The sequence below is a fragment of the Ambystoma mexicanum genome, chromosome 3p (assembly GCF_040938575.1).
Source record: "Ambystoma mexicanum isolate Mex_15411 chromosome 3p, UKY_AmexF1_1, whole genome shotgun sequence".
Lineage (NCBI taxonomy): Eukaryota > Metazoa > Chordata > Amphibia > Caudata > Ambystomatidae > Ambystoma > Ambystoma mexicanum.
Window position 1 is genome coordinate 846,132,887 of NC_090925.1, and position 123,349 is coordinate 846,256,235.

At 46.8% G+C, this 123,349-nt stretch overlaps 1 protein-coding gene across 2 annotated transcripts; it reads right to left on the reverse strand.

Moving 5' to 3' along the window:
- Positions 1 to 3,399: 3,399 nt before the first annotated feature.
- On the reverse strand, positions 3,400 to 115,652 carry C3PH16orf54 (chromosome 3p C16orf54 homolog). 2 transcript variants are annotated; one of them, XM_069651965.1, is made up of 2 exons: positions 115,524 to 115,652; positions 3,400 to 5,538 (listed from the first exon to the last, which is right to left on the reverse strand). In XM_069651965.1, the coding sequence occupies exon 2, from the start codon at positions 5,504 to 5,506 to the stop codon at positions 4,532 to 4,534; it is 975 nt and encodes a 324-aa protein (XP_069508066.1). In that variant the 5' UTR covers positions 5,507 to 5,538; positions 115,524 to 115,652; the 3' UTR covers positions 3,400 to 4,531. The 2 variants fall into 2 exon arrangements, with proteins under 2 accessions (XP_069508066.1, XP_069508065.1); XM_069651964.1 differs by having other exon boundaries at positions 115,357 to 115,652.
- Between the last annotated feature and the right edge of the window lie 7,697 nt (positions 115,653 to 123,349).

Genomic DNA, 123,349 nt, shown 5'->3' on the forward strand with positions numbered 1-123,349 from the left:
GGTGTGTCTCAGGGTAGTGTTTTTAGTGGTTGTGTGGATTTTGTGGTTTTATAGGTGTACGGCGGGATGTTTCCCGTTCCGGGCCCATGTTTTTACTTCCGTTTCCGTATATTTACGGTCACCGTACTTTCCGGTTGGCGCTCACTGCGGTGTCCGCTGTGATGGGTAGCGGTATTGCACCTAGGGCGCCGTACGGCGGCGGTGTGGGCCGTTTTGGGGTCATTTCTGCCATCGCGGACTTTGCACTTCCGCCATGCCGTGGTGCTCGTGCCCGATGGGTCGGAATGGGCCGCACTTTGCTCCATCGTGCAATGGCGGAAACGCTATTTACGCTGTGGCGGTCCGGTCAGTCACTTTCCGCCAGGGTCGTAATGAGGGCCATTGTGTAAAACTGATATATTAATGTGAAACCAACATCTATGGGGGCAGTTGTCTGGGGTGATTAGAAACTGCATGGACATTTTCTGGTGGCAGATTGGAATTCATATAGAAATGTCATAGAGGCTATGGGAAACGGCGGCTATTGTGAAATGTAAAAATAATGTTCTAGGGGCAATTTGAAACTGGCATGATAGTTATCTTGGAGTGACGTGAAACTGACAAATATTCTGTAAGCAACCAAAAGACTAACATGACAAAGTGTTTAACTGGCATGTGTGACGACTCACTAGGCTTCATTACTTCTCACCTGGGGGGAGCATCTTCTCATCAGGCTAGGGAGGCGAGGCTGCTACCCAATATTCCACTTAGGGGTGGTTTAATAGGGAAGGACCTCATGGGGAGGGACTCTGCTACTCACGGTAAGGGCGACCATCTGGGTGATAGACGGCACAACACCCGAGCCCAAACCTACATGAAACCTCTAGAACCCTTTCACACAACTCCTCTGACTGACATTTGCAATGTTATTACAAAAACAGTCTTTTTTCAATGGGTTTTTTACCAAATTAATTTTTCTCGAAAAAACGAATCAAAATATGCATGGGGTAGTTGGTAAGGATATATATGGGCTAGGGGTGTCGAGAATAATGCTAAATTAATATGGGAGGTAGGTGAGGATACCGCCCCAAAATAAAATAAAAATGTTGTCACTGAGTTTGTTCAAAAAATACGTTTTGGTAAAAAATGCATCAAAAAAAAGTCTGTCGTTGTAATGACATAGAAATGACTGACACAAACATGTGCTATTGTAACATCAGGTTAGTTTCCTCAACTGAGAAGAAGAAGATCGTCTGAAAAGCAAAGGTCCATCCCAATGCAAGTACTGAGAAGAGGTATCCCCAAGGAGCCAAGAAGAGTAACTCATGGAACGAGAGAAAATGTTAGTACTCCACAGGGGAGTGGCCACCAAAACAATATAAACACAGACGAAAGACTGAGACGGCGACACAGGAGGGCCCGGGGAAATCAAAGGCGGAGCAGAGAACACTCCGGTGAAGCAGAAAGCAGTCATCCACTAGAGACAACAAGCAGGCAGCAAGAATCCTTTGCCCGGTGGTGTGGAGCTGGTCAGGAACGTGGCTGGAGGCTCAGGAGCAGTGGTGTGACCTTGAGAAGTGGACTGTGTGGTCCTGCAAAAGCAACTACACCTCCGGCCCGGTGAGGGGGGATGAAGAACACGGAGCAGGAGTCGCAGAGACAAGGAAGCCCCGTGCAACGCTCCTGAACTAAGCAGGGAGAACCAGCAGAGCAGCCCGAAGCCAGCAAAGGTAAAAGGTAACCAAACTTGATGATACGTGTAATCTTCCTTGTGGCAGTACATGGCAGGAGAGTGAACCAAGTGGGTCTAGTGAAAAGGGGAGGAAAGAAAGGGGTTCAAACCCAAAGAAGATAAGGGTCTGGGACCCGAAGCAGAGCCAAGCAAATACCCAAGGCAGTTGCCCTAAAGACAGTGACAGCGATAAGTTCACTGGCCACTAGGGAAGGGTCTGAGACTCTGTCCACAATTGCAGTGGAGGAGAAGAGCACACTGGCAACCAGGGAAGAGTCTGGGGCCCTGTCCACCGCATGCAGTGAGGGGAAGAGGAAACCACGTTGATATAAGAAGTGTGTGGGACCCGGAAAAAGAGACATTAAAGCAGAGAGGAAATCTTACTCGTAGTGGCGGAGATAGGTCCACTAGTCACAAGAGAAGGATCTGGGATCCTGAGAAGATTTGGGATATTGTTTAGAGCAAGTTACCAAGACAAAACCTGTATCAATCTGAAAGCACTGAATATCAAGTAATACCAAGAGAAGGGAGTCATTCTCTTAGTAGCAAAGCAGAGGCGGAGAGACGTCCGGGGAAGCAAGTCGTTCCCCCTCGCTTTGTGTGTCGGGAAAAGACCAAGAGAAGGGAGGCATTCTCTTGGTCTCGGAATAAAAGTCAGGTTGGTGACGCCAAGTGGGGGAGGAGGGGTCATTCCCCCTGGTTCTATTGGAACATGTACAGAATCCCACCAGGACAAGGGAGCCATTCACCCGTATAGAGCATTGCATAAAGACTGTTCTGAAAGCTACAAATCAGGAGAAGGGAGTCATTCCCCCTGCTGTTTATGTTTGAAGGAACATTTTGGTTAAGCAACAATCCCGATGAAGGAGAAAGGAGCAACTCACCATAAAGAAAGAACTTTGTGTTAGTTTACACTTAAGTTTTAGATTGTGATGGATAGAAGTAGGTTTTGAGGCCGGGAAATCCCTCTTAGAAGTCAGGGATAGTGAGGACCTCTTTTCCATTTTCCCAAACAAAATTCTACAACCAAAATCATTCCACCTTTATGTCAGTCTCCTTCTTCGAACCCCTTAAACAAGACACTGGTAATAGAGGCATAACAATAGTGTATTCCTGGACACTGCAAAATGAGAATGTTAATCTAGTGGTACAATAGCTTGGTATGACAATGCGCTTGAATTGCCACAAGTTGAGGTTAGTTTGTTGCTGTTGACTCTGGCATTAAAGTGTTTTGGCAGCCATGCAAAATACACACAGGAATCTTCTGTAGATCATGTAGAAACCGCTATGATCATGTGTGCTCCGAGAGCCAAACTGGCATGGTATTGTTGAAACAGTCATGGCAAATTCACGAGATAGTGTGAAACTTGCATGGCCATTTGCTGGGAGCAGTAGGAATGGAAGTAATAATGAGCAACTGGCGAATATGTTAATACTAGGGTGCTGTGGAATTTGGCGGGCAATTTGGGAACTGACAGGCTGGCATATTGATCAAATGGCATGAGTTGATCAAATGCCATGAGCTGAAAGCATCATTACATATTTGAGCAGCCATTAAAAAGTGTCACATTGAGCATCCTAGTGTTAGCAGCTCTGAGGAATTCTCGAGTAACACACTGATAGCAATGACACCATTATGTGTGCATCACGTTGGCAGTAAATTGGCATGTTGTGAAAGGACACTTCCGTTTGATAGCAATTCTGATTGTGTTTTATTTCCTTGTCATTCTGACTTCATGTTATTAACTGGCACGGTTTAATGTGCATTACATCTCCTCAGAGTGTTCAAATGGGTGAAAATATATTTCTTGGCACAATATTTAAAGCCTGTGGTATTTCTATAGGCAGAGCATCCAGTTGTGACAGGACCCATCTGAGGAAGAAAGACTGCTCTTCTGGGCACTGCTTCTGTGATTTTGCACACATAGTGTGTGTTAAACACGCAATCTTTCTGTTAGGCACACACTTTTCGGATCCACACAAACAGGGTTTGCTGGTTGCACCCTTGACCAGGAATCACAACAAATATCCTACCTTTGGCTGGCTAGTTTTCTTTGCAGATATGTACCAAGAGATGGAACTTGGTGGCCAGCGCATTAGAAAACAATACATTTACAACTTCGGCTATAACTGTTTATCATACATATTTTTCCAAAAGCACGGAATGGTGATGGATAGAAAGGTTCTGAATTAAGCATAACCACTGGCAATTACTATGAACAGCCTTCCAAACCATTATTGTTTTAGCCAAATGAAAATCAGTCTTGGTTCCACCCAAAAGGTGAAGGCAGTCCAGCCAAAACTGTTAGGGCACATCTCTTCTGTTCGAATCCACAAGCAACCTCAGACATGTTTTGGCTTCATTGGGCGTCATCCGCCAGGAGTAAGGTGGGTGTCCGGGCACAGTAAGCTCGGGACTAGGACTAATCATACATGTGCAACAATTATAAGCGCTGGCCATCGTCGAGAGCAGCCTTGGAAACCATCATTTTTCAGCTGCTGCATCAGTGCTTCAAAGTCGCCATTTATAAGCTTGGCTACTGGGCAGAGCCATGAACCACACAAGTCAAAATGGCAAATTTCTGCAGTGAGGAAAAGTTAAACATCTGGGCTCAGGATATCGATTTTTCATTAATTCAGAGACTGCTTTTCTCACCAATTGTGCACGAGGCGTGGCATGCGCTTGATTGCTCCATCGCTGCATTATGCAGTTCTAGGTGTTTCTTCACGATTGTTTCAGTGACCCGAGAAGAGGAAAATGCACTGAAAACAATGGCAAACAGGGATTTACTCAAAATGGCTCCAACTCATTGGCCATATTCAGAGCAGAGTAATCTCCCCATTCCGGAACGTGTGCTCCGAGGCTCGACTACGGTTCCAAAAGGCAGAGATCTGCTCTGCTGTCACCTTGGGTTGCACAACTGGGAGCTCCTCCTCTTCACCGCCACCTCCTCCACTGTCCCCAACCTCCATCCGCCCGGCAATGGAGGATCCACCCTGGAAGAACTCCGAGCCGTTCTCCTCTGTGCTGTTGGACTCAACGCCGACTTCACTTACAGTGCCAAGCGAGCTTGGAACAGCCTTAAAGCTACTGTTGTCCGACCGCCCTTCCCTTTGCCAGAAGTCAGAGATTTGATGCAGCATAACCGGTGGTGGGGCCAGAAGGTGCCGATCTGTGCCTGCCAAGGACATCGAATTCTGCCGGGCTGCGCGGGCCTTCAAAGGAGCTGGCTGAGCCCAGGGGTCCACATCTTCATTGGACCCTCTGGCAGGGGTTGCTAGTCCGTTTTCCTTCCTCCTGGAGGGTCCACCATACCAGAACTCTGATCTCTCCTTCATGGTGGCCGCCGGCTCAATCCACAATCCTTGCATAGAACTGCCAGTAGGGGAACTCCTTGCGGACATCTTGATGATCGGGCGCTTAGGAGAGTGCTGCCGTCGCTGCGTCAGAAATTTGCTGCATAACACAACAGTGCTGATCATGAAAATTCCAGCCACTATCGCTAGCGCTACCATTGCAATTAGGCAGCGTTGGCAGAGCAGGTCTTCGGGCGCTGTGGTCACCGTCTCAGTTGAAGTGGTCACTGTCGGAGATATCATAGTCTGGTTAATTTCAGGACTGGTGGTGATTGTCTGGTTGGAAGGAGACCATGGCAAGGTGCCTGTGGGTGGTTCAGACTTTCCCAAGAGCTTGGTTGTCTCCAGCAAAATTGGAGCGGGGAAACATGCCAACAGTGCCATCCCCAGCAGTGTGCCACAGGCTTCGGCATGGCGCCGGATTGACGCAGTTGCCATCGCTGTTCTCTCTGTGCGCCACCAGCAAAAATCTGAAAATTGAGAATAAGAAGTAGATTCAGTGTTATAAAATGCAAGTCGTGTCATCACTACACAATCACATGTCAGCACTGGCAAAGAAATGCTCATTTAAGGACAATCGCCTCTCACCCACTTTAAAAAAAAATGTTCTCTTAATAAAGTTCGCTTTTTCCAATGCAAAATTTAGTTGGGACCATCTATCTTCTAACTTTGAGGAGGCCATATTTCAGACAGATTCCTGCCTTAAAGAGTCATCAGCAACGTTTGTGGAGCAGCTGGTTTGCGCCTTTTGCTCGTCTTTACGTGCAGCCCATTCCAACATGAAGGATGGCATCCTTTCATTCATTTTTAAACCTTCTTGGAAATGTGACGACATTTCCTACACACCTTCAAATACATCAGACATTCTGAGAATAGCACTAATAGTTTCCTCCCCTCATGCACCATTTTCATAAATTGTACAATGTCCCAACGCTCAAGGAAGGTCCTTTAAGTTCACCTTACTGATCTGATTACTTTTTGTTCCTTATTGTAGTACACATCATTTGGCGATGATCCCCATTCCTTATCTTTATCCCATGCCGTTTTCTAAATACCCAATTTGTTTGAAAAAAATCGATTGAATGGTACATTTGACCGATTTTGGCCAGTACCAGTTGATCGCTGCCAAAAATACCAAACATGCAGAGCAGGGACTGCGGAGGTAACGGCCGCTCCCCATGTTCGGTATTTTTGGCATCAGGAGTTGCGGGGGACCCAAAAAGGAAAAAAAGAAAGGATGAAAAAAGAAAAAGGATGAAAAAAAGAAAAAGGGACGCTGCAGTGCCGGATCCGACACGCGTTAGAAGGACAGAACTGACGCTGCAGGGTACCGGATGAGGCCGCGGGGACTGAGAAAAGGTAAGTAGGGGTGGTTGTGGGGCTACTGGCGGTTTGGGGGGACCGATTATTTTTTACCGAGGTAAAATCATATTTGCAGCGAAATGGACTATGGTCAATTCCGCCGCAATTGTTTTTACCTCAGTAAAATAACCCAAATCTGCCGTTTTCGCTCACTATTCAAAACGGTCCATCTTACACCATCTGCTGAGGAAGCCGTCACTGGGCACATTCGACCCCTCCAACTTTTTCCTACTTACTGGATGGTGGTTTCTGGGTACAGGCTTTAGTAAACATGTGGTAACTCCCCTTTGACACCATCTAAACATCCTCACTTACTCTACTCCCATATATCAAGTTTTTCCCCAGGGTGTGGCACTAAAACAGCTACTATTTATGTAATGGATATGCCATGCATATACTGGATAGTGGAGGCTACGGTCCACTTGTACTTCTTGGTCTCTCACCGGTATATGACACAGCCATCAAATGACAGCTTATTTCAATACCTTTCCCACATTCGAATAAAATCTAGCATCCTGGAGTGGTTTTCTTCCTTTCTGGCTAGCTGTTCTCACCAAAGTGGGCCCATGTAGGTCCACGCCACCATACCACGGACCTGCGATGTGGCGCATGCTTCAATCCCGACACCAGTTCTATTCGTTATCTACAGGGAACCGCTGCATGACCTGCTCCTGGGCTCAGGGGTCTCCACACATCAGTACACATACGGTACTCAATTTGCAGTGATCCTGGGTGGACAGCCTTTGTACAGAACCACAGTGGAGAGGAGGTCTCACTGTCTCAGAAATTAAATCTCATTTAAAAAAAGGAACTTTTGTTACTCACTCACTCATCCTGCTCATTGCATCTGTCCATACCTGGCTGTCTTCTCCAGCCTCTTCTGGTGTACCCTTAGATTGGTTCTTGAGGCACGCTCCCATTATTGCATTATTGATTATCTCTTTGAACACATACATGAATGATGCTCCTCTTATCTCTCCCTTCATGGGAAAGTCAAGTCAGAGTGTTGTGATGTCATACAAGCTCTGCTAACACAAAGCAAAGGGGGGAATTATCCCATAAGCAGTGAGGAAAGGGATTAAGAACTAGACTAAAACAAGAGGGTCCGCACTGCTGTGGGTTCAATTAATAATTAGTTCGAGTAACAAGTTATTTGTCAGGGTGTACCACAAGGGTATCACTCAAATTATCAACAAATTGTCAACAAATCGTAGGACATAGAACAATTTTACTCCTGCCAACTCTTTTGAGAATAACTTGTGCAGTAGCCCAATATAAACCATAAATAAGAATATTGGCTGGGATCTAGGCCACCATACAGTTGGCAGTTTGTTGTCCAGTTTCTTTTAGAATTCTTTTTTGTCAACTTTGTTCAAATGTTTGAAGAAAATCCTATATTTAGGTTTTTGTGTTTGGTGTCTCTTGACTATTAACCTTCCAACCATCGAACAAATGCATTTATATGTTTCTTGTATTGCTTTTTGTTTAGTTGTTTATGTATTATTTACACTATTTCTTTGTTAAATAAATATTTTTTACGGTTTTTCAATCATCAGACTACCCTGTTTGCTTTCAGAGTCTGCTACAGCCTAAAAATTTGAGTGATACCCTTGTGGTACACCCTGACAAATAACTTGTTACTCAAACTAATTATTAATTGAACCCACAGCAGTGTGACCCTCTCGTTTTAGTCATACAAGCTCTGGCCCAAAAGAGGTGATGGCTGGAATGTTTAGAACTAATCTTTGCCTCTGGCATTGATCTCGGCAAACCTGCAGACTATTGTTCTTCAGCCAGCCAAGCGAATATATAACAGGGAAAGACCATTTACAATTCGGGCCCGAGCGATACCAAAAGGAGCAGTCCAGCCCACATTGCTAAGTCGCATACCTTCTGTACAAGCAGCCCTACACATGTTGCAGCCTCATTGGGCGTCATCAGCGAGGAGTAGCCTGGTTCTGTAGGGTCAGCAGGCTGGAAGGTTTAGAATTAATCTTCTCCTCGTGCATTGCTCTGGGAAACTGTCTAGATCATCGTTCTTCAGCAGACTTTGTTAACATCCAGGCAGGATAACAGATCACAATTCTTCCTCACATTTCTTTATCTGGCCGTGTAATTAATTCTTCATGCCACATCTCCATTGGGAGCAAGAACCCCCAAGTCTGAATAATGTGTGGTGTAGTCTCTCTTGCTGGGTCTGAGGAGGAGTCTTGCTGCTGTATTCTGGATCTGTTGCAGTTTTTTTTGGTGAGGTAGTCGGGCATTTCAAGATGCATACTGTTGGCATTGTAAATCCTGACATGACATGAGAAAGATGAAAGTATCCTAACTTGTAGGACACTTAGTCACCTGCACACTGTGAAAGGCAAAAAAAAAAGATCACACATGTATAGACCAGTTACGGTTTAAAAATATTCTTTGATTGGCCACCTTGGGGGAAGAGATGCACTAGCTCTTCTGTGCGGCTCCCATTCTGCCGCGAGTTTTGGGGTCTTGAGCCTCGCCCAAGGTCGTCAATGTCCCGGGTGAGTTGTACCCCCCTTGGATCCTGAGTCGCCGAGGCAAGCCCTCAGAAAAAACAGGGGCAATCGGGCCGGCAGCGCCGGAGATCTGAGCAGGTCCTATCAGCTCAGGAAGCAGTGGGGATCCGGGCCCGGCCTGGGCTATGAGACAGAAGTGTAGGAGGAACAGCAAAGACAGCACTAAGCCCAGACACAGGGAGGGGAGTGGCCCGGAAGAATTTGAGTGAGTCCAGGTGTGGCTAGTGCAGCAGAAGAACCCCAACCAAGGCCTAAAGGGTTGAAGTGTGGACTAAGGCTGAATGGAGGATCACATAAGAGATCGCTTTCCGTGCACCAGCGCTTAGCGCCAAGACCATACAGCAGACCTGGTGGGAGTGCGCTTGCCGTGCACTGGAGCAGAGCTGGTCGAAGGACGCGCCGGCAAGGAGACCCTGTGATCAGGTCCGGTGGTGGTCTAAAGAAAGGGGCCAGGGGGATGGCTTGGGGGTCCCAGGGAAAACCCCTACAGACCTCTATGCTATACAAAGTGCTCTGGGCCCTCCCAGAGGTGATTAGATACGGGGATCAACTACACTGCCTCTCCGCCTTCCACAACAGCGAGGGCTGGGACACTGTCACATTCGCCCCAAGGGTATATAGCACCTCACTCGAAGCAGCTGGAACATCCAGAGCTGGAGCCCGTCCACCAGTGTCCCCACGCCGGGACTGAAGCCTCTGGGGACAACATTGTGAATAGAAGAGCTGGGATCAAGAGTGATACAGCAACAACGAATAGAGCAGCCCTCCCACGTGGTGTAGCTTAGTGCTCTACGTGCCATTGCTTCCAGAGTGCGGGCTGCCCGATCTACGTGGGATATGCTTCACTGCAGGCCCGTGTCCCAGATTGGCAGAAGCAGATTGTGGTTTTCGATCCCAACCTCACTCTGCCAAAGCAGATTCTCCCAATCCTAGGAGCTTCCCTGGCTTCAACCACATTGAGCCTTGGCCCCGTCCCCCTGGGAATGAGGTAGAGCTAGCAGCCCTCTCTCAGTGGGACAATTTTCAGAGGAAGGTGTTTGTTGAGGGGGAGCGACACTCGCTGGCCCACGGCCTGCCAAGGGGGAGCACGGTCAGAAAGGGTACAGGAAGGGGAGATTGGCGTGCTTGCATGAGTTACAAAGCCACTCTTTAAAAGTATAGGCCTGGGGAGGAACCCCCTATCCAGTGTGAAGAACCCCCACAACGAGCCTAAATGTGGCAGATGTTGCAGACGGGATTTCCGCAAAGACAGACATTGTAGCCTTAATGGAGGAGATGAGGTGAATTTGCACATACACTGGCCGGAGGATAGTTGGCCTTGACAGTAGGGTGGAAGCGCTTGATAGACTGGAGGGGCTGGAGGCCAATTAGTCCTCAGTGGACATCCTGGAAACCCAAATGGATATGTGTATTTCAGAACTGGAAAGGAGGGAAGAGGAAATCACCTTGAAAATTGATGATTTTGAAAATCGAGAGAGGTGCAACAACTGGAGGTTCTTTGGCATCCCGGAGAGGGACTGTGAAACATCATTAGAGCAATCAACGAGGTGATTAAGAAAATCTCTAATGATAACATTACTACAGTGCCAACCATTGACAGCGCCCACTGAGCGGGAGGTTGTGCCCACGGCCCTCGCTCAATCCTGACCAGATTCCATTATTATGCTGAAAAATCTAAGGTTGTGGACAAGGTTCGGAAAGTGGGCGTGGTGAAGTGGGGTGCAGCCTGAATCGGCATCTTCCAGGACCTCTAATCGTTCACTCTGTCTAGGAGGCGGCAGTTTGGCCCCCTGAACAAATGCCTCAGTTCCAAGGGAGTGAGATACAGGTAAGGGTTCCCATTTTCATTGGTGTTCGAACTTGAAGGATCCAAGTATAAGCAAATCGCAGAGGATTATATCTGTAGGGTCTCGGGGGAATTGATGACTGAGGAGGTGCTTAGATCTATGGCTGGTCCCCGGGAGGGTGCAGCGGACGGAGAACGGAAGAAGGTGTGTTCGCGGGATGGACAGCAGTTTAGGGAGCATGAACATTTAAGAAACTGAATACCCCTCCCCCAGCAGGATCTTGAGGAAGTAGATGGGAACAGGGAAGGTTTCTGATTATCAGTTGGGCTGGAGTAGTGCCCTCATGGCCCGGGGTGGGGGTTAGGGAGAGGGGTGGTGTGTTAGTCGGGGTTGGTTTGTGTGTGATGGGGGCTCAGGAATAAAACTGGAGTGCTCATTTATATAGATGGCAGAGGGAGACTGGCAGTCCGGTCGTAAAGATCTATGTTTACTGGCAAAAGACCGGACGCTGACTAGAGTGTGGTGAGGGTGTTTTTTAAGGTCAGGTGTACAACAGCTAATTTGGGCAGGTTCTTGATCCATAAGATCAGGGGGTTGCCGGCTACAAGGGTGCCCTTACTAAAGGCGGGAGCCCGAATGGTGGGCCGGTCTTTGAAAGGGAAACGCTGGATATTACGTTGCAGGAGTTCAAGCGACTTAAAGTACAATTGATGTTTATACGCAAAACTCATTGGGTCAAAGGGAGAGAGCCAGCATTCAAAGCTAGATCCATAGACAAGGTATGCAGAGCCAAACCCAGTTTTAAGACCAAGTTAAAGGGAAGCTTCAGCTTTTTGTGGGGGATACCTGATATTGGGGCGGGAGGGGAGACTTCAATATGGCCTTGGATCCAGCGACTGACCGGATGAGTGTGACTGGTTCTGCCCCCTCTCAGACTTGGCAAGTGCAAGCCAACCGCTTTAGCCAGATAAATGAAGAGCTTGGAGGTGGTGGATTCCTATGCGGGGGTGCAGGTGGAGGTCCCATCGTACACATACTATTCTCATGTCCATGATTCCTATTCAAAGATCAATTATATTCTTCTGCACAAGGGGGTTACGTGACAGGTCACTGAAACAAAGATGGAGCCTATACAGTGGTCGCATCACAACCTGATCAGAACAGTGATAGGGGACTGGAGGGGATGGGAGCATGGGGGTAGGTGTAGGTGTAACAGCCTCCTTCTAAAAGACTAGCAGGTGTTCCAAGGTATCTTGCACAATATACAGGAATAGTTTGGATTTAATGACAATGGGTATGTGGGGCTTCCGAGCTTATGGGACACATTTAAGGCCACCATTAGAGGTGAGCTCATGAGAGTTGGAGCCCAGAAATTGAGGGAACGAGAGAAGCGGGAAGTGGAACGGAGAGGGAAAATAGGAGTCTTGCAACCGGAGGGGAGGGACGTTATAAGCCTAACACCGGAGGAGATGGAGCACATGAGAGGGTATAAGACCCAATTAAAGGAGCTTTTGATCCATCAAACGGAAAGGAAATTGATGTTCCTTAAACAGAAATATCACGAGAAAGGGGAAAAGGGGGATACAATCCTGGCCTGGAGACTGAGGGAACTAGGGAAAGTTAGAAGGGTAGAGGCCCTTGTCATGCCGTTTGCAAGAAGAATTCCCTGGCGTCTAGGAAGCCGATGGCGCCTTCTCCGCCATTAGAATGTTCCACCTTGGCCTTTTACTTCCTGTTGTATCGCACTAGCCTTTTCTGCCGGTCTATCCCCTGCTTCCATATTTAACCACACCTCCTTGCTTGGTTCAGTGCGTTGCAACTTTTTGCCGTAACACTCCGTACCTCGCACTCTGTGCCTTGTTTATCTACCGTGCCCAGTTTTCGCTACCTTACCGGTCCCAGTCCGATGCAGCCTCTTCCTACCCCGCATTTATTTTTGTCTTTTACTGCCCGCAGTCGGAAGTACCTTTGTTCCTGTATCCTCTTTGCCTTTGCTTTCCCTCTGTTTACTTCGTTTCCTCCTTCTAATCTCCTCCCCTTTCTCTCGGCTCCTCGGCCCCTCCCTCTCTTGCTCGAACCCTGTCCTCCGACCCGTTTTTGGGTTTTTTCTCCTCTTACCTTTTTTCCCTTTTCTGTCTTGTCTTCTGTCTCTAATCCTTTTTTCGGCTTGTTTGCCGCCCTGCTTACGATCCGGGTTTCCTTCTCTTTGGAATCCCAATCTGCCGGTGTTCACGGACAGCGCATCCAGCTCCTTCCATCACGTGATCATTGTTACGGTCACAAGATCCTTCACGTACCTGGAACCACAATACACCTGGAGTCAGCGTCTACCTGGAATCAACACTTACCTGGAACCAGCCCTTGTCTGGAGATACAGCTACTCTGCAACAAGTCTCAACACTCAAGAAAGGTTTTTTTAAGCATCCGCTTTTTTCCTCTCTTCGTGGCTTCTTCGGGAAGGGGTCCCTTGCATTCCTGTTCTTTCAGGGAGACAGGGTGGCTTCTAACCGCAGAAGGCTTTTTCTCTTCACTAAAAGGAAAACATCAAGGAGAAAGGGACGAAGAGACAAGTCATCTTCAAAAGATTCAGGTGAGGAGTCGGTTCAGGATAAAGACAGTTCTAGTTCCGAAGAAACCTGTGACAACCTTGACAACCCTGACAGCCCTGCAAACTAAATAGGGTCAAACGACTTACTCTGAAAATATGTTTCTGTCTTTCCAAGATTCTGCCCTCCTCAATATTCAGTATAATGTCCAATACAATTAGCAACACAATCCAGAGCAAATAACCACCAAACAAAGAAGCACTTATTATAATGTCACCCTCTGCCCCATATTGCTCTCCAGTCCACAAAAACGATGCCATTACCCCCATCCCAACCACACCACACACAACCCGACCGACATTGGTTTTTTAAACTTGCTTGTTTTTCCCTAGCAGCTCTGTCCCTGCTGGTTTCTCACTCCACCATTGGTTCTTCAATTGGGTCCACATGTAGAAACAGGAAATAAGGTGAAGAGTGATCTAATTCAGAGCCCCATTATTCACTGTTTGGTGCATGGTGGGGCTATGAATCAAAAGCCCCCACTGCCTCCTGTGGAGTGGCGTTTGCCAACACCACCCTGTGTCTGCTGTAGGGACTGAGGCCCTGATTCCCCCATGTGTGGTGGGTGCCCCATCACACTTGGGGGTGTGAAGGCATGCCGATGCGGTCTACATTGTGCTCCAATCACTGCTAGCCATAGGGGAGGCTGGCCATGACGTTGACCTCTGTGCTCCAATCTCCTCAACTCCTCCATAATGGGAGGCGGGGTATTCGTCCAATACACCTTATTGATGGGCCTCCACCGGTCTGAACCCTCTAAGATGCACACACAGGCATGCAATCCCAGATCCTTGGCTGGCCTACCACCATGTCTGATCTGCATCCAATTGCAGATTGGCCCCGCAGCACTTCCAGCCTTGTGCAGTTCGCCATCCGCAATGGTGTGTCCTCAATTGGTCCAGGCTGGATGGTGTGGCTAGGCCATCTAAAGAACTACTTTTGTGCCATCATGGCAATAGAGCAAGGGCTGAAGTGGTCTATGCTACTATAACGCAGGGCAGGGGACTGCAACCTTTAGACCGCAGGAGGTTTTGGGATACATCGACCATCACCATAGCCAGCATAGTCAATGGTGAGGGACCATAGGAGTTAAAGTCCAAAACAATTGGAGAGTCGCAGGTTGCAGACCCCTGTGGTAGGTCACAATGTTTAGGAGTTGTCTATATCAGACATCCGAGTTATGGCACCTGAAGGAATTAAGTTACCTCTCAACGTGAAGGAATATTAAGGACAAAATTCAACTGGATTATCGGCCATGAAATTATCCTTGTATGAAGTAATACAAGGGACCAACAACTGAAAAATTTGAACTGAACCCAAAACACTATGAAATACCACTAATGTGATGCAAATAATAAATGGTAACTAATAATACCTTGTCCATCTGTTTTGTCATACACACTACTTTACTACGTGTATACTATTTCAATCATTGGGCAACCTCAATGAACGTATTACCTTGCAGCCACAGAAACTAGTGAGAGTTAATAGCAGCTTACAATAGGAGCTCGCGTAAAAGATTGCTAGAAGGTTCCATTTCCTCAACATATATCAGACATTGGCAGGGACAATGATCATGAGACATAGACCGCAACCCGCACAACACAATTGCACCCTTTAGTTCCACCCATGCTTTGAGAGGTTAAAACGCTGCCAAAAGTGAAAGAAGCCAATTGGATGGCTCAACAGCTCCAATGCGAGAGATTGACACAGGGACGTCATTTGGGGGTCACAGCTGCGACATCTGTGTTCTCCCTACCTACCCCTGTGGTCTCCCTTGCTACCCCTATAAAATAAATATATATATATATATTTTCCTTTGTTTATTTTTTTAACTGGAAGCTCCTGGGCTGTGGCCAGCACTCTTTCTTTCTAGAGTGGCAGGCTTTCTTGGTCAGGCCTGTTAAAAAAGAACAAGGGGTTCCACAAGTGTAGCACTCTGAGCAGTGACCCCAAATAAGACAGAATATCGGAATAACAAATAATTTGTCTTTCTGGAATTCTTTACAATAATTGCTAGACTCATTAATTAAAGGTTTATTGCAGGCCCACTTCAGGGGGGTGAGTCACTGATTTAGTGTGTTCTTCAACATTCACAATGCAGGCAAAAACGTCCAAAAAAGCATTTAGAGTAGAATAAGCATCCATTATGTATTTTGCTTTTCGCAAGTTGCAGTTATAGCTTGTTTTTTTCTGCCACTGTCTCTGTTACGTTCATCACAAGACATTCCATCTCGGCGCCCTCGGTCACTTGACAAAATCCTTGTGCCAAAAAGCGTGCGCACAGTGTGGAAATATTTGACCATAGCACATAATGTAGCCCTTGATCTTATTGTGCCACAATGAATGCTTTGTTGTAATGTGTCTATCTTTCCCATCTCCCTGGCATGCTGTTCAGGATGTTTGTCTGCATGTATGAGGTAACGAGTGCCCAGATTATGGGGTGCTGTGTGAGTGTGCTGTTTTCCATGCGCTACTCTAAATTCTTTAATACACAGTTATGAACCCTCCCAATGGTATGTAGTTTGCCAGCCTCTGAAGTCTGAAAGGTAGATCCACGCAGGCTTGACGTGGCTAACATAGCACCAGACCTGCAGATGAACTGGCCTGCTGTTAAATCTCATCTCAGTTACCAGTTCTTGGTATCCACTACAGAGTGTAATTTGCTTTCTGACTTTGAGATCATTCAGACATGTAATTGCTCATTTTTAAATAGCCGGTAAAATAGCTATAGCGGGTAAGATAGTTCAGTGGGTTGAGCGCTCTCTACTGCTATGTGTGTGTGATTTGCAGGTTTGAATCCTGGCAAGGTCATCTCAGCCTTTCATCCTTCTGAGGTCAATAAATGAGTACCAACACAAGTTGGGTGATATTGTATGTGTATTTGTTCTATATAAAGCGCTTAACTGTAAGTGCTATATAATAACATAGCATTATCATTTGGCCTTGGACGTCTGCTTGCATTCACAGTAATTTGGTAATATGGGTCTATACACACTGATATTAATGATACATGTGGTGATCCATTCTTGCATGAAATGTATATCACAGTGATATCGTAGCCATATGTTTCCTAGTGTAATTAGGAACAATGTAATGTGATGCCAATTGCTGTTTTGTCAAGGTGTGAAAGGTCGTTTTCCATCGCTTTTCGTGATGTCACTTCGGGTGGGGTCAAATGACATTACTTCCTGTGATGTCATCAGAGGTCAAGGGTCATGTGATTTCACTTCTGTTACCCCCTGGCATTTTGGTGAAATGACATCCCTGGATTGACACCTGACAAAGTTGAGTGAGGTACTCAACACAAAACGTGTGTGGACCTGCCTGCAGACGCCCATCCTGTGAGCAGCCTGGAGTTTTTGTGAGAAGAGCCAGGGAAGGGGAAGCAAACGCCAGAGTCGCTGCAATGGAAAGGGACCTGGATAGGCCAACGGAGGAGTCAAAAGCCCTCACTATGCACTGCACGAAAACCCACATTTTGACTTGGAAGTTAACTGATGCAAATGGCAAAAAAAAGCCCTGAGATCCACTAGCCCTGCAGGCACTAATCAACATAAGCACGATAGTCAATGTACAACCTGAAAAAAAGTAACGGCTAATGCCATGAAAAGAAATCGGCGAGAGAGCATGGTGTGCATGCAAAATCGAGGCACAGGCTCCAGGCACTTCCAGCATTTGCGACAAGTGGACTGAAATGCACTGATAAGATGGCCAAAGCTTTTTCCAGCCCTTGGCTGTAAGCTGAAAGAAAACAGAAGACTGCAAGCAACATCTCGATTGGCTGACGGCCAAATCAAATTGCGAGGCACGGTTGAGCCAGAAGGCGAAGCCGGGCCCTGTACTAAGGCCCGGGTCTCTCCTTGTCTGCCTGCACTGCCCTGCTACCTCCGAGATGTCCTCCTGTAAGCTGATGACCACCAGGTAAGACGTGCAACAGCTTCTCCTCCATGAGCATCATCTCGCATCTCCGGGCCTCCACATTGAATACAGCTAACCACCATCTCTGTCTGAATGACGATAAGACAGAGCTGTTTATATTCGACTCGCCACACCGCCTCAAACGCCTTAAACCCTCCCTTGCTTCCTTTCTCATCGACGGGAAGAGCACCCCAGTATCTTCTCTGAGAAACCAGAAAGTATCTCACCCACTAGTTCCAGGGGATTTGTCATCCAGGTGGCCAGGACATGGCCATAACTTTTGGATCCAGTTCCTGTGGGTGGACCAGTGCGGGAAGATCACCTGGGTGTGGGCTCTTCAGGAATGGGACACCAGATGGTGAGACACGGTCTCCCCTTCCCTGTAACACCTTTACCCCATCCTACCCGGTAGGATATTTACAAACTCTACCCCCCCGCCCCATGTGTTTACAACACAAACACTTTATCACAGACAGCCCCGCTCTAAGGGAAAACAGACTAACACCTGAGCCGTGTAAGTGGCATGTCCCAATGCTATGGTCAAGCAAGGTCTCACACCTGACTTCCATTACACTTCCCCACATGGATAAAAGGCAGTGCACAAGAGCACACTCAGAGAGGCAAAACACACCAGAAAACAGCAATTTCAAGACAGCAGCTGAGCAAGAGGGGAAGGCGGCAAAACCAAAGGGGATCCCAAGGAGGGAAATTCCCCTGAACTTTCTGACAAGGAACCATTACTATCCAGAGACCTCGAGAATAGAAAGCATAAGACCAAGAAACCAGTCTGAAGATTCCTGCAATGTGTGTCGGAGATACCCGGGGCCCTCCTACGTCAATAATCAAGGTGGGGAGAATCATCAGCTGCCGTGCTACCGTCCTTGGCTCCAAGAACAAAGGAACATCAGTGAAGTCAACACAGCCAGTGAGTTGGGGAGAACGATACAAGACCGGTCTGTGTTGAAGCCAAGGTTGCAAGCAGCATTATCGTATGGCGAGCACCGCAACAAACATTGTTAAAACATGTGTGATAAGAGACGTGAGTGAAGTTAAACTACTGATGAGTGATTGAACTTTAAAGCAAGCTACAATACGTTTGACAGAGTGGTCCGGCACTGCGGGGGTGCTCAATCGAAGTTCTCTGTAAGGTGTCCAGCTGAGAAGTAATAACAGCAGATACATTTGGTCCGAGCCTAACAGGGGAGACAAATTGAAAGAGAATGAGTAAATGTGAATTGAAGTGGTCCTGCAATGGACCAAGCAAAATCCTGTGCACAGTCGAAAGTTTTCGATTTGAATGAAATAGAGAAAGTGTAGAAAAGTACATGAATGTGGCCCGAGCCGGGCTGAGGTAGACCAATTGAAGGTTTTGTGTTAAAGTCAGTCTGAGCCCGGCGGAGGAGGGCCCGGGGGTGAACAGTAAATCACCTGAGAAGTTATATAAGTGAAAATCCTAAGAAGAAAGGAACTTTACTGTTTTGTCGTGTTGCATCAGGCCCTCTGAAATAAGAGACTTTGCATGACAAAGAGACTTTGGCACATAAGGTCCTGATGTGGAAGTCTTGAACTGCATCCTCATGCTGGAGAAGGCAGAGACTGTGCTAAATTAGAGTGTGCCGCCTTATCCCGTGCTAAAAACATGGGGAAGGGAAGCCAACGGCTTGAATATCCTGACATATCATTTCTTGAACACTTTTCTTTTGCATAACATTGTTTGCCACACTATTTTTATTTAGAAGTGAGGCTTGGCAAAAGGTTTATTAGTTTGGGCCCTTTATTTTGACAAGACACTACTAGGACTGAGCTATTATTATTTGATGGTCGTAGCTTGCTCCCATCTTTAGATTTAGGGGTCTACCTTGACTCTGAGCTTAACATGCACAAACATGTTAAGGCTGTAGCCTCATACGCTGCATACTCAACCAAACTCATTAACTTACCCAGGAAGTTCCTTACCCCCAGAAACTGCATCACGCTAGCCTCAGCCAGTATTGGCAGCAAATTAGATTACTGCTATGGCATTCTCGCAGGAACCTCCTAAATAAAACTCAATAAATTACAGCTGATCCAGAATAACACCCTGAGGGAAGTGTGGGGCCTGAAACAATCAGATCACATCTCCCTAGTTAGACGCGAAGTACACTGGCTACCAATCAAGGCTCGAATTGAGTTCAAAATCTTATCCATCACTCATCAATGCCCCCATAACACTGCCCCCACTATCTTACCCAACACATCAGAAAAAAGTCCAACCTACGTAGCCTGCACTTTTCCTAATCCACCCCACTAACTACCCCCAGATTCACCAGAAAAAGAGCAGAAGGAACAAGCCTCACCGTCATTGCTACCACCCCGTAGAACTCCCTCCCACCCTCTATCCAAGAAGAAACCATCTACCTAAACTTTTGTAAAAACTGCTCTGTTCAACAAATATGCCTGAAACTTGTAGCCACAATGTAATCGTCTGTAACCTAATGGTATTGTGTAACATTGTACCTGTTACAATGCACAGAATGTTTCTGTACTCACTAGCGCTGTGATACCTCGAAGTCTTAGGTGCTATGAACAAATAATCTAAATAAAATAAATACATTGGTTAACACAAAAAACAAGAGGGTCACAAGTCAATGAAGTAAGATAATCTCTTATATTATAGATACTTCATTATATTGATTAGACACAGTATAGGACTAACAAAACAATATAAGCTAAGGAGTTTTTTTAAGCAATTTGGCAAGCACTGTTTAGATGGCTACAATTATAAAGTTACCTCATTCAGGTTACCCATTCAATAATAGTGGACTGATTTCCAGTGTAACTAGACAATTGCGCATTAACCAACACTAGAGTTAAATGAATTATTTGATGAAGCTACTGCGCTCAATAACAAAGGAGAAAACAAAATAGACCAAGTCTTTTTTACAGGATCGGGCCTAGAAAATGCAAAGTCCACATTGCAAATGTTAAATTGTAATCTTTATTTAGCTTCATGTATAGAATTTCCAGTCATAATCAATATCTTGTGTTTTTTTCTTTTGTAATGTCTTTCGGTGCATATTTCTCTTGCTTGATCAGGCTTTGAGTTTATCTATAAGTAATGATTGTTTAATTCCTTTCTTTATATGTTTATCCAAAAGATCCATATTGCAACTGTGAACACATCACAAAGCAGACACAGACAACAGAATCAAGTTTGATCTACAAATGTTTATTAACCCAAAATGCAGGATGGAGTAAGGCCTAATTTGCCCTATGATAAGGTGGGATTTCCAAACCTAAAGAAAAGTAAGGATAGTCTGTGTCAGTAAGTCCGAAGTAAATGTCTGTCTGTGTGACAAAACCTATAATTGTCCTTACAACTAACAGTATGCAATGTGTCGGGATGTACACATCAAAATGAGTAGTATTCAAAGTAAAGTCCAGAGCTTCTTCCAGCTCTTGTCTTGTAGTCAGCTTCCCCTTCCGTGAGGTCAAAATGCTCCATGAAGCACCAGGGTTCCCTTCCCTAGAGTTCAAATCTTGCAGCTTTTCATAACAGCACAGTTCCTTGGGACACTTCCCAGCTCTTATGATAGTTCACATAGGCAGTTCTGTTTCTTGACTTCAAAACACACAAGAATTCGTTGTAGTTTACACACAAGCTTCTTTATAGGTGCTTTCGGTGGCCTTTTCACACAGGGGAGCACTCAGTCTAGGCATCAGACCACAGGGTCCACCCATTACAGGTTACTCAAACAATGGCCCTTCTTAGCTGCTTTTCCATCAACACCATACCACTGCTTTAACTTGACAGTGATGCTCGATTTATTTTCCTGTGTCACACTCTCCTGACACTTTATCGTGGCTGTGTCGGAATAGAAATAATATTATGCCTCCTATTGTAATAATTGTATGTGTATTGGCCTACGCCAAGTTGTCTAAACATCTTGCGCGAACAAACTCCACGGCAAGGTCTTGACCTCAGAGAAATCAATGTAAGCCGCCATCTTGGATTAAGCCGCCATTTTAGGTTCTCTTGTTATGCAGAAATCACCCTGAACATCAAAATGGAGGCCAAATGACATGCCGAATAAGATTCTGGTTGTTGTGACCTCCGTACAGCTGAATAATTAATATGCGTGCAGGCCACTTGTTGGGGTCGCGAACAGAGACCTTGTCCTATTGTTGACCTATATGTAAATGTACTACTTATATCAGCGAAACTAATCAAAATGCATATATTAAAGGTTGACCTTGCAAGGAACCCTAAGACCAGTATTGTATTTCGCAGAATGGTTAACCCGCAAAAGGGTTGGCCAAGGGCTGGACAAATTGTATAAATAGCCTGGGTATTCCAATGTGCGGTCTCTCACTGAACACATCGAACCCTCGTTGAAGTTCGTTATGTTGTACTGAGAGCCGAATAGCTATCCGTTTGTCAGTTGACTTGGTAACTGTTGTAGCTTGAAATAAAGCACTTGTATGTTTCTTTGTAACCTGTGTTGGTGTGTTTCCTTTCAGGCTTCCCGGCCTCATATTATTTTTCTGTTTTCACAGTTGGCGCCCGAATAGGGACCTTCAAGATTGATGCCGGATCATTGAAGGTTGACGCAGGCTATCGAACCGGGATCGGACAGTGTGATACTGCGGGCCCGACCGAACGAGACACGATACCTCGGCAGCGCTGCACGATCCGATCCTTGAACGATAGTCGTGTGGTCTGACAAGGCATCTTGACGAGGGTCCATTTTTGAGGCGGGCAGATTTGTCGAAACCACCAAACACAAGGTAAAATTTGTTAGGTAAGTTCTTTGGTAAACCGTACGGTCCTCCTTAGGTTTGGTCAGGTGTAGTCGTGACCCGACTCTTAATTTAACCCTGACAATTTGAATTTGGCGTATTGTATCTGCAGACACAATTATTGACCAGGTAACACCAATTTTTTGTGAAATGCCTGGGAAATTGTCTAGCTGCTTTAGGGCACTGTTCCGAGGCGATCGACAATCTTTGGAATTTAGCCGCCCGGCACCACAGGAGGGGTCGCCGGCATGTACTATGTACTGTAAGCATGGCATTGGAAGTATAGTATTTAATGATATTTGGCACAGACAAACCAGACATTCCCCCGAATTGCAGTGGCCAATCAATGGTAGTTTCGAGATCCCCCGTATTGAATACCTAGAATCGGTCTTGTTAAAGAAGAAGGCCAGACCTGCAGCATTTGATGTTTTGCAGAATTGGAAAAAAGAAGCGTTGCAGCAGCTTAAAAGTAGGGATAAGCATGCACGCTGTCATAAAACGAATGCCAAAAAGGCGTTGTTATATGATAAGGAAAAACATTCAGAGTCAGTCAAGAGTATGGATAGGGCTTTTTCACTCTGTATCCAGAAAATCTATCCCTCTAGAGATTTTCATGTTTCCGAAGAATTTATTGATAAATTGTTAAACGAACGCAGGCCTGGTGCCTCTGCGCCACCTCCGTATGATCCTCTCCCTGGTGCTCTGCCCATTCCTGCTGTTATTCCTGCTGTTATTCCTGTTCCCCCTGTACAACCTATTGCCCCTATTCCTCCAGCTGTGGTTCCTACACCTACGCTACCACCTCTTCCCCCTGCGCCGATAGTAATACCTCCATTGAACCTGCCCGCACCTCCGCTCCGGAGTGGTTCTGTACCGACTAAAGTTGATCAAGGTGCGGGGTCAAAGATTGTCACTCGAAATACTGTCTCTGCAGAAAAGAAACGGGAATTATTTGCATGGGCTAAGCATTGTATGGAGAGAGGTGATCAAGCTGATGTTTTCTCCACATTATCAAATATGAGCAATTTTCCCGAGAAAAATGTTTTTATTGAAGGTTTGGGGACTTATTTATGTGTAATGTGGGTTAGATTACATAATGCGGATCTCCCACAAGGGTTGAGGGATCTGAATACTTTAGCGCTTTCGAGGGACACTGAGGAGAAAGTACATGGTCATGTTGAGAGGTTATTTGAGTATAGGAGGGACTTAGAAAAGTTGTGGGATGAGGATGATGAAGACGACAGTATGTATGTACAGAAACGGTTCCTTCCGTGTCGTAAATCGGCATCTGAGGAAGTATGAATCTGTACCAAAGATGCGATTCGATGGATCTCGGATTCATCAATACCGCCAGATGAAGTGTATAACACGTATAGTCAGTATACAGTAGAAATGCAGAGGAAGGTGATTCAGGTAATGGTGCAGTACCTGCAGGATGAATGTGTAAGGAAGAAGGTTAGTTGTCCTATGGAGTTATTGGGTATTTGTAAGAGGGCTTTTTCGCCCGACACTTCTTCGACTGCCTTAGCGCTCGACCTGGCTCTGTTGCTTAGTAAGCGATCGGAATTACCTATATCTCAGTTGCCAATGAGAGAGGTTCCTCCGACATTTGTCCCAAAGGTTGAGATTCCTGCTAACGTTGGGACAGGTGCACCCGCTGTGGACATTCCTGCACATTATGTATCACAATTTGTTCACGTCCCGTTTTCGAGACAGGAAATGAACACTATTAGACAATCAATTCCTGATATTAGGAAAAATCCGACAGGATTCTACAAAGAGATAGAGTCCATCTTACAGTCCTCTGTGTTCAGCCTAAGTGATATTGACTTGCTATTCCCTGTACTCCTGCCCATAGATTTATGGAAGCAGGTTCGAACAATAGACGATGTGCCTGGGTTGGGAGATACGTGGGCTAACATAACTAGGCTTGATGGGGAAAGACCGGCTGGTGAGAAACCACTGCAGGTAATACTCACGTTGCCTGATAGGATTGTTGCAAAATTGAAAACCATAATTCCTGAGAAAAGAATTATTTGGGACAAGCTTACGGCCTGTGTTCAAGGAAAATCTGAAGGTGCCACCGAATTCTTTAATCGGTTCGAACAGGTATTCTCTGACTTCAGTGGACAGGACTTGGCCACAGAGTCTGGGAAAAGGTTGTTTGTGGACAAATTTGTGCGTGGATTGCTGCCTGACATCCAGTCACATATTATGTCCTCTGAGAGCGCTTGGCAGGCGAAATCCCAATCTGAAGTTTTGCACATGGCTCAGTATTACGAGAACCGTGTCAATAATGAAAAAGATAGAGTCGAGAAGAGGAAAGGAGATTTGAAGACTAAAGTATTGTTACAGCAAATTGTTAGAAATCCCAGAGGAGGTAAGTCACAGACCAGAGGTCAGTATGTTCCGCAAGGGAACGTCCCCTTGGGTCCTGTGAATATTAATCAATGTGCCTATTGCCGCCAGGAAGGTCATTGGAGTGCACAGTGCCCCGTCCTTCGACAGAGGTCAAACAACACATTTGGGAGTATGGGTAGACGACCTAGAGGTCGCCCCGCAGTGGGGGGCCCTGATAGAGGTCAGTTCTCACAAGATCCTCAGCAACCTTTTTCACGGGATAATCAGACTTTGAGTGTGGACACAAGAAACATATTTGATCACCCTTCTGCTGCCTACCTTTCTGAAGAGCTTCCTTTCGACGACATCTTGTTTCGTTAGGATTGCCCGAAGCAGGGTTTGGAACCTTCACCTATTGCCGTTAGTCAAAAAGGTCCCTACGTTGAACTGTTAGTGGGGAATAGGAAACATCAGTTCTTGATAGACACTGGAGCACAGAAGTGCTCCATTGATCATTCTCGGGTTCCAAACATTCCACTGTCAGGGCAAACTAATATTTCTGTAGGGTTTTCTGGCATTCCAGTTGCTTGTCCGGTTTCTTCGCCGGTGCCTGTTTCTTTGGGTCCCTTTACAGCCCACTGTCCATTCCTCTTGACTTCAAACTGTGGAGAGAATTTGCTTGGGTTAAATCTGTTGAAGAAATTAAATGCAGTAATTCATTGTTCCTCTGACGGAGTGCAACTGACGATTTCACCACAGCAACTTCCCAGTTCTCAGTTTCTGACTCGACCATTGCCTCCTGAGTTTAGCGTTGTCGCGGAATGTTTGTGGGCAGTTGACGACAATTATGTCGGGGTATTACAGGTTGAACCCGTTAAAATAGTTTTGAAACATGGAGTTAAACTACCACGCATTCCGCAATATAAAATATCAGTTGAGGGCGAGCGTGCTTTGAAGTGCATTGTTTCCGATTTTGTGCATCGAGGAGTGATCGAAGAGATTGCAGGTAGTTTATGTAACAGTCCGATTTTACCCGTGTACAAGAAAGGCGACAATGCAATCCCATTCCGTTTCATAATTGATTTACGCGCTATTAATAAAGTTGTCGCCCCACAATTTCCAATTGTGCCTGATGTGACAACGATACTAACGATGATCCCTGCTACAGCTACTCACTTTAGTGTTGTGGATCTGAAGAATGCTTTCTTCAGTATTCCTATAGACAAGGATAGTAGATATTTGTTTGCGTTCACCTTGGGGGGACGTTTGTTCACATTTACTCGTGCACCTCAAGGTTATACTGAAAGTCCAAGCATTTATAGTAGGGCTTTGAAAGAGCAGCTTGACACCCTTGAATTGCCATCTACTTGTACACTGCTTCAGTATGTCGATGACTTGCTTTTAGCTGCAGATTCTGAAAGTGCTTGTAAAGAAGGCACTGTATTGTTGCTTATTCATTTGGCTGAACATGGTCATAAAGCTTTGCTTAAGAAATTTCAATATTGTTGTCAGGAGGTCGCCTATTTAGGCTATCTCCTGTTAAAGGAGGGGAGAAGATTGACACCTGAAAGAATAAAACACATTTCTGGCATGTCTGTCCCAAATACACAGAAGGAAGTCAGAGCCTTAATAGGTATGGCTTCTTACTGTAGGCTGTGGATCCCGAACTTCTCACTAGTTATAAAACCGATGTTGGCCTTGACGAAGAAGGGCATTTCTTCGCCGCTGCCATGGAAGTCGGAACATCAACGATCATTTGAGCTTCTCAAAACCGCGTTATGCTCTGCACCGGTTCTGGGTACTCCAAATTACAATAAGGCCTTTGTGTTGTTTGTGCATGAATGTGATGGATGTGCTTTGGCTGTGTTAACACATGAACACGGAGGGAAGAATAGACCGTGCGGCTACTACTCTTCCACCCTTGATCCTGTCGCATGCGCTTTGCCAAGATGTTTGAGAGCCGTCGCTGCTGCTGCCGCGTCTGTAAAACAGAGTGAGGGAATGGTCCTAGGCCATGATTTAACCCTGATTGTACCTCACTCTGTAGATGTCCTATTGAATAAAACCCAAACACAGCACCTCACCTCTGCACGGCTGACGAGGTATGAATTAACTTTGTTTGCCCCTCACATTCAAATTAAGAGGTTTTGTGTTCTTAATCCGGCTGAACTCCTACCTTTCCCTCAAAATACTGTTTGCGGTGATGAAGAATCACATGACTGCCTGTATACTACTGAACTGGAAACAAAGGGCAGGATAGACCTTATAGATACTCCTTTGGATAATTCGGAAGGGGAGCTGTTTTGTGATGGCTCCTGCTTCAAACTTCTGGATGGTACATCTACAGCTGCTTATGCAGTCACTACATTGAGTACGGTTGTTGAAACTAAGAGAATTCCGCATAACTCCGCGCAGGCCACAGAGATTATAGCGTTGACCTGAGCTTGTGAACTCTCCGAAGGGCGTACAGTAAATATATATACTGATAGCCAGTATGCCTTTGGGGTGGCTCACAACTTTGGGAGGCTCTGGTCGGAAAGAGGGTTCCTAACCTCACATGGGACCAAGATTCAGCATAGCCCCCTGATAGTGCAATTGCTCTCGGCACTCGCGCTCCCTAGTCAGTTAGTGATTATGAAATGTGCAGCGCATCGTAAGGTCATAGATGATGTGGGGAAAGGGAAAGCTTTTGCTGACCAGATAGCCAGGCAAACAGCCACAGACCTTAGTACAGACATGTATGCTCTAAGAGAAACAAGAGATGCCTATGTAATGGATGAGGGTATTAGGTCTGTACGAGATATCCAAGCTGATGCCACAATAGAAGAGTCTGAGAAGTGGGCCGAAGGGATGGGGAAACTAGATGAAGATGGGTGTTGGGTGGATACATCTGAAGGGAAATGGTTGCTCCCTAATTCATATGTGCTGGCGATGGTTACGATGGCACACGGTCCTATGCATGTGTGTGCTCAGCAGATCACGAAAACGTTAGAACAAGTCTGGGTAAATGATAACATTTTGAAAACCGCGCAGCGCTATGTCCAAGATTGCATGATTTTCTTGCAGCACAATGTGGGGAAGGAGACAGCAACTCCAAGGGGTAGTTTTGGGCCTCCTTCTGTCCCCTTCGAGGTCATCCACTTTAATTTTATTGAGATGGAACGGTGTAACAATCTAAAATACGTCCTTGTGATCATTTGTGCCTTTAGTAAATGGGTTGAGGCTTTCCCTGTTAAAGATGCTACTGCCATGACCACTGCGAAGACTATGGTAAAGGAATTCTTCCCATGATTTGGGTTGCCAAGAGTAATTTGGTCGGACAACGGTCCACATTTTGTTGCAGCAGTAATTTTGCAGATATGCACAGCATTACACATCGAAAAGCGATTTCATTCGGCTAGACATCCTCAAAGTGCTGGGTTGGTAGAGAGACATAACGGTATCCTAAAGAATAAGCTTGCTAAAACATGCGCCGGCACCAAACTGAAATTGCCGGACGCCTTACCTTTTGTGTTGTTAGCCATGCGTGCCACACCTCAAACTAAGACGGGGCTCTCTCCATTCGAGGTGGTGATGGGGAGGCCTGCTAATATTTGGGGTCTTCCGAAGCCTAAAGCGTTGAGAGATGTTGAAAATATATTGCTTGCAGACTACTCTAACCAGTTGACTAAAAATCTGTATTTCATTTATCATCAGGTTCGATCAGCTTTACCTGTACGGTTTACGGGCCCAGGACACAATATTCAGCCTGGAAGTTGGGTCCTGGTGAAGGCCTACGAAAGGTCTTCTTGCCTCGCGCCTCGCTGGCGGGGACCCTACCAGGTGCTGTTGGTCACCCAGACAGCAGTGCGGGTGGCTGGAAAGAAGCATTGGATCCACGCGAAGCATGTCAAGAAACTTCCTCACCCAACGCCACACGTTACAGAAGAAGCAGAACCCCTTGCTGATGCTACAATCTCTGATCCTGGAGTAGCAAATAGCGCTGTGAGTGTGTCGGAGAATCCCTCTGAGCCAGTGGAGCTTGGGGAACAGTCCATTTTGTCTCCACACTCTTTGGAAAGGTCACTCCCGGAAAACGTTGTTTCAAGTTCTGCGACTTCCGTCGCCCCTGACACGTCGCTTCCCTCAGGAAGTGACGTTACCTTATTTCCGGATCAAACAGTACCGGGAACCACCAGGTACGACCTTCGACGAAGAAAATAGAACTACGACACAGGTTTTGCCTGTGCATCTGGAAAAGAAAAGAGTCATTGAGAGTTTTGGTCTTGCAAAGGGAAGTTTTGGAAAAAAGGGATTCTGCTGGCTAGGGTTGGGGAAGGACTAAGAAGTCGCGCGACCGTAGTGTCGCCAGCAACGAACATTGGGGTCGTCAATCGAGAAACTACAATGTCTGCCACCTCCACCGCTGCTGTTCGCATTGGACTTGTAAATAAGGGGGTGACCAACTCGGACAATGAACAGTGTGCCTGGGCCCCGAAAACGTATTGCTGTGTTGTGATAATAGTAATTGGAATTTGTATAGTTACTGCCGTGGGACTCTGGTACTTTGAAGAAATGTATCCTCTAGAGCCTCTTTTGCCAAATGAAATTGTACCTACTGCTCTGACTCCCTCTGTACACCTTCATACTTTGTCACCTAGAGACTCCCAACATAGACGAAAGTATCACAATAACACTTTAATGATAACAATGAATTCAACGCATGCCATTTTTAATAATAGTAACTGCTGGATCTGCACCCATTTACTGCAAAACATGGGAACAAGGGGCTAGGATGGTATATTCACCCTTTACCTTTAACGACTAGTTGCTATGCCTCTCTTAGAGCGCTGTTCTTTGGCCGTTGGAATGATAGCATCTCAGGGAACTTTGATGGAACTAATTTGAATGATTTTGAGAAACGTGTATTGACTCCCCTGGGATGCTCACTTTTTACAAATAAAAGTAAGCCTAATGTTGCTTCTATTAGGCCTTCTGATAAACTGGCTCTTCCTTTGCAAACTCTGATTTTCTTTAAAATGGCTCCGATAGGCAATAAGGATGCCGTGCCTCCTTCCTACTCTATTAACCATAGCCCGATTCAGTTCCCTTCTGTGTGCAAAGGAATGGCACCCGGTCAATGGGAGATTTTGAAGGTTGTGTGAACGTTGTAAATATGACCAGTGAGAACAGGCCTTTGTACATAGGGGGGCCTGTCTATTTCGTTTGCGGTAGTACAGCATTTCCCTGGTTGCCCAAGGATTGGCAGGGAACCTGCTATTTAGGGATCCTGTTACCTGGGGTATTTATGGCTAGTACATTGGAAGTTTCTAAGGCTCGCCCACGGCGGGACGAGAATGGAGATACCCCTGGGCAAATCTTGGGAGATATAGCAAAATCAGTTGTGCCATTTGGGGACAGATAGCAAATTCTGAAAATATTAGGGGGCTAGCAAGAGTACTGGAGAGAACCATCAACCGGACCACGGATATACTCTATAGTATGACACTAGAACAGAAAGCAATAAGATTGGTAGCGCTCCAAACCGGATGGCATTAGATGTCATTCTGGCAGAACGTGGTGGAGTATGTAAATTAGTGGGGTCCGCTTGTTGTGTTTTCGTACCAGATTCTTCACCGACAATTTTCAAAGCAATACAGAACTTGCACGTCCTTAGTTCAGAAGTGCATGTTCCTGTGGGAGATTGGAGTATTAGTGCTTGGTTCTGGGACTCCTTACGATCCTGGGTTTGGAAGGTGCTTTCTGTCATACTGGTTATTTTGGGAATTCTGCTATTCCTTTGTTGCTGTATCCAATGTCTACCTAGTATATGTGCATTGCTAGGGGGATGTTGCGTTCAGGCGGTGAGCACAATAGGACATAAAGTGTATGTCCCAGATACAGCATCTAAAGAGTTTGTGGTGCAAGAGGTTCTGGTGAACGACCTAATGGCTATAGATATTACAGATAATGATTCAGGATGTATGGACGACAATACATGGAGTTATTTACAAAGACATTAGAAATGGTATTAGCACTTGGCATAGGCCAAAAGGAGGGTTTGTCGGAATAGAAATAATATTATGCCTCCTATTGTAATAATTGTATGTGTATTGGCCTACGCCAAGTTGTCTAAACATCTTGCGCGAACAAACTCCACGGCAAGGTCTTGACCTCAGAGAAATCAATGTAAGCCGCCATCTTGGATTAAGCCGCTATTTTAGGTTCTCTTGTTATGCAGAAGTCACCCTGAACATCAAAATGGAGGCCAAATGACATGCCGAATAAGATTCTGGTCGTTGTGACCCCCGTACAGCTGAATAATTAATATGCCTGCAGGCCACTTGTCGGGGTCGCAAACCGAGACCTTGTCCAATTGTTGACCTATTTGTAAATGTACTACTTATATCAGCAAAACTAATCAAAATGCATATATTAAAGGTTGGCCTGGCAAGGAACCCTAAGACCAGTATTGTATTTCGCAGAATGGTTAACCCCCAAAAGGGTTGGCCAAGGGCTGGACAAATTGTATAAATAGCCTGGGTATTCCAATGTGCGGTCTCTCACTGAACACATCGAACCCTCGTTTAAGTTTGTTATGTTATACTCAGAGCCGAATAGCTATCCGTTTGACAGTTGACTTGGTAACTGTTGTAGCTTGAAATAAAGCACTTGTATGTTTCTTTGTAACCTGTGTTGGTGTGTTTCCTTTCGGGCTTCCCGGCCTCATATTATTTTTCTGTTTTCACAGCTGGATTGGCCACAATGCACTTGTTACACATTGGCAAGGGCTAGGAGAATGCCGGAACATGTATTTCCGTATAGCACACAGTTCCTTGAATTCCCCTTTTGGCTTTTGCCATTGCTGGTTTTCCCATGTAATGCCGTTCTCTGTGTTTAGGCAGATTCCCAAACTTCCTTTCACTCAGCTTAATGGTCAAGATTGATCAAAACTTGCTTTTACTCTGTTCGGCATTCAAAAATACTTTGCTTTCACTTTGTTTGGCATTAAAAAGTACTTATATTTGCTTTCACTTTGTACAGTATTCAAAAGTACTTGGCTTTCAGTTTGTTCAGCATTCATAGAAATGCTTGGTTCTGTTTACATCAATGTGTATTGCCTGCTTTACATATTCAGCTGCCAGTCCAGTGTTCCCTCTTCGTGATACACTCAGTGGTCAAAACGTACGGTTTTGCTGCGAGGTCCTCCGCTGCCACAGGTTCTCTTAGTCCTGTGTGGTACCTCGCTTCTTCTCCCAGCGGCTCTCCGTGGGTCTGCTCACCCAGCAATGCTCCTCCGGCAGCTTGGGACTTTCACGACTGCTTCGCTCTGTCATGCCTGTCTCCCTCTTGTGGTCTGCTACCGGCTTCCAGCGTCCTTCAGCTCCACTTCCCTCTGCGTAGGCTCTGAATCCTCTCTTGGGTCTCGAACACTCCGCTTGCCACACCGCTAATCTGGAGAGGTCTGCCTGCCAGTCAGTAGCATTGCTTCCACAGATCACTCCATTTCCAAAAGGACGTCAGCTTTTAAAGTTCCTGCCAACATGATCAGTCCAGAAAAGACTAGACCGCTCACTACTGAAGCAACAGTTCGGTCTTACTCTTGCTGTCCTCCTTCTCATCACAGTACATCGTTGAGGTTGATATGAGTGTGTATTAACAAAATGAGCATGTGTCTCTCTAGTTGGTCTCTTCCTCATCCCAGTACCAAACTGGGGTTACAGGGAAGGTTTTAAGGGGGGGAACAGGGAAAGAGCTGACAATTGCTGACAAAGGCTTGAGGAGCAGCGGGTTCATTATGAAAAGGAAAGGGGGGATAACATGTCTCTCCTAAGGATGTTCTCTGCCCACTCCCAAGTCTCCTCCAACTAGGTGATGCTCCCGCACAAATCCACCCAGACGGTCGGGATCCAAAGCAATGGCCTTTCCCTGGCATGACATCATTTATGATGCCATGTTTGATGTCCTGGTTGTTAGTCTTAGCAGTGCATGGTGGCGGCCTAAGTTATGTTTGCTTACCTGGAGGTTTTTGGTTTTACTTGTAACCATAATGTCCCTTTAACACGTTTTTTTAAATTGAATTGAATAGGTTTTTATTAACGTCCCTTTAAAAACAAAAAAGTCAGTGAATTTCATGGGTTTTAACCAATGCACCCTAATTTACTACACCTTCCTAATCTCATACTTACCCCCAATACAGCAGGATTTCTGTCCTATTTAAATAGTTTCACCTTAAAACTCTGCCCTTCCCCACCACCTAGCATCATCTTTAACACTTCCATACACTTTTCCCAGTGTTTTTGCGTTTGTCAACATTCGCAAACGGCTGGCCTCATTGCAGACTTTCCGGTCAGTGTCACGTGAGCGGCATGATGACTTGTCCGTGCTTCGCGAACAGTTCAGAACTGCACATTTGAGCTGATCTAGGACCTTAAAGCTCAAAATGCACCCTTGCACCGTTCCTACACCTATTCTTACCCATTATCCATCAACAATCTAGCACACAGCACATACTTGTAAGAATATTAGCAAAACTGCTATTCATCTGAAGAAATGGCATCAGCTATTGCCATCCCTCCTCCCCAAGAGCCACCACCACCACCACCAGCTGGAGAACCTAGACAGCGTAATAGTTCAAAAGAAAATAAAGAGGACCAGGAAGATGAGGTAGAGGAAGTGCCTACCTCTAGCACCCAGAGACAATCATGGGTGGGGCAGTTCTTTACCAATGTTGGGGATGTACCAAAGGCTAAAGCTACCAAAGTGAAATGCACTCAGTCACGGACAACCTGGGCAGTACTCCTACGAGACCACCTCCATGCGCAGCCATACCAAATCCAACCACTGTAATGCTCTGAGAAAAGCTGTCCCTTTCTCAGGAAGAAGTAGGCTGTCTCCCTCTACCTCATATTCCTCAACAAATACTGTAACCACAGAGCCTACGCCAGTGGGACACAAAATCCCACCAGCTACCTTACAAGCGATTAAAGAAGCTGTTGATCCATATCTTTGGAAAACAACAGTACTCTGTATATACTGCAACACACCACTCTGCTGGAGGAGCAATTTCGAAGTGCTTTTGAACCTGTAATCCAGGAGCATGAGAAACACTGCCCCCTACCGTAGAATTAACACATGTGCAACATGTTCCCCTCTCCACCTGCCCCTGCATATCTGTGGTTGGTGCCACTTCCCTCATTTCCCTCCCCATCTTACTTTCTGTCCTCTCCTGCAAATAAACAGGTTCCTTTAGGAACCACCATTCACAGTTAAAGAATAGAACTAAAAATAGATAAGCTTATAGACTCCATCTACTTTACATTTTTCAGTGAAGTAGTTAGATTCAATAAGATTCTCCAACATTCCCATTCGCATTTTCTATTATGCTAATGGAAATAATGGACAATTGTATACTGGAGAAAAAAAAACACAAACAATGTGCTGTTCGAAATTCTTCTCTCTAGTATACAATAAAGACCACAATCCATTGCCCTTTATGACCATCCACAGTCTCCACATTCCCCTGTCTAGCCAATGCCTTATTACAAAACCTGGATTGCACATGCACACCATCACACAAGACAGCCCTTCTACTCTTTTTGCTGCTATGTTTGTAATACTCCCTAATTGACTGCTGTAAACCATTCACACATGTATCCACCAATCAGTAAAATAAAACTCTACATATAGCCTACCAACAGATTAAACTTCCACCCACCAACTACCACTTAATTTTCTAGAGATGTTTTGCATCTGCATTTCCTATACCTATAACAAAAAACTGTAAATAGAGCTCTTATAAATGCAAATATGCATTGTGCAGTGAGAGAAGTGCATAAATAAAAGGGGCAGTAGGGATGGGCAAGTTATCATGGGAGCCCAGAAGGTGTCAGGGGATGCCAAGGTGGGAGACCACTAGCTAACTGTTGGGGCACAGAAGTCCTAAGGGTAGGGTACATCTTAACTGCAACATCCATTTAACAAAGTTTTTTCTGTGAATTAAATAGGTTTTTATAAGTGAAAATGTTTCATAATGTTATATCACTGTATATAGGTTATTAATAATTCCTCTATTACCATACATGAAATAACTGTAAACCTCCTTCAACAAACATATTTCTTGCAACGCATACATATGTATGCCATTATTAGCAGCGCAGACAAGTCATTGTTCACATGCAAAGGGCATGAGGCTCGATCACGACCCCAGCCCACCAAACCACTCCCGATTTCCACTGCACCTACCTAATTCAGTATTCACTACTCCCTCATAATGTGACTAATGGCCAGTGCTCATGGCTTGCATGGCCAGTCTCCACAATCTATGTGGAATGGGCTTCGGCTATGCTGCATTCCCCAATAGGCAAATAAGAGTAGACATTTGTCCTTGCTGAGGGCCAGGGCCACTGCGCACAGCAGCAAAGTTTTATCAATATTTTTTGTACTTACATTTCGACACTTTCAAAAAACTAAAAAACAGGACCGATTTGCAAATGTATGCTTTCAGAATCAGAGTGCACATTTGTCTTTGCACAGGGCCAGGCCCATTGCCCAGGAATCAAGGTTATATCACAATTTTTTGTACTTACATTTTCACACACACATTAGAAAAAATAAAACACAGGACAGATTTGCAAAACCATGCTTTCAGGTCCTTGCTAATACTCTTTGCAAATTTTTGCTTTAATCTTGTCAAACACTTAGGGCTGTAGCCATAAGCAGAATTATTTTCCCATTCAAACCTATCCGGATTTTGAAAAACATTACCACGTAGCGGTCCCTGGTGGCCATACCCACTTTAACCCCATTTTGCTTGTCCCGCGTGGTCATGGCCAGTAGCCAGATTGTCCGGACAATCTGGCCACAGGCTATACCTCAGTTACCAAAGGTATATCACTATTTTTTGTACCTACATTATGACACTTTTCAAAAAATAAAACACGGCGGTTTTGCAGCAAAGTGTCAAAATGTACGTACATAAAATATTCATATAATTTAGCCCCCACTTGACAAGAACCATTCAGACTTTGTAGAAACATTCAAGGTTGGGTGTATAATTGTTCTAAAATCTTTTATGCACATTAGTCAAACGGCAGCACAGTTATAAGCCATATCAAAATGTTGAGACTCCCCTCTAATTTTACCTCCTCTTGACAAATTCACCCCAGACATTGCAGAAACATTCTAATCGGGGTCTTAAATCAGTTTGCAAACTTGTGTACACATTCGTAAAATGGCACCAAATGTATAAGCCTTTCAAATGTTTTGGGACCCCCAGCCCCCTTATTTTGTTCCCACTTGGTATAACAGCACCAAACTTTGTAGAACCATTCAAAGTCAAGTCTAGAATTATATCGCAACGTTTCATGTGATTTCATTGAGTGGTGCCAAAGCTATAAGCCACCCATAAACTGCTTTTCACCAACCCTGTGACACAAAAACATGCATAGATGTCCCCGAACATCTGACTTGTTCGCAGACTTCATAGAAAAAAAACAGGATTTTTGTCTTTTTCTTGCCATATGCCATCCCATCCTCATCACCCCTCACCTCCACACATATTGTTTCATTAGTTTGACAAGTGCAATGTTGTGTGTTTTAATGTTTTTACCACGATGTCCGCAGACAACGGCAGCAGTTTGTGGATCCAACATGGCGACCGTTTCAAAATATTGGACGCAGTTCACGTTTTTCACCATCCAATCGGCGTGCGTGCACAATGTCTGCGGACATCACAGCGCTCTCTGATTGGCCCAGGAGGGTGTACGCGGATTGAATAGGGAAGGGAGTGCGTGAACCGAACCCAGTTAACACCAATTTATTTGACCTACTTTTTGGCCATTTTTATAAACTACTGAACAGATTTACACCAAATTTACAAAAGCATTCTTTCGGGAACAAGGCACCGCTCCTGGCACAAATTTGGTGAAAATCCGTCCAGCGGTTTGGGCTGTAGGCGTGAGCACATTTCTTTTTCCATTGCGTCTATGATGAAAACCAAACAATTTGGGATCCCCCTATAACTTTGCCCCACCCTAGAGGCACCCTCACCGATCTTCGCAGAATCAATCTGAGGGGGCCATATACTTTGCTTGCAAAGTTTGGTGAGGATTCGTCCAGGGGGGCAAAGTTATTAGCTGCCCAAAAAGTGCTCTTCCTATGGGCTGAGCAATTAACCATAAACACGCCCACTACCGCAGGCTGTGTAATATGCTTTGTATACATTGTGATTGTTGCTGCTATGGATAAACATATTCGAAAGTAATTTTGAGCGGCTGACATACTTAAGCAAAATGTAAACATGGACTGTCTCACAGACACACAAACACATGTACACACGCATACTGAACTCATGAAGACTAAAAAGGCTACCTACATGACAATCATTCTAAACTGCAAGGACATATATTAATGTGAAAAATTGGCAGTTTCAGCATGGACTGATGAAAAAAGAAAGAAAAAAAAAGTAAATCACTTTATAATAATGTGCTCACAACATACACACTGGCGTTGACAATGAAAATCACTTTCATGATACTGCATCCTCAATGTATTCCCACTGTAAATCAATTTGATGTCAGGCCTACAAAATACTCCAATTTTCCCACTGTAAATCACATTCATACTGTTGTTCACATAATACATGCTGTAATTGCCATTATGAAATCACTTTGATGATGCCGATGTGGGCCCTTCCCCCTCATACAAACACATGCACTGATCATTCTTACTTGGTTGCACCCTCACACACACACTCTCCCAGTCAATCACACGCACCCATACACACACACAGATTCACTTGCTCTATCCCACTCTCCTGCAGGCAATCCACACCCCCTCCACCCCCTCTAATAAAAGGGCTTGGCAGGGACACAGAAGCATCAGAGCTAACCCATCTGCCAGGTGCACATGGTGTGGCATGTGTGGATATCAGTCTGACTGCAAAGCAGGGGGAGGCTTGGGTTGCAGTGAATGGTGCTGGTTTGGGGCTTCTACGCTGACCTAGGCCTTCCTGTCCATATTTTTCTTTTGTGGTAAAAACCACATAGGCCAAGCTTCACATCTGTTGGCAGCAAGCCAGTGCCCTGGGACAGGAGGAGTTGAAAAGGGGGCCCGCTGCTCCCCTGGTTCAGCCAGTGTGCATGAGTATCTTGTGACAGAGGCTTACACTTTGCATAGCCAAGTAATTTGGAAAAAGAGGAATGGGGCAGCAAACACCTAGAGTGTCAAAAACAAAGTCATTCATTTCAGGCACACAAAGTTTTGGCTGAACTAAAGCACTTCATGACAAAAGTTCTCGATCCAATGACCTCTGGCAATGTTGCGGTGATAAAGGGTTTCCGAGACAATGCTGGTGGTATTGCTGGGATTCCCAGGGGTGGCGGCCACTGCTACCCCAGCAACCCCGAATGGATGTCCATGCCGAGAGGCTGATGGGAAGGCTGAACAAGACCATTCGTGCACAAGCGAGGCCGGGAACCTTGACTTGAACACTACAGGTTTCTGCGGGATCATCGAAATGGCCTGTGCACTCATTGACATGATGCCATCCAACAACATTCACAGTCCCACCACTTGCATGGACCATACGTGCACACAGCTTCTGGACCTCTGCAGAACCACTGAACATGACAACAGAATATAGAGAAGGCACAACTGCCCACACGTTAGAGCTAAGCGGCATGCCAAAGAGTCAGCCGTCTCACTCTGGCACCATGTGTCCGGCTACAGAATAGCGCCCTAAGTAAAATCTAGCACCCTCTTCAAGGTAACCCATCCAATTATCACCCAAACGGAATAGTCGTGACTCTAGTTTGTGTGTGTGTGTGTGTGTGGTGCCAAGATGGTGGGAGGGTTGTGTTATGGCACCGTATTTGTGCTGGAGAGGGGCCATTGTAACTAACTATGGTGTACCACCTGAATCCTTTGCCATGTCGGAACGCAGGGTTTATGTTTGGCATGCCTCCACATGGAGTATCAAGGGCACTTGAAGCACCTGTACAAGACACAGTGGCTCTGACTCACAAACACTCTCTCACAGTATGGTGGTTTAAAACCTTGTCTTAATTTCTTTGCCAACAGAACCACAAGCAGGAAACAAGGTGTAGCGTAACTACAACAAATATATAGAGGTTCCCATGAAGATGGCAGCGGCTCTGAACATCTCACACCCTTCACCCTTTTTAGTAATGCACAGATTCACTTTCTACAGCCCATTCCCAGGACCAACGTTACCGTAGTTCCTGAGTCTTAGATCCAGCGTGGGGGTTGAGGCTTGTCCAGGGACGTCATTTGGGGGTAGCAACAGCTACCCCTGGCTCCCCCTCCGCTTCCCCTAGACTTGTCCTTGTGACCCCTGGGCCACTGGACAAAGAGGCACTGCCAAGAGCAGATATCTGTGCTGCACCTGAAAAAAAGCAGTTGTAAATGCAGCTAAATGTGCCAAAGCTTTTTTCACCTGGAATCTCGATCTCGTTAGCTCGAGAAATAACAGGGATGCAGGAAAAACCATAAAGCTGCCACCACTAACAGGTTGGCATTCTATTAGTGAAGAATGCCTGACTGGTTGGATTCAGAGGCAGGGCTGTCTGTGCAGCTCATACCCAGTACTGTAGCAACCGGAAGGGTATGGGGGCTAGGTCTAGCTAGCTGTGAATGGGTAAGAGCAGCCTGCAGTACTCAGTGACAGCACAGCATGAACGCAAATCTCATCCTTGTTTTCTCTTTTCACATCCAGTGAGCCACTGTGCTTGTGATTAGGGGCGTGCCCCAGTGGCTTCTGCCACATTTCTGCCAGACCTGCATCACAGTGTAGATAGAGACAGGTGAGATCATTTATTTACATGAAGTTGCCCTCCGCCTTTGAAATAAACCATCTTTTGCTTCCTCAAGCAAAACAAAATGCATATATTTGGATGGATAACTCGGGGAAACGCACTTGCTTTGGGAACAAGAGGATGCAGTGCATCATGGATTCAGTAGTTCCTGTTCCAGTGCTTGGAAGCTGGCATTAAGCAAGATATAAAGGACCAAAGAAAATAATAAAAAGGGCCTTTTCTAGGGTTGATGTCATGGAGCTGCTGCAGTTTACATTTACATGTTTACATCGTCAGTGGCTACTCAGCCATCCTACTCAGAAGTGGTACTGCCACAGCCCCAGCATCCTTAAAGCGGGATCACCAACCACTCATTCTTTACCTTGACAAAGACTCAGGTTGAAACACGTGTTGACTTTTCTCACATGCAACTAGCACACTCTGTGCCAGGACAATGGTCACTACCAACCACAAATAAAATTCAAGGTGTTGAACACGAACATGTTGTCCTTGATGTCGTTTTACTAGCAACAGCAACCATGGTCATTTCCAATCTCCAGCGCCACTACTAACAAGGTTTGCTTACCCACCTGCATACAATTACTGTCGTGAATTTTCAATCGTGTTTCCCAAGAAAACCATGTGTCAGGCCGCAGGAGGCAACTAAAGACTCATGTAGAAAGTGACAGCGCAGGGGCCGCCCTTCCTTCAAACTCCAGACATCCCTACCACTGTTTACAGTTTAGCCTGAGTGATTTACAACAGTCCAGGATGTTGTGTTGGACGTCTACTTACATTCACAGTAATTTGGCAATATCGGCCTATAGACACTGATAATAGCGCTACATATGGTGATCCATTCTTGTATGAAATGTATATAGTATTATAGCGATATTGTAACCATATTTCCTTAGTGTACTGAGGAGAAGTGCTATGTGATGCAGCTTCCTGTTTTGTCAAGGCGTGAAAGGTTGTGTACCATCACTTCCCGTGATGTCACTTGGGTGTGGGGGTCAAATGACATCACTTCCTGTGATGCCATCAGAGGTGAAGGGTCATGTGGTCACTTCCACTACCCCTGGCATTTTGGTGAAATGACGTCCGTGTTGTAGCCTTGCTTCAGGTATGACGGTCTTAATCCACCTGTCAGCAGGCAAAACAATAGTGATGTAAAAGAGAAGAGAAAGCTGAAATCTAGGCCCACAAATAAAGAGGGCTTCTGCGGGGGTGCAGTCTGACGTGCAATACCTGACCAGGTTAGGACACCAACCTATGCACACTTTCAATTTGCCCAGTTGCTAATCTGGACCCACAATTCCTCTATGTCAAACTATACTTAATGGCCAATCTATAATTCTAGAGGAACTGTTTCGCTAATCGATTATATCCTGCTCACCTGAGAGTGATAGGTTAGATAGGAGAACTTTGAGGTATGTAGCAAGATTTAAAGCGTTCATAATTTGCTGCTCCTGCATATATATATATATATAACAGCACCCCGTTCAACGATCAGAGATACTCGTGCTTGATTTAGCAAAACAAGTCAGTTTCAGATGGGGCCACAAGTCTATTTCATCATCGGTCTTGAACAGAATAAAGCCAGATATATGGCCCTCAAAGTACGTAGGCTATGTGAGAACCGAGAGTCAGGATGAAATAAAATGTCTATATGATCAACTGATGTTGCCCATAACCTCTATTGTAAAAAAAGAAGAAATTGTTGAAGAAACCCAAAGTGGTCAGGCAAGCAGGAATGCATTTGACAAAGAACAAGCAGATATTAAACCGGAAATTCAGTCAGCCATCAAACATGACCTGGATCCAGACGAAATCCAACATCTGAAGGCTCGTTACAAATCACTGCTAATCTCCAATAAAAAACTATTCTGGAGCCATCATTGACAGTCATTGGAGAGGGCTGGCAGAGAAAATGATACAGAGAACTTTAGGGAGATGTATAGCCCAGAGCATAAAGACAATATAAATCCAATAACATAACATTTGGGAACAAGACTGAATCCAAAACTAATATTTAATGACTTGTCCTCTGCTTCTTACAGAATGGGCAAGAAGGCTATGCATAGTTCAAATATCATGAAGGAACACCAGGATCAAGTGGCACTGTACAGTCCCCCAAATATTGAGGCCGATGGCCTGTTCATATCAACAAATTATGCCTCAACTGACACTTTTTTCTTGCCACATAAAATAATAGCTATCACCCCTTTCTCAGGGGCATGCATGGCCGGTAATCTGCATTTTTTCTTTAGTTGTCCACAGCTATTGTTGTCCACTTTAGTGAACACATATATCCCTGTCAGCGTCAGTAAAAAGAAGGTCTTTCAGAGAACCATGCTGCAACCAGGACTTTTATTCTGGCGAACTTTGAGCAGTATTTTACTAAGATCGCAGTATGTTACTAAGTTTCGGTTGAAACTTGAGCTTTAGAATTCTTAACTGTGCATCTGTTTGCTTTTTTCTGGCTTAACAGGTCTTCTGCGAGACCTTTAGTTACAGGATTCTCGCCACTTATCAGATGGCTCCTCTTCTCCCTTTATATCCACCTGGAACATTTCCACCACTGGCAGGTTGAAATAGGTATCCCCCGCCCCCTTCTGGGTTCTTGTCAAAATTATTTTGTTTTCCCTCCTCTGCGGGCAATGGTGGGTCCTGGAGGTGCTGTGCCTTGGTCCCTCGCCCACATATTACCCACAAAGCAAAAGGACATGATCCTCCTCCTCCCATGCCACATGTTCTCTCAATCTGATTAATTCTACTAGTGTGCAGCAGTTTTTCCGAGAGTCTAGTCAAGTTCCACCACTAAACTCACTTCTGGGAACTCTTCCTTCTGGTGCTTGTGTTATTTTAAAGGCAGCAGAGATAGATACGCCCATTACCCCCTGCAATCCACTCCAGGGCAGGCTCTAAAAGCCCTTTTGATACTCCTCCAAATGGGGATGGTTTTCCGACCTTTTTCCCCATTGGTTTTTCCCTTTTTGGGTTTGAATTGGATTTGTTATTCCCCCTAGAGGAATGGCTACCCTTCATTCTCCATTCATTAGGCTCCTGTTCACAATGAAGAACTAACTAAGGGTCTTGACTGCTCTCAATGTGAATTTGATAGGAGTTAAAATGGAGCGGTTTGTGGTGCCGCCTTGGAATGTTCAGTAATGTGATGTGTGGTTTTGTGTCCTCCTGAACTTGCCTGCTCTGGTGTCTCTCCAGGCCTGCTCATACAGTGCGTGGAAGATTTACTGACTGCCCACTCTCGCACATGTGAGCCCCACAAAAGTAAACAAGAAGATCTGCGAATGCCGCAGATTTGCAGTCCTGATTACTTGGTGCAGTCTTCTTCACAGACTTATTTGGGAGACATTAATAAAGACGGCTCTGGCGTAAGTCTAAATTCAGTTTCCTCATGGGTCCAGGTGAACCGTCCATCCCATAGTGTTTATTGTACAATTGTTTAAACTTCTCTGCACTGGTCCATGCATATTAGGTTTTTGACCCTAGCCTGTTTCCTTCCCCACCCGTATTTCCACCTCCCAACCTGCCCCCTAAATAGCTGATTGGCTCCCCATCCGAGCCACAACATACAGCGAGTGACTCAGTGCCCCTGCACAGCCATCTGCCATTTACCATCAGCAGAGGACTAAGAGAGGTCCAGATGACCCCCCATCCCATAAAGTGCATAGTAAAATTGTTTGAAGTTCTCTGCAAGGTTTTGTGCGCATTAGGTCCTTGTCCCCTGCCCGCTTCCTTCCCCGCCTCCCAACCCGCCCATTAAACAGCTCATTGGCTCCTCATCCTCATTTCAAACATCAAACTAGGGCAGCCTATGTCCTGGGCAGCCCTCGGCTAATGGCCCAGAGGCAAAGGGCAGCTCCTATGAAGGCAACTCCAGATGGTGTCTGCAGGTGTCAGCAGGGGAAGCAGGCAGCGGTCAACCAGCAGCAACAGACAAGGTAGGCAAGGTGCCAAAATTGTGGACAGCCCTCTCTGTTTGACACTTAACTACCCCACCACTCAAATTTGCCTATAACCTGTAATTATTTCACAATGCGAGCACCGCTTTTCCACTACACATAACACACCACTCTAGTCCACCCATAGTTGCACGCTAGTCACCCACCGGAAAATCAATTTCTCCATTGACTGCTATATCCTGCAGCCTTGGCCTTTTTCCCCACTATCTAAGAAAATCACATCCAGGTGTGTTTTCATTGAATGCCATATTCTGCAACCAAAGCCTCTTCGCCACTATCCAGGATACTCAAATCTAGCAGTGTTTTAATTGACTGCTATATTCTGGAACCTAGGCCTTTTTTCCCCACTATCCAGGCAAAGCAAATCTATGAGTGTTTTTTTTTTACTGTTATATATTTTTAAACTTACCCCTTCTGCTACGATCTGGGAAATTCATAGTTATTTGTGTCCCTCTTACAGCTGTACTTACTCTGACATCAGACCGACTACTAGCTAACCAGAGAAGATAATTGATAGTAGGTGGATCTCAGTCTCAAACTAAGTTGAAGCTCATGTCAGGTCTTTTCTCCCCCCCCCCCCCCCCCCCAAACCAACCGACCACCAAGTGAGTTGCTCTCACTTCTACACCTAGATACTCTCCATTTTGGACCCACCCTACACAGGCAAGTAGACCACTATGACTTCTTGCAACCTGGATAACCCCTTTGACACTGCCCCAGCGAGATAGCCAGACACCTCAACAATAACCCTACAATCCTATCAAGTGTGGGACTCCCCATACTCTATCCCCATCCAACTGTAGGGTAAGGGCCCTGCAGTCACTTCTTCCGCCAGCAGCCTCCCACCCCTACCTGATTGCCACACCACATATCAAGGCACAAGACCGTGGAGATGACACAGTTATACCCATAATCTCAATGCAATGAAGCCAAGAACCACCACCCTCCAAGGTGCTGCATGTGGGCTAACGCCCCTGCGATTAAACTCACATTTCTAAACCACCTTACCCAACAGGACCGCAACATGCCATGACACAGAACAGGACGCCGCCAAATAAAAACAGGACGAGGAATAAACCAAATGGAATCACACTACGTCACAAATCCATTACACACAACCATGAATGCAGATCACACCCCCACAAACACGATGGGCAACAGAACAAACGTCATGAGAAAAGTCTCTATACCTACCACCATACCTCGCAAGTAATCACCTACCAAAACAACTCAACACCACCAATGTTGCTAGGCAGACCAAGACATACCGGAACCATGCACTAAAAGAACAGAAACAGCCAGAAAGGAAAAGAACAAAATCGACACCCAAACTTCATATATCTAAAAAACGCAAGGACACCTTCATCAACTAAAACAAAGTATAGAAGAGGAACCAGAAGAAATCAGCAACCCAATATGTAATCTAGCAGACCTACTCAACGACAAATCAGATCACACTATACAGCCATCACATCCTGAGAGCATCATGGAAACAAACCAACGCGACAACCACGAGACAAAGCCGATATTAAAAACTAAACCATGCCGAAAAGGATCCACTGCAACCTAATCAACGCAAGATCAATGTCCAAACATGCCACAGAGATCTACAACCTACTGTGCAATGGTGGGATTGATATCCTATTCGTCACAGAAACATGGCTAGGTGACGACTACAAAATCACACTACACAAAGTGCTCACAGATAAACAGGAAAGAAAAAGAGGAGGAGGACTTGCAATAGCATACAAGGAGCATCTGAAAATAAAAGCAAATGAACCACTAAACATCAAAAACTGCGTATCCCTAATCCTTTACTTGACAGTGAACCCCAAAACAAATCTCAAATGTGTTCTGGTTTACAGACCACCGACATATGACTTAGCATTCGTTGACACCTTCACAGAAGCAATCACCAACCTAGCCATTGGACATGATCACCTGATAATCCTCTGGCACATCAACATCTGGTTTGAAGAAGAAAATGCAAACTCGTAAAAATCGCTAATCTAGCAACTAAAGACAATGCAACTATATCAGTTAAAGGAGCAAGATACACAGCGGGACACACGCTTGATGCAATATGTGCCAACAAAAACCTTACCACCACTAATACAGATTCTCTGGAGCGACCGCCTCATGATCCCGTTTGTGATCATTCTACCCACTAAAGCAGCAAACCAGCCCAAAAAACGTCCGACTATCATGAAAAGAAATTGGAAGACCATCAAAAGGTAGCAACTTAATAGGACAACTCAAACTCGCAAAAACATCAACCACTAATCTGGACGAAGCTGACCACGATGGAAAAACAGACCTACTTCACAAATGGATCACCTAAACAATCTACTGCATCTCCCAGGAAAAACCTTTCACCCAATCACAAAAGAGAGCAATGGCAAATTGGTTTACTCCCCTCCTCAGCACCATGAAAAGAAACAACAAGAAGCTGGAATTAGAATGGAGGAAAAAATATGACCAGGCAAAAAAAAAAGAAAATCACAATATCAACGACAAATCCGATCATGCAAAAAGGAAATTCAAAAGGCTAAAAAGAAACACTGCGACAACAGACTCACCAAAGCCGCCAACACCCAAAAGAAACTGTTCAACATCAAACAAAATGAGGAACTTACTGGGTTGCAACAACACTCCAGTATCCTCACTAAAACTATGCAACGGCCTTGCAGACCACTTCAAAAATAAAATCAGCACCATCGGCCAAATCATACAAAGCAGACCAGTCAACCAAAACACACAACCCAAACCACCAACCTTGGAACGTCAGAACAAACTACAGACCTTCCCCCAAATATCATTAGAGACATTCATCAAGCTGGTAAGAAATAGCAACAAAGCAGGCTCCCCGTGGACACCTGCCCTCCAGACATCTACAAATCAATCCTTGCACAGGGCACACCTTTGGAATGCTACAAAAACCTCTTTAACCTACGACTCGCATCACGGAAAGTACTGCGATCATTCACATCAGCATACATCACACCACTCCTCAAAAACACAGCAGGCAGTGTAGAAGACCGCTCGAACTACAGGCCTATCTTAAACAATCCCTACCTGGCAAAACTCAGAAACCTACGTCTACTGACTAACACATGAGCACATAGAAAAACAGCAACTGCTGGACCAGGCACAAGTCGGCTTTAGGCCTAAAAGAGGGACAGAGACGTCTCTCCTCTCAATATGGGATGATCTAAAGACAAACGCAGACCCTGACACAAACTCAGCTCCGATAATACTGGTCCTCTCCCCAGCGTTCAACACAGTCAGCCACGACATCCTCATCAAGAGACTAGAAGAAATAGGAATCACCAATTTAGCCCTACTCTGGATTTAATCATTCCTAACCGATAGAACGGAAACCATCAGGATAAACCTTTTAAATCCACTCCAAGGGACATCAACTGTGGAGTACCTCGAGGATCGTCCCTATCCCCACTGCTCTTCAATATCTACCTGACTCCATTAATCAACCTCATAAAAAAAGACATGGCCTTACATGCTACAACTATGCAGACGACACACAAATCATCTACAAAAATCAAAGACGCACAAGAAGAAAACACAACTTTGGAAGACTGTCTACAAGCACTCTATGAATTGCTTAACACAAACAGCTTCAAATTCAACCCAGGCAAAACAGAAATAATGGTTAATCCAAAAACCAGGAAAATAACCACTACATCCCATGGCACGCAGAACTAGGAAACGCACGGACGCTGTAGAAAACAGTCAAAAACCTTGGAGTCTTAATGGACAACAAACTAACACTAGAACCACAAGTAAACACAATAATCAAGTAATGCTTCTTCCTCCTGCACATGGTAAAAAGGATCCTACCATTCCTTTCCACCCATAAAACACTTACCATCATCTCCCTCATCATGTCCAGAATAGACTATGCCAGTAGCCTATACCTCGGAAATGCCGGCACGCCTGCTAAAGAAACTTTAACGCATCCAAAATGCAGTGGCCAGAATTCTCCTCAGACTACTATGCAGGGACCACATCACTGCAACACTAAAAATGGTACATTGCCTGCATATCAAACAACTCACAGAGCAATCCAAGGCCAAGGAGCAGAATTCCTCCAAAAGAAAATAACCATTTACCTACCGACAAGACCACTCAGATCAAGCAACGACATTCGCCTAGAACCAAAACCATGCAAAGAAACTCAGGGGTTCGTCATACTCCCACCTAGCAGCAAAGCATGGAACACCCTCCAAAAATAAATACAAAATACGAAGGATCACCTAAAGTTCAGGAAATTACTTAAAACCTGTCTCTTCACCTCAGAATCAAGCCGGACCGACTAGAAAAAACAAAGACACCATTGGAAACAGAACACACCTCCACGAGAGTACATGGAAGAACAAAGCCAGGGAGGGAGTCCAGGAAAGACCCACTGTAAAACAATACCCCCACTTAAGATATCACCCTAGGGAAAGGCCCCCATAGCTGCAGATGGGGGAGCATTAACCAATAACTGGCACTCAGGGAAGCCTTAGAGTGCCTGATCCCTGGTGGGTGGGGATCTGTCCAAGGAGCTCAGGGGGGCAATGGTAGGCACTCCCTTTGTCAACCTAAGAGCAAACCCTTTCACCTTACCCATCTCCACCCAGGGGGGGGGAAAGGCCTCCACCACCTCATGTACACAGACAGTTAGACAGGTACAGACCGCCAGAGAGTTAGAGAAACCTTGCACAGAACCGCAAATGAACCACTACAAAATGCCCAGTACACAGCATGGGCAGATATGCTGAGCACAAATGTCCGAAGCAACAAGGTAAAAAAGCTCCACTAACCCAACCCTAAAATCTCAAGTTCTACATACACCTCTCAAACTCTAAACAAATGCAACCTCCTCTCTGCACAGCTATCCGAATGCACTTCACTACACTTCAACAACAAAACAAACCACACATAGTTCCGCACAACAGCACTCGGGAGTCTACTGAGCCGTAAAACGCATCCACGATCAGCGAACAGTGCAAACTGAACTGAATCGGTCAGCAGGTCATCACAACTCTCGCTCTACCTATTCCCACTATACCATACTAATCCATCACACACTCTTACATTTCAGATTCGCCAGAGCACCAGGGGACCACTGCGCTGGTGATAGTGTGCAGTATAAATAACCTTTAACATTAACATGTTAATTCTAGGAAGTAAAGAAAGGTTTGGGTTCCCATTTGTTATCAGAGGCAACACTGCTACTCTATTACATGTAGTCTGTCCTTATTCCATCCATTATCGTGAGACTCCTGCCGGGTGTAGTACATTTCAGGGAAGGTGAAGGGCCCACAAGATTCCATCTTAACCACCCCCATGGAGGCCCATCAGGTAGCAGCCGGACCCAACATCCTTCCTATCGGCCTGCTGCCCCTGCAGGGGAGGATGGGGAGTCTGGCAAACTCACTGCAGTGCATCATATAAAGACACACTGTGTGTATATGATGCTCAATTTGGCAAAAAATATACAGATGTTTGAACAGGCTAATGGTGGTCTTGTCGATAACCTGAGTACATGCATTAGGTAGACAAATGCCAACCTAAAATAACTTTGAACCTTAAACACTATACAATTAAAATATAGTATAGGTGACATCTGAATACACAAGGCACAAGCTGGAAGAGGTGATTTCAACAAAAGGGCAAAGTTGGATACGCTCTTCAAGAAAATGCAGTTGCCTGTTCCGTTTCCAGGAAGTTTATATTAAGGCCTCAAATATTCCATGTGCTCTGGAGGAAATGTTGCCAAACATTACTCCCAAACCAGGCCTTTTTAGCAAGTATCCTGTGCGAGACCGCAATGGCTATTAACTTCCAACAGGTAGTTAGAAATCCTACCCATAATGCCGCAAATACACTTGACTGGATACTAGCGAAAAAAACAGAAAATAACAGTTACATCTATTTTAGAATGTGCATGGTCCGATCATTATATGGTTAACTTTACATGCCATACTGTTAATAGACAAACACAGCATCCCACGAAAACTAAACCCATAAGCACCTGGCGTAACAGGAAGGCAGTAACTAGCGAGGCTTTTAAGGAAAAGTTCTGCCCCCTCCTGCCCTCGCTACACCAGCATATTTCCTTAGACACCTTCACTCAGGCTTTCAGAAAGGCTACAAATCAAGCCTTCGATGAATTGGCTCCACTCAAACCAGAAAAAAGCAATAAATCTACTAATCTGTATAAATGGTTTTCTAGTGATATCCTTGAAGCCAGAAGAACCAAGCGCAAAGCTGAGAACCTCTGGAGAAAAGACCAATCTGTGCTATCACTAGCATCCTACAAGCAAGGTGCGAAAGGTTATAACTGGATTAATTTTCAATCTAAAGCAGAACACGTCAACGTGAGGATTCAACAAGCCAAATCACAATCGAAAGAAATGTTTTCAATTCTCAAAGAATTAAAAGACCCTCCGATTACACACCTTGCTCAAGAGAGTGATAAGTGGTGTCAAGCCATCCATGAAGGTTTTTCCGAAAAAAACTTATCAACAGGCTATCGAAGCCCAGAAAAAAAACAGTTTTCTGATCACAAGAACATTCTCCCCTCGACATCAACTATTAAGAGTGACCCGTCGGACTGCCGTCCTGATCTCTTTTCCTTTGAAAGGGTCTCTGTTGCAGAGGTTCTGGAAGTTATCCATAAATTAAGGCCATCTTCATGTCAGGGGATATCTTCCCCGCAAATCTATTTAAAGAGTTTGCAGATACCCTAGCACCCTGGGTAGTACAATTTGTTAATCAACCCTTTGAAGAAGCTTATGTTCCTGCAGACCTTAAGGAAGCATGGATTACGCCTCTTATAAAAAAGGAAAACCTAGATCCATCAATAGCTGGCAATTTTAGGCCTATAACAAATGTGCCTTTCTTGCTTAAAATTATCGATAGGATTGCCTACCTACAGTACCAAAAGTTCGTAGACACAAACAAACTATTGGCTAACGAGCAATCCGGATTTGGGCAAAACACGGAATGGAGACCGCTCTCTTGGATCTCCAGGCCAACATTGCTAGTATTATTGAAAAAGGAAACACTGCCTTAGTTATGCTTCTTGATCTCATAGATCACAATCTTTTGGTCGAGAGATTGAGAACAACGGGCAAATGCTCTCCTTTAGCAATTAACTGTTTTAAATCGTTTTTAGGCCCAAGAATGGCCGCTGTTGTAAAGGGTTACTTTAGCTCCCTGAAAACGTTGTTGACCTGTGGTGTCCCACAGGGATCGTGCTTGTCACCATTACTCTTTAATATTTTCTCGAAACTTCTATGTGACATGCTTAAAAATATGGGTGTACAGTTTACAAACTACGCTAACGGCCAGTTGGTATTCGAACTGTCAGGTTCCTATGAAAAGGATGTGCACAGAGTTAATAAAGTGTTTAATGCTATACAAAAATGGATGGCAAACAACTCTCTCGCGCTCAATGCGGCAAAAACCGAACTCTTAATTCATGGCACACCTCAGAAAATAGGAAAATTAAACCAACAATATAAAAAATTTAAGATTAACAACAGTTTTATTGAAGTTTCACAGCATGTTAAGACCTTAAGATCTTAATAAATTTAAGATTAACAACAGTTTTATTGAAGTTTCACAGCATGTTAAGACCTTGGGTATTTTTATGGACTTGCACCTCTCGTACAAGAGACATGTCTCTCACTTAAAATCAACATGTGCCTTCTACACTAATCTTATCTGGCAAATCAGACTATACTTATACGAGCAAAACCTAGCGTTGATTGCAGGAGCCATAACCAACTCGAAATTGTATTACTTTAACAGTCTACTGATGGGCACGTCTAAAGGTAATATCACAAAATTGCAGACAATACACAATGGTGCGGTTAGGGCTGTTTTTGGATTGAATCGACAGGAAATAAATTCTGCAGCCAGAAAAAAACTTCACTGACTACCAGTCCAACAGTGAATAAAATTTTAAATGCTCGGTTACGATCTTTAAATGCCTGGCTGGCACTGCCCCTAGCTATCTTGCAAGGAAATTAACCAAGGTTCCCGCCCGAAGAAATCTTCGATCCAACGGGAAACCACCTACAACAACCACCTAAAATCTTGGAAAGAGTAGGTGGTACTAACTTCACTCATTGGGCTCCAATGATCTGGAATTCCATGCCCTCTCTGATAAAAAAAACAGTGTGTCTCTTACTATATGTAAGAAACTGCTCAAGACGCTCTTGTTTGACGAAGGAGAAACTTACTAGCTCTGTTGCCTTTTTTTCCTTCTTGAGATATCTGTTCCATGTTGTCTGTCCATGTGAGCACTTTAAGGCCTATGGGCGATAGGGCGCTATTTAAAAACATAGATAGATAGAGAGATAGAGAGATAGAGAGATAGAGAGATAGAGAGATAGATAGATAGATAGATAGATAGATAGATAGATAGATAGATAGATAGATAGATAGATAGATAGATAGATAGATAGATAGATAGATAGATAGATAGATAGATAGATAGATAGATAGCTATAAGGGCCTGTTTTCATGAGGGGTAGCATTTGAAACACACATAAATACCGTGTGGACAAAGGGAGCAGGCTCACTTCAAAGGTCATTGTGGAAATGTCCAACCATTGCGTGCTGCCAGTAGTCACATGATGTGGATGTAAAACATGATGTTGTTCTCATGTTTTCCCAAAGGCTGAAGTGTTGTACTTAAAAGTGCTGTATGGATTAAGTTATAGAAAGGAGAATAAAAATATGTTATGTTTTTAAAACGCGCTTTAAAGCCAGAAATGAAGCATGTGTGTTTGAATACACTAGGGCCAACCCATCTTACGGTAGTAATATGTCTATGGTAGACCTAACTGGATTTATATGATATCCCCAGAAAGACAGATTTTTCTAAGGTTTTTATAAAATTTGATGTTAAGGTATTAAATCATTTTTGACCATCTGAAAATATTTTGAATTTAAATTACAGTAGCCGAGAGGATTACATCACAAGCAATAAGAAAGTGCAAAGCACACAGGCAACAGTACCCTCTAGAGGACAAATCACCTCTGCAGATAAGGGATAGTACACTATCATCTGTGACAAAATTGTCTGCACAACTCTTAGGGTTAATGGGCAGGATAGCTATGGGGGCCAATTCCGGCTAAGTGACGCCAGGCCTGCAGGTAGTGTGGGGTGGATCCCCTGGCTTGCCCCACCATGACCCAGTCAGTTGGCAGGGGCTTGTCACAGTAAGCAAGGACATGCCCCTGTCCCTTTAAAGGGAAGCTCTTGGTGTATCGACCCTTCAAAACACCAACTCTCCTTTGGTGCAGTGATACCCCAAAAAATTCTCCAGGCCAGATTTGCTGGACCCCCACCTCCCAAGGGAGCTTCTGGCAAAACCAACATAACACCAGTATGGTGGTATAAAGGAACATGAGAAGGGGGTTCACCAAACCTTGCCTTTAAAGGGAGAATGATCCCAGGGGCACTAGGACCTGGAGAACACCTGGCAAGAAAAAACTCTCGAGTCCACAGGTCAAACTATACACATGAGCTAGTGCGCCCTTGCACACTTCAAGTTTTTGGCTCTACATACACAGTTTATTTTATTTATTTACATTTTTATAAAGTGCCACATGTTCACAGGGCCTCAGAGTGCACGCAAAACACAACAGACAAAAAACAGAAAGCATGGTAGAAGGGAGTCAAGTCAGGGGGAGGCTATTAGTCTGCTGAATTAAAGAGGCAGGGTTTTCTAGCCTTCTTGAAGTCGGCCAGAGATGGAGATGTTCTTATGCAATGGTGGAGGATGTTCCATTCTCGGAGTGCATGTGGTTCGATGCTTGTTCCACCGAATTTGGCAAGTTTATAGTGTGGTTGACTCAGTGCGTTTATCGCCAGCCCATAGTATTAGTACTTAACTAACTGCTTGACGGTTAAGCATCCAGAACGGAGGAGCAGCAGTGTTTCGGTATTTGTAGATAAGGGACAGTGTAGGTTGAAGAGTACTGGGTGGAAGCATGGAGCATAAAGCTTCAATGCACTGGCCCTGCTAGAGGTCTGTGTGAAATGGCATTTCAAAATGGCGGGCAGCCTATTTTCCAATCACTCTTTTATACAGCAGGGGGCTGAGCCACAGGAGCAGATGGAATGCCACAAGTTAGTATAACCTTACCACTCCAATTTCAGGTCACATAACCATGAACTCCTGAACAGTTAAGCTTTAGCAGTAAAAGGGACAGGGCCAGGCCACTTTATAAACCACAAGTCTTCAATGTGGTGTGGGCATTTGGAGGCAGCAGAAGAGTGGTTTTGGAGAAGGCTGCATGCAGGAGCAAGACTTTGAGCTGGAGCAAGGATGACAATAGGTGAGAAGGATGGAAGTACTGGAAATTAAGGAGGAGGTGGAGAGTATATAGTTGGTGAAGAGTGAGTAGTAGAGGAGTGGGGGGGAGAAGAGTAGCACCAATAATAGGAATGAGGTGGCTGTAGGAAGAGTGATAAGAGGAAAGGAGGGTGCAAGATCCGTGGAGGAGATTGACGGTTATGGCAAGAGAGGACAAGTAGATAATAGCATTGAGGATGCAGAGTAAACCCCTTGGGGTAGGAGTTGCAGAAAGTTGTAAATGGGCAGTGGTACATGAAGAGAAAGGAGGAAAGAAGATGTGAAGCAGCTCAGGAGATACGGGAGGAGTTTCGGCGCAGGAGTGGGCATGCTACAAGCCTGACACGAGGGAGTTGAGGAGTATTAATTAGCACGCGGAGGAATATAGAGGTGCAAAAGGAGTTAAATGAAAGTGGAGACCGGGAGGGGAGATCCCTTTAGGCTCGAGGCAGATCTGAATAGTCTAGGAGAAAGACTAGAATGGGGTCTTTTGGACTAGAGCCAGAACGCCAAGTCAGGAAGGAAGAGTCTGTAACCTGACTCAGCCTGTAGACCAGCACAGATGGTCAGACACCTGCTGGAAGCTGGGGGGGACTTAGCTTTGCGTTACCCAACCCTATCTTCTGCGCAGTTTTGGCCTAACTTTCAAGTGCACATGGGAACACACAACCTGACTGAGGGGGTGGGGTGGGGGTGGGCTCCCAGGAGTCCAGAACGAGACCGAGAGGACCATTCCATCACTGATCAAGCTCCCTACACAAACTGTGCTGGCACGACGAGAGAGCTTTCTTCAAAACAGAGGCAACACCACCCTCCTGCTCCCATGGCACTCTAGGTGCCTTCTTGCACAATTTCCAGCACAATTTCTATTAACGGAAGAAACGGCCCTCATTATGCCCACAAAGACCACTTGAGCTTTTGTAATTTAATGATTCTGCCTGTCTGCTGATATAGTGTAAATATGTGTACTTCCAGGATATGGCCTAGATGCAGTGGCATCGCCAGTAATCAAATTTAGGAGGGGCACAGAGGGGGCCGCAGACAAAAGTAGGGGGGCCCTACAAAAGGGCAATGTGACGCGTCAGAAGCACTATTGCAGCAAATCGTTTGTGCACATCAACTACCACACCCCTTTTGTGCACCTCCCCTCCCATCAGAATGTAGACACTAAACCATTAAGTCACTAATGACCCATCATTAGCGTTTTCGTGCGCTACATTCTGATTGGAGGGACTTCTCTTGGTTGCAGGGTGACTTAACGGTTCTTCATTGTTGTGCGGCAGCATTGATGGTGGGCCTGTGTGTGTGCTGTGCTGGTGGGCACTGCACTCCAGACAGTGCAGAGAAAGTAGCCCAGCTGAAGTGGGGGGGCAGGATATCAGAGGAGGGGCCCGGGCCCCCTCCAGATCCCTCCTAGCAACGCCACTGCCTAGCTGGGCCCAGTGTTTATGAGCTTGGCCTTCATTTTTTAACATGGCCGACGCATTTTCTTTAAATTCAATTGCTCATTAGCTGCTGTTCTTCATTTCTAGCCAATACAGGGAACCGGCAGGCTTAGCCGGTCCCTTCCACAAGGCCCACTCAAAAGGCCTTTGTCCTCCCTGTCTGACCTGCCTACACTGCCAGACCGCTGGTTGCTGTTCATCTTTTCCCTGCTCATTCCTCCGCCACTTCATAGCACGGTGTCCCAGCTTCACTGTCAATTGGGTGAGCGTTTTTGACTCCCACACCACGATGTGTGTCTGTGTGTACCTCCGACTGATCGACCAAGCATGTACTAAGCACCCTCTTCCTCCCTCCTGGCCCATTTAGCTAGTTCTGGACTATACCCCCTCAGTTGTCCTCTGCCCACTACACAACTGCATTCTAACCATGGATGTTCACTGCATATCCTAATCAGTGCATCCTCTTCTCTTGTTACCTTTAAGTTCACTGTGTTCACAGTGTTTTGTGCTCTCTGACTCTTGTCTCTCCTCTGTGCCTCATGTTTTCGAAATGTGGGCATTTTCCATGCCAATTTTCTTGGCCATCAATTGAGGACACTTCATGCTTTGCACATTTCATGGCTCTGCCACTCCTCTTGTGTGCCAGAACTGACATTTCTTATACCTCTAACTTTGCTGCCCTCACAGGGATCCTGTATTTGTTGTGCTATCTTTTGCTCTATTGGACTGCTAGGCAGCCTGGTGAGTTCTTCTGTGCACTGTACCGTGTTTCCCCTCCCCTAGCACTGTACAGCGTTTCCCCTCCCCTAGCACAGTGCAACCTCCGATTCCACCCTGCCCTCGCTCCTATGGGGCTCTCCATTTCTCCTATCTATTCTAACTGCTTCTCCATCAACTATACCCACTCACCCTCAAGGTCTTGAAGGAAGAAATTCAAGCAGGCTCTCCTGGTCTCCAACCTAGGTCTGACATTCTTTTTGCCGTTCCTTCTCCGGACCTATGGACGCCCCACATGGTCTCTGTCCTCTCCATTTTTTCTTCCTCACCCATTAATAGTGGTAGCACATGGGTAATGCTCTTGGCACACTTATCATTTAGGTGCATCTTTAAAGTCTATCGTAATGACATTTTCATGGTCCAAGGCTCTCAGCCCAACCTCCTCCTCCTTGACTGACGTCTACCGTCACTTCAACTTCCCCTGCCTCCTCACTCTCTTCTTCCACCCCTTTTTTCCCCCATCCGGTGGTGGCACCCTGCCCCTGAACCCCCCCTCAAAAAACATTTAAAGGGAGCAATCAGCTTCACTTAGCTACCCTGAATTCTTGTTCCACTTTCAAACACTCCTCTCATAGCTTTCTCCTTCTTGAAGACCTTGACTTCCTTGCTGTCATTTAGATGTGGTTTAAGGCCAGCTCTGTCACTGCTCTACCCGAAAGGCTACAAGATCTTGCCCAACCCCAGGTCCACCAGGTCTGTGGGTAGTATGGTCTTGATTTTCCCCGAGTGGGTTCCGACCACCATCATTCCCTCGGAATCCCATTCCTCCTTTGAATGCCTTGTCTGTAGTGTGCCTGTCTCTCCTACCCTCTCCCTCGCAACTATCTACAGGACCCCTGGACCTACCCCCGCCTTCCTCTCAGACTGAGCAGACCTCTCTTCCTCTCTCCTGGCCTCCTCCCCCAAACATCCTGACTCTCAGGATCTGGCCTCTGTACTCTTTCATGACCTCTGTGACTCTCTTTGCATCACAATTCTTCACTCTAGCCCAATCCACTCTGCCGGTCGCACCTTGAATGCTCTCATCTCAGATATTTCTCTCACCAACCCTCTAACTACTTATCTCTCCTGGTCTGACCACTCTCTCCTCTCCTCCCACCTTGAGCTCCCGGGCCACTTGACAAAGCTTCTGCCCGCACTGCCAGTCTCCTTCTCCGTCATTCGGCCGATGAAGAGTGTGTCAGTCGCTGCATTCGCCACCACTTTCATCCACCCTCCTTCCTCTACCTTTGACTGTCCTTCCGACTCTGCACTGTCTAACCTCCATCTCTCATACCCTGGACATCATTGCCCCTGTCATGAGGATCCGCATGAAGTCTGCCTCCAAATGCAACTCTAGGCATGACTCCGACTTGACAGATTTAAAATGCAGCAAAGCTGCAGAGCGGAAGTGGCAGGCCTCAGGCTCATTCTCTGCCAAACTGGCCTGCCGCATGCTCCAAAGGCAATATCATCTCACCACCCACTCCAAGAAGAGGGTTCATGTCCAAGCCTGCATCTCTGCGGACACCAATTACACGGATGAACTTTTCAAAATCTGCAAGAAACTTGCCAATCCTACGGCAATCTCCTCCTCTCTTCACTGCACTGACCTCCAACTTCTCCACCAACACAAGGACATCTTGTCCTCACTGTCCTCGACTCCCCTCTCCACACCTCTTCTCTTGCCTCCCTTGGCGCCCCATACTTTCCTCTTTCTCTCCCATTGCACCGGATGCTGTCTCTAGAGTAGTCCGCTTTATGAAAGTCTCTTCCAAAAAGGTGCTCCCCTGCCCTTCCAGAACTGTCAAAGACATCTCCCCCTTGCCTCATCCTTGGCTGACTGATGTAACCGCTCCTTTACGACTAGCTCTTTCCCAAAACCTCTGAAGCACTCTCTTGTGCACCCTCTCCTTCATGCCCAGCTAACTATCGCTCTACCTCTATCATCCCTTTCTTGGACAAACTCTTGGAGAAGTTGGTCATCCCCCAACTAACCCACCAAACTGAATCGGCTGGCTGCCTCCACGACCACCAGTCTGGCTTCAGAGTATCCACAGGCATGGAAACTGCTCTCCTGAATACCCGTGAAGAACTGGTCTCAAACTTGGATTCAAACTCTCCCTCTGTTCTGATCCTTCTGATCTTTCTTCTGCCTTTGACACAGTCATACAATCCTCATATCGTCTCTGCGATACCCTTGGCATGACCACCTTCCTTTCCAAACGACCCTCCCAAATGCAATTGGGCCCTTTCCTATCTTCCACCTCACTCTCTACCTGTGGCGTCCCTCAGGGCTCTATCCTATTTTCATGGCTCTTCAACATCTACCTTGCCCCTCTGGCCCACCTGATATGTGTATTCTCTCCTCACTTCCAGTGTTTTGATGATGACACACAGCTCTCCTTTAAGCTCCCTTCCATCGCCTCTCCTTCCTCTCGCATACCTGACTGCTGTTCAGGCATGGGGCTCTGCAAATTATTTCTGCCTTAATGCCAACAAGACAGAGATCCTTCTAATTAGGACACCCGCTCCCTGTTTCCCCTCCTCCCAATTTCTGAGCATCCTCCTTAGGTCCCCTCACCTTCTTGTGAGGCGAAAAACCTTGGGGTCATCTTTGACTCCTCTCTCTTCTTCTCCCCACACATCATGGACGTTGCCAAGAAGTCCAACTTTCAGCTTCACCTCCTCAGAGACATTCTCCCTTTCCTCACGTTACCCCAGAAGCTCCACATCTCCAGAGCTCTGGTTTTCTCTAGGCTGGACTACTGCAGCAGCCCCTTTTTCAATCCGAATAGGGCCGCAAGACTCATCCTTGGCCTCAAGTCCAGGGACTGCATCTCTCCAGCCCTAAAATCTCTCCACTGGCTCCCAGTGACAGCAAGGATCAAATTCAAGACCCTTTTAATAATCCACAAGGCTGTCTCGGGCCTGGGACCGCTCTACATCGAGATTTCTCTCCCTAAATACCTCCCTGCTAGAGTTCTTTGGTCCTCTAGCTCCAACTCTCTGCAGATCAGATGCTTCTCCAAGCACAGAGTGAGAGGTAGATCCGTGCCCTCGGCATGAGTCTCCCTCTGGAATGGTCTCCCCGCCCCCCTCAGTCTTGAGCCAGACCTTCTTAAATCCTGGAAACTTCAAGACTTCCCTCTTCTCCTCCTTCCCTCTCCCTTGCTAATCTCCCTCTGCCGCTGAGACTGGTGCCTGGTCCCGTATGAGTCTTACAGGACCTGGCCCTCCTTAACCAGTCTTCCCAGCATCCCTTTGGGCATGCATTCCGGAATAGCCTGAATATGGTCCACCCCATCCACTGAACTTGCCCTCCCACTCCCACTTTCCCCCCCCCGACACTTGCTCTCGTAGCTCCCCTCCGCACTGGCTCATCCCCCTGGGTCCCCACTCCGATACTTCACCCCTCTCACAATCCCCCATCCCAGCCCTTCCTGCAACTTCCATCCACCCCCTGCACTTCTTTGTCTTTGCACTTGCAAAGTATGAATGCCACAAGGCCTAGTACGACCATTACTGTTTTTTCCTATGTCCCCCCCCCTTTTTTGTCTTATGTCGCTTGGAAACACTTGTCTATAGGCGCCATCCACATGTCCAATAACAAAAACATAAAATAAATACCAAGGGAATAAGTGAGAGACCCAAACACTTGAGACTGGGAATGGCTTACGTTAAACTGTAGCCTGTGGAGGGACCTCCAAATTGAGGATCGAGAAGCACACACTTTTATTACTTGAATTCCACACAATGTGAAGATATCCTGCTGTGGCATCAAACGTCTATTAATTTATTTATTTGTAAAAAAAAAAAAAAGCCTGAATAAATCGGTTATCTTTTTCACACCATAGGTCTGTGTCCTGTTTCATATTGATCCTGCTCGGTTTAGTGACCTGCCACAGCGTGGAAAATAGGATTTTTGTAAGGGACGAAGCCTCCAAGGATAAAAGGGACTCTGGGGAGCTATTGCTGTGTGTGTCCAAACATACATCAGGAATAAAATGAGTGTCCGTCTCAAGCAACCAACTTTCTAAGTTCCCTAAACTAGTGACTTACTATTTTACTCTATACGAGATTGTATAATACATTGCAATTCATTAATAAAAACTGGTATGATTTAAAGTTTTAATTTAGGTATTAAGGACATTAATAAGGTATGATATGATATGGTATTTATAACGCGCCTACACACAAGTGTTTCAAGGCACGAATTTTAGGTAATTTTAGAAAATCTGTTTTATTGCCTTAATAATCCCTATTTACATGACATTAACTCAACTGAATCTAAGGACCGCGATTGTTTGAGTGTTTTGAATTAGTAATTGGAAACGAAATCCAACTCGCAGTGTCACAAGTGTTTGTTTTTCCGGAAAATGTATTTATGAACTGCATGTTATTTAACAAAAGATTTAAAGGAAGCAATTTTAAGGAAGCAAAAGCCACCTGCTGGTAGCTTTTATTACAGTGGCGGCTTTTTCTTCATTAGTGCCGCGAGGGCAGAGATTAACTCAAGCACAGGAGGCTCGTCCATTTCACAAAATTAACTCCTCCTACTGCTTGATTTTAAAGGAGTTTAAACATTATTTGTGTAACATTTTACATAGGAACTTTCATTAAAAAGATGTTTATTATATATTTTGTATTATTGCCCATCTTTTAAGACCATAATATTTTGAGCGTACTGTTACTTTAATAATACAATGCCTACATCAAAATCAATTTGGTTGGGGAAATGGTGTCTTTGGGCTGTAGTTTTTCAAAGTAAACTCATTTAGTAAAAAGCACGCCAGTTTTAACTAAAATGTCGACATTATAAATTCCTGAATGTGGCCATGGCTCTTTAGCCAAAGTAATTACCTAGTGAAGAAGTACACAAATGTCTTCGTTTTTTCAAGTTTGCCACAAAGCCCTTTATCTGAAAGTATTACTTTAAAACAGTCAATTCAATTTTCTACGATAGCACAAAATAATTTTTTTATGAGCACCCTTTTTAGAATGTCATGACCCGTAAACCAGCAGGATTGTCGAATTCTGGGCACTATTAGCCAGTGGTTGCCAGGAATTCCTATTGGATCTTTTGTATTTAATTGAGATGATTAACTTAGAAGGACCATTTGTATTGCTGGCATAACTATTACCACGTTGCTGAACTCAGCTTTATAATATTTTCTCCATTAACATTTGTAATGAGTAAAGACCTACGAGTGTTAACTTACACATTTTAATTGTATTTTGCGACATTGGAGGACAACTTAAAATTAAATTATTTGGCATTTTCTTATTTCCCTTAACTAACCAAAGAGTTTAGTCACAAATTCAATATCTGAGTTTTTAACAAGAGACACTACAGATATTTCATAAATACAGAAAACCATGCTGTGTTCCAGGTGAAAACTCATACAAAAGTGTGGGTCTAATCACAAAGTTCTCCCTCAAGTCAGACAGATCTTAGAGGCCAAGGAAAGACTACCCATCATCCAGGTTACACCGATCTCACAAGCCGAGGCCACCAATGGCAATAATATTCCTCGGGTTGGCAAATTTTACTGGCTCAGGTCTTAGATTGGCACAACCACCAAGAGTTAGACAATTGATTTATCCTTTGGAATGTCCAGACCTTGCAATAGAGCTGTGCCTATTTCTTTAGGCTACTGGCAGAGCCATCACTCATGCAATATATGTAGAGCTCGGAGGCCCTACATAAACTGGGGCCACATTTACATGTGGATTGCTTTGTAGCCATTCTGTACCTACTGGTCACTACAGAGAGGTCAGGTGGACTTGGCTGCTGCAATATTTGGATTGCAGTAAGCCCGGGCTGCCCAGTGGAAACCACATCCCCTTCCCTTTCCCTTTCGATTTGATGGGAAGGTACAACCGTCCTCATTCTAGGGTGCCCATAGTAGCTTCATAGTCTGGATTTTTGGAAGCCGCAGCCCCAGATGCGGCATGATTACTTTGTGAATGAGAGTAAAGATAAAACAGTTAACTAGACACTGATTGAACAGATGACACCACTTGACTGTGAAGTAAGCACAACAGGTACAAGCAGTGTTACCACTGTTGCAATTTCTTAGGAAAGACGTTCCACTGTTTTCTATCTGATTTGCTCCTTTGGCAAGTCCATAAATTGAAGAGCGTTGCCTGCATGCAAATTGGTGTGCACCATGAATGGTGGAGCAGGGGGTGTGGAGTGTTGCAACAGCTGTGACTGATTGGGGCAGAGCAAGAGGAAATATGATGCTGGGTGGTGCAGAACATCACCCTCTGAGTTGGGGGTTGCCAGTTTCAAAGAGGCGGAGTTGCCAAACCAGGTTGCAAATGGTCTTCAGCAGACAGTGCAGGTTCCGGTCTCATGACTGCATGTTGATTATTCCTGCATATGTTTCCCGTGCCCCTCCTCCCCCCTACTCCCATCTTGTGGAGCCACTACTCTACTTGATCTCTTCGAACCCGATCTCTTCTGTGGAGTTTCATCTGGTCACATCACCCTTTTTTTATACTTGGTTCAACTGTGTTTTTGCAGTTTTTACAAGTAGTTACTGCAGTCTAGTTTGTTTTTCATTCATCTGGCCATGATCCAATTAGCGGGACCAAGAGTCCTTCTTCTGCGTCTGCTTTAGTTAGAATGCCAGGTTTTATCCTGTATCTAAGTCGAGGCTCTGAAGGTATTGCCCTACTGCAATTACTGATTTCAAGCCTAGACCACTCATCAGATGGTTCCACCAGTATTCTTCGTCTAGGCACTGTGAATTCCTACACAGGTGGCCCATGTAAATCATTTTTGTTGATAGTCCCGGACAAGTAAGGAGCAGGTGTCTGTTTCCACTGTATTGTCCTGATCACAGAACCGACAGGTGTTTTGGCTGGACCTGCCTCTTATTGCCAGTACTTTGTTGGTTCTTAGTATATTGAGCCATGCCCCCAGGAAGGTTGATCTCAGCTTCTTGTTTGGAAATTTAATCAGATATTCCATTGGTACATTTATTTTTGGGTGTTGATTGTAAATGGGTGGTTAGTTTGTTCTTGGCCGCCGTTTCAAGAGTTTTACTTCAATCTGATTCTTTCCGTTTTCTTGCTGTTTTAGTTGGATTATTTTTTAGTTCTGTCACTGAGCTTCCTATTTCTTTTAGGATTGAGCAGTTTCTTGATGCCCATGTGGACAATATGTTATTGGTCCCCCTATTCATTTCGTCCAGAATGATCTTGTGTATTTTTTGTTTTGAAACTCAAATCTTTCTGAATAGCATCAGGCCGTTCAAGTCAACGGTGCCTTTTAAAGACGTCAAACTGAGTTCCCTCTGAATTGAAGCCACTGGTGGAGAAGAGGGCAGGCTTAGTATTTTCCTCCAAAAATATCCTTCGAGTTTGTACCAGATATCTGTCGGGATTGCTGGCATGGCTTTGGCCCCATAGATGATTGCTGGTTCCACCTTGGCCTTGTAGTTTAGTGATGCTTTCAATGAGAAGTGGACAAATATTTTGTCAAGAGTCCTCGTCTGTGTTGTCAGACTTGATTTTAGTGAAGAGAGTTTCTTACATCGGGAGCTATTGTTGGCTTGCGTTGACATCACCCTTTTCACCTGACTGTTTACCGGAGTTTTCCATAGCGGTTGTGGTGACCGTGGGATTTCAAACGTTGTGCCACTTTGCCATGGGTGCACTTGCCACAGGCCGCCGCTTACTCCCAAGACAGCACACTACGACTCTTCAGTCTCTGCAGGAGGTGCTCCTGAATGTGTTACAGCCTGTTACAAGCACTTTCAATGCTAGCAACCAGGGGGGTCAAGGGAAGCCTGGTCCATGTGCCAGCTGATTAATTTTGTGCCCGATACCCATAATAGGCGATGATGAATCTCCTACTTGCAGTTAGTACACACATCCATTTATGCTGAGAACATCAGAAGCATAGTGGAGTTAGTACTCAATCCAGGCATCTTGCCTGAGAGGGACTTAACACACAGAAGACGTTTCAGGAACACGTGGCCACTCCTTGAAAAATGGTTGGGAAGTTTTCCAAAGAAAATACAATTTTAAACAGGGGAATCCAGAAGAGCAAAAAAACTTTGTGAATGAGGTGCCAAAAACAGGTTTATGAGAAAAAGCTGTTTTTAGGACATAAGGAGAGATGTCTACAACCGGGAACTGCGCCCTGGTATAGGGAGATAGTTGTTTTGGTGCTATGTCCCAGGAGAGGAGACTGTTTTAAGGATTTGAGGTTGCTTGATCGATATTAGCTGCACCGTTTATGCTCTTTTTACACATACCGTGGTTTTACAACTTCAGTGCAGGCCCTCGCAGCCCTGTGGCCGGGATCTTGGGGGGAGATGGAGAGAGTGCTAGCTTAGCAAAGGAGTCTGGTAGAGGTTTTTGCGATTGCTGTAGACTACTCAAGTCCATACTCCTCCATATCATTCTCGCATGTGAAGTGCTTGGATCTGATTTAATCTGCAAAAAGTGGCAATCTGCTTCAATTACATTCACTTAGGGTTATCATCCCTATCCCAAAATTCACCATCTGTCATTCAGCACCTGCTCTTCTGACAGAATTATTCTTGTTTACTACTGATGTTCTCTTTAATATAAGGTCCCGGAGTGTGTGCTCGCTCCTCTAGGCATCCTCTACCCATAGGAGGCCATACTTCTCTTCCTGCTCAATCTCATAAATCTCTGCTATCAAGTGAGGTACTTACCAAGAAGATTTTTCAATGGGTGAGGAATGCCATATAAGACTCTCCTAGAGGTACATAGATGTTATTCCACTGTTGGCCGAATCAGGCCACCAAACTCTCGGCTTAGACTAGACCTAAAGAGAGGATGGCTATAACATTTTTCACCAGGCAACGTTAAACATGTAACCATCTATTTTTTCACTGGGAAACTCTTGCTGCAGCCCTGCCATAGAACAGAAAGGTTTAACCAGTGGCTTTCCAGGAGTAGCGCCAACAGCTAGGAAGGTTGCACTCCCCTGAGAGGCATCTCAGAGGGCATCACTAAAACATTTTGCAGAGATTAGAGCCAATTGGGCCCTGAAGAGAACATTAAAGAGGTAGTAGCAAGTAGCCATTCAATGGCAAGCTCAAGAACTGAAAACATAGTAAGAGTAACTACCCTAAGACACTGTGCTCCTTTGGTGCCTGGAATGGATGACAAGCCACTGTTATTGGAGACACCTTAGCCACAAAGACATGGAACCAAGGGTCAGGGTCAGTTTCCCTAGTACTGGCAATCTTTTCAGGACCCAACCAGTCTCTATTAGAGAATGAGAATTTAAGAAAGAGCAAGCCATTCCATTGTAGCAAGAATGAACTTGCACATTAGAGTAAAGGTGGGCCAGGCTCATGAAAAGCTGAGTGGAGTGTGAAGAATCCTATGGATCCCTCATTGAAACCCTGCCTAAAGTCTCCTCCCAGGTGGCCAGGGAAAGGCAGACGCTTCCTGATCCTGACCTTGGGGGTGGTGTACTGCGGGAGGATCTTGTGAGAGGAGACGGGGACCAGGGTGGTGAGGAGATGCCATTGTATGAGACGCTGTATTTGTCCTCTGAAAGGAAGTGCCTTTATGGGTTGCCAAAACAGGTAATGGCATATTGCCATTATAGTGTCCATGGCCCACACATAAGATATGTGAACCGGGGTACAAGCTCTATTAAATCTGAGAAAACCTGGTCAATAGAAAGACCGTTTTAAGAATAACTACTCTCATTACTCTCCAAGGTATAACAAAGGGATGTAGAGAAAATGCCTTAAAATCAATATCCACATCTGTAACAGCCAATCCTAACAGTCCATCTTTTAATGAGTTGAAGGACAATAATCTACCCCTAAAAAGAGCTCAATTGTTGAAAAAACTAACTTTACTGAAGGGGACTACAAGTCCCATTATCCCAGAAGTACTGGGATGAGGAAGAGGGATGAAAAGGCATGCTGTAGCTGTAGTCAGGTAATTAAGCCTAACTGCCCACACCTGAAGGAACCTGGGAGGCATAAAAGGCCCCCTCAGGTGCAGGCAATTGGAATGAGTGGAAGGAACTGGAACAGTGACTGGAATGCGAGCTGTAGCAGTAGTAGCGGAAGGAAGAAGGCAGGATGCTGCCAATCCAAGGAGAAGTGGGAGAACAAGAGGGACGCTGGAACGTGGAGACATCAGATTTCACTTGCTTATTCTGAGAGGGTCCTTGAAGTGCAGAGGCTGCGCAGAGGAAGACATGCAGGAGAGCTGTCTTTTTCCATGTGAGCCTGATTGCTGTGGTTGCTGAGCTGCAGACGTGCAGGAGGTGAGGCAAGAAGCAATTGTCAAGCCATGGGTCTCAGGAGCAAGAGGAGCTCTCAAAACGTGTGGCCAGGCCGGAGACACCTTTACTGGAGAAGGGTGTGGGTCCCCAGTGAGCCAGAATCAACATAAAATGTGGCAGAAGTCAGGAGAGCAGCGCGACCCAGGGAACAAGTGTCTAAGAAGTCGGTGAGTAAAACAAAGCGTTCTAACACATTACGCATAAGACTTTAAGCGAGTAGAAGTTGTTTGTTGCAGTTAAAAGTCCCTGAACAATGGAAACGTAGCACTCACGTTTAACTTGAAAAGCATTTTACTCAGATGCGAAACTAACGTTGACTGAACCCATTGTTCCATGATTAAAAGACGGTTACTACTTGAGGTAGTGGTCGCGTGTCCCTAATTAGGAAGAGGGACCGCTGCTAAAACCATTACCGAATAGCTAATCTTGACAATACAAGAATTACAATCCAGTGAAAACTACATCAAAGAATGGTCACGTGTGCCTAATTGTGATTCCCAAAGAAGGCCTGATCTCGATCCTTTACTTTCACACAGGAATACAATTATATATCAATCTTTAAACTTTTGAAACTATATCAAGAAGTGGTTGCATGTGCCCAATTTTGATTTCTAAAGAAAAACACAATCCTATTCTTTATCCTAACATGGCATACCTTTCATTTAAAGAAGTTAAAGTATGTAACAATTGAAGAAGAGAACAAGCATTACCCAAGTCAAGAGTATCCCCATATTAACACTGAAAACCACCTTTTCTCAGAGTTAAAAAGTAAGCTAACCTGAAGTTGTCACGGGCACTCGCCCAATGTATACCTTATGCACAAGCTTTGTTGTTGTCTAAATACAAATCAATTAAAATTTAATTTTAAACAAAAAAAGCAAGCTAACTGCACTGTGAACTTGCTAAGAGTTTATTGGCCTATGATACAAGTTTGCAAGCATTACCTGAAGCTAAGAGTGTCACCAAGGCATCTGGGTAATTCATTGGGCTGGTAACTGGCAGAAAGGTGCAGGTAAAGTTGGCAAAGGGCAACTGGCTGCTTGTAAAGACTATTTTGAAGTTGACACAATATGTACTATCAAAGACTGAGAAGTGAGTCTCAAAGGAAAACCCAAGTTGTTATTGTGGCAGACAGATAATAGAGGCAAAGAGGCTGCCCCTTTTGAAGGGAGTCATTCAGAGGTCATTCAGTGCTTTGTCTACTTAAATTTGTTGAAAAACTTTGAGTATATCTTGTTGAAGCCTGTCTGGAAATACAAATCAATGAAGTTGTGGTAGTAGTCCAAAGTACTGAAGCTGTGTTTGTATATCTGGTTGTCAGTGGATGCAAAATTGCAGTAGTCCAAATGAAGAGGAACACTGTGGGACAAAGGTGATTGTTCTCATAAGGAATTAAGTAGAAGTGAAGTTATGAAAGTGGAAGCAGCAGCACTAAGAAGTCATCCTGACAAATATACAAATGTACAAATGTGAAGCCTAAAACTGTAACCAAGAGAATACTAACTGTTAACCAAGAACTGTGCATCACTGCTGGTTGTGAATATCGCATTTCTTTTGAACTGTGGCAAGTCTTCTTAAGGAGGTGACAAAGCATTGTGGCTGGGACTACCATTGGCGCAATTTGGAGGAAGTCAAAAGCGGATATTTTACCAAACAGAAGAGGTTTGCTATCACTGGAACTTTGGTTAACAAACTGTCATATTGATTTGAATAATCAAGAACTGATTTGAGACATTTCTTTCTTTGGTTGAACACTAATAGAACTGGCCTTGAATCCTGGGGAATGGAAATCCACCAGGACATTAGAAGGTTAGGCAGAGACTGTGAATGTTGTTCATGATATGTTGTATTGCCATATATTTTGGTTGTGTAATTGTTGCTTAGTCTAAGGGCCAGTTATCCTGGGTTAAGATGGTTTCTCGTTCGCTTTGGTTAGGGAGGGTAATCCGCAGCAGAGTAGGGGTAGAGAGGCATTTAAGACATTTTTGTTAAGAATAAAATGGCATATGATAAATCATCAAACAGCTGTCCGCCTCGCATTACTGACCCTTCACAGGGGCCAGAAAGCAAACCTAGGCCTCACTCCAAAAACACAGGTCAAAATTCACAACAGTGATACATTGACAATGCCAGAGGGAGTGTTTGGAACTATTGTGTCAGTGCAGAACGTCCAATGCAAGAAAAGGCAGAGCACCTCGCCAAACAGCATCTAAAGTCAGACACTATCGAAGTTAACACCTAACATAGACACTATTGAGGAAACCCAGGTGCATCTGATGCCTCGCGGCCATATGAGATCAGACCTACTTCTGCAGCTGGGGTGTTCAGACTGGAACAGAATCCTACCAACATTTACTGAGCTGGTCAGAGGGATCCAGCAGATGGAACAGAAAGATTCAGCCCACAGCTCTTTGGCAATTTTCTGTGCACCCTTAGGAAATGCCAAGAAAGATGTAAGACCAATTTGGCCTCAAGAAACCCTTTTCCCACCAGAAAAAGGCTATTGGCCATTCTGGTCTGAAACCCTTGGTGGGAGAGAAAACCCTGACACATCACTTCCATTCGCAACTCTGACTATATGTTTGTCATTAAAGACCACTGGAAGTCAACATCTAGAGTAGCCCATATTACAAACACCATGGAGGAGACTTAGTGGATACCCAGAGCTTGCATCAGCATATCAGAATGGAACCACTGCTTTGAGTGGTGGCAAACCGAGAAATGCAACAATCACAGCCTGGTTTACTAAGCAACACCACAGGTGAGAGGTACTCTTCTGCATGGTGCACCGTGAACTTGACAAACCAAGGTCTACGGAGTGCAGCCCATCAGGCAGGGTGCGTAGAACACTTACCAACCAGACGTAGGAGCATGGGTCCCTGCAAAACGAATTCTACTGCAAGCATGGCCATAGGAATACAAAATGATTACAGATGGAGTTAAAGCCTTAACCCGCAACTCTGCACTAATGTGCGCAACCTAATCAAAAACAGCAGACGGCTTTGTAGTCCATATAGAGGCTAACCAATCCCAGAGCCTTCTAGCAACCAGTACTAAACTGAAACTATCATTAAGGTATCGCATACGCAGGTTGACAGGACGACATAAAAAGGACAACTTCAATCTCAAAGGTGTGGGAGTTGAGAGGAAGTGGCGGGTAGAGTGAGTCAGTGAGGATTGGGCTGCCAAGAAAGAGAATAGGAGAGTAGTGGAGAATGTAAGGGAGAGAAGGAGTAGACAAAAGGTTGAACGTGGAGAGTGAGGGAGGTAAAAGAGGAAGCACAAGGACAGGGTGGAGACAAACGGAACATCCGACAGCAGGAGAAGACTGGAACAAAAAGGAGAAGTGGAGTGGTGGAGAATACCAGAAAGGAAGAGGAGAGGATTATGAGAAGAATGGAGCAGAGGAAGGAAATAGTGGAATGTCGAACATAACTAGGATGAAGGTGGGAAACATGGGAAAGAGAGGTGGAGTAAGAGATCCAATAGCCCCAACGGTCAAGGTAAAATACAACTGAAGGGTAGAGGTGCTGCCTAGAAGAGCTGTAAATTAAAAGAGGGGAGCGGAGGAGGAGGAGAAAGTCAAAGTGGCAGAAGAGTCCATAAATAGCTAGCTAAGAAAGTAGTGCATGATCAAATATCCAGGAGAGAAAGTCAAGCACAAGAGGGTGGAAAAAAGCAAGAGGGTTGGCCTCAAGCCAGTAAAGGCTGTTGGTTTGTTGTGTGATGCTTTACTAAGGAGCTATCCAGCGACCCACCTACGGCTTGCAAACAATAAGCCCTAGAACAATGAGTGACCCCGGTAAGGTGATCCAGGAGGCTGCTGGGTGCAGCAGAATATCTTGGGGGAGAAGCAGATGAGTGTCAGCCTGACAAGAAACACAATAATCGAGAAAGTAGTACAGGGCACAAGGCACTCAAAACCCCAGAGATTAGGAGTAACTCTTTACCCCCTGTAAAGTATAGTCTAAGGGAGAGGGGGAAGGACTGAAAGACCACTGTCCAACAAAGACATTTGATTTGCTTTTTCCCTTTGAAATTTCATTCCTCTACCCCAGTCGTCCTTAAAGGCTTAGCTTTACGTTTCTCTAATAACCTTGAAATGTAATCTTTGGTTCTAAATTGTTTGCAGATCCATCGACTTGTGTCAGGGGCACTCCCATTGTATCCCTTGGGGGCACCACACATCTTCTGTCATAACTGGTGCTCACCGTTTTCCCCTGCAATTTATTTCACCCCTTAATACTGGACATCCAGCACAGGGCTGTGGTTTGCCCCGTTATATCCTCATATGATCAGTCAAGGAAATGAGCCAAAGGTTACCCATCATTCCACTAACCCCAAATTACCAGCAGGACAGGGAGACATTAGACATGTTAAAAGTAGTGGCACCACAGTAGGATTTCTGCATCAAAGCTGCAATATGGCTTCCTCTTTAGCATAGAGATTGGTGGCTGGAAGCGACTAAACCAGTAACTCAGATTCACGTTGGGTGCCATTGAACCTGAAGATCTCAATGTCCACTCTGAATCATTCCGGAAAAGTGCCAGCTTACTCACCAAAATGGCAGGATCAGCTCTCAACCCTTTCTGAATACCCTAAAATGATTCAAGAATTCATGGCAAACCAAACCGTTTCCGTGCTCAAACTCTGTCCTTGCTGCCCTGCTAAGTGCTGGCAAAGAGTCTTTGACATAGAATGCCCTGATAGAATTAAGAATTGTCAATATCTTTATTAGTACAGGCACTTTTATTTTGACAGACTCAACTAGGACTGCATTATTATTTGATGGTCGTAGCTTGCTCCCATCTTTACATTTAGGATTAAATAGGCATTTCTAAACCCCATTAAAGTTCAATAAACGCCCTTGAACTGTGATCCCTTGTGCCTGTCTTACTGTTTGATACCATGCCTTCCTTAGATATCAAAAGCAATCCAAGGATTAGGTCTGATCAGCCTTGCCAGATTGAATAGCGAGACTGCTGCATTGCAAGGAATATATTGCACCTGTGGCTGGAGACCACCTACATCTCCCCTTTTACAGACCAGTGACACCATGTCAGGATGTAAGGGAAATGAAGATGCAATGGGAATCACAGATTACACGGTTCCCCCAACCAGTGGCCGAGAGAACATCTCCAGGAACACTGAAGGGGCGCAAGAGAATTCCTGATGAAGAGTTGGCCTGGATGAGGGGAATGTGTGTTTCAAATGGGCACTACATGCAAAAGTGTGTCACCCCACCAAAACACCAGACCATATAGATTCAAGACAAAATGGGGGAATATAGGGGTAAAGGTGGTTGAGGAAATGCCTTAGCCCTCCCTGTACCCCCTCCCACCGTCCCCGAGTGAAAAGCTCCATGGTGAAGTGACAGAAAAAGAGCAAGGCAGCAAAAGATTATCCGGGTGAGAGTGAATGAATGCCAGAGTTACTCAAACTTGCTAGAATGAAGAGAATTTGTGAGTTTGAAGCAGACCCTTCAGGCTTGGAAACCGCCACTAGAACGTCAGCCTATCTGGAAGGTCAGAACAGTACACCAATCCTCTATAATTAATCATGGTCTGTGAAGCATATGGCAGAATTTAGCAGATATACATTTAGAACCTCTTGAGGGGTACACACTCCAAGGATCAGAGAACATGTCCTATGAATACATTCCAACTGTATCCATTCTATTGGGGGGAAATGCTATTCCTGTCCAGGTTTAAACTTTTCATTCTGGGACTTATAGTCCCAGGTGTATAATGGGGAAATCCAGGACTACAACTCACAGGATGCAAAGTTAAAACCAGGATTGCTCCTATATCTTTCCTGAAGCCCACAGACCCACCTAATCACTGACACACTGAATAGGATTTATAAGGACTGCTTCTAATGCAAACATGGATTGGCATTGTGCATCATTTCAAAGTATTGCATTAACCATCAGCAGTCGCTTGGTAAATGGCAATACACTATATGCAAATATGTAAGTCAGTCGGCAAATGATCACTCAAACTGATGCCTGGGGGTAAGTCATTTTATAATGAAACTTTACAGAAACTTTTCCAAAGTTAAAAGAATAGTTTGATTATTGAAAGCCTGGCATTACTCTGCTACAGGACCACATATCTCTGCACTATACAATAAACTGGAAAACATTCAACCCTGATGAAATGAAGAAAAGAACCCAAAATAAAAAATACAGAAACTTAATGAAGGACACCGAGCCAAATCCATGGGAAGCAGACCTCTCACTGTATGAGGACAATCCACAGATGCGCCAGAATTGCATTTCAGAAGCACTGGACACCCAGTAGCTGGCTGGTTTACCCTTGCCATTCACCTATCCGCTATAGAGAAAAACTGGAACCTAAACCAAGCTTGGAGAAAGCTTGGAGGAAAAGTCACCGGCAGCAAGGGAGCATTTCAGAGACGGATTGGACGCTACAAGGCTGCAATCCTAAAGGCCAAAAAAGCATCCCTGCAGACCACACATGAGAACAGCAGATCACCCGGAGAAAGAAATTCCCATCCTCAATGAAATGAGAAATCCTACACCATGCAATAAAACACCCACACACTGCCAGAAATCATAGTATCTCCTACCACTTACAACATGAAGAGAAAAACATCCAGCAAACCATAAACGCAGCGCAGACCGACTCCTTCCCAAAAACAACACAAACACACAGCTCAACAAATGTAACCCAATCATGGACGTGGACTTTAAATAACTGGTGAAAGAAAGTAGCAAAGCGGGTGGGCCAGAGGTAAAAAAAGAAAAACACAAACTGATTCCTCAGAGGAACTCGGCACCTGAACATCTTCAAAGAGATACTTGTCAGAAAAGGCCCACCAATGTTTCTCCACAGGCTTTTGAACTCTGCTCAGATAACAAGAGAGGATCTTTCAAGACAGCATATGTTAAAACACTCTTCCAAAATTCCACCAGAGTATCCCACTAACTAATAACTCAACTAAAATCCTAGAGATCAGCAAAATCCTGGAACACGTAGAATCCAAGAATATCTTAGATCATTGAAAAGTAGGATTCAGACCAATGAAAATCAATAGGAGGAAACACACAACCCAGGCACTGAGACCTCGCCACTGGTTACTGGTTCACAAAATATCAAATTCAAAGACCTCAACATTGCCCAAATACCTCTTCCAGCCTGTGAAGCTGAATTCATCTGAACAAAGCTCATCCAATAACGATGGAGGGTAAGATCCATTAACAATGTCATATAAACTATACACTACATCAGCTAGAGAGGATCAGCTCTCTCCAACATGGTGGCCAAACAATGGAACACTCTACTAAAGAAATCTGCACAACCCAGGACCACCCTAGAATCACAAACAGGCTAACTACTTTGTTTTTCGATGCATTAACTTAAAAAACACCTAGCAACTGGTAGCCCAATAGAATCTTTTTTTTTTAGTTTTGGAAAACCTTTATTTTTGGTGGTCAGGATGGAAAAATGCCTATCTTTCCCTAATCCTAAGGTAGGAATGTTCCCTGATGAAAAGAAAACTAAGATAAGTCCAAGTCTGTCTGTCAAAAGTAAACTACTGTCTCTGTAAAACCTATGCTTGCCCTCACTTCTGCAAAGTAATAGGGTGTGTGGGATTTGGCAAACTTGACAGTGTTCAAAGCCAAGTCAGTGTGAACATGGAGCCTTTCCACAGCTCCCTTCGCCAAGTTTAAGACACTCAGGGTAAGAAAGTTCCACAAGTTCTTAGGTTTCACATGGCAAAATTCACAGTACATTTTCTTATCTGGATTCTTTTCACAGGGTCTCTCAGGCTCCTCTTGTCTTGAGCTTAGATCCTCCTTATTATCCTTAAAAGTGTCAATATCAATGTTCAAGGTTACTTTGTTTTCAAACACAAAAGTATAATTCACAACAGGTCCTTCGGAAAATATCACTCCTCACTTGTTGCTTGCGGGTCTCCCTTCCCCATGCAAAACCAAGTCCTTCTGTCCTTCAACTTCAGTATCTTAAAGAGTCCTCCTTATACTTTTTTTCAACAATTTTATTAGTTTTTACAACAACCAAACAACAAAACAAACCCAACAGTGCATGTCATTTAACTTCAACCCTCATGTAGAATATCATAAAATGTCCCCTGCCTCCCCGTTACCCCCCCTCAACTCAAGCCTACTCCTCTTCACTCTCCGCCGTTGTTGCCTCTTGAGATACTACCCCCTCTATACTCCCGGATGAATCATGTTCACTTAGGCAGGTTTGGGTGGACCCAGACAGTGTGGCCACTAAGTGTCTCCAAGCCATCAGCGTTCCCATTTCCTCATCTCCCTCTCTATTGGCCGCTTTGTTCCATAACACCTTTTCCGTCTCTGCCCATTTCAGGAGATTGTGCCACCAGACCTCTTCTTTTGGCCTATTGTTTGCTTTCCAGCCCATGGCAATTCTGCACGTGGCAAGTATGTAGGCCAAGTCCTTGAGTTTACTCACATGTTTCAGTTTGCGCATTCCAGAAAAAAACCCCTACCATGCATGCCCATACGGATTCCACATCTAGCGTGATCCCCTTCTCGGTTATGCGGTGGGCTACTTCTCCCCAGAATTTCCCAATTTCCAGCCATGCCCAGAACATATGCATCATCCCTACATTCGCTTCCCCACATTTGGGACATGTTTGTATTTCTGCGCTCTTGAATCGTGCAATCCTTTGGGGGGTCATGTACACTCTGTGGGTAACATATAGATGGATCTGTTGTAGCCTCACATTCCTAAACACTTTTTTATGGTATCGCTGACCCTCTCCCACAACCAGTCTTTAATGGGTTCCCTGGCTTCCTCTTCCCAGTCTCGACTCAGCTGGGTCACTTCCTTTCCCACCATAGACATCAGCGGTTCATAGTTTCGAGAGACCTCATGCCCACCCTCTGAGATGTCATAAATTGGTTCTATGGCAGTGTCGGGTTGGTCTTGCAGCAGTATTTCGGACCATGTCTCTTTCATCTGCTGTACCAATCTGGTGTAGGTAATATACTGCCCTACGTGTAGACCCGATTCTTCTACCAATACGTTGAATTCCATTATCATCCTGTCATGCCATACATCACCTAGCGTTGCAATACCCACCGGTTCCCAGTGCGTACGTATCGTCTTCCTCAGTTGCTCGTCCACACCGGACAGTGCCACTAGCAGCACTTGCGGAGAATACGGGATCGGGTTCTGCATGGCCTGGCAAGCCTTACGCCACATCTTCCATCCTAGTTCTACCATCCTCATGCACCCTTTTAGCTCTGGTTTTGGCAGCCATATTCATTCGTTCAAGAAGAAAGGAACACATTCAGATCTCAACAATCTGGACTCCGATGTTGAGTCTTCCGTTAGCCACTTAGCCACATATTGTAATTGGCTGGCCAGATAATAGACCTCAAAGTTGGGCAATTTTATGCCCCCTTTTTCATGCATGTTTTGATGTTTCCACAGGGCTATTCTATTCCTAGTATTGTGCCATATGAACCCTCTACATATGCTCTGAAGGTTAACAAAGAATCGCTTGGGTATCATGCATGGTATATTCCCAAATAAATGTAACAACCTCGGCAACACTACCCTCTTTAACAGTGCCACCCTCCCTACCATAGCCAGAGGGAGTTTAGCCCAGAACCTCATGCTGTTCTCAGTTTTTGTCACAGCTTTATCTGTGGTTTGTTTATATTCAGCCTCCACCGTGTGATAGATATCAATCCCCAGTTATCTAAAAGTTGTAGTCTCCCAGGGTATTTGTGGTACTGTTAAATGTTCTCGCGGAATCCCTTTACATTTCCCCAAGGAGAATATACATGATTTCTTAGGGTTAACTGTAATGCCAGAGAGCAACGCAAATCGCTCCATTATTTCTAAAATTTATTGCATGTTTTCCTCCGGATACCTCAAGTATAACAGCATATCATCAGCATACATTGATATAAGACGTGGCCCTCCTTTCGTGTGGATTCCTACCTCCTCATATTGTTGCCTCAGATATATCGCTAGGAGTTCTAGTGTGAGGATAAACCGCATCGGGGACCAAGGGCAACACTGTCTGTACCCCTACTGAGTTGCCACCTCTCTGAAATAATTGCTCCCGTCTTGACTCTGGCTAGTGGCGCACTGTACAGTAGTTTCACCCACTTCAGGTGCCCGGGCCCTATTCCATATTCTTTGAGGGCTGCCAACAGCCAAGGCTATTTAACAGAATCGAAGGCCTTCTCCGCATCTAATGAGACAATTGCAACTTCTTGCAAGTCCCCTTCCATTTGCTCTATGACCCGGTGGAGCCTTCTGAGATTGTCAGATATGCTTCTGTGTGGAACATTTCCGGTCTGGCCAGGATGCATACGTTTGTTAATAACCTGTCTCAGTCTATTTGCCAGCACAGCCATTAGTATCTTGCTGTCCTGGTTCAGCATAGATAGCGGTCTATATGACCCGCAGTCTGTGCTCGCCTTGTTGGGTTTGAGAGGCGGGATAATAGTGCCTCTTTCACGGATTCCGGCAGCGTTCCCATTTCCCACGCTTCATTCAACATTGCCAGCAGCGGGGGGGCACCTCCATTTATATGTTTTGTAAAACTCACTGGGGAGTCCGTCTGTTCCCAGGGCCTTACTAGTGGGTAATAGCTTAATTACTGCCTCTAGTTCCTCTAATGTGATGGGGGCCTCTAGGCTCTTTCTTTCTTCAGTACTCAGTTTAGGAAGGCCAATATCTTCTAATATTTCCATCATCTCACTCCGTTCACTCCCTTCAACATTTCCATACAGTTGTTGGTAGAACTCAAGGAACCCCCTGTTCACGCCCTCTTGGGTGTCTAGTATTTGTCCATTCTCCCCCTTTATTGCTCTGATCGTTGGTCTGGGTGTCTCGTTTTTATATAACCATGCTAGCAACCTCCCTGGCTTGTCCCCCGCTTGTCCCTGACAGCATGCTGCCTCTCAGTGTATTTCTTGTAATTTAAGTTGCATAATCTTTCGCAATATCCTCCACACTCTTGCTGCAATTGACTTATGGTTTCGGCATCCTCAAGGGAGTCATCTCTTCTCTGCATAATTGCCTCTAATTTCGCCTCTGCCTTTTGCAACTCCCACGTTATGCCTCCTTGTAACCCCTTGGATTTGGATATAGCCGCTCCCCTCACCACCACCTTAAATGCCTCCCATAGAGTGCCAGCAGATTCTAGAATTCCAGTGTTATTTTCGAAGTATTCTACAATTTCCTCTCTCAGGTCTTCCCTGAACATTGTCTTTCAGTGCTTCAGCTCTAAGCCGCCACGTTGAGATCCCAGCCCCATGAGGCAAGTATTGCCATGTTAAGATCAGTGGCGAGTGGTCTGAGAGGACCCTCACTTTGTATTCCGACCGCACCAGCTACCCCTTCAACTCCGGAGTAGCAAACATATAATCTAGCCGTGTGTACAGGTTCTGTGGGGCTGAATAATGAGGACACTGTCTTTCATGTGGATGGTGTAGCCTCCATATGTCTTCCAGATGAACGTCTCCCAACAGGGTCTTCAAGGTTTTGGCTGCAGGGGTAGGTTTGTCTAACTTCCTGCCTGATCTGTCCACCCTGGGGTCTAGCGTGCAAATAAAGTCACCTCCCCATATGACCGCAAACCCAAGGTACGGGCTGGCTTTACTATATAGGGTCTTGAAATAGGCTACAATATCATGGTTCGGGGCATATGTATTAATGACGCACAACTCTCTATTTTCTATCAATCCCCGTATCGCCACCATCCTCCCATCTAATTCCACGGTGGACTGTAATAACTGGAAGGGGACATGTGGTGCTATCCAAGGTGATCACCCCTCGGGCGTGTGCAGAATACGTTGCCCCTCTGGTAGTCCCCTTCTATTTCTTCCTTATTATATCCTGTTTTTCTTTTGTGAGGTGTGCTTCTTGTAATAGGGCAATATCTATCTTCTGCCTCTTTAGGTACATCATGATCTTATTCCTCTTCAAGTAGCTATTGAGCCCCCTGACATTCCAGGTTACTATCTTACGTTTTCCCATCTCTCATCCATACCCAGTCCCACCTTTGTCCTTCCTTGTCTTCCGCACCATACGCAGTAGCGCGTGGGTGTAAGCTCATTCCCTGCCCCAACTACCTCCCCAACCTCCGCACACCCAACAAAATCCCCCAAAACCCCCCCAAACCCCAACTGCTGCCCTCCCCCCTTCCAACTTCCCCAAACTGTTGCCCAGCTCCAGCCCTGGATCTCAGGCTACCCTGCATCTGGCCCTTCCCTCGGTATAACCAATACTCGGTACTCTGCAGGGGGATACCTCTCTAAAAGTATCCCAACTAAACTACCTCTAGGGAGATTGGTAGTGTGCCTCCTGGTATTACCTCCTGCTTTGCGCTGACAGCATGTCGTAGTGTAGGCTTTGTACTCTGAATCAACAATCTCATGTGCAATCCGCTATAATATAGTCTCAATGTTGACATGTCTAACGTACTTATCACTTCGAGTGGCCATCTAATGTCTCCGTGCACCGTCTACAAGGCTCCGGTTCACATCTCTGTCTCACTCCCCTTCTGGTCTGCCGCTCCCGTCGGACAATTCCTCGAGTCCAGCCATGTCATCACATCCTCTGACGAATTAAAGAATAGAGCTTTGTTCTTTAGGGGCACCTTCATTTTTTGCCGGGTCTAGCAGCATGTATCTATATCCTGCCTCATGCATCCTCCTCTTCACCGCCACATAATTCAGGCGTTGCCTCTGTACCATGAGTGTATAGTCCGGGTATACAGTGACAGTTGCTGATGCTCTACTTATTGTTCCTCCCTTACGGAAGTGTTCCAGGACCTTCCCCCTGTCTTTATAGTTCAGGATCTTCGCAATAATCGGCCACAGTGGGGCTCCTGGTGGCGATTTTCTTGTCAAGGCTCTGTGTGCTCTTTCTACTGCGAACTCTTGGCTTAGTGCTCCACCCGTTATTTCCTGCAGCAACAGGTTTTCGATGTAGTTCGTCAGGTCCGATCCCTCTTCCCCTTCTGGAAGCCCCACGATACACATGTTATTTCTGTGAGCCCACCCTTCCGCTTCTTCAGCTCTATTTTCAAGGTTCCGCACCTGTTGTTGCAAGACGTGGACGTCCTTTGTGTTGGTCTTACATGAGCTTGTATTGTCTTTCACTTCCTTTTCCAGGGTTCCTGTGTGCTCATCCAGTGCACGTACATCTTGCCACAGTAAATTTACATCAATACTCACAGCGTCAATTTTAGATTCCAGAGCAGACCTTAGGTCTGAGATGGCTGTGTCCATCCTACTTCCCATCAATATTTTCAGTTCTGCTATGGCATCCAGTATCTGTTGACTGTTGAGCGCCGTCCTATCATGTTCTTTAGAGATGTGTTCCTTCCCACTGGCTCCTTCTATGGTCTGCAGTGATTTAGCATACTCCTCGATGGTGGATTGTTTTCCCCTGACTTTGGGCAATTTGGAATCCATATCCCTTTTGTGAGCGGGCTACCAGCGAGAAAGTGCCTTGAACCTCGGCTTGCTCTGTCATGTAGGGCCCTTGGGATGCAATCCTTGGTGTTTCTCCAGGCGTGTTCACTGCTTCTCATGTAGTGTGTCCACAACTGTTCAATTTCTGCCCTTGCATTCTGTTAGCTCGGTCGCTGTGAAGTGTCCCTTTGAGCGTCTTGGTCTTGCCGGCTCCCTTTTAGTTACAGTTTCCTACAGCCAGCATGCCAGCACCTCACATGGGCCTCATGCGCCCAGCGCCAAGTGTTTCAAAAATGATGGGCACTCAGCATACCTGTACCGGGAAGGCTGTGTCAGCCCTTTGTCTATCCAGCACCACAGCTATGGTTGTTTCTGTTGCCCCTCCTCCCTGCTACACAGTATCCCTCACAGCATACTGACGGTGTGTCTGCTTTCAGCGAGTGGTAGAGAGCCGGCTCCTTCTTGCTGCTCCCTTTGTCATGCAGCGCACCTATGATTAGTAGGTAAACACCTACTATTAGTAGGTGTAAACACCTATTAGTAAACACCAGTCTGTCTATATCAGCCACACTCTATGTCCCAGCTTGTGTGTTGAGTGTTATTGCGCTCCACATCAGGGAGCTATCACTGCAGATAGTCTAACGGGCTGTCAGTCACTTCAACCGCAGCTGCTCTTCTTCTGCGTGCCTCCTCCGTGATCCTTAGTGCAGGGCCTGCATCCCGTGGCTCCTCAGGGTTTCATCCTCTGCCCCTGAGTTCTTGTCTTCTCTTGCCCGGCCCTTTCTGGGCTCTTTCCTTTGTCCAATGGTCACCTGTCTCCCTGAGGTGCCACCCTTATTTGTCTGGCTCCCCTGTGCCCCAAGGTTATTGTCAGACACCCCTTTCATAGTTCTGGGCCACATTCATCCTTATTCGCCCTCCTTGCATCCCCTGCTTTGCCTGCAATACACGTCAGCTCCACTTGGAAGGATCTTATCCCCGGGCCTCCACGCAATATCTTGCTATGTGTAACTAGTGGAGTGTCCCTCCACAGTGTATTTGTGCTGCAGTCTTATCCTTGTGGTGCGCAGGCCACAAAGTACCTTTCTGGGCATACGTCTGGGGGTTATGCAATTCCGTCAGAGTGCTGCACTCCTTTGTTCAGTCCCACAGGGCTGCGGTCGTGTGCTTCCTTAATACAATGTGGCCATCAATGAGCCTTCGTGATGTGTGCTTATTTGCAGCTGCTCCTCCTGCTCCTTGCAGGCTGGGGGCGGCTCGCCTGTCTTCCCAGGGCTCTTGCGCCCATGAGCATACACCGGGTGGACATAGGTCCGTGTCCGCTTTCACCTGTAGTCATGGGGCTTGCTCCCCCACCGTCTGCTGTAGCGTTTTGCCTCCTGTCTTTTCTCCTGCCACCCCGCGTTCTCGTGTCGCCCTGCAGCAACCTAGCGCACCTCTTATTCCGGTGCCTGCAGTCTTCACAGCATTTCCCAGCACTGTAAAAGGAAAGCTTCTCCAACGCTGTCACACAGCCAGCGATCTCAATCCCCAGCGCGGCTGATGCCAGAGTGCACGCTTCACTGCCTTTGTTTGCAGCATGTGGCCATTTTGTCAGCTCCTCCTCGAGGCTCTGTCTTCTTTCTCTGTCCAGATCTTACTTCTCCTGTCTTCAATCCATCTCCACAATTGTGTGTCGCATACAGCACACGTTCTTATATCTGTAGCACATTTTCGGTAATTTACACGTGGCCTCTGTCGCATCAGTGTTGCAGGAGTATTTTCGGATATGCAGGAGTAACGGTGGGACCCGAACTACTCCATGGCTAGTTAGCCACGCCCCTACCCAATGGAATCTTATGCTTAGACTGAGAACAAGACTTCCTATTGCCTGCTTCGTAATATAAGAGAATGACTCCCTTTTCCTGGATGTGAAGTGTTCAATTTTTCTCAAAATAAAAGTAACACAAACAAAACATCTCTACAGGATCCCTCTGGGGTAGGAGAATGGCTCCCTGCTCCTAGCTAGTTCCTGAATGTCCCTTATAGTTTTCCGCACAATTGGTGATTCCCTTATGGAGGAATTCACACATTTAAGTTTCTTTATATTTTTTATTCTGCCCCCACAGTGACGATGAAGATTCTCCCCACGCTCCTTTTAACCCTCCAGTGACACACCTTTAGGGGGCTGGTCAGGGAATTGTGGTTCAAAGAGGTTCACTACTTTTTCGGTTTCCTCACCTGTATAGTCTCAAGTATTCTCAATTTCCTGGATGTTACCAGGTTACTTTAAAAATGGAAGGACCAGATTCTCTGCTGTTAAAAAAGAAAAACAACGACAAAGACCATAGTTTTCTTCTTATTTCTATAGGGAGTGTTGACTCTGTGAATTGAAGGGACTAGACTCTTGAAAGGATCTGGTGTCAACCAATCATAAGCTTGAAATGGCCTTTTGATAAAGGGTGATTGGTTTTTGCTCTGAAGACCAGCCCTAGATGTTTCTGGGGTGTGTGCAGGAGTACTTCTCTTTCCCACGTGTATTAGGATGTGACGTCTTTGACGATTGTCCTCGACAGTCCCCTCAAGAACACTATTCTTGCCAATGATCCTCCAGAAGACCCCTGAAAGGGTTTCTGTTCTCTCGGCAGAGTTCCAGAAGATAACCCTTCTAATAATGTTTCAGAGAGTTGGGGTTGGAGTTTTAAAGACAGACTCAATTCACAACCACTGAGGTGAGTGGTATCTCTGTTAGCTAACTTTCTTTATACTTGTTTTCTCACTTAACAGTTCTCCATAGTAGCTTGTTGTTGCCTGTTTTCCAAGGCTTTCTTAGCTTTTCCTCGGCTTCCTCCCAGACTTTAACAACTCCCTTTACCTGGTTTTGGAGTCGGTATGCTTCGCTGGTTCTGCCTGGGATCTTGCGACGATATATAATTGTTCTCTTGTTGGGTGCTTGTTCCCTGGACCTGTACTACTGGTTGTTTTCATGTTGGTAATGGACTTGACCATCCCTTCCGTATGGGTCGCTCAGCCACCCCCACTCCTGGATGCTTCTGAAGCATGTTTATGCAACTTGCCAAAAGTCTGTGTTAGCGGTCTCGCGCAGTTGTCGGACCGCACTGTCCACCCACTGCAGGTCACGCAACCACAACTCAATTGCCGTCCTTCTGTTGGGCTGCCGTCTGGTACAATGCTTTCTGGGCGTCTCACAAATAACATGTGTATTTCGTCAGGGTACTGTGCTGATTTCCCCTGATTCTTGACCTTACTCTTGACCACCGGCCAGCAGGTTTCACTTGTATAAAGTTTGGCGTTCTGCCTCTGTGTGGGACACCTTCTCCATTTTCTGCTTCTGCTTCCACTACTGCCAACACCTAGTCGGCCTGCGAGACTTTCTTGTACATTCTCCTGAACCACACCCTACACGCCTCTTCTCTCGAGTCTTCCTTCAGTTTCTACATCCATCTCAACTTTGCTTTCAATCTCGCTACTCTTCTCAGTGTTTCTCTCCGCCTCCAGCTCTCTTCCCCCGTTCTTTGTTTCTGGCGTCTTGATACAGCAGGGTCCGCCCTGGCATTACATCAGTTCCATTGACAACATCTGATTGAGCGTTTTTCCAGCTCAACTGTAGCATTTTCAAGTTCTTCTTCGTCCCTGTACCCATCGCGTCAAGATTTTCTGACTCAGTACAATAACAAATGGTTTACGATAAAAGTCTAGGAAAAAGAGGTTTGTGCGATGTCACTACCTTCTGGGGTTGGGAATTAAAAGGGGCTGTGTCCTCGATTAACGTCTTTGTCCCCAGGAGGGGAGCTCCTCTCCATGAGGTCCTCCCGCATATTACCACCCCTAGGGGGATTATTGGTTAGCAGCCGTACCTCCCTGGCCTCATGGAAAGGGACTCCCCCTGGGGGGAAAAAGTGACGCTACCAGAAGGATCATCACAGCACATAGAGCTAGGCATTCAGGCAGAAATGTGTGTGCATGTGAGGTAGTGTGTGTACACATTGATTTGTAGGCATATGCCTGGAGATGCACAAGTGTACACAGGGGTGTGTATGCACAACTGTGGGCATGTACTGAGCTGTTTGTTTGCGTTGATGCACGTGTTTGCATTTGTGCAGGTGTCCAAGTGTTCACAGAGATGTGTACATGCGTGTTAGCAAGTGTGGGAACATGCAAGCACCTCCATACAGCACTCACCACCATGCTTGTCCACACACCAGCATGTCGCTCAACCCTGCATGCACTGGCACCTCTGCATGTACACACACACTGCACGGTGTGCACAAACATTTGCACACCTCCTTGTATGGTCCTATACACACGTCCACACATGCACAAATGCCTCCACATTGTAGAGGAGCAGCTGAATGCCTCTGCAGGAAGTCTCGCCCCCGTCCTGCATATATGTTGGAAGCCGGAAATTGTGACATGCACAACACCAGTGATGGTGCCTATTTACTGGAGAGTCTTTGAGAAAAGGTATCCATTGAGAAGACCCTATATGATGCACGCCCGTAGAGAAGACAATCTGTTGGAGGAGCTCCCCAAAGGAATATGAAGATAAGAGTAAGAGAGGCTCCTGACGTCATAAGAAATGAGCGTGACGCACTGAGAAGAATGGTCGAAGAAGAAGATATAGACTTTATAGAATCTGATGACGAAGTAAACAATCGAGTAAACTTTCATATGTGGAATGAAGATTGCACGTGTGAAGAGTTCTGCAGAAAATGCAAGTCGTTTTATGACTGAACAGAGGCAGCACGCAAGTAGACTAATCTTAAAGGCTAGCTATACATTGTGAATAGACTGCAGGCGGTGCCGCCATTATATAGAATCTGGACATCAGTGTCACATATTTAGTAAGCTTACACCAACGAAGAAAGAAGAATTGGAGGGCTGTGTCGCAGCTAGAAAACAGCTGAAGATCCAGAAAAGGCCTGGAATAGCTGCCTGGCCTGGTGTTAAAGGATGGAGCGGCCAAGAACCGGTTATCTATCCTTGAAGAACAGTGAACGTGAAAAGCTGAATCAGCCCTTGTTAAGGTGCAGGAAAGAACACCATGAGTGCCAAGTTTATTCATTCAAGCCAATTAAATTCTGCAAAACAGGCCAGAATACAGTCTCCTGTCACATGAGTCAAGGATGGAAATAGGATTTGGGTGTGCAGACCTGAACTGCGATAAGAGTGTGCCTATACTTCCTTTTATTCTCAGGAGCAATGATAGACAGACGGCATGAGTGATGAGAGATGTTGGGCTAATTGGGTGGGAAGACACAGTCAAGTCCACCCACCCATTGACACCTGGGGTACCAGTGTAAGTGCTGCTAATGAGCTGAATGTTCCGGAAGAGTACAAGCGTGCCAACCAATTGTAGAAGGCCATATAACGAATGGTCTTATAGTTTGATAGCCAATAATATGCCACATATTTAATAACTGGTGAAGATTACTTGCACTAGGGGTGGGCATAAGTTGTCCAATAAGAGACCCAATCACAACCCATCCCTATATAGAAAGTATACATAGATGTTCCCCTTAAACCAACCACAACACCCCATAGGGTTTCTTAGTTTTCTACATAGTATGACGCCACGAATGACACGTTTTTGCTATAAAAGTATTGTTTTTTATAAAATGCTTCGAGATAATGCTGTGCGACGTCCGTTGTAACTCGTTTTAGACAATTGAAAATAAAACCGTCGGATGAGACATTTTGCCAACTTTCTGAGCCGGTCTTATTATTTGGTGCAAGAGTTATTCTGCATCTGCATCCTTGTATGACGTGTTACTGGTTTAAGGGCCCCCATGGGTTCAACGTATATACACACAACAAGCACACCTTGACACCAAGGCCCTACACTGGATTCCTTCCCAGAATCTCTTGCATCATCCCTGATGCCATTGGTCTGTAAGAAACACCATGCTAGCATTGCAAGCGACCCTCATGAAATCCCCTACTTGACCATAAGGAAGACTGCAGTGTTTGATGTACTGACCACCTCCTGAGACCTAGAAGTTCTATATTGTTGCCCCTTGCTACATAGCCATCTGCAAGCCCACGCAGTGCATTTCCTCTCGAGCCCTTCAGAGCATGTCTTGTGTTCTCCCTACCACTGTTGATCTGTGTGGGTCACGTGACCCACACCACCATACGTCCATTACTAGTGAACTCACCCAAACAGCCCACTCAATCAGCAGCAAACCGCTGCAAAGGTGGATATGCTCAACCTCTCTTGAGACCTGGTACCTTGTTTTTTTTATTTTGCTGCTTTCTGCTTGAGGCCCATGCTCCAGGTTCCCTCAAGCCTTTCCCAGCCTCCGTAGTGCCTTCTCTGCCGCCATTGGTCTGTGCTAGGATCACATGATCTGGACAACCCCATTTTAGAAATCCACAGGGCAGATTTGGAAGTGTAGGGCAAATCATGGCACAGGTTAGCCTGTTCACTAAAGCTTTGTTCTTCTGCACCCCATACTCCCAAGCAGCCACCAGATAACTAGCTTAGAAACAATCAAAATATCATGCCACTAGTTGAATGGTCCTTATGTCTACAGGGCCCACTGTGATATTTGCACTGTGATAATTGCTCCTAAATCAGGTTATCCATGACATTTGCTCCTGGGTGGGATCATCTTTTATGTTCGCACTATAAAGGTTTCCTACTCTGTGGGGTCAACCATGATATTTGCCCCTGGGTGTGGTTCATTTGTGGTATTTGTAGTGTGATATTTGAACTGTGAAGCGGGATACTACGTTGGGTAATATGTGATATTTGCATCTGGGCTACATTGGTACCGAGGGGGTGGAGCAGGAACCTATGAGCTTTGGGATAGCTCTGGAGAAGGAGGCCAGACAGGGGCTGGAGGAACAGTCTAAGAGCCAGAAAGAGGTGCTTGGACAAGAGACCAGGAGGCCTAGATGGGCAGCCAAAGGGGGCAACTCTAGTGGGGCGGTTGGTGCCCATAGGAGCAAAGAAGGTGCCCATAGGGATGAAAATGTCTATTGTGGTCAACCAAGCACAACAGGAAGAAGCCAATCTGACAAACAGCGGGCCACAAAATAGGTGCCCACAGAGATGAGATAAGAAAAGTAGAGGCCACCATAACCCAGTACTGGTGTAACTGAGACACTGCCCGCATCCCTCTAGCTTCCCCCCTCCCTCCAACTCCCCCCATTCAGGAACAGCCTCTCATATCTTCTTTGCTAGCTCTTCCCGCACCCTCCAACTCCATGGGTTATGCATCTCCACCCCTCCCCGCTCCCCCCCAGTCTGCCCCTTCAGATATCCCCTCTAGATTTGACCCATCAACCTCCATATTTCTCCAAAAAGGCCAGCCACTCATTACCAATCGCTGTCAGGTGGTCCCTTAATATGCCTGTCAGGTTTTCCATAACCATATCTCTTTCACCTTTACGACCCATTCTTTGAGCAAGGGGAGTCGTATCGTCTTCCACTGTATAGTCAAGCACATCCTTGCCATTAACAGATTCCTTGGCATATACCCTAAAATACCATTCTTGTCGCCATTTTCTTCCAGTCCGAATAGCACCAAGAAGGGGGCCAATTCTCTTTCTAGCCCATCAATCCCCTTCATCCACCCGAGGACTTCCTTCCAGTGTGCCTGTGTCTTGGGACAGCTCCACCACATGTGCCAGAATGATCCCAGTTCCCAGCAATCCCTCCAGCAGGTAGGGTTAATCCAAACATACATCTTGGCCTGTTACTTGGGGGTGTATTGCCACCTATTTAATAATCGGCAATTGTGCATCTTGTACTGCATTGAGAGTGACGCCCTCCAGGCACCCGCACAAATCTGCTCTGACACCACCCGCTCTATCCCCCCAGGTCCTTTGGCCTTTGTGGTTTAGCACAAGTTTCTTACACAGTTGTATCTCATCCAGGGCTATATACAGGGCGGACATCAGCCCTGACTTCGACACTTGTCTATCCAGAACCAGCTCAAAGTAAGTGCTCGCCCCAGGTTCCGTTTCCACTTGGGGTTCAACAGAGCTCCCTTGAGCTACAGATACAGGAAGGAGAAAGCGATGGAGTGCCCAACATTTGTTGCAACTGATCATGGGATACGTATTGTTACTCTATCCATAGTTGGCCTGCCCTCACTAGCCCTCTCTCGTAATATGTCTGGAAGCATCCTGGTTCTTGTATAAAATCTCTAATGGGCGTGCCTAGAAACAACTCCGCGTCGATGACCATATCGTCACACCTGTCATACACTTTTGCTTTTTTTTAGTAATTCTCTAGGTCAGAAAACCCTGCTCCACCCCCCTCCTTGCCACAGATCAAATTTGAGTACGCTACTCTAGCATTTTTCCCCTGCCATAGGAATTTCAGTAACATCTTTTTGTCTTCCTCAAAAAAGGCCTAAGGCACTTTGACTGGCAGCATTTGTAATATGAGCAGGTGTCTTGGAAGGAGATTCATTTTAATGACCGCCCCAAGGATGTCAGCTTTTCCCATCTCCCTAAATCTTTCTTGATGTTCGCCCATAGGTCTGGGTAGTTGGCCTTGTACAGATCCTCTAGTGAACTTGCGACATACATTCCAAAATATCTAATCCTGCATTCCGATACCTGAATTAGCGCTTCCCTCAGTACCTGTAAGGCTTATTCCAAGGCCTGTGCAAGCGGCATCCCAACGGACTTGGCCATATTTACTTTGAAACCCAAAACCTTCACTAATGGATCCAACAATCTGAGCAATGTGTGCACCAACTGCTGCGGCTTCGGCAACTATAACAAAATGTAATCCGCAAACAATGCCGTTTTGTACTCTATGCTCCCTACAGTAAAGTCCATTATCCCCAACTTCTCCTTAATTGCTATCGGCAAGTGTTTGATCGCTATTGCGAAGAGCTATAGGGACATGCAGCACCCATGCCTCATCCCCCTGGTTAACAGGAAACCCTCTGACACAACGCCATTCACTGAGAAATAAGCAAACAGCGGTGGTATAGTGCCCTCATCCCCATCATCCCCTTCTCTCTAAAGCCCATGCGTTAGAGGGTAGCAAACAAGAATCTCCACTCCACTCGGTCAAACGCCTTCTCAGCATCTAGCAATAAGAGCACTGGATTGAGTTCATACCCCTTGAGAGAGGCCATCAAATCAAGAGTTTTCCGTAAATTATCAACTCTCTATCTGTTCTTTACAAACTCTGCCTGGTCTGCATAAAAAAGCTTCGGTAGGGTAATACTCGGTCTGCTTGCCATAATATTCGCAAAGAGCTTGGTGTCGCAATGAGGGGAGATAGGTCTGTAGGAGCCACAGTCCTTCCATTCACGCCCATCTTTAAGTATGACCACTATTCCTCTCCTTCAGGACAGACTCCGGTAAATCATCACCATTCTACTATTTCTGTTACACTTGCTATGACTCCCCATTTATTTTTCCAAGCTACTGTACATATTCCCCCCAAAAATCATAGCAATCTTTACATTTCTGAGTGTGTCTGGTTCATCTATGTGACAATACACTCACACAACCTGAACTGTACATTGCTCCCACCAACTTGAGTAACATATCCCGTGACAACCTATGCCCACATGAAGTTCTCTTCTGAGTACATATACCTCAAGTGCTTTTATTAAACATCACCTAGAAAGATACCAACACACAGCTCCCTGTTCTTTCAGATCTGCATGCTGTGACAAAGTACTCTGCTTAACGATGACGTCTGGCAGTGTGGTCCCCGTAGGGGCCAGGCACCCCCTACATTTCAGAATGGTTGCCACACAGGTGCTATAAGGGGAAACCCTGGAGTACCGCAATGAGGCCTTCCTCCATAGCAGAGACCAGCAATGTGAGCATTACAAGTCCCATGATACTTTGGGGTGGAAGGAAAAATATAGCACTACTAGCCTCTGATGCTGTGCGCACTGCCCAAGTTTCCAACCTTGAGGATAGTTCCAACCCTACCCTATACTCCAGTAGAACCAATGGGAGAAGTAGGTGGGCCCCTTTAAGGGAGCCAAGGAGAAGTGATGTAATTGCGCCGCAGCGCCTGCACGCTCTGGTCCCCTCATGCAGGTAAGGAAACCATTCTTAGTTCCACAAAGAGAGGGACATGAGCTAGACAGAGGAATCCATGAGGCATTCAGCCAGCCCCATGCTCCACCTCAGAATGAGAGGCAAACATTGGGGAAGGGACCTACCAGGCAATGCAGACGCCAGCTACTAAAACAAGGTGAGAGTTGAGAACAAGGTGGCAGACATAGTTCCTGCGACTGCATTGCAGCAGACACTGGAAACCAGTCCAGGCCAGAGAACTGCAACTCCCAAGAGCCTCATACAAAGCATGAAGGCCTGCTTCCCTTTTCCCCAAAGAGGCTGGAAAGTTGGGCCCAAGATACTATGAAAATAGAAGGCCTCATTCAGTCAGTATGGGAGCTTGAAGGCGAGAGGATGGTGGTTTTAGCAGCAGCGGGGAATTTAGTGTTTCGAAAGATCTAGTGGAAGGAGCACAGGTGGAGCAAGAGAGGTAGGAGAAGGCAACAGTAAAGGAGGAGCGGGAAGGCAGGAGGGGGAGTTGGCCTGGTAGAGATTGGTAAGAGTACCAAGGTGGGGTAAAACCTATGTTGGAGGAGGGGGCGAGAAATCAAGAGTATTGGTGAATTTGGAGAGGACGTTAAGAAAATCAAGGAGACGTTTCCGGGGTCTCTAAGAAAGCGACATGTCAAGCCCCAGGAGCATTTGAAAAGATGTCGCCATGTGGGCGTGAGTACACATTCTTTATTCCAGTTGGATATATTCATTTGTGACACTTTGATGTCTCCTGTTTTGGCTATGCTTCAGACATCTTCCATATGCGGGAAGTATGGGGCTGTTACACTTCAAATCGATCCTTAAATCATTTTCATTATTATATGAGTGAATCAATATATGGTGTATTGTCACCATCATTGATTCGTGCACTTTCTATTGGGACTAACGGGGTGCAGCTATTGTTAGAGCTGTGTTTCAGATGTATGTCTTTAACAGCATTTCTTGAATATGTGAATTTGCACATGTTATACTCATAGCCTACATCTGCTGTTTATACAGGCATCATAATAAGTACCCTGATGAAGACAGCCACATCTGAAAGCATTGCTGAAACTAGTTGGTCGTTACCATTGTCTAAAAGCCTGGATATCAGCGGCCATGAACCTGAACATGCTGTATAGGTTCTAATATATAAAAAAAAAAAACTGGAACACCTTTAGGCGCTTTACAATCATTGCAAATGGTGGTGGCTCCAATTTGCCCAGAATGGTGATGGAATTAGTCATTTTGCGATATTATTTGAGCCATTTGGCTCATGATGAATGTTTTTAAACAATTTTGTACATCAAAAGAAAGATAATGATCCATTTAAGACCTACTGCATCTAACAGCTTGTGCCTGAGCAAATTATTGAATTCATAACAACCCCTATTGCGGTAGTGTTATTTATATAATTATTGTTGTTATTGTTGCAAGAGTATGATTTATTAAGTAGTCACCCCAGATACTGGGTCCAAAAGTTGGGGTCTCCTCTCTTGTGAAGCATGTCAAGAGTGGTGGCAAAAACCAAGGGACTGGAGTTTGCTTTTGGAAGAGGTCAGAGGCATCTGAGGAGGTTGGGAAAAGCAGGAGCTACTGATTGTAGACTTGGCGGGGGAAGGATAATTGTTAGAGGGTGTGGTTGCACAAGGGACACATGCAAGTGCAGAAGAGATCCAGGAGTTGAAGCAGAGTCACAAAGGAGATCGAAAGAGTAAAAATCAGAGACTGTAGAAGAGAGCAATCGGGAGGTGGTTTGAAGAAATGTTGGGGAGAGGAGTGACACAAAAGGGTTTAGAGGAGATATTGTGGAGGTTGGAGAGCAGAAGAAGGAGGTTCAAGAAGACATCCCAGAGCGAGAAGAGGAAGAGATAGCCTGGAAACTTGTGGAAGAGGGGACTATTCCGAGGGCGTGTTTGATGATGTGCTAGAGGAGAAAGTCGCTAAAGGAGTGACATTGGAAGCTGCTAGGGGAAAAGAAGAATGGAAAAGGGAAGGAATTGGAGAGGGAGAACCCAAGGAGGTTGGAGATGGAAGAACCCCAAACCTTTGTGTGGTAGAAGGCGACAACCTAAAGAGACGGTGGAAGAGTTAAGTGAGAGACCTAAAACAGGGATATAAAAGTTGTTGTATAAAAGTTGTTGTTGTTAGGGAAAGCCTTGTGCCTAGAAAGCATTAGGTGCAATAGAGTCAGACTGACCCTACATTGGTTTTAGAGACCAGATGAGAAATGAGTGGTTGGCAAAGCCGGCAAGAAGGGAGCTTACTGCATAGAGGCAAACGGAAAGGACTGAACCAGGGAAAGTATTAGACCACAGGAAGCAAAACCAGGATCCTCAGGCGACGGTCAACCCAGCCTAAGCCTGTCCCCTCTCCAAAAAACGCTGCAATGCTCCCTTGAAGTGACAAATGGAGTTGGAACCCCTGAAACCTGCACTGGGAAGACTACTCAGGAGACGAACAAGAAGAGAGGCTCCTGCTTGTAGAGACAGAAGACTCTAAGGGAGAGTCAAATCAAGGACTTTGTTTCAAAGACATTTTAGTCGCCTTTATCCAGTCTTGTTTTGATTTTGCCCAACCTGTACACAACCCACACATAAACCCTTTTATACCTTACTTTGGAGTTTGGGTTATCTGTTGCTTCCTAGTGGCTAATAGGGCAATGCATAACCATAAAAGCAAATCAATCTTCTCCCCTCCGCCCCTACTAACCAAACCCAGATTCTTTTCTTGAAAAATCCCAGAACACCCAGCAACAATGCAAAGGGCAGAAGTGCTCAATATAAAACACAATATAACAGCTCCAGGTGCGCACATTCACCTCTGTGCGCACTCATGTGCCTCCACCAACACACAGCTCTATGTATGCACACCTCTTCGTTCGTTCACACACACACACTTCTGCATGGGAACACACCCCTCCATAAACATTTGTGCATGCCTGGAACTGTGTATGCACGCACACTTCCATGTGCACATATACACCAGCAAACACAAACAGACCTACATGCAAAGACTTGCACATGCATATACTCACACCCGCATACACTCGTGCATCACCACACACTCTTGCATCAACATGCACTCACAGTCCTAGTGCACACATGCACAACCGCATCTCTACACGAATACACACCTCTGCGCGCGCGCGCACACACACACACACACACACACACACACACACACACACACACACACACACACACACACCCCCCCCCTCCCTACTAAAGTGTCACCAGGCTTTCTATAAATTACTCGAATAACTTCCAAAAAAGGTCCTGAACAACCTGGGCCATGCATACAGTATTTAATATACATAATCGAAATCCATGGGGGTGGGCGGGTGGAGGATAGCTCGGGGCAATGAGGTAGTCTTAGAAGCAAGACAACACAGAGCAACACAGGTTCGGATCCAGTGCTTAGAATCCATTTGCTGGTATTAGGCACGTTATAAGGGTTAAGGTACTTACCTTTAACTATTGTCCTCCAGCATGGGTCTGGCATGGATTGACATGCTCATGAATATTCCCCGTCGTCAGGCTGGGAAACCTCAGTAAAAGAAAAAACAATTTCACCTAAAAACTATTTCTCCTCTAAAACAATAACTGTCCTCTGGGGCATACGGCCCCCATCTAATGACAGTCCTCTCCCCAAGGCCATGCTCAAGCAGCCAGCTTCAGATTTGGTAAGTACTTAAAGTGGCAGTATGACCAAGAAGAGCCGCAGAGGGCATGGAGGGAGGGTTCACATGTGAATACATGCCAGACCCATGTTGCAGAAGAATAGTTACAGGTAAGTGACTTAAACCTTCTCCAGCATGGGATCTGGCATGGCTTCACATGCTCATGAATAATAAATACATAGCAGTACAAAATGACACAGTCACGGGAGGTGGCAAGGCTCAACAGAAGCAATTAATTATTTCCTCTGGAACAGTCTCACCTCAAGTGAACAGGGTGCGTAGCACTGCTTGGCCAACTCTGCACTCCTCCCAGGAATTGCTGTTGACACAGTAGAACTTCGTGAAGGTGTGCATGGACCTCCACCCCGCAGCCCTGCAGACGTCCATCAGGGGAACACCAGACAGGAAAGCTGTTGTCGCAGTGATCACATTATGGAGTGGGCTCTTTGACGGCTGGGCAGCGGTTGGTGCAGCGGGAGAGCCACCTTGAAATAGAAGCCTTGGACAGGGCCTTCCCGTGGTTCACAGGACCAAAGTTCACAAACAGCTGTGAAGTCTTCCGAAAACTCTTTGTGAGCGTCACATAGAACTTCAGGGCACGAGCAAGGTCCAGCGGATACAAGGCCCTTTCCACCAGTGACGAAGGTTTCGGGAAAATGCCAAAGGCTCGTTGAGGTGTAATTCAGATTGAACATTCGGCATGAAAGAGGGGTGCGTATGCAAGCATCACCCTCAATTTGTGGAAAGTCAGATACGTTTGCTTGCAGGATAGGGCCTGGATCTGACCCACCCTTCTGGCAGAGGTAATGGCCACATGGAAAGCAGTTTTCCACGAGAGGACCTTGAGAGGGGCCTGATGCACAGGCTCGAAGGGAGCTCCCCATGAGCTTTGTCAGAACCACGTTGAGTTCCCACGGCAGGGCAGGAGCCTTCACCGGCAGGAAAGATCGAAAAAGTCCCTTGAAGAATTCCTTGACGAGTCGATGGGACCAAATTGAAAACCTTCCTAGAGATCTGGTGCAGCGGGAGATAGCTACCAGATGTATCTTGATCGAGGCGTGCACCAGTCTGGCCTTGGCCAAGGATACTAAGTATGGAAGAACCTGCGGGGCTGTGGCCCTCAGAGGGGTAATCATCTGAGATTGGCACCACATAATGAAATGCTTCCACTTGTAACTGCAGCACTTCAAAGTCGACGACACCCTGGCCTTGGCGAGGACCTCCCTGCAGCCCGCAGGCAACTCATCCTCAAAACTCTATGACTAAAGGAGCCAAGCCCTCAGGTTCAGCAATACTGGGTTGTGATGCAGGATTGCCCTTCCTCTGGTGAGAAGATCCGGAACCACTGGCCCCTTGACTGGAAGTGATGCTACAGGCTGAGAAGGTCTGGATGCCAAATCTGCCGCGGCCACGCCAGCGCAATGAGCATCATCTTGCATAGACACTGAGTGTGTTGAGGACTCGTAGCAGGCGAGGGAACAGGGGGAACGCGTACAGGAACAGCCCTTCCCACCGGAAGGAGAATGCATCCCCAGGCTCCTCAGCCGGTGGAACCTGCTGGTAAACTTCTGGCACTGGAGTTCATTGCCGTCGCATACAGATCTATCTGGGGCCTGACCCACTTGACGAACAGGTGGTCCACTTGATACTTATGAAGCTCCCACTCATGGCAGGAGCATAGCTCCCTGCTGAGGAAGTCTGCAATGGTGTTCTTGACTCCTGCCAGGTGTACGGGGACGAGGAACAACCCATGTCTGACAGCCCAGTGCCACAAATCCTGCGCTTCTTTGGAGAGAGCTGGGGATCGAGTGCCCCAGTTTCCTGAGGTAGAACATGGTGGTGGTGTTGTCCACAAAGCTCTTCACCACCTTACCTTTCAGAGATGGTCAGAACGTCTTGAGGGCCCAGAACACTGCCTGGAGCTCCAGGATGTCGATATGAAGATCCTTCTCCTCTGGCAGCCACAGGCCTCTGGCGTACAGACATCCGGTGTGCGCTCCCCATCACTCTAGGAAGGCATCCATGGTGGCCGTCTCCTGGTATAGCAGGCTTTGAAATCCTGTACCTTGGGCGATGTTGGAGCAAATGCCCCACCATACGATCGTCTGATGGAACTTGTTGAGCAAGATTTTGTCTGTGAAGTTTTCGGACACCTGTATCCAGCGGGAGTCCAGGAATTCCTGAAGGGGTTGGATTTGCAACCTGCAGAGCCGGACAGGGTAAATGCAGGACATCATGCCCATTAACGACTTGATGGCCCACACCGTGGTCGTCTTCATCGGTGACAGCCAATGCACCTTTCCTAGAATGGCTGCTATCATCTCCGAGGGCCACGCCAGGCAAGACACTGCATTGAGTCTGGAGCCTAGGAACAGCACGTTAAGTAGGACTTTAGATAGTTGATGGTGAATCCCAGATTCGTTAGTAGCGGGACGGCTGCCTCTGTGTGTCCATCGGCCAGCTCCAACTCGTGGACACAAATTGGCCAGTCGTCCAGGTACTGTATAAGTGTATGCCCTGTATATGTAGACGGGCCGCCACTGGTGCCAGGCCTTTTGTGAACACTCTGGTGGCAGACTTCAAGCTGAAAGGTAGGACCTTGAACTGATAGTGCTGTCCCTGCAGCATGAAACGTAGAAACTTTCGATGTTTCTTGTAAATGGGGATGTGGAAGTAGGCGTCCCCCAGGTCCAACAGTGTTAAGAAGTCTCTTCTTTCCAGTTGGCCGAGCACATGTTGCAACGTATCAGAGTCTGCAGAAGCCTCCCCCTGTGTCTCCTCACCTGTGACCTCCGGTGTAAGAATTATGGTAGACTCTCTGTCTCTCCTTCTTTCTTTTCTGCGTACCTCTTCACTCTTCTCCGCCTTCTTTCCCTTCCTTCTTTCGTAGAGAAAAGGACGCTCTCCACCTGAGGCCACCTTGACAATGATTTGAGAATCGTCAGGCGGACCCAAGGGAGCTCACCCCCAAATTCAGGGAAAAAGCCTGGTAAGGCGCAAAAAACCCTGAGCGGAATCAGCATGCAGATGCAGGTCTTGCTTCGGAAGAAAGGTCCAAATCCTTAACTGGAGTATGCAGTGGGATCCAGGACAGCTACAGCGTAATGGCGTAATGACTGTGGCTCCTGGAAGAGGCACAATCCAGAGAGCACGGAGTCCAATAGGTTCTGAAGGTAGGTTCCAACCAGGATGACAGGACAGCCACCTATGCAGGTAAGATATGGGGAGCTCGAAAGGGAAGGCTAACAGAAAAGGTGGACGATAGTAAGGTAAGAGAGTAAGAAAGACAGTATCAGAAGGCAAAGCCAGCAAGGTGCAAGAGTGGAGGAAGTAAAGAAAAGAAGAACAGAAGGGAAATAAACACCTGAAAGCACGGAACGAAGGAGAAAGGAAACGCTGCCGTGCGAAGCAGGCAGTCAGCGAGAAGGGAAAGAGAGAAGGAAAGGCAAACACGGTACGCGGAAGGACGCGACCATAAGAAGAAAAAAGGAATTACAGCAAATAATCTTGACCGGAACGGGGAAAAGGCAAAAGTAGGCAAGGAAAGAAGTAAGGTAAGGTAAGAGGGCTGAAAGCGCAGGGACGGAGAAAAAACCACACGGAGGAAGCACCGGGCGGTCCGACGCGGGCAGTTCGAAAGAGTTGCAGCGCATCTGGTAAGGGGGCGTGTCAGCCTATGTAAACAAAGGCACGTTGAACACTAGTATGCTGCTGCTGATTCCGCGGTGGCCTAATGAAGCCGCCATTTACTCCATATCTTCCACGGTTGAACCGTGACACAACGCGACTATCCTGAATCTTTGGGACTTAGGCATTTGTTCAGACGCCATAGGTGTAGGATGGGCTTCCAGCCCCCTGTCTAAGTATCTGGAATAGACCCTGAGTCGTTGGGGAACTAGCTCTATTGCCCCCTTTTTGCAGCATGGCCTGTACCTCTTCCAGGAGCTGATGGATGTGCTGCTCCGGGCAACCAGAGGGATCTGCGGACACCTGTATTGAAACTCCAGGGTGTGTTCTTGGGCGAGAGCGTCCAGCACCCATCTGTCGGTGGTGATCTTTCTCCACTCACTGATGAACCTCATCAGCCGGCCTCCCACCGGGGTGCACAAATGGGGGCCTGGCGTCGTGACTGGCTCAGGCTTGCGTCAGCACCGGCGTCCTGCCCTGCGAGCAACACTGTCCACCGCTACCATAGGCCTGGGAACAACCTCTGTAGGCTTCCTGGGTTGTGGATCGGGAAGGCTGTCGGTATGATGCTTTGGAAGAACTGCTCGACTTTCCGCTGGAGGAGCGAAAAGAAGAGCGGTGATGCTGGAGAGTGCCCAGGGAACGGGCTGTCTCTGTATCCACTTTGATGGCCTGAAGGAACTCGATGACCTTCCCAAACAGATGCTCTCCCAAGGGCATTGCCAGCACCTTAACATGGACCTCCTGATGGAAATTCATGGCTTTCATCCAACCTTGGAGACTAAGGCAGACACCGTTCCCCATTTGTCAGAACCCTGTGTCAGCGACGTCCAATGCCACTGTGATTGCATGATCCGACACCACTTCCCCTTCCTGGAAGAGAGCAATTGCCTCCATCTTCTTATCGTCGTGAGGAACTCCACAATCATCCCCCAGCTTGTACCACAAATCCCTGTTATACCTGGCCAGGATCACCAGTGCATTGGCTGCCTTGATAGTGGACACCTGCAGTGTAAATCAACTTCTTTACCATGGCGCCCATCCTTTTCCCCTCGCTGTCTGGAGGGACCGAAGACAGGTTGGCCGTCCGCTTCCTCGTGGCCACCGAAACCACCAAATCCGGTGATGGCTCAGACCTCAGGCACTTGTTTGCGTAGTCCTGTACCTTATATTTCTTCTCCAGCCTATCCATTTTGGCTGGAGCCATTCAAGGGTTCTTCATGAGGTCCAGGCCTTCATCACAAATATTGTCCAGCAGGGACACCGCCATGACAGTCTTCCTCTTGGCCTTGAGCCTCTGGTACAAGAAGCCCTCCTCGGTTTGCTTGGGCCCCAGTTGGAATTGCTCTGAAGCTCTGGAGATCATAGAGTGGAACGATCCCACCTCATCCAGTGGGGACACCCTATGTGGAGATTCACCATCCGCTGCAACGATAAACTCATCATCCATCATCATGGCCGTATCCACCCCTGTGTCTGCTGGGGCAGAGGGAACCAATGTGGTGGCGTAGGTTGAAATGGGGGCATTGGATGCCGCTTACTCTTCTTCGCTGGTGGCTGATCGGGGACCACAGGTACCAGAGCCAGAGGTAACCTCATCTGGATCTCTGACACCAAGGTGTGTAGAGTTGACAGAATATCCAAGGAAATGTCCCTTGGCTGAGATGGCAGAACAGAAAAACTAGACCCGTCACTGTCGTCCTCTTCAACGTCGTCCTCTTCAACGTCCTTGTGGACCGTATGTAAGGACTTCTGATCTTTGTCATCCGTGGACGAGACCTCCATGGGTTGGGCGGCGGACTGGATGGGCTGTTTCGGGGTCTCCTCGCCCACCCTCTTTCGCCCCCACCCCCTGGTTTCACCCCTTATAGCGTGCCTGCAGACTTTGACAAAGTCACAGCAGCAGAGTTGCGCCTTGGGGGATGTCGACACCTGAGCCGTGGGAGCTACCCTAGCAGGATCAGCACCCTTGGCTGTTGTGGCAGTATCATTCGTCGACGGAGTCGTGAACAAGGTCTTAGCCTGTGCCGGTTGAGCCTGCTTGGGCTGCTCAGCCACCTTCTCCTCTGTCCATGGCTTCTTGTATTTCTCACGTAGTTTAGCTGGGGTAGATGGCTTCCGCTTCGGAGAGGAATTTGATTGTCGGCTGGCAATAGAGGCGGAGGGTGATGCTGATCGTGCCCTATCCACTTTGGCACCCGCTTGCGCAGTGAACCCGTTGGACTCAGACTTAAGGCTCTTGGTTTTATGTTGGGCCCCCATGGTGGAGGAGCCCTCAAAGGACTTAGAAGACCGGTCCTCGGACCGGCCGGTCTTGGGTAAGGCATGACCCTGTTCGGAGCACAGGTCAGAGGGCTTGGCGTTAAGCCATGCCACCAGCCTACTATGCCTGTCCTTTGTTGTCTTCTTGGAGAATACCGAGGCATATCTCACACTGTACCTCCTTGTGGTCCAGTGTTGAGCAGTTGAGGCATTGCAGGTGCTTGTCCTCCACAAACAGGTTCCGCAGCCCGCATTTGGTGCAGGGTCTGAAGAGGGACCTCACCTCCTTCTCCTCCATTATGGTCCGAGGGCGCAAAGTAGGCCCAAAGGCCTTGTGGAATCTTTGACGGTCTTCGCCCTGGAGGGGCGCAAAACTTCAACAAAGGATCCCCGCTGTTGGTAGATTAAGAAAAGAGCACACAGGCATCTTTGAAACAAAAAAAGGAATGTTTCCATCAATAACACGAAAAAACATACAAATAGCTCTGAGAGCAAACTCAAGGACTCCCTTCACTGAAGCGTGCAGTGAAAAACTGAGCATTACTGCCAGAGAAGGGGCTTAGGGAGAGGGCTGTCATTGGATTGGGGCCGTATGACCCAGAGGACAGTGAATGGTTTAGAAGGGAAATACAGTTTTTAAGTGAAACTTTTTTTCTTTTACCGAGGATCCCCAGCCGGACGGCGGGGAATATTTATGAGCATGTGAATCCCTGCAAGACCCCATGCTGGAGAAAGGAACAATTCTAATAATTATAATGTGATTCCCAAAAGGACAGGTTGTCATCCTATGCCTTTTGGATCCTAAAATCCTTCAGCAAAAATGTTCTCAGGCAAATTACATATCAGTCACCGGGGCTCCCTCAGCATCACAGGAAGTTCCTGTGATGCATATTGCTTGCATATCATGTTTCTTTCGGTGCAACAAGGGTGCTGGGGCAGGTCAGATACTTGAAGGGCTGGACTGGGAGCTAAAAAAGGCCCTGGAATCAATTAATGGGGACCAAAAGAGGCCCTGGCAATAAACTTCAAAGTGGCCCCATATGACTAATTTTCAGCAAGCCCAATGCTTTTCCTATGAGAAAATTTGGAAGTACCCCAGAAAAGAGGCCCAGGGTGCAGAGGCCCACCGGGAAATCTCCAGAGTTCCCTATAGGCCAGTCCACCCTTGGATACTTGTTCTAGAATGACGAATGTGAAACTGATTAATGGTGCCCCTGCACAATGTACAATGCTATCAGAAGTCAAGGCTATGCCATCACAAGATGCCAGTGTTGAAGGGTCAGAGGGACCACCAGAAGATACCGACATATCCTGGAATGGAGGAACCGGAGCACCACCCCCACACTATCCCAATCACAAGTGGGCCCAAGTCATGACCAAGCTCCTGGTTCGGGAATAAGAGAGTGGCCAACAGCAGGGGCCAGACAATGGGAGGCAGCTCATGTGGGCGTGCCCCAGAACACCGAGGTGGTCGAAAAGATGCAGCAGAGCCAGCAAGCAGCGAGGTACATCCAGATAGAGGAAACGTTGACAGTGGACAAGAGGTACACATGGGGCTACATAGGCAAGTAAGGATGTTGCACAGACCTGAAGGAAGCCACAGCAAGTCAGGCTTAGTTAGTTGCTGCCTTACTGCTTACTCTTAAAGGGGACCTCTCCTGACCGCAAGTTGGGCTGCTGCCAGACTGCGGCCCTCCTTACTCCTAATCACTCAATGGAATTGGTCCATAAACAGCATAGCATCGGCCACATGCTACATTGTCAAGGCCGAGACAGAACATGTCCAGTAAACATGCAATTTTGATTGACTCCTGGAGCAAAAAGTCAGTCCACCTCCCGGATGGCTGTATACTGTGGCAGAGGACTGTACAACCACCTATGCTGTCCCCTCGCCTTATACCTTAGAGTTCCATCAACAGAAAAGCCCAGATAGGCCCCACATCAACATTGGCTCTTCTCGCTCACCCCCTCCACTCTTGAAAAGGCAACATTAAAAAGACAAGGCAACATAAAGACAAATAGGCTCATTAGAAGTTGGCCAGTCTGGAAATAAGGTGCCGCTAACAACATATACCCGCACCTTTCCGGACCAGCCAACTCCAAGTCTGCCGCTAAGGGCTGTGATCTACCAGCAGGCCTAACCTGCCGGTAGATCAGGCCCCTACCAGCAAATGAATGCTTGAATCCCCCAGCAACGTTCGCAATGGTGCCAGTGATTCAGGCAACCCCATCCCATATCGGACTCCATGGGATGGGGATTTACAGGCATCTCTGCCGCTTGCAATATCCTGGTAACACCGGGATATTGGGTGGCATAGATGGTACGGTAGTTCCCCAGTATCCCGCCGGAATTAACGGCAGGGGATTGTTAAGGCGAAGAAAAAGGCTAAGATGGTATGGGTAGGTTTTACACAGATGATTAATTTTAAAGAAGCAATGAGATGGAATCAGGACTGCTTTCTGGGGGGGTTTCGGGAGTAGCAGAACGTTTTTGTTTTAAGTTACTTGCAAGAGTAGGTTTTTATTAAATCAATATCTTTTTCAATAGGTTATTGTCCTTGTTCAAATCCTTATTCCAAATACGTATCACTGTCTTCGATCATTTGCCCATTTATTATTTATTTTAGTTTCGTAAAAAACTTTACAAAATATTCACTTTAACAGATCATACAACATTTATAATCTCAGTAGTTTAATATTTAGATCACTTAATCAAATTCAAAATCAACTTATTTGTTCAAATTTAAGAAACATTTATAAAATAAACATTTCTCATTTCTTTTAAAACATCCAAGTACTCAGAATATACTGTATACTAACTTATTTAAAACCTACTATTGCTGCTTATTTTACTGTTTTTAGCCCTTCCAAGATGGCCACTGTGGTTTTCTTTGTTGTGTAGGCAGGCTGTGCTGAATCACCTCTCCCTGTACTGCACTCCCATTGGTTGCTGAGTGTTTTCTTCCATCCAATCAGGGACCGGCAGGTTTCAGCCGGCCCTCTCAGCAAAGGCCCACTTCCAAGGCCCCTGTCTGCTCCCTGACAACTTCCGGAACCCTAATTGGGGTCCTCCCTGCACCTTAACCACAATGATGCTGCTACCTCACTCCTCTAAGAAATCCGGACTGCCTTGACTTTGCCACCTCCAGAACTATGGGTTAGTTCTCCCCTTATGGACTCACTTCTACTGCCTTTGACTATCACTGTTCTTTCTGCTTGTTGCTCCCATGTTGTCATCCTGCTGCGCAGTGCTTCCTAAAACCCTTTGCTAACATCCGATTCCAAGATTGAAAATGTCAAATCTTGCTGTTTTTGCTTTGTACTAAAAAGTCAAATCGTGCTGTTTTTGCTTTGTACTAAAAAGTCAAATCTTGCTGTTTTTGCTTTGTGCTAAAAAGTCAAATCTTGCGGCCCATTGCTAAATTCTCTGTATTTTGCTTGTATACTGTTTCTTCTCTGTAACTTGCCAGCCCAGTGACCTCACCACTCTCTTTTGTCTCACACCTACCTGCCTTAGCCCCCCCACCCAGTATCTCCATCCTCTCCTTACTTCCACCCCAATGGCGCTTTCTGTTTCTCCCATCTTCTCCAACTGCTTCTCCATTGTCTATTCTTTCCTTCTCACTAAGTCTGGTAGGAAGAAGTTCAAAAAGGATATCTTGGCCTCTAATCCTGGTCTTCCTATCGCCGACACCTACTCCAATGCTTCCGCCAGACAGACCCTTACCGACATCCTCTTTGTCGTTCCTTCGCCAGATCTATGGACTCCTCATATGGTCTCTGTGCTCTGCCCTATCTCCTCCTCTCCCATTAATGGTGGCACTCGCTGGGAAGTTCTCATGGCTTCCTTCGACTCCTCTAAAGTCATCATTAATGTCTACCTAAATGGCACTGGCCCTCATTACGACCCTGGCGGAAAGTGACTGACCGGAGCGCCACAGCGTAAATAGCGTTTCCGCCATTGCACGAAGGAGCAAAGTGCGGCCCATTCCGACCCATCGGGCACGAGCACCACGCCACGGCGGAAGTGCAAAGTCCGCGATGGCGGAAATGACCCCAAAACGGCCCACACCGCCGCCGTACGGCGCCCTAGGTGCAATACCGCCACCCCTCTTAGCGGTCACCGCAGTGTGCGCCTACCGGAAAGTACGGTGACCGGAAATATACGGAAACGGAAGTAAAAACATGGGCCCGGAACGGGAAACATCCCGGCGTACACCTATAAAACCACTAAAACCACACAACCACTAAAATCACTACCCTGAAACACACCCCAACCCGTCACCCACCCTAGCGAAACCAAGACAAATGGGAAAAGTAGCGAAGAAAGCGTGCGACCGCAAGCGGCAGGTCCACTTCTCCCGCGAGGAACTCACCGTGCTAACCGAGACCCTCCAGGAGAATGCTGCCGTCGTCTTCTCCACGCAAATGACCAGAACGGCACTTGCAAACAAGAAGACCATATGGGCTCTGGTGGCACAGCGGGTAAGTGCGGTGGGGACCGCACCCCGCACCCCACAGCAATGCCGCAAGCGATGGGACGACCTGCGGATACGCGTCCGCAGCATACTCTCTGCCAACCGCAACATTGCCACAGCCACCGGGGGAGGTCCTGAATCACCCATCAAGTTGACCCCCTGGGAAGAAATCTGTGCCTCCACCATCGGAATGGAGAGCATAGAGGGAGTCGGAGGGATGGAGAAAGGAGTGCAGACATCCGAAGATTCAGGTAGGTGTACCAGATAAAACAATGCCAAATCCACACAGTCCATCCATGTGAAGTACCATGCGTCCACATAGTGCAACAGAAACACATGTCCAGGAGAACGGCCACACACATCGGCCTGATAGCGCACGTAAAAACCCACAATAAATACATAAATAATTAAAAACCCCTAATACACGCACTACACGTGCAGCAGGCACACCCTAACTGCAGGCTGCCAAACAACTGCACCCTCACTCCACACACAAATCAAAGCACCTCCAAGGACCCGACCCAAATCACCCTCAGGTACCACCCCAGAGCATGTGATACAATGCCATTCCAATTCCCACAGACCCATCATTAACCCTCGCCCTCCTTTACTCCACCACAGGGTCCGATCCAAACGACGAGCTACAGGACACCCCTACCAGCACACCTGCAAAGAGGGCCAAGACCAACGGCCAGAGACCCTCCACCTCAGCTGCACGCATCAAGACACGGCAGCAGCACAAATCAGGTGGCAGCACAGAGGAGGGAACATCAACAGGCACCCCAGCAGCCAGCATGCCCACAACACCACCACCACAGGTCCCCCCAATGGATGCCACAGAAGGCACTGCCTCTGGTGGCAGCAGCACCATGGGTGACACCCCATTGATGGCAGCATGCTCCGACACAGAAAACGGGGATGTCGAAGTCAGATCCATCCATGACCTGTCCCAATCCCCCTGTCTGTCCCATCCCGTACAACATGAGGATACCACGCAGGGGCACCCACAAGACAACGACTGGCCATCCCCCACAAGCCCTGTGGCAAGGCAACATGAGGACAACAGCCCCTCTGTGACACCCCCGCAAATGGGCATGGCCCAGCAGAGGCAACAGTCCCTCGACCAGTTAATCGTGCAACAGCAGCAAATGGCCACGCTCCTCAAGGACCATGCCGATGAATGTGGGGGCACTAAGGCAGACATAGAAACATCAACTGAGACACTTAGGGCAGAAATGGAGAGAGGCACAGAGACGCTAAGGGCACAAATGGGGAGTAGCACCGAGAGCCTGAGAGTCCAAATGGAGAGTAGCACCGAGAGCCTGAGAGTCCAAATGGAGAGAAGCACCGAGAGCCTGAGGGGGGAACTGCATGCGACGTCCAAAGACGTATGTGCCGAACTTGCCGCAGTGCGCCGTGTGCTCACTGAGCTCTCGCAAACCCTTAGGGACATGCATGGACGTGAGCAGGCAGACACATCATCCGTTGCAAGTTCCGTCCAGGGCAGCCCCCAACGTAGATCTGGAAGGAACCTGCGCTCCACAGGCAGGGGTGCCCCTGATACCCGCAGAGGGGGCTTGCAATAGCGACAGCCCACTGACAATGAGCATCTTTGGACACTGGGGTTCGGGGGGGAGGTAGGAGGGTGGAGGGGGTGTGTTGGGCTCACTTGGGTGGCGGGTCGATAGGGTGTTCAACATGACATCACATATGCCATAAAAAGTGCACGATCAACCAATGAGATGTGTGGACATTGATTTTTGTGTACTAGGCCATCATAGGCGTACAGTCCATATTGTGCATGTCCCAGACACGCACAGTGCCACGAGTCCCGTGTCCATGTATCAGCCACCAGGCGTGAGTGCTAGAAGCATACATCAATGAGATGCTGACGAATGTCACGGCCCTCCGGTGCCTCGCAGACTCCATGAGGTGCTGCCACATCCCCACCCTCATCATGACCATCATCAGGTGCTTGCAGTTCTGCGTCAGGGGGCATGGGCACATTTCTACGTACGCACATGTTGTGGAGCATGACACATGCCATCACCATCTTTGCAACCTTCTCATGGCGGTACAGGAGTGCCCCGCCAGACCTGCTGAGGCAGCGGAAACGAGTCTTCAGTAGGCCGAATGCCTGTTCAATGACTACACGGGTACGTGAGTGGGCATGGTTGTAGTCCTCCTCATGCTGGTCCCGTGGGTTCCGGACTGGTGTGAGGAGCCATCTCTTCAGTGGATATCCAGCATCACCTGTATGTGGACGAGAAACGTATGATGTGGAATGCCATTGCTACGTACGCACCCCCCCCCCTTCCTGCCAGGTCATTGCCAAATCACATTCCCCACATAATCATGCATGTAATGAGACTCACCGAGTAGCCAGGATCTGTTCCCTGCGTGTCGCTCCATGTAGCGTGGTATTGTAGAGTTCCTCAAGACCATAGAATCATGGGTTGATCCAGGGAATCGGGCACAACAATGTGTAATGATCCTGTTGGAGTCACACACCATTTGTACATTCAGGGAATGAAATTGTTTTCTGTTGCGGTACTGGGCCTCCATGGCATGTGGGACGACCAATTCCACATGGGTGCAGTCAATGGCACCAATGCAACCCGGTATGCCGGCAAGTGCATGGAATCCCACTTTTGTGTTGGTAATTTCCTGCTCCGAGCGTGGTAGAGAGATGTAGTCGTCTGTGTGCTGCAGGAGGGCATCGAGCACTTGCAATAGTGTCCGTGAGAACAGTGGCTGAGAAATGCCATGCAACTGTCCGACTGTGTGCTGGTAGGTGCCTGTGGCCAGGAAGTGGAGTACAGACACCACCTTCAGTAGGGGTGGGATGGCGGTTGGGCTATCTATCATGCTGACAAGGTCAGCCTGTGTCATGTCCACAATGGCGGCTATGGTGTCCCGGTCCAGACGGTAGAGGGTGTGGATCTGCTCATCAGTGAGGTTGAACGGATGTGCTCGGAGGCGTGGGATTGCGGGCTGCCTGCGTGGTGGTAGTGGCTGTGCTGGCGGCCCTTGCTGGCCCTGCCTTGGCCTCCTCCTCCTCCTGCGTCTCCTTCGTGCGGCCGGTTGCAGTTGGTGTTCGTCTTCTTCTTGGAGTTGGAGTACTTGCAGTGCTATCAGGTCCCCCAGGGCCAACATCGCGAGTCCTGCCGGTAGCATTTCGGTGTGGTTGTGGGAGGAGACTGGCTGTGCAATTTATGTGTTTTCAGGCTGTATGGCCTCCACCTGTGGTGATTAATTCCACCTGTGCAAACTGCTCTCCCCTTTGGCCGAGCACGTCCCGCGCACAACGCTGCAAATCGGGGAATGGCATCTTGCTATTGCAATCATGTATTTGTACCCGATGGCCGTGTAACATTGGTTGACATGTTCATTCTGCTGTGGTCCCATTGTTGCACATACTATCTGTGCAGTCGCGAACAGACTTGTGAAGGGTCAGTGGAACGTAGTACTCGAGTAACGGTGGGCCCTCATGCATCACTGTACCGAGTTGCAATGACGGGCGGGGCGTCCCATTTGTGGGTGAAGGCAGTTGCCATTTTCACACACAGCCGCACTAGATGGATTAATTAGTGATTTCAAACGGCCACAGATGCCTCTTCGACGTGATGTTGCAAATGTGGAATGCGAAGGGCGGCGCTTTCGGTTTCCAGCTAGCGGCGAGGAGATGCCCACAGGTCTGACTGCAAATATAACGTTCTGTTGTTCAATGTCCTTGAGACAGGGCCCATGGCGAGGAAGCAATGATTGATATGAATAGTTTGGGATGCGCAATTGCTACGTGGGCGATGAGGCCGGCCGTTCCCAAATACATGTTACTTCACAACACTGGAATTACGGGCTGGGGCACTGTGGATTTTGCAGGCTGCATAACGCACAGACTCAATGGATGTTTCTAATGTTATGTGAGTAATTATTCAGGCGTTTTGATTCCGGGATGAGGGAATGATGCATGGATGCATGGGCAGGTGATTTGGTACAGAGTTTGCCATGTACAGGGCTTCTTGGGATCTATCCGCCTCCCCTACGCTATGTGATGCAGGGCTGCCATGGTGGGACCATCGTCTATCTGGCCTTGTTGAGCCCTCCCTGTCTCGACACGCCCTCAGTCACTTGTGTCCATGCACATTAACATTCCCATCTGATGGATTCTGTTTTGACAGACGCATGCACAGGTACACTCGTTTGTGATGGTGTTTGCACCTCGATATAGATGGTTAGGAGTCGCAAGTGGTTTTGGGGTGGTGATGATCCTTTGGAGTGGGCTAGCATGCATATGGCTGTGGATTTCGTGTGATCATTGAAGTGAGTTGTTGGAATGTAGTTCTGATGGCCATTCTGTTCTTTTTCTTTTCTTTTGGTTGACAGGTATCTCCTCCCCTTTTGCCACTGCCATCTGTATGCCACTCCTGCAGATGGGTTTTACTCCCGACACCTGCTGCTTCGTGTTAATCAGTGGAGCAGCATTACGATCTTATGGGACGATCGCCAATGGCCCACATGCCCTTACGCAGTACTGGTGGCTCGGAGCAACATTTCGGCCTTTCAGCTGGACTAGTGCCTCCCCATTGGGACGGCCCTGCGGTTCTGTGCGCTTCCATGTTGCCTTTTCGTACGTGAATGTGGCTCTGTGTACCATGAGGGAACAGGACGACACACAAGTAGTGGCTGGTCATTTCTTGCGGATGCAGCCCACAATGGTGATTGGTGTTTAGGAGTTCATGGCCTGATGGCTGTATGGGCTTGGTGACTTTGATGTGCATTAAATTTCTATTCTGATTTGGCCCGTGTAGCGTTTTTCTTTGCAAGTGATGTGGCATATGCCTATTTGGGGGGCGATGTATTGTGAGGAGATCTGCATTGGGTTCCAGCTTCGGAGTTTAGTTGCGTGGTACTGTACTGGGCGCGTTTGCCTACTAAGCCCGTGAGGTCAGGGATGGGGGCTGCCAATATGACAGTTTGAATGTTGTCATGCTCAGGGGCGGGGGATTGGGTTTTGTGTAACAGATGCCGGTCAGCCAGGTGGACTGGTGGAATGATGTGATTCTCGCAATATGGCTGGTCACAGGTGCCTGTGTTTGCGTGCGTTTCTTGGTGGGGGACTGTGGTCATGTCCATTGGGATGGCTTCTGTATTCGTGCCATCTGTGCCCTGCAGCTCCCATTGGCCCCTCTTGTGTTTCTTTTGTTCGTTGCCATGCATGGGTGACTTGTACATTTCAATGGTTGCATTGTGGCTTCATTGCACCTACGGGGAGTTGTACTTTGTGGGCAGGGAGCGGTGTACAGGCACTCAGTGGGGCCGTTTACGGTTGATTCGCGATGCCGTACTTCTCACCATGGCGGAATGGTACATTACGCCATGCCTGATGGCGTTAGGTACATGTCCGCTAGGGTCGGAATTGGCGTACCGTTGCGCCATGGTGGTGTTTGCGGTTTCGCATGGCGCGCGCGCGCGTGCTTGGTGCAGTTAGCGTTGGCGTTCACTACGGTGTCGCTAATGGCTTCGTACTTTGCGGTGACGGGTCATAGTCACACCGAGCGCTATTCGATGGCGGTATTGCATTTCCGCCATCGTTTTCCGATTTCCGCAAGGGTCGTAATGAGGGCCACTGTCATGGTCCAAGGCCCTCAGGTCAATCTTTTCCTCTTTGATAGGCGCTTCCCTCGCCTCATCAATTTCCTTTCATCTCCTGCTGTCCCCTCCTCTCCCCCCTTGGCTACCTTGCCCTCGCTCTCCTCCTCCTCCTCCTCCTCCTCCTCTGCCCCTCCGAGGGCTCTTTCTCCTCCACAGGGCGTACCTCTGATCTGTACCCCTCCCCGGAAGGTCTTTAAGGCTAGAAACCTTCTTCATATTGCCACTCTCAACTCTCGCTCTGCCATCAAACACTCCTCTGACATCTGCCACCTACTTGAAGAACTAGACCTTGATGTCCTTGGTCTTACTGAGACATGGTTCACGGCCAGCTCAGTCACAGGCTTTGACACTCTCCACCCTGATGGCTACAAGATCTTCCCAGCACCAAGATCCTCCCGATCCGGTGGGGGGGTAGCCCTGATCTTTCCTGAGCGGATTCCTGCCTCTATCATTCCCACTCAGTCCTACTTCTCTTTTGAATGCCTTGTCTGTAGGCTTTCTCTCTCGCCTACCCATTCTCTTACTGCGGTTACCATCTACCGGCCTCCTGGTCAAATCACCTAATTTCTCTCTGAGTGGGCAGACCTCTCCTCCTCCCTCCTGGCCTCTACCACTCCACTCCTCCTCCTCGGTGACCTAAATATACAGTTAGACTCTCCTTGCTCCTCCTCTGTACTCTTCCGTGTCCTCTGCGACTCCCTCTCCCTGTCTATCCTCCCCTCTGGCCCGACTCACTCTGCAGAGCACACACTCGATGTCTTGATCACCTCTGACCTCCCCCTCTCCATCCCTCTGACCACTCCTCTCTCCTGGAGCGATCACTCCCTCCTCTCATCTCATCTCTCCCTCTCTTCCCCCCCAAGCCAAGCCTACCCCAACACTGCCACCTACCTTCTCGGACATCCAGCCCATGAAGCTTGTGTCAGTTGAGGCTTTTGCCGCCACTTTCTCTCCCCCGTCCACCTTTGGCTGTCTCTCATCCTGATACAGCCCTGTCTCTGCTCTACTCTTCAATTTCTGATACGCTTGATGCTCTTGCCCCTGTCATGAGGATCCATTTGAAGTCCAAAGCCAAGTGCAATTCCTGGTATGACTCTGACCTAGCTACACTTAAACGTAAGTGTAGGGCACCTGAGAGGAAATGGAGAACTTCCTGTTCATCCTCTGACAAACTGGCCTGTCGCCTGCTACAAAGGCAATACCGACTCTCTGTCCTCACCAAGAAGCGAGTCCACATTCAAGCTCGTGTCTCTGCGGCATCTAACAACTCGGCCGAACTCTTTAAAAGCTGCAAGGGGCTGGCCAAACCTGCTGCAGTATCTACCCCTCCTGCTGCCTCCCAGGCTCTTTGCAATGCCCTTGCCTCTCATTTCATTTAAAAAACCCAGGACATCCTGTCCACCCTCTCCACCCACACTCCTCCTCTTCCCTCTCCATCTGTGCTTGCTGATCCTCCTTTAGCCACCCTCCCACCATCCTTCTCTTCCTTTCCTCTTTTCACTCCTGACGAGGTTGCTAGACAAGTCCAATCTATGAAAGCCTCTTCAAAACAGGTTCATCCCTGTTCCTCTAAAACCATCAAGGACCACATTGACACCCTCGCTCCGGCCCTTGCTGATTTTTGCAACCACTCCTTTGCCTCTGGATCCTTCCCCTCCCCTCTGAAGCACTCCTTTGTGCATCCTCTTCTCAAGAAACCCACAGCTGATCCTTCTTGTCCAGCTAAATATCGCCCAATTTCCATTACTCCCTTTCTTGGCAAACTCCTGGAAAAGTTGGCCATCTCTCAGCTTACCTTCATTCCAATTCTGTTGGCTGTCTCCATGACCACCAGTCTGGCTTCAGAGCTGCCAGAAGCACGGAAACTGCTCTCCTAAACATCCGTGAAGATCTGCTCACCAACCTTGACTCTAACATTCCATCTGTCCTCATCCTCCTTGATCTCTCTTCTGACTTTGACATGGTCAACCATACCATCCTGCTCAACCGTCTCCGTGAAAACCTGGGTATCACTGATCAGGCTCTGGCCTGGCTGACCTCTTTCCTCTCAGATCGACCCTCCCACATCCAACTTGGGTCCTTCCTTTCATCTATCTTCCTCTCTACCTGTGGTGTTCCCTAGGGGTCTAACCTCTCGCCCTGGCTCTTCAACCAATACCTGGCAACTCTCGCCCACTGCATTGCCATTTTCTGCTCAAATTTCCAGTGCTACGCTGACAACACAACTCATTTTCAAGCTGCCCTCTGCCACCTCCTCTCCCTCTCTCATCACTGATTGCCTAACTGCCATTCAAGATTGGTGTGCCGCCAATGATCTTTGTCTGAATGCCAGCAAGACGGAGATCCTCCTCATCGGCACACTTCACCATCCTTTCCCCTCACTCTCTGGCCAGCCTCCCTTGGCCCTCCTCCTACCCCCACCTGCGCGGCTAAGAACCTCAGGGTCATCTTTGACTCCACCCTTTCCTTCTCCGCCCACGTCTCTGAGGTCTGTAAAAAGTCAAATTTCCGACTGAACCTCCTCAGAGGTACTCTGCCTTTCCTCTCCTTCCCCCAGAATCTCATGGTATCTCAAGCTCTGGTTCTCTCTAGCTTGGACCTCTGCAACTAATCCAGAACAGGACTGCGAGACTTGTCCTTGGCCTCAAGCCCCGGGATCGTATCTCTCCAGCTCTGAAATCTCTCCACTGGCTCCTAGTGGATGCAAGGATTAAATTCAAAACCCTCTGCATTGTCCACAAGGCTTTCTAGGGCCTGGGTCCAAAATACCTTCAGCTATCCCTCTGCAAATACCTCCCCTCTCGAGCTCTTTGCTCCTCTACCTCCAACTCACTCAGGGTCAGTCGTTTTTCTAAGAAACGAGCTGGGGGTAGATCTCTGTCTTCGGCTGGGGCCTCCCTCTGGAACATCCTCACTGCCACTCTAAAACTTGAGGAGAACCATCTCCGGTTCCGGAAGCACCTCAAGACCTTCCTCTTTTCTTCTGCCTTGGCTCCCCCTCTCCCCTGCTGATCTGTTCTCTCTTGGCACTGTGCACCTGGCCACCCTCTGTCTTTTGGGCCCAGGTACCTGCTCATCCTGCCACCCTCCTGCACTGCCTCCGGGCCACCCCTTGCACTGGGGTCTGTATCTGTACCCATACAGCCCCCCCTTTTTCTTCCTGCACTTATCAGACCTACCCTGTCTTCTGCCTTAAACCTAGCACTTGCAAATTGCTGGCTGCATTACCACTGTTTGTTGCCTTTATTATTTATTTATTGTTATTTATCTGTTTCTCCTCTGTTTCGCACTTTCCACCTCTCCCCCTTCCATGCACTTTTCCCCTCCCCCTCCACCATGCACTTGCGCGTTCTCAATGTCACTGGGCCTAGTAAGATCGCTGTTTTGTTCTCCCCTGTTCCCCTCCCTTGCCTTGTTGCGCTCTGAACACTTGTATACGAGCGCGATAGAAATAAAATATCCATCAATCAATTACACATAAAACCTAGTACATCATTTAAAAGAGCGTCCAGTTCTTAATTACAAGTAAGACTTATCTATATTAACCACCTTGCAGTGTACCCTAATACTCACGGTCGATAAACACTTTTTAATTATGACCCAGAACTGATACAGAGCAATATGAACTCTTTGATTGTCTGAATTCAGACAATAACTCCAAGTCATCACTCTTAATAGAGTCATATTCATGTACCAAATGGCCTAGTATTGTCCTCTATTCATTAGCCATGTTCGCACATTCAGTCAAAATATGCCTTGCAGTCTCTATTATTTCAGGATTTCTACACATACAGCAGTACCTTTCTCTTTGGGGAAGCCCAAACTGTGGGCCAATCAATGCCAGGATTGGCAACTGGTTGGTGCGCGGCTGCAGTCTAAAGGACCGCACATTCAAACTTGGGCACTGCCTAAGGTACTGTTGTGGCTGAAAGTACTTGTGCATTACTCCAGCCACATGTATATGACTATGCAGTGCCTCTATGTGGGTATAATTGCCCACCCAATCCCACCTCTTAATTTTCCTTGTAAAGACATGTTTTAAGGTTTCACAGGTGGAACCCCTTGAATAGGTGGGGCACCATCCTATGAGGCCACATAAATTATTGACCAAGCCTTCAAAACTGTCTTTACTACAACCTTTATGAACCTGGTGACCGTATGATTGCGCTCAGTGTTTCCACAGGTGCAGGCAACGTCCACCTACCTGCAGTGATTCTGGTGCCGCTGCACGTGTGTGGATGCAACGCCAAACCGTTGTAACCCGGCATGCAGTTCGGTGGCAGACTATGTGGATGCATATATTTTTCAAGCAAAACCCTTTCACCACGATTTTCACGATTCCGCTTCACTAGGAATGGAGGTAAAATGGTGGTCCCCCCTCTAGGAAGGTTATGGCATGCTGTGAGCCTTGCTGACTCAGCATCTGTGGATAATGCAACATATGGTTTAAATCAGGGGCGTTGCTAGGGGGGGGCTAAGAGGGCTATAGCCCCTGATCTTTTGGTTGTAGCCCCGGATAGAATCTCAGGAGCTACAGCCAAAAGACTAGTTAGCCCTCAGTCCCAACAGTTCCGACAGCAGCTTAGCCCCGGGTCTTTTCCAGACCTAGCAACTCCCCTGGTTTAAATATAGCGTTAACCATTTTAACTAGCGGGTTCGTAAGTAAACGCGCACATATTTGGTTCTAGTCCAGCGTAGGAAAATAAGAATAGAGTTATTCTTTTCCCAGTATCACAATGTCCACGGTTCTTTGGGAGAAAGATCAATGTGCGCCTAGCAGTCACATAATTAACAAAACAGCAATTTTAGAAATGTAGAATTAGCTGTCCCTAGAGGAAGAACACCCTGCCCCTGACAGGGCCTAGGTAGTGAGTGGTGCACTGCCTATCTAACAGGGATAGCCACAGAGAACTGTCCCTCAACGCTACCAATTGTTAGAGAATACACATAAGTAAAACAATTTCAGGCTATTCTTTTCCCCCCATAGATATCCGCGCATTGGCCTGGTTTGTTCATGCTACCCTTCCAGGTACCCTAATTGCATGGACTCTATTGCCCTCTTCACCCCTTGCTTCAGCAATTCGACAATCGGGCCAGGTTCACTTAGCCAACTGGCTGTCCACAAGGGTTGTGGCCCCTGCATCGAAATGGTCTGCAAACCGTTGCATCGTATGCCACCGTTGACAATCACATTTCACCTCACCCTACATGACACAGTCACTACAAGCAGGTAATCACCCACAACATGGGAGATCTTATAGGATCGAACTACAGAAGGCAAAGTCACACACATCTTTTAGTCTCGGGGCTCGATTCAGAGGTCTGTGTAAAAAGAAAGAATGTGCTGTAGGGATGAGAAAGCCTCTGCTTTTGCATGTGCTTGATTTACAGCCCGACGGTGACCATCAGGAATGCAAGGCCTCGGATAGGATTCTTCCGGCTGAGCCCTGCTTTTGCAAATAAACAGGGGATTAAATACAGCACCTGTGAGGTGGCGTTAACATGTACTGCACACGTTTCCCCTTGTTAATGAAGGCGTTTCCCAGACTGCGGCACCACACACTTCTAATTTACTAAGAGATTAAGGACTCTTTCGTGAATTAGAAAAGTGGCGGTCTTAAGAAGTGCACGCAGTGATACTGCTGCATACGCTGCCCCCACAACAAGGACATTGTGCAGCTTTTGCTGCTGGAAAACACCACGCTGCCCCCTCCACAATCCTCCCTCCCACCTCAGAATGATGGTGCTGGAAACTAGAGGGAAGAATGTCGGCTTTCTACACTGCTTTTAACTCGAGCTCAGTATCGGGCCCTCAGGTGGCTGAGCCATCTTGAAGGCTATCACATATACCACAGGCTCACTTCTCAGCAGAGCAATTCTTCATAGACACCAGAGCTAGACTGACATGAGAAAAGATGGGGCATTGCCATCAGGCTCAATAATTGAGCGGAGTCTGAACCATGTGCGGCAGCGTCAGCCCTCCGAGTACTGAGGAAGGGAGTATACATTGCATGGCAAGACATATTACATTTTGGGTACGTACTGTGTGCAGCCCCCTGTACAGAGGCACTCCGGTCGGCGATGCAGTTCGGAGAAAGACTCCTGTCCCGACAGGCTGGTCTGTCACTTCCTGTTTTCTTCACTCAAAGACTCTGACAAAGATTGTATCACTTCCTTTTTGCAAACAGACCCAAAAGAAAGAATTCTTACTAAATGTTCTGAGCCCCTCCAGAACTCAATCAGGAAAGCTCATATGCGCAATCAATCGTTTCCGCCACCCTAGATGTCTACGGCACAAACCCCACTTGCCGCAACCTCTGTGCATGGCGACGTGCCCGGTGCCTGATGGGTAGTGACTTTGCTGAAGGTCCCCCGCCACACCCCCTGTGATGACAAAGCAAGGCAGTGGTGTGTTGCCCAGGGCAACGACAGCTGTTTCCATACTGTGAGGCAAGAGCCTTGTTGAAGAAGGGAAGTGGTTAAAGGATGGAGTGTATGATTCCGCAGTCGTCAACAACCTCTACAATGCTGTATTTTACTAACAGATAGACCAAGGGAAACGACCACAAATCTATCTTACATTTTTCCCCCCACCGGTCAGTGGGTCAGGAAGACAAGGACAGAAGCATGGAAAATGGAAGGGAACAAGAAAAATGACAAGATTGGATTGAAGCAGACTTGCTGGGTGAGTTTAAAGAACAAACATTACATTCATGGTGTTTACAACCTCTATCAGTTTCAGATAATGCACCAAAAAAGATGAAGACATATCTACCACATGCTCCACATCAGTTTTCAAGAAAGGCACTGAGGGTTGTCACATGCTGAGGGATCAACAGGCAACTGGAGGCCAGATCTAAAGTTCCTTAATTCTTTATTATAACAGCAAGCTAGGGGAAAAGTTGTCACCGAGGGATGTGCATTAAACAAACAAAACAAACCATTATATCCCTTTTAGTACTGTAGCCGTCACGCTTACCTGACCTCCCTTTCTTGGTTGAGTGGTCTTTCTTGTCAGTGATTCCACTTGTCTGCGTTTTGTCCTACAAGCCTTTTGGCCGATTGCCCACTTAAGCATCGCAATTGCAAGGGCATGGGCCAGTCATCCAGCATGTTAAGATCATGTACAGGATCACAGTGGTCATGGAGGCTGTTGTGTGTTATCCTGCCTCGAAGCTTTAGCTTTGACGGCAGCCATATTTGTTTTACCTTGTCAACGAAGGCCTGGCCTACTCTATGGGGATTTGTGCACCTGTCCCATACAGTGGGTGCTAGTATGCTTTAAAGCATCATGCCCAGCTCTGCAGATTCCAATTCTGCAGGGTTCACACATCGCTACACGAGGGAGCACGGAATGCAAACGAGGTCTCTGCTCCAAACCTGTGGACAAAGGTCCACTGGTTAGCTCACAGTCATCCGTGGTAGTGATTCCTTGAGCGTATGAAGCTTGAGTCTTACACTGTCACACTAACTTTCAAACATGATCCCTAATTCCCCAAACTCAGTCAAGTCTGTGTCAGTCAGCATTTTAGTAGGACCTTTCCGTTCCTTACAAGAACCTTGCCTCTCAACTTGGGTAACCATAACTTGCTGACTGTAGAGATCTTCATAGGACTGGCTAGGGGGTTCATGGCCTCAGAGAGTTGGGAACATAAGGCTAAGGATTGCCTGGAGTACTTGGCGTTCATCATTTAACTCCTTCTGGGACTCCTTACTACGTTTCTGCAGCTCTGCCTCTGGGTGGCACTGTCTGCAGAAACTGGGGAATTGTCAGCCATCACCAGAGTGGACCCTGAATCATTATTTAATGTTTCCTTTCATAAATCTGTATTTCCAAAAGCAAGGACTTCCATTCTCATAATGCATTTGCAAGATATGTGGAAAATCCAGCAGCCCAATTCAGAAACTCTTTTGGAATCTGAGTTGCATGCACACTGTATTCACCATGACTGGAAGGAGGCAGACTCATTTCCATGGACTGCAACATTCAAAATGCCACCGCAATGAGTGTGCTTTTGTTTTTATACAAAAACTCCTGGAGTAGTTTATCAGCATTAGAGCCTCTACCTATGTTCATGCCAGGGATTGCCATTAACCTCACCTGTGACTGCTTGTGTGTATCCCAATGAAACAGCTCCACTCGGGCTTTCCTCCCTGCTAGTTCTGCTTCTATAAACTGCCATTCCCTCAAACTCCCCGTTCTTGCATTGAGTCCTGAACCTTGTGCAGCTGTGACCAAGTTGCAACCACTCCCTTCCTTACTGAGCATTCTGCCTTCTGCTTTGCTTGTGACTGATCCCTGCCACCGAGTTGCCTTGTCGGCTCAGTCCTCCCGCTGCCTGTGTATTTTCTTCTTTCATAATGCTGTGTTGCTACAGCCATTAATCCCTGTTTCTTGTGTTAATTTTCCTATCGCTCTCTGCATATTGTGTTGTGTCACTGCAGCTCCCAGCCTCTGTTACAAGTGCGGTTTCCCCTCAGTCTCCTCCTCTGTTGCCTGCTCTGCCTTCTCTTGCTCTTTCAAGTCGATTTAGTCTCGAGCTTTACCCCGCGTAGCCAACCTCTGTTTCCTTTGCCCTTGTTAGACCTTTCCATTCGTTCCAGTCCTGTTTTCCACAGCCTTGGCTTGCATAGTTTGTGCTTCCAGTCCAGTTTTCCAGCCTGCATTTGTTACCTAGATTCAGTTACCTTGTACCAGTACCTTGCCTCTTGCCTATGCCAGTTGCTTGCTTGTTACCTTGTGCCTTTTGATTTCCTCTGTTACCTTGTACCAGCTCCTTGCCTCTATTATCTTGTAGCAGCTCCTTGCCTCTATTACCTTGTACCAGTTCTTTGTTACAGTCTTCTGCATTCCTAGGTCCTGCTTTCCTGTTATGAATTCTTGTTTCCCCTTTGGGCATCTTTGTGTCTAAGTGTTTTATGTTGATTGCACCCGGGCCTATGTGTTTTGCTTTGTACAGAGATTGGCTCCTATGCCCCAGGAGACAATCTCTGCCCCTTCCTTTGACTAATTTTACTTGTAGTCTATAGATATTTCATGTAGCAGTGTGTTGCGTTCTGTTCCTGCTAAAGACATCCACTGCATGTTCTGGTTGGGCCCACACAGGTCTGTCCCACAATTACACTCCTTGTTTGTGCCTTAGGCTCCAGATGCAGAAGCCACACTTGCTGCCCCATTCCATGGGCTTGCAGGGTGTGGTGCCTGTAAGAGTAACTTGCACAGAGGCATTGAGCTTCCCTTATATCTATGGGTAGTCTCTAGTCCAACCTGTGTATACACCCCTAATGGGATTCCTCATTGTTTGTCCACTACATGGTCCCCATCCCTTCTGGTTCACCACTGAGGTCTTTCTTTTCTTCCTTCCCATTGTGACCGATTTGCCTCATCTGTTCTTCCTTCTTGTTTACTCTCCTGCTGTATGCTCATGCCTGTCCCCTTAATAACAGGATAGCAGTCCCCAAACGGTATCCAGAGATTATACCTAATACAAAATAGAGAATGGAATTTTAACGAATAAAATATACTGAAAGAATACCAATTTCTTTTTTTTAAAAAACTATGTGGGGGTGGGGTAAGAGGTTAAATCTGGTGGGGAGGGGTTGGAGCAGGGTATTAAACATGGGGAAACAGGAGGCTCGAGGGGGGCAAAACAAAGCTTCAGTATTTCTTTCAGTATTTTGGGTTTGTTGAAATTTCTCTATTTTTGGGTTCGATAAAATCACATAGATCCTCCCCAAGCCTACCTAAGGTACCCTGTGCAACTCCTGACATTACTTCACAGATATGGTGGTGTTCCCGAGCCCCCCATGGTCTCCTCAAACTCATTCTCTAGCCCGAGAAATGGGACTTTGTCACAGGATACAGGTTAGTCGCATAAGAAAAATGGTTCACATGGTCTGTGCTCTTCTTCGTTATGGGAGAAAACAACAAATTACTTACCATATCTGGTAACGTTCTTTTGATGGGATGGTTCCTCCGATGTATTCCACATCGATGACAGGTAATGACCACAGCTGTGCTGCTTTGGAAAATGTTCGGACGAGGGCGTCCTGCCTCGATGGCGTCAATCCATTGTCCCTCAATGGCCTCCGTCGAGGGTCGACGTCACTGGCTGTTATATATAGGACGCACTGCGCCTGTAGCCTCAGTTATAGTTTTTTCCCAGAAAGTGTGGCACCAATCTCCTGCCAGTATGACTGCTCAAAACATTGCGGAAAAGTAAGATGCGATCGCATAAGAAATTCAGTAGAGGGGCAGGCTGGGAGAGCGATGTGGAATACATCGGAGGAACATCCCATCGAAAGAACGTTACCAGATACGGTAACTTGTTCTGCGAGGGGATTGTGTCCTCCGACGTATTCCACATCTATGACAGACTCCGAAAGCAGTACCAACTTTTGGAGGTGGGAAAATAATTTAGAATTTTAGAATGCCCAATCAAAAGGCTGAATAGAGGACTGCCTTACCAAAGGCCAAATCCTGCCCATGGATGGAGTCCAAGGAATAGTGTCTCACAAAAGTATGAACAGAGGCCCATGTGGCTGCTTCACAAATGTTGCGAATAGGAATGCCCCTCTGTAGAGCAGTGGAGGCAGCCACACCGCTAATAGAGTGAGCCCGTAAGCCTACTGGAGGGCCCTTTCCCACCAAACGTTAACACTCAGAGATCGTCAAAGTTATCCATCTAGACGAGGTCTCTTTGGAAACAGCCTGGCCCAAGCGCCTTCCAGTATAACCAACAAAGAGCTGATCGTCCACTCTGACCCGGGACATCCGTGAAAGATAGAAATTGAAAGCTCTTCTAGGATTCAACCTATGGAGCCTCTCCTCTTCCTTTCCAGGATGTGGAGGAGGATAAAACGCCGGAAGAATCACCTTCTGGCTCAAATGGAATTCCGACACAACCTTTGGAAGAAAAGAAGGCCGCACCCGCAGGACAACCCTGACCTTATGGAACACAGTAAAGGATGGCTTGGCGGAAAGTGCTTGCAACTCACTCACTCTGCGTGCGGAAGTAACCGCAACTAAAAACACAGTTTTTAAAGGACAACAGTCGCAACGGACAAGAATGTAAGGGCTCAAACTGAACTTTAAAAGCAAATTCAAATCCCATGCCGGCACCTGGAAAGGCGACGGTGGAATACACATTAGTTAGCCCTTTTAGAAACTGAGAAATCAAAGGGATCTTAAAATAAGAACATTCCTCAGACGAGCGCTTAAATATGGACAACGCAGCCAGGTAACGCTTAATGGTACCCACTTGCAGGCCCTTGTGGGCTAAAGAAAGCAAAAAAGACAAAACCAAAAGGAATGGAACATTGGAAAGGATTCAAATTCTGTACCCTGCACCAGTCACAGAACTTTCTCCAATGGCAATGGTACATGGATTTCGTTGCAGGCCTTCTGGCCGAAAGCAACACCTCCATCAAGTCTTCGGGTAGGTCCCAATCCTTATACCTCAACCTTTCAGATACCAAGCATAAAGGCTGAGAGACTGAACCTCTGGATGGAGAACCCAACCCCGCTCCCGTGAGAGCAGATCATCTCGGTTGGGAAGACAGCGTGGAGGGCAGATGGACATGTCTAGAAGGTCTGGGTACCACGCTTTCCTGGCCCATGCCGGAGCAATGAGGATCATTCGGGAACCAAACCTCCGTAACCTCCTCAACACTTGCGTAATGACGGGGACTGGAGGAAACGCGTACACAGCAGTGGGAAGGACCACTCCACTATGAACGCATCCCCCAAGGCTCCTCTGAGGAAATTCCTGCAAGCAGAATATCTCACACTTCCGGTTGACACTGGTGGCGAAGAGATTCACTTGTGGGGTTCCCCAAAAGGCAAAGATCTCCAACAGAACTTCCTGAGCCACCTCCCACTCGTGAGAGACCGTGCTCTGCCTGCTCAGAGCACCCGCTGCCATATTTTCGTCTCTGGCCAGATGAACTGGCGAGATTGAAATTTCCTGCTGGATGGCACAGAACCAGAGCTGCATCGCCTCCCTGCACAACGGGAGTGACCCTGCCCCCCCTTTTTGTTGAGGTAGTGCATGGCCACTGTATTGTCCGTCATAATCAGGACATTCTTCCACCCGCATAAATGGCAGAAAAGCCTTGAGGGCTAGCCTGACGGCCCTCAGCTCTAACAGATTGATGTTGAGTCTGGGCTCTGACGGAGACCAACGTCTGCTGGCTGTCAACTTGTTGGCATGAGCTCCCCATGGCTGCCAAAATGGTGCTCCCTTCATCAGATTGCCTTCGTCAGCCCACCATAGAAGATCCTGAGTGACCGAGGTCGGAATCTGAATGGGATCCGACATCCTCCCGGAGAACTGTGACCACTGCATCTTGAGATCCCACTGCAGAGATCTCATCCGCAGCCTGGCCTCTGGCACCAGGAAAATGCAGGATGCCATGAGGCTGAGCAACCTCAAGAATTTGAACACCGGGAGACTCTGGGCACGTTGAAATTTGTCCACCATCTGCAGAATGTGATGAGCCCTCACCTGGGGAGGCGAACACTGCCCCAGGGATGTGTTGAGCACTGCTCCAATGTACTGGAGCCGCTGGGTAGGTGTCAAATGGGACTTCTTGAAATTGAGGGAGAAGCCCAGAACGGGATTGCAAAGCAGCAAACCCTGACTTCCGCAAACACGCAAACCTGCGTATCACATTGCTCGCAGCCATGGACCGGCTGACACAGACACAGTCCAAACCCGACTGAACGGACTCACACATGGCATCCTTGCCGTCTTGCACGAGGGCTAGAAAACCATCCCGTTCTTCCCCTTTGGGAATATGCTCAGCCGCCAAAGACGACAGTTCCACAGAGTGTGTGTAAATCTCGCTAAGGCACAAGTGGAGTTGGCCGCCCTCAACGCCATACCCCGAGCCGAAAATACCTTCCTCGCCCAACCATCAAAGCGCTTATCGTCCCTATCAGGAAGGATGGTAGGGTACGCAGCCTGCTTCGAGGAGGGCGTAGCCGCCTGCACCACCAAACTCTCCGGAGTAGGGTGCGTCGATAAGTAGCAGGGTTCACCACTGGATGGGCGGTATTTTTTCTGAAGCGACTTATTAACTGCCGGTAGACTCTCCGGAGCAGTCCAAGCCGCCGCCACCCTCCTTTGCAAATCCATGTGAAACGGCAACACCGGGTCAGTTGGTGGACCTTGATCCAGGATGTCCGTCGAATCATCCTGAGCAAAGTCAACAGGTGGAGCAGACCACACCAAGTATTCTGTCACCCTTGATATGAGAAGCCGATAGGAGGAATCTGCATGCGCCCCAGGCTCAGGTCGGCCAAACTCCACCTCCGGAGAGGTGTCAAGGCCACTAGCGTCATGCAATGACTGACGGAGTTCCTCCATCTGACTATGCCCAGACAAAAGATCATCAGGGACATCAGGAGGCACAACCATCTCATCAGACAGTTCCTCAACCTCTGAAATACCTTGTAAAGGTTGGAAAAACTCCAATCTGGGAGGAGGAACAGAAAAGGGCTCAAAAACAGGCCTCACAGACTGACTGAGAGCCTTCCTTGGAGGTTACACAGCCCTCCGGGAGCTGGATCTGGCACGGCTATGGCAATCTCCCTTGTCCAAGCGGGACCTCGACGGCTCCCGATGATCGCGCCGACCGCCCGAGCCCAAAGGCGTGCGAGTGGTGGACCGAGCCCATTCCTTTCCGGCTTATTTCGATGGCGTGGATGGAACTGTGCCTTGCGACTCGAAAATAGCTAACATCTGCCGGCGGAATGAATCCCATTCGGCTGGCGACGAAGACTTGGTGGGACAAGTCAACGGCCTGGCGGAGTCCTCCTCCTCCGAGGATGGGGAAGGCGACCAGTCACGGCGCTTCCTAGAATGCCTCGACGAGGCAGAGGAATGGCGGGAACCACTCCTAGACCGAGACCCCCTGGATTTACGCCGACGCAGAGAGTCATCGTTCGAAAGCCCACCGGACTTCGATTTATGGACTTAGACACCCTACCTACCTTCAATTTCTTCTTAAGTTCCCTAAAAGCCTTAGACGTC

Excerpts from the sequence above, each read along its gene's own strand:
- C3PH16orf54 (XM_069651965.1), bottom strand. The coding sequence starts at position 5,506 with ATGGCAACTGCGTCAATCCGGCGCCATGCCGAAGCCTGTGGCACACTG.